This window comes from Cetorhinus maximus, chromosome 15 (genome assembly GCF_964194155.1).
Source record: "Cetorhinus maximus chromosome 15, sCetMax3.hap1.1, whole genome shotgun sequence".
NCBI lineage: Eukaryota > Metazoa > Chordata > Chondrichthyes > Lamniformes > Cetorhinidae > Cetorhinus > Cetorhinus maximus.
Genome location: NC_135893.1, coordinates 6,068,745 through 6,212,923, shown reverse-complemented (window position 1 = coordinate 6,212,923; position 144,179 = coordinate 6,068,745). Strand labels below are relative to the sequence as shown.

The 144,179-nt window shown below is 42.3% G+C and overlaps 4 protein-coding genes across 9 annotated transcripts in view; 3 read left to right on the top strand and 1 right to left on the bottom strand.

The window, feature by feature from the left end:
• Window positions 1–64,834, top strand: part of clstn1 (calsyntenin 1) — an 83,052-nt gene extending 18,218 nt beyond the window's left edge. The window contains exons 2-19 of one of the 4 annotated variants that reach the window (XM_078557800.1): window positions 19,498–19,620; window positions 23,515–23,544; window positions 28,506–28,701; window positions 32,831–33,039; window positions 33,476–33,625; window positions 33,946–34,131; window positions 36,912–37,169; window positions 40,349–40,470; window positions 41,449–41,611; window positions 43,181–43,231; window positions 48,162–48,319; window positions 51,142–51,290; window positions 52,491–52,717; window positions 56,247–56,417; window positions 57,763–57,908; window positions 59,490–59,625; window positions 61,385–61,569; window positions 61,751–64,834. In XM_078557800.1, the coding sequence (XP_078413926.1) occupies window positions 19,498–19,620; window positions 23,515–23,544; window positions 28,506–28,701; window positions 32,831–33,039; window positions 33,476–33,625; window positions 33,946–34,131; window positions 36,912–37,169; window positions 40,349–40,470; window positions 41,449–41,611; window positions 43,181–43,231; window positions 48,162–48,319; window positions 51,142–51,290; window positions 52,491–52,717; window positions 56,247–56,417; window positions 57,763–57,908; window positions 59,490–59,625; window positions 61,385–61,569; window positions 61,751–61,945 (2,855 nt within the window). In that variant the 3' untranslated portion in view covers window positions 61,946–64,834. The remainder of the gene's footprint in view (window positions 1–19,497; window positions 19,621–23,514; window positions 23,545–28,505; window positions 28,702–32,830; window positions 33,040–33,475; window positions 33,626–33,945; window positions 34,132–36,911; window positions 37,170–40,348; window positions 40,471–41,448; window positions 41,612–43,180; window positions 43,232–48,161; window positions 48,320–51,141; window positions 51,291–52,490; window positions 52,718–56,246; window positions 56,418–57,762; window positions 57,909–59,489; window positions 59,626–61,384; window positions 61,570–61,750) is intronic. The other 3 variants (XM_078557801.1, XM_078557802.1, XM_078557803.1) reach the window with 3 other exon arrangements.
• Window positions 64,835–75,383: 10,549 nt separating this feature from the next.
• LOC144690370 (uncharacterized) lies at window positions 75,384–95,030 on the bottom strand. 2 transcript variants are annotated; one of them, XM_078557798.1, is made up of 6 exons: window positions 94,467–95,030; window positions 89,176–89,238; window positions 85,348–85,427; window positions 79,482–79,612; window positions 78,735–78,801; window positions 75,384–75,734 (listed from the first exon to the last, which is right to left on the bottom strand). In XM_078557798.1, the coding sequence occupies exons 1-6, from the start codon at window positions 94,619–94,621 to the stop codon at window positions 75,604–75,606; spliced, it is 627 nt and encodes a 208-aa protein (XP_078413924.1). In that variant the 5' UTR covers window positions 94,622–95,030; the 3' UTR covers window positions 75,384–75,603. The 2 variants fall into 2 exon arrangements, with proteins under 2 accessions (XP_078413924.1, XP_078413925.1); XM_078557799.1 differs by lacking the exon at window positions 89,176–89,238.
• Window positions 95,031–106,984: 11,954 nt separating this feature from the next.
• On the top strand, window positions 106,985–117,185 carry nmnat1 (nicotinamide nucleotide adenylyltransferase 1). Of its 2 annotated transcripts, none has more exons than XM_078557794.1 (5): window positions 106,985–107,076; window positions 109,020–109,147; window positions 111,308–111,491; window positions 112,855–112,973; window positions 115,247–117,185. In XM_078557794.1, exons 2-5 carry the CDS (start codon window positions 109,030–109,032, stop codon window positions 115,633–115,635), a joined length of 810 nt encoding a protein of 269 aa, XP_078413920.1. In that variant the 5' UTR covers window positions 106,985–107,076; window positions 109,020–109,029; the 3' UTR covers window positions 115,636–117,185. The 2 variants fall into 2 exon arrangements, with proteins under 2 accessions (XP_078413920.1, XP_078413919.1); XM_078557793.1 differs by lacking the exon at window positions 106,985–107,076 and adding an exon at window positions 108,444–108,928.
• A 17,672-nt stretch (window positions 117,186–134,857) lies between these two features.
• Window positions 134,858–143,905, top strand: rbp7a (retinol binding protein 7a, cellular). The gene is made up of 4 exons (XM_078557797.1): window positions 134,858–135,185; window positions 138,132–138,310; window positions 141,835–141,936; window positions 143,687–143,905. The coding sequence occupies exons 1-4, from the start codon at window positions 135,113–135,115 to the stop codon at window positions 143,744–143,746; spliced, it is 414 nt and encodes a 137-aa protein (XP_078413923.1). The 5' UTR covers window positions 134,858–135,112; the 3' UTR covers window positions 143,747–143,905.
• Window positions 143,906–144,179: the final 274 nt, after the last annotated feature.

The following is a 144,179-nucleotide window of genomic DNA, read 5'->3' as shown; positions in this document are numbered from 1 at the left end:
ATTTCAAACCTAACTCTTGGTTGATGACTCTCAACCTTCAGACCAGCTGTCTCCAGTTGAATTAAATCTCTTTTTTTCTCTCTCTCACTCTCCCTCTCTTTCCCTTCTCCTCCTCCTCCTCTCTTTCGTGTGCTCTCTTAACCTACCTTTGCAATAAATCACTAACATTGAGAATTATTATATTTTCATGACAGTAACAATGAGGCCAGTGTTTTGAACAGTAAGCCGCCTATTCAGCAATCTATAGCCTGAGGGATTATGAATAGCTGATCTGAGAAATAAAATGAGACTTCATAGAAAATACCAAGACAAAATTGAATGTCCGGGTGTGTCATTTTGTCTGCTTTGACAGCCCCTACTCAATAGGTGTGTGAAATTACTTATTTCAGCATGTCAATGCTGTTGGGTTTTTTAAGCGATCCCTGAAGCTATTTGTTTGAACAAGTGCTATACACAGGTTCTCTTCTAACTTTATAAGAGTAGTTGTCTACTGAGTTTTTGAATTGTGTTGAGATGCCATCTTGCGGATCAGGTGTTAAACTGACCCTCATGTAGATGTAAAAAAACCCATGACACAATTCAAGGAAGAGCAGAGTAGTTCCCTCGGTGCCTTGGCCAAGGTTTATCCATTAATCAGCATAGCTAAAAACTTGCCCCACCGTTTATCTTGTTGCAGTTGGTGAGGTGTTGCTGTGTGCAAATTGGTTGCTGTATTTACTTATATTTCACCAGTGACTGCAGTTCAAAAGCGCTTGATTAGCTTAAAATTATTCAGGAGGCCATGAAAGGCACTGCATAAATGCAAGACTTTTCTTAATCTACTCATGGATTTGGTGTACTGATTACAGATTATCTCATTGCCTCAATATCTACATTCCTTATGTTTAACTGTTGAAGACTTTTAGTAAAGATATAAAATTTGCCTTGCTGTGTTTGTGGTGTGTGTTTAAAAAAAAAGCCACTTGTGATACTGAAGTATCTGTATCATAGAATCTGTACTATACATTGTGAAACAGAACATGGCAAAATTCACATGAAATATTCCTATTCACTTTTAAATACATATTAAATGACTAGTTAGCTGTAGAGTTTAACACTGCTAGTTGCTTTCCTTTACACACTTCCAGTTTGAACATGGACAAAAAAGCTGAACTCCAGAGGTGAGGTGAGAGTGACTGCCCTTGACATGAAGGCAGCATTTGACCGAATTGGGGAAAACTCCTCTGCTGGTTGAAGTCATACCTAATACAAAGGAAGATGGTTGTGGTTGTTGGAGGTCAATCATCTCAGTTCCTAAGCATGATGCAGGAGTTACTCAGGGTAGTGTCTTAGGCCCAACCATCTTAGCTGCTTCAATGACCTACCTTCCATCATAAGGTCAGAAGTGGGAATGTTCACTGATGATTGCACAGTGTTCACCATTTACAACTCCTCAGATACTGAAGCAGTCCATGTCCAAATGCAGTATGACCTGGACAATATCCAGGCTTGGGCTGACAAGTGGCAAGTAACATTTGCACCACACAAGTGCCAGGCAATGACCATCTCCAACAAGAGAGGATCTAACCATCGCCCCATGACGTTCATAGCATTACCATCGTTGAATCCCACACTATATAAACATCCTGAAGGTTGCCATTGACCAGAACCTGAACTGAACTAGCTATATAAATACTCTGGCTACAAGAACAGGTCAGAGGTTAGGAATCCTGCGGTGAGTAACTCGCCTGCTGACTCCCCAAAGCCTGTCCTGCATCTACAAGGCACAAGTCAGGAGTGTGATGGAATGCTCCCCACTTGCCTGGATGAGTGCAGCTCCAACAGCACTTAAGAAGCTCAACACCATCCAGTACAAAGCAGCCCACTTGATTGGCACCCCATCCACAAACATTCACTTTCTCCACCACTAGCACACAATGACAACAGTGTCTCCCATCTTCAAGATGCACTGCAGGAACTCACCAAGGCTCCTTTGACAGCCCCTTCCAAACCCATGACTGCTACCATCTGGAAGGACAATTGCAGCAGATACATGGGGAACTTGCAAGCGGTGCTGTTCCCTCCAAGCCGCACCATCCTGACCTGGAAAAATATCGCTGTTCCTTCACTGTCACTGGGCTAAAATCCTGGAAGTCCCTTCCTAACGGTACTGTGGGTGTACCTCCACCACATGGACTGCAACGGTTCAAGAAGGCAGCTCACCACCACCATCTCAAGGGCGATTAGGAATGGGCAATAAATGCCAGCCTAGTCAGTGATGCCCACAAAGAATTTTTTCAAAAAGTTGCCCAACAAAATCTTAATGAGTTTTGCATTTATTGACACATTCTGGAAAGTGTAAGAATATTTGAATAATGCTAGAACTAAGTACAGACGACTTATGTAGTTGCGAGTATTTTTGAAGGAAGGGACGTGAATTTTCTCTGACCCCTCAACCCCTTCCCTCTTTGCTCCAACCAACCAAAAAATGAAGCAGCTTCCCATCAGCCATGGTTAAATTTGTAGCGCACACTCCTTGGAGTCAGGAAATTCTGGGGTCAAGTCCCATTCCAGGACTTGAACAGAAAAATCAAGGCTGACACTCCAGTGTGGTCTAAGGGTGTGTTGCACTGTCAGAGATGTTTTCTGGATGAGATGTTAAACTGACTCGCTCAGGTGTATGCAAAAAACTCCTATTTCAAAGAACAAGTTATCCCTAGTGTCCTGGCCAATATTTATACTTCAGTTAACATAACCTTTTTTTATCTGGTCATTGTCATATTGTTTGTGGAAACTTGCTCTGTGCAAATTGGCTGCCTTGTTACCTATATTACAACAACGACTACACTTCAAAGTGCTTTGAGACATCCAGTCGTCATGGAAGGTGCTATATAAATGCAAATGTCTTTTTCATGAAATTTTTTTTTAACCTTACCTGATGCTGTTCTTATATCTTAGCTTTGTGTGTATTGGGGAGTCGGGTTTAGGGGAGAACAAGGTTTATGCTGAATCATTACTTGGCAGTTGCAATAATTCATATGGATATACTGAGTGACTTTACAGCTGATCTCTTGTCAAATGATCTGTTTACTGCCTGATCTTGTGCATGACAAATGGCTAATTGCTTGTTACCAGAAAGTTGCTGACAGTGAAAGCATAGACCATTGATTTAGACTGTGGTAGAAAAGCTAAGGAACACCCACAACTGCATTTGAGAGATGGCTGTGGGAGAAGTGCAACCAAGTTCTGGCAAATAATTTTCTTCTTGTATTTATTCACTAAATTGTCTTTGAATTTTGTGGGTCTTTCATTTAGATACTCCTAATCCAATTTACTTCCTTACCTCCCCCTCTTTTTGACAGGGCTGACTCTAGCCTGGGTACAATTTATAGGTTTTGAGACCTTCCTGTACCTTGGCCAAATTATCCTTTCATGTACCAAGTCTCAAGAATTGTGTAGAGTGTGCCTGCTGGGATGTTCACTCTGTTCCCATACTTCAGAGCAAAGGAATGCTGATGCTAGTTGTTCTCCAATTCTACTTTCACTCCTAGCTGAATTCCTGTAGGACAAAAACAAACTCAAAACTTTCTAATCTTCGTAGGTCAGTTACACATCTATACTATTTGAGATGTTCTGTAAGGTTGTCCAAATGTTTAGCAATTTCTTTTATTCGTTCATGGGATGTGGGTGTTGCTGTCTAAGCTGGCATTTATTGCCCACCTGCCTTCCTGAACCGCTGCAGTCTATGTGCAGTAGGTATGCCCACAGTGCTGTTAGGGAGGGAGTTCAGGATTTTGACCCAGCGACAGTGAAGGAACAGCGATATATTCCCAAGTCAGCATGGTGAGTGGCTTATAGAGTCATAGGCATAGAGGTTGACAGAACAGGAAACGGCCCATCGAGTCTGTGCCGGTCAAACAAGTACCTAACTATTCTAATCCCATTTTCCAGCACTGGACCCATTGCCTTGTATGTCATGGCATTGCAAGTGCACATCCAAATACTTCTTAAATGTTATGAGGATTTCTGCCTCTACCACACTTTCAGGCAGTGAGTTCCAGATTCCCACAACACTCTGGGTGAAAAAATTCTTCCTTGCATCTCCTCTAAATTCCCTGCCCCTTAACTTAAATCTATGCCCCCTGGTTATTGATCCCTCTGCCAAGGGGAAAAATTCCTTCCTGTCTACCCTATCTATGCCCCTCATAATTTTGGACACCTCAATCATGTCCCCCTCAATCTCCTCTGCTCCAAGGAAAATAACCCCAGTCTATCCGATCTCTCCTCATAACTAAAACTCTCCAGCCCAGGCAACATCCTGGTAAATCTCCTCTGCACTCTCTCTAGTGCAATCACATCCTTCCCATAATGCGGATTCCAGAACTGTACGCAATACTGTAGCTGTGGCCTAACCAGCGTTTTATACAGTTCCAGCATAACCTCCATGCTCTTATATTCTATACCTTGGCTAATAAAGGCAAGTATCCCATATGCCTTCTTAACCACCTTATCTACCTGTCTTGCTACCTTAAGGGAACGCTGGACATGCACACCAAGGTCCCTCTGACCCTCGGTACTTCCTAGGGCCTTATCATTCATCGTGTATTCCTGTGTCTTGTTTGTCCTGCCCAAGTGCATCACCTCACACTTATCTGGATTAAATTCCATTTGCTGCTGACCAGCCCAACTATATCCACCTGTAACCTAAGGTTTCCTCCTCACTATTTACCATCCCACCAATTTTCATGTCATCGGCGAACTTACTGATTAACCCTCCTACATTCAAGTCTAAATCGTTTATATATACCACAAACAGCAAGGGACCCAACACCGATCACTGTGGAACCCCACTGGACACAGGCATCCAGTCACAAAAACACCCCTCGACCATCACCCTCTGCTTCCTGCCACTCAGCCAATTCTGGATCCAATTTGTCAAATTGTCTTGGATCCCATGTGCTCTTACCTTCATTATCCGTCTCCCATGTGGGACCTTATCAAAAGACTTGCTGAAATCCAAGTAGACTGCGTCAAATGAATTGTCCTCATCTACACATCTGGTCACCTCTTCGAAAAATTCAATCAAATTGGTCAGACATGACCTCCCCTTAAGAAAACCATGCTGACTATCCTTGATTAATCCCTGCCTCTCCAAGTGTAGATTAATTCTGTCCCTCAGAATTGCTTCCAATAGTTCCCCCACCACTGAGGTTAGACTGACTGGCCTGTAGTTCACTGGCTTATCCCTTCCTCCCTCTTTGAATAACGGTACCACATTGGCTGCCCTCCAGCCCTCTGGCACCTCTCCTGTGGCCAGAGAGGTATTGAAAATTATTGCCAGCAGCCCTGCTACCCTCCTCCCTTGCCTCACTCTCAGCCTGGGATACATTTCATGTGGGCCTGGAGATTTATCTACCTTTAAGCCTGCCGGACCACTTAGAACCTTCTCCCTTTCTATGCTAATTTCTTTAATTATATCACAGTCCTTCTGCCTGATTTCCATACCATGATTTCCATGCTGTCCCCCTCACTTGTGGACAGTGACACACAGTATTCGTTTGGAACCCTACTTATGTCTTCCAGCTCCACGCACAAGTTACCACTATGGTCCTTAATGGGCCCTACTCTTTCCCTAGTTATTCTCTTACTCTTGATGTACTTGTAAAATAACTTTGGATTTTCCTTTATTTTATCTGCCAATGCTTTTTCATGCCCCCTTTATGCTCTCCTAATTTCCTTTTTAAATTCCCCCCCAACATAATCTATACTGCTGTAGAGCTTCCGCTGTTATGAGCCCTCGGTATCTGCCATAACCCCTTTTTCTCTTTATCCAATCCTGTATATCCCTTGACATCCAAGGTTCCCTGGATTTGTTGGTCCCACCCTTTGTCTTTACTGGAAGACCCTGTACTCTCCCTATTTCCTTCTTGAATGAGTCCCACTGCTCTGACGCAGATTTACCTAAAAATAGCTGCTCCCAGTCCACTCTGGTATATCATATTTGATCTTATTAAAATCGGCCTTCCCCCAATTTAGAACTCTGATTTCTGGCCGATTCTTGTCCTTTTCCATAACAACCTTGAATCTAATGGAGTTATGATCACTATCTACAAAATGCTCCCCCACAGATACCTCTCCAACTTGCCCGGCTTCATTCCCTAAAATTAAGTCCAGGACCACCCCATTTCTTGTAGGACCTTCTAAATACTGGCTTAAAAAGTTTTCCACACTATGATAGGCTTGGTGGGGAACTTCCAGGTGATGGTGTTCCCAGCCGTCTGCTGCCCTTGGTCCTTCTAGATGGTAGTGGTCATGGGTTTGGAAGGTTCTTTCGCAGGATCCTTGGTGAGTTCTTGCAGTGCATCTTGTAGATGGTACACACTGCTGCCACTGTGCATTGGTGGTGGAGAGAGGGAATGTTTGTGGGTGGGGTGCCAATCAAGCAGGCTGCTTTGTCCTGGATGGTGTTGAGCTTCTTCAGTATTGTTGGCGCTACATTCATCCTGGCAAGTGGCAAGTATTCCATCACACTCCTGACTTGTACTTTGTAGGCGGATTACAGGCTTTCGGGAGTCAGGAAGAAAGTTACTTGCCACAGGATTCCTAGTCTCTGACCTGCTCTTATAACCACAGTATTTAGTCCAGTTCAGTTTCTGGCCAGTGGTAGCCCCCAGGATGATGGCGTGGAAATCAGCAATGGTAATGCCATTGAATGACCAAGGGGTGATGGTTAGATTCTCTTGTTGGAGATAGTCATTGCCTGGCAGTTGTGTGGCATGAATGCTACCTGCCACTTGTCAGCCCTGGATATTGTACAGATGTTCCTGCATTTGGACGTGAACTTTATTGATTATGAGCCAAATATTTTCAGTGTCCCTAATTTATAAGCATAAATGGATATAGGCTAGTAAGTAATTTTGTATGGTAAGATTTTAAACTTTTAATTGGCATAGGCTAGATGAAATATGATCATGGAACTGCATTGGGCACATGTCAGTTTTTAAATTTGCATTCTAACATTTGATATTCTGTACAAGTGTTAATGTTGCATTTAAATTCTGTACAATCATATGATTGACTGCTGGTGAACAAAGGAACAGTAGTAGGCCACTCAGCCCCTCACCTGTTTTGACATTCAATGAGATGATGGCTGATATGTCACTAAACTCCATTATACTTGCCTTTGCATCATATCCCTTAATGCCATGATAGGCAAAAATCTGTATTTCTGATTTTAAGATTAACGATTGATCTAGCATCAATTGCAGAAGAGAGTTTCCAAACTTCGACTGCCCTTTGTACGTATAAGTGTTTTCTAATTTGGCCTGGTCTGGTTCTAATTTTTATACCCTGCTTGCCCCCTCATCTTAGGTTTGCCAACTTGTGGAAATAGTTTCTCTATCTACCCCATCAGTTTCCCTTTTTAATATTTTGAAGACTTCAATCAAATCCTTCACCTTAATTCCAGGGAATACAACCTTAGTTTGTGTAATCTCTCCTTGAGCTTAACCCTTGGAGTCCTGGTATCATTTGGGAAATCCACACTGGACTCCCTCCAAGGCCAGTATATCTTTCCTAAAGTGTGGTGCCCAGAACTTGCAGTATTCCACGTGTGCTCAAAAGCTCAAAGCTTTGTATAGCTGCATCATGACTTCTCTCCTCTTGTGTTCTAGTCCTGAGGATATAAAGGCCAGCATTCCATTAGCCACCTTGATTATTTTCAGTACCTGTTCATGACATTTTAATGATCAGTGTACCAGGATTTCCAAATCTCTTTGAACCTCCTTTGTTTCTAAGTTTTTCACCATTTAGAGGGTACCCTTGTTTTATCCTTTTTTAAGGTCCAAAATGGAGGAGTTCACATTTGCCTACGTTGAAATCTATTTGCCATACTTTTGCCCATTCACTCAGTATTCATATCTCTTTGTAATTTTATGCTTCCTTTGTGCCCTGACATTCAACAGTTTCAAGATCAATGATTTGCCTTCAGTTCCATGGGCTTCAACTTTAGCAAACAATCTTTCAGGCGCCCAAATATCAAATGCCTAAATTAGTTACATTCAGTGCATAGGCCTATGTATCGGGGACTAATTAATCATAAAATATAGTGCCAAGCATTTGGTTTTAAGCCTATTTTGAATTTAATGTAGATTGTTTGCAAAATTATAACTACAGTAAATGGCTGTGGATTGTGTTTTAAATATTTGTCACATACCAAAGCAACAAAATGCAGGAAATAAATCCTCTGGCGATGGCGTCAAATCTCCAGTGTAATTGCAGTCACTGCAGGGTTTATGCAGTTAAAATAAGGCCAATCTGCCCACTCTAACACAAACATTTCAAATTGTGAACTTTTCTACAAGTCAACAAGTCTTCAATTTTAAACTTTGCTATACATTTTCTTCCATACAAGTGTCTTGGAAAATGTTTTGTTCTTACAGTTTTGGTCAAGGGCTTAATGTTAAACCTGTTTGGGTATTTTACATGAAATCCTCAAGTAGGTACAATCTTAAATAGCAGGAGGATTTTGCTACTTGGTCATCAAGGGAATGCTGAACAGAAGCCATGTTTCTCTTGGCAAAGGAAATTTATACAGCAAATTGCCTCTTGGCCAGTTAGAGGCATACTGCAGCACCTGGGTTCAATTTGCTTATCAGCTGCAGGGTGATGTTGCTTGGAGAAAATTTCAGTTCTGCTACTGTTGTAACATTTTGATCAGCATGGCATGCCCACCACCACTTTAGAGAAGCTAAGGTGGGTAATAAATGCTGCTTTGCTGGCGATGGCCACATACTGAGGAAGCTCCTTCTGAAGAAGACTTCTAAATCAGAGAGATGTGCTGGAGATTCTCTAAAGTTATTGATCTCCAGAAATTGGAGAAAGCATTAACTGGATGCTTGGCACTCCTTCCACAAAGAAAAATCACCATGGCTTATTTGCGCATCAGCTGGTAAATAGACAAAGATTCAATTCTGAAGTTGAGGAGCAGCACAGACAACTCCCTGGCCGTGAAAGGTATGAATAAGGATATAAGAGCTGAAGAGGCAAAACTGATAGGAAAACAGGCCGATTACCAACTCTCGTTATGACGTGGCAGATGATGTGCGCCAGGTGGAACAAATCCACGAGGGAAATTTGATCATGCTATCACAATGGTTTTGCAATTTGTATTTGTTTCGAGATGCATGCCCTGAATTCAGAAGGGATAAACCCACCACAACTTGAGATCTTTTTAAAAAACTAAATTAAACATTTATTAACGAAAGAAAAGATTTCAAGCACATAGTCTACAAGTTACTACCATAATAACTCCTAAAACCCCTAATTAACCTGACTTCCAGTTACACCCCCAGTAAGGCAAGAGTGAAAAAAAGATTTTAAACAGATTCCAGCCAGTTAGCACAATACCCTGGACAATAGAATTCAAAGTGGCTTTCCCAGCTTCGGTTTCTGTCGACAGCAGGCTTAATGCACAAATACTGGAGGCTTCTCAAACTTTTGGTAGATCTTAGAATGCCTTCCTCCTCTATACATGTTTCTCCTCCCTTTTTTAATGTGTAAATCCCATTGTCCATATGTCTTTGGAACTTGACCTTTCTCAATATAGATCCTTTCATGTTGCCATGATATATTGTCAATAACCCTTGAGAAAAATAAACACATTCCTTAACTTGCTTGTCTAGTTGTTTGTAAACAGACTGAGATCCCTTTGAAAATCAAACCCCCTTTTCTATCTAAAAATGCAAATTCCCTTTACACCTTGCATGCTAAGACCCCAACTGTTAACATATTAGAGACACTTCTACACCTTTACTACTTTTGATACTTCAACTTGTCCGCTTGGCTACAAGTGTAATTAAATCTTTCTCTCTCGCTCTCTTTCTCACACACACACACACACACACACACACACACAAACTATCCAAACCCCACTATTAACCTAAACCAAAAACAAAAATACCTGGAAATACTCAGCAGGTCTGACAGCATCTGCAGAGAGGAACACAGTTAACGTTTCGAGTCCGTATGACTCTTCATCAGCACTAAGGAAAAATAGAACACCTTCCAAAGACTGGGTGACCGCTTTGCAGAACACCTTCGGTCTGTCCGCAAGCATGACCCAAACCTCCCTGTCGCTTGCCATTTCAACACTCCACCCTGCTCTCATGCCCACATGTCAGTCCTTGGCCTGCTGCATTGTTCCAGTAAAGCTCAACGCAAACTGGAGGAACAGCACCTCATCTTCCAACTAGGCCTTCCGGACTGAATAGTGAGTTCAACAATTTTAGATCCGAATACTCTCCTCCATCCCCACCCCCTTTCTGATTCCCCCTTTTTTCCAATAATTTATATAGATTTTTATTTTCCCACCTATTTCCATTATTTTTAAATGTATTTCCATCCATTGTTTTATCTCTGCCTTTTAGCCTATTTCGATCCTTTCCCTCCACCCCACCCCCACTAGGACTATCTGTACCTTTATTATCACATTCCTTAGATAATATCACCAGCTTCAACACCTTTTTGTCCTTTTGTCTATGACATCTTTTGGTTAGCTCCACCTATCACTGGCCCTCTATCCAGCTCTACCCCCACCCCCTTAAACCAGCTTATATTTCACCTCTTTTCTATTTTTACTTAGTTCTGTTGAAGAGTCATACGGACTCGAAACGTTAACTGTGTTCCTCTCCGCAGATGCTGTCAGACCTGCTGAGTATTTCCAGGTATTTTTGTTTGTGTTTTGGATTTCCAGCATCCGCAGTTTTTTGCTTTTATCCCACTATTAACCTACTTTTACAATAAATCACAATATTAGGAGAATTATTATATTTTCGTGACACTTAGTGCAAATTAGTATACTTGTGGCACATTTCATCTTGCAATACTACTTTAGGTGCACGACTAGTCATGGTTATTCTACTATCCCATCTGTTTGATGGAAAAGAATACTCTCAATATCTTATGTTGCAAGTAATTTTTGTTTTCTAAGAAAATATTAGTGGAACAATCCACCAACATAATTAATTTGGCCCCACTAAATCTGTGTGGTTAGATTATGGCTCAAAACTACAGCATAAATTCTTGCTAAATCATTCTCAGCACTTGCACTTTTTCTACTTTATTTCTGTCAGTTTTTTTAAAATTAGTTATATAGGGCACATGCTTTGTGTAAATTGAGGAAGCTGTAGCATGCATTTATGCTTTGCAGGTTTACTTAAAGTACTTTGTTGTAAAGTTTTTTTTTAAAGTGCAGCTCACTTTTGAGCATCCAAAGGCATTAGATGCATATGTGCACTAATGACACTGGCTCACCACCACCTCTCTCAATGACTCCACTGTTGAATTATCAGACTGCTTATCCGACAGCCAGTACTGGATGAGCAGTAAGTTTCTACAATTAAATATTGGGAAGAATGAAGCCATTGTTTTTTGTCCATGCTCCGAACTCTGATCCCTGGCTAATGACTCCTTTCCTCTCCCTGGAAACTCCTTCTGAGATTAAGCCAGTCTGTTTACAAACTTTTTGTCACATTTGATCCCGAATGAGCTTCTGACCTCATGTTTGTGCCATCACTAAGGCCGCTTATTTCCACTGCCATAACATTGCCTGACTTTGCCCCTATCTCAGCTCATTGCTGCTGAAACCCTCACCCGCACCTTTGTTACCTCTAAGCTTGCCTAATCCAACGTACTCCTGGCTGATCTCCCAAATTCTGCCCTCCATAAACTTTTGGTCATTCAGAACTCTGTTGACTGTGTCTTAACTTGCTAGTTCCATTCCCCTATCACCCCTGTGCGCGTTGGCCTACATTGTTTCCTGGTCAAGCAACACCTTGATTTTGAAATTCTCATCCTTGTTTTCAAATCCCTCCATGGCAATGTCCCTTCGTATGTCTGTAATCACCAGCCCCACAACCCTCATATCTATGCTGCTCTAATTCTGGCCTGTGTACTCCCAGTTATAATTGCTATACTGTTGGTGCTATATCTTCACTTGCCTGGCCCCAAGCTCTGGCATATCCTTCCTACACCTCTCTGTCTCTAAAACATTTCTTAAAACATACCTCTTTGAACAAGCTTTTGATATCTCTTTGTGGCTTGGTGTCAAATTTCCCTTTATAATGCTCCTGTAAAGTGCCTTGATTTTTTTTTTACGTTAAAGGTGACTTATAAATATATGTTCATGTTGTAGGCAAGTATGGTAGCCAATCTGAATACAGCATTGTCCCAGAAAGAGCACTGAAATGAATAACTAATCTATTTCTGGTGGAGTTGGTTGAGAGGAATAGTAGCTAGAACACGAGAGTGCTCTGCTTTTAGAAAATTGCTGCAGAGGGTTCTGGAGAAGGGATACGTAGGCTAACAAAGCAAAATGATATGGCAGCATTGCAGGGCTACTATTTAGATAATGATACCCAGAGTGTGACAGAAAGGGACAGAATGTACAGACATTTTTTTTTAAAGTAGCAAATAGGGTCAAAGGGGGAAAAATTATAAAAAGGCTAAATTAATGGTTCTTAAATGCACATAGTATTCGGAGCAAAATAAATGAATTAACAACAAATAGAGGTTAATGGGTATGATCTTGTAGCCATTACGGAGGTGGTTACAAGGAGATCAAAGCTGGGAACTTTGTTTTCCGTGGAGAAGGGAGGGCTGAGAGGAGACTTGATGGAGATTTTCGGGACCTTAAGGGGTATGGACTGAGTAAATGGTGAGAAGCTTCCCACTCGAGAACATCAAGAACTAGAGGGCACAGATTCAAAATAATCGGCAAAAGGAGTAAATGTGATGCGAGGAAAAAATTTTTCACCCGGAGGGTGGTTGGAATCTGGAACAAATTTCCCGAAAGGGTGGTGGAAACAGGTTCGATCAAGGTATTCAAAAGGGAATTGGATTGCTATCTGAAAAGAGAAGAATGTGTAAGGTTAGGGATAAGGCAGGAGAGTGGGACTAGGTGGGAGTGCTCTTTCAGAGAGCCAGTGCAGACTCGATGGGCTGAATGGCGGCCTCTTGCACTGTAAAGATAATTTAAATATTCAGGCGTATGTGACCTTTCGATAGGCAGGAAGGAAGGGGTGGTGGGGTAGCTTTGTTCGTATGAGATGGAATAAGTGCGATCACAAAAATGATCTTGGATCAGAAGATGTAGAATCCATATGGATGGCGGTAGGAAATAACAAGGGGAAGAAGGCAATGGTGGGAGTAGCCTATAGGCCCCCTAACAGTAGTTATACTACAGAATAGAGAATAAATCAGGAGATAATGAGGGCATGTAAAAAGAAAGGCAGTACAATAATCATAGGTGACTTTAATCTTGTCGATTGGGAAAATCAAATTGGCAGAGGTAGCCATGAGCAAGAATTCATAGTGTATTCAGGGCAGTTTCCTCGAGCAATATGTTGTGGACCCAACTAGGGATCAGGCTGTTTTGGATCTGGTAATGTGTAATGAGGCTGGTTTAATAAATTATCTGAGTAAAAGATCCCATAGGAAACAGTGGCCTTAACATGGCAGAGTTTAGCATTCAATTGGAGAGTGAGAAACTTGGGTTGGAAACAACTGTGCTAAACTTAAATAAGGGTAATTATAAAGGAGTAAGGGCAGAGTTGGCTGGGGTGGACTGGGAAAGGAATTTAGCAGAAAAGATGGTTGATGAACAATGGCAGATGTTTAAGAAAATAGTTCCATGATTCACAACAAAGATATATCCCAGTGAGGAAGAAAGATTCTAGGAAGGGGTTAAACCAACCATGGTTAACCAAAGAAGTTAAGGATAGTATCAGATTGAAAGAAAAAGCATACAATGTGGCAAAGATCAGTGGTAAGCCAGGAAACCTGCCAATATAATGCCCTTATTCAAAAAAGGAGGGAGACAAAAAACAAGTAACTATAGGCCTAACATCCATCATTGGGAAAATGTTAATCTATTATAAAGGATGTAATAGAGCATTTAGAAATGCATAATATCGTCAAGGAGAGTCAGCATGGCTTCATGAAGAGGAAATCATGCCTGACAAATTTATTAGAATTCTGAGGTAACAAGCAGGGTAGATAAAGGGGAACCAGTAGATGTAATATATTTAGATTTCCAAAAGGTGTTCAATAGGGTACTGTACATAAGGCTGCTTGATGAGATTGGGGAAGTTTTAAAAACCAACAAAAGATGACCAAAAAATATTAGAGGGAGAAAATAAACTTTGAGGGTAAACTAGCAAGTAATAGAAAAATGGACAGTAAGAGCTTTTTTAAATATATGAAAAGGAAGACAGTGGCCAAAGTGAATATCAGCCCCTTAGAACGAGGCTGGGGAAATAATAATGGGGAACAAGGAAATGGCAGAGGAGTTGAATAAGTACTTTGCATCAGTCTTCACAGCATTCCAAAAATACTAAATAATCAAGGGGCAAAAGTGGAGGAGGAAATAAATACAATAACTGTTACTAGAGGAAAAGTACTAGGGAAACTAATGGGGCTAAAGGCCGATACGTCCCCTGGACCCGATGGGTTGCAACCTGGGCTATTGAAGGAAGGAGCTACACAAATAGTGGATGCATTGGTAGTAATCTTCCAAGAATCCTTAGATTCTGGAAAAGTCCCAGAATATTGGAAACCTGCCAATATAACGTCCTTATTCAAAAAAGGAGGGAGACAAAAAACAAGTAACTATAGGCCTAACATCCATCATTGGGAAAATGTTAATCTATTATAAAGGATGAAATAGAGCATTTAGAAATGCATAATATCGTCAAGGAGAGTCAGCGTGGCTTCATGAAGAGGAAATCATGCCTGACAAATTTATTAGAATTCTGAGGTAACAAGCAGGATAGATAAAGGGGAACCAGTAGATGTAATATATTTAGATTTCTAAAAGGTGTTCAATAGGGTACTGTACATAAGGCTCCTTGATGAGATAAGAGCCCGTGGTGTTGGGGTAGTATATTAGCATGGTTAGAGGATTGGCTAACTAATAGAAGACAGAGTTGGGATCAGAAACTGAACTGGACTAGCCATATAAATACTATGGCTACAAGAGCAGGTCAGAGGCTAGGAATCGTGCGACTAGTAACTCACCTCCTGACTCCCCAAAGCCTGTCCTCCATCATCTACAAGGCGCAAGTCAGGAGTGTGATGGAATACTCTCCACTTGCCTGGATGAGTGCAGCTCCCACAACACTGAAGAAGCTGGACACTGTCGAGGACAAAGCCTGCTTGATTGGCACCACGTCCACAAACATTCACTCCCTCCACCACTGACTAACAGTAACAGCAGTGTGTACCATCTACAAGATGCACTGCAGGAATTCAACAAGACTCCTTAGACAGCTTCTTCCAAGTCCATGACCGCTACAGTCGAGAAGGACAAGGGCAGCAGGCACATGGGAAAGCCACCACCTGAAAGTTCCCTTCCAAATCACACCATTCTGACTTGGAAATGTATCGCTGTTCCTTCCCTGTTGCTGGGTCAAAATCCTGGAACTCCCTTCCTAACAGCACTGTGGGTGTACCTACATCACATGGGCTGCAGTGGTTCAAAGAAGGCAGCTCACCACCACCTTCTCAAAGGCAACTAGAATGGGCAATAAATGCTGGCCCAGCCAGCGAAACCCACATCCCATGAGTAAATTTTTAAAAAAATTAATGGGGACATTTTCAGAATGGCAACCTGTAACTAGTGGAGTGCCACAGGGATCAGTGCTGAGGCCACAATTATTTAGAATATATATTGACTTAGATTAGGGAAATGAATGCACTATCGCCAAGTTTGGGGATGACACAAAATTAGGTGGGAAGGCAAGTGGTGAGGATGATGCAGTCTACTGAGGGATATAGACTGGTTAAGCGAATGGGCAAAACCTTGGCAAATGGAATATAATATGGGGAAATGTGAGGTTTTGCTCTTTGGTGGGAAGAATAGAGGAGCTGAATATTATTTACATGGAGAAAGATTGCAGAAAGCTACAGCACAGCATTTTGTGTCCTCGTGCATGAATCCCAAAAAGTTAGCATGCAAGTTCAGCAGGTAATAGGGAAGACAAGTGGAATGTTGGCCTTCATTTCAAAGGGAATGGAGTATAAAAATAGGGAAGTCTTGCTTAAACTATACAAAGCACTAGTTGGACCACACCTAGAATACTGAACAGTTTTGGCCCCCTTCCCTATGGAAAGATACACTGGCATTGGAGGCAGTCCAGAGAAGGTTCAGTAGGTTGATCCCGGGTATGGAGGGGTTTTCTCATGAGAGGTTGAGTAAGTTGGTCCTGTACTAATTGGAGTTTAGAAAAATGAGAAGCAACCTTATTGAAACATAAGATTCTTAGGGGCTTGACAGGGTAGATGCTGAGAGGTTGTTTCCCCTTGTGAGAGAGTCTAGGACCAGAAGGCATCATCTCAGAGTAAGGGGTCACCCATTTAAGACAGATGAGGAGGGATTTCTTCTCTCTGAGGGTAGTGAATCTGTGGAATTCTTTACCGCTGAGGGCTGTAGAGGCTGGATCTTTAAGTATATCCAAGGCTGAGAGAATCAGTAAGGGAATCAAGGGTTATGGGGGAAAAGGCGGAAAGGAGTTGTCAGATCAGCCATGATCTCATTGAATGGTGGAGCAGACTCAATGGACCGAATGGCCTATTTCTGCTCCTACGTCTTATGGTCAACCAAAAGAATGTGCCATTCATAGCAAACTCAAAGTACCAAGATTAAATCCCAAAATAGCAACCTAGATTAAATACTCCAGCCCTGAGTGTAGTTTGAACCCACAGCCTTCTGATTTGTTTCGAAGAATGGTATGAACTGAGCAAAGTTGGCGCAAACATTAAAATTAATTGAAGATACAGGTTGAATTGGAAAACTTTCAATTTGAGATGTTCTTTTCATGCATCGTTAATCCAATTTTATTTGTTCAGTTTGGCTTCTTGTTGTTGCAAATAAGTATAATGAGTATTGCAAACTTAATGGACCGTCGTGTTTGAATACTCCTCTTTTGTCTGAGAAACTGGGGTTCAAATTCAACCCAAATAGAGATGAGTGTTTTTTGTAAGAGTCCTAAATAAATTCAATTTGCTGATTCCCCACTGAATTTATAGCAGGTATATATTTACAGTTTAAAATTGCATTGACATTTCTGAGGATAAGTAACTTGAGAAGTGGGGATGCTGTTCTGAGTTTTGATAAGTTGAGGAGCCTTTTAATATACTAAACACCCCAGAGTGCTTAATTGAGGAATAGATAACTGATAGGAGAGCGATGGGGGAAGTTGACCAAATGACCATCAGAAAGGCAGATTTTGAGGAAGCTTTTAAAGGTGATGAAAGAAGTAAGATTTAGGGAGGGGATTCCTTGGTGCCAGGGTGAGACGAGTGGAGACTCTCTGTCAAGATGGCAGAGCTGATAGACAAAGAGCTGTGCAGTAGACCAGAATGCAAGAGCAGAAGGCATCAACAGAAACATTTAGCTGGAAAGGGAACAAGTAAGGTGTGCAAGTTCAGTGCGGCTGAATTCTTCCAGAGGCAATTTTTAAAAAGTTTTAACCTGGCTTGTAAATAAAATTGCAACTTTTCACAAGGTTTTTTTTTACTGCATTTGTTATACTTTGTTCAAGGCAAGATGGTCTCAGTATGAATGTCTCTAGTTTTTCCCAAATATGACAAAGATATGACAAATATAACAAATGTGTCAGCTTGGGCTGAAAAGTGGCAAGTAGCATTTGTGCCACACAAGTGCCAGGCAATGACCACCTCCAAAAGAGATAATCTAACTATTGCCCCTTGACATTCAATGGCATTACCATTGCTGAATTCCCTACTATCAACATCCTGGGGGTTACCATTGACCAGAAACTGAACTGGACTATCCATATAAATACTGTGGCTATAAAGGCAGGTCAGAGGCTAGGAATCCTGTGGCAAGTCACTCACTCCCTGACTTGTTAAAGCCTGTCCAACATGTATAAGGTACAAATCAGAAATGTGAAGGAATACTCTCCACTTGCCTGGATGAGTGCAGCTCCAACAACACTCAAGAAGCTTGACACCATCCAGGACAAATTCTGTTTGATTGGCACCCTATTCACAAACATCCACTCCCTCCAACACTGGCAGCAGTGTGTACCATCTACAAGATGCACTGCAGAAACTCATCATGGCTATTTCAACAGTAGCTTCCAAACCTACAACCATTACCATCTAGAAGGACGAGCAGCAGATGCATGGGAACACCACCACCTGGAAGTTCCCCTTCAAGTCACCCACCATCCTGACTTGGAAATATATCACTGTTCCTTCACTGTCGCTGGGTCAAGATCCTGGAACTTCCTCCTAAAATAAGAAGTTAGCTCACCACCACCTTCTCAAGGGCAATTAGGGATGTGCAATAAATGCTGGCCCAGCCAGTGAAGCCCAAACCCCATGGATGAATAAAATAAAGCTGTTCATTGAAGCTGTTGTTATGCTTTTGACCTACTGTTTAGAGGCATCCTGTGAATAAACATTTTGTATAGAATTCCTTCTAATGGGTGTGCTTGACCTTCTGCTCCCTGGTCAAGAATAGGAAATGTTGCTGGTAGCTTATTGTGACATTGGATTGGAACTTCATGACCTATTAAGAATTAAATAAGCATGGCAGCTGACCAGCTGCCTTCAAAGTAGCAACTGTAAGGACTTTATTAGAATGGATTTGGACAGAGAATGTTTTTTTAAAAAGTGCTTTATTTTAAGATATTTCTGTTTTTACTGGTCTCCCCAGCCTGGTATCCTTGTAAACATTCCCATTAATCTGGATCACTTTTCCCTCCTTTTCATACTAGTCATTGCCCCCCACCCCCCAATTTTTTTTTTTGCATTTGACTTGAGTTGACTTTAGTAATTGTAACTAGGTAACCCTACATTAATGAAAGATGATATTTGCACTCTGATGCTTGATCTAAGTTATGTCCATATTAATCCAGCTGTTGGCTAAATAGTTTGGTAGATAGATTTGCATGGAATTGATGTCTGGTGTGAGAATGATCCAGCTGCATGTCTGTTAAATTGTTGTCTCTTGTACAAAGTCTGGACTTCACATGCAAGTGAAGTAAGTATGTGCACATATATGTACATTTTATTTATATATACACGCACATGCACAGCATTATTGTAGTATGGTTGAGAACAACCACACAGACCCAGTGCTACCATTTTATCTCAAAGGATTGTAACTGAACAAATATAGTACGGCAATATTTAAATTTTAGAAAGATCACAACTGTGTGGCTCTTGTCACTTATATTGCAGTCGAGGGAGTAGCAGCAGCTTTAGAGATCGATACTTGTGTTGGTATTATTGAAGGATTATATTATGTTACTACTTTGGGATACATGGTAATTTGGTTCAGAATTTACCAGGTTTGGATTGATTTGAAGCCCCTGAGGTTTTATTTATGCACTAAATATAAATTTCTCAATTTGGTGTGTAAATTCAGAATTTAGATTTTATAAAATGCAATATAATTATCAGCCAGTGATATTTTCTTTTCTCCTGTAGTTAACAAACACAAGCCATGGATAGAAACCACTTATCATGGTATTGTAACAGAAAATGATATCTCAGTCCTGCTGGATCCTCCATTAATTGCCTTGGATAAAGATGCACCTCTACGTTATGCAGGTATGTAAATTGATCTGCAGATGTGTTCCTTACATCAAAATGTTGAATTGCATATTCAGTTGGAAATGTATTCTAAATAGGGCGCGAAGATTTGTTTTATTAATGAACTGAAAAGTATAAATGGTCTAAAATATACATCAAAGAACAATTATGACTGTGAACTTGATTTAAAAACATTGTTTCCCATTACTTCAGGTGCTAATGCTGCAATCCATGGATTTCTTTGTCAACTTTGACACACGAGTTTTCTTTGGTAGAATTGCAGCTGGAATCAAAGAATGGTTATAGCACAGAGGGGGCCATTTGGCCCATCATGTCTGTGCCAGCTCTCTGGGAGAGCAACTCGCCTAGCCCCACTTCCATGTCGTCTTCCCCCTTGTTCTTTTGCCATCATTAAAATGATGGACTCATTAAGCAAACCACTGTGTTCAGACTTTTAAAAAAATCTTAGCTGTAGATTTTATTTCATTCTGCCATAGGTAAGATGTATAAAATAATTGTAAGAATAATTTTGTGCGTAGTCACGTTTCTTTGTATCACTTCCCACCTTCATGTAACACTCGAACTGCAAAACACTTTGTTACCTCCTTGGTCTTTCCCTATTGTCTCTAGTGTATGTAATATAAAAATAAATCCATTGGAAGGTTAAGTTGTTTTCTACCCAACACCCAAGCAAAATAGTGTGGATGCTGGAAATCTGAAATAAAAACAAAATGCTGAAACTAGTCAGGTCCGGCAGCATCTATGGAGAGAGAAAGAGTTAGTTACAGGTCTGACCTTTTCATCAAAGAACAGCTTCTACCACTCCAATGTCAGTGCTAAGTTTTGAATAATTGATTAAAAACGCAAATTTGAAAAAGATTGTAGTTAGCGTTAAGATTACCTTATTCATAAGACCTTCACATACAGTTCAACTATACAAGATAATTAAGTTTAATTGAGGAAGTTGCTACACTTAAAAAAGCACTTGGGTGGTTACTTTTGTTGGTTTGATCACGTGTATTTCTACACTTGAAAGATGTTGATCACATGTATTTTTGTTTTCCTTTCCTCTCCCTGTGTATGAAATGGCATTTGGTTGAAGCCAAAACAGCTTCCAGCATCAACAAAAGCAGAACCAAACCAGCAGACCACTTAATGGGGATACCAAAGTCTATACAGCAAGAGTATGAACTGGGGGCATTCTCTACAATAGCATTACTTGGTATCTAGTAGCATGGCAGCTGGATGATTATTCTATTTTTCCACAAATGGGTAACTGAATTGGATCAAAACATAAAATAACTGCTACAAAAAAAACATAGCTGCTTAACCCCACTTCACAGCTTAACCTGACACTGTATGCCATGGTTGAAATTCTATTTCAATGTATTTTATATGTAACATACACATGCAGATGTTTTTAGTAAAATGTATTTAGTCTGCTGCTGAACACCACCTCAGGTCAAAGACTTCTCTAGCAAAGTGCTCAGGCACCATGTAACATTGGGCACAAGTGCAGTTGTTTTCCATTTTTTTTCACTCTAGTGTGCAATGTATGCAAACTCCGTTTCATTGAATTTGCAACAGTTTCCCTCTAACTTGCAGTTGCATGCTAGCACTTAGCACTGGTGATTAGGGAGGTTTCGGGGAAGTACAGAATTTACAAAACAAGAATGCTCTGCAGTTTTTAAACTTTATCTCAATTTTGGAAAATCAAACATTTCAGTTACTGATTAGCACCCTTCATATTCACTGTCTGACAATCCATAACTTTGGTTTGATCTTGTCAGCTGTTCAAAAGCTTTGCTTGTAATGTGGCCACCAATTCTACATTTATATAAAACACTTAGGCTAATCTATCACCACGATTGTTCAATTTACTGAATTTATACCAAATAAATTAACAGTTTAGACACATTGCGTACCAGATGGTCTTAACATCCCAACAGTTGTATAGGATTTCAGTAAATGCTAGGCATTAAGCCTTTTGATCCCCACGTTGAATGGCCCGCTGTCTAATTAATGCAAATAACTGCAGGGTTCCAAATAAATTATGCTTGATGATCCACCATGTTTCCTTGCTCAAAACTTGTTGGGGGGAAAAGGGGATAGGAGAAAAGTTTCTAAAAAAGCATATTTGTGACTCTTAGCTATGCCTGCATTCTCTACCAGTTGAAAGTCCTGCTTTTAGTTACCACACTCCTTTTTGTACATATGGGTGGCATGAAAAATTACTCAACTCTTCTCAGTCTGCCTGAGAAAGGCAACTCTGCTTAATTATATCCAAGACCTTATCAATCAAAACCTCTGGACCCAGACCACTAGTCTCTTGAGATACTCTTCAGCTGCTGTCATGGTTGAATTTTCTTCTAACATCAGCCAGTCTAAGATTCTTTTCCTCATCAGGCCAGGATTTCTTAATCACTTCCAGTCCTCTCTTTTCTTTGGCACTGATAACGTACCCTATGACAGACTCTTTCAGTCATGCATAGATCACCCAGTTGGCATATATAGTCCATTACCACTTCACTCTGCAAAATTTTGCTGTTCCTTTTTGCTGCATTGATGCTCCTCAAATTTTGTCAACTGTCTAACCTCCCATTCTAGAGCCCTCTGCAATCCCACTGCCAATATTCTTGGTTCTTGTTATCAATCAGAATTGAAAACAGTCAGACAGGTGGATAGGCGTGTGTGGCTTCAGGCCCTAGTTGCTGATTTGATCTGGGGAAGGGGAAGCACTCCTCCTGGCTGCAAGCAGTGCTCTGTGCATCCTTCCCTTCATATACCCCTCCAGCTGCAGGGTTTCCTGAGGCAATAAAACTACCTGTTTTTGTTGACAACCCCTAGATAAGGTGGAACTAAAGTTAGCTATTATTTTAGGCTGTTTTCTATTTTCTTTCCCCCAGAGGCTATAAATGACAACTAAAACTGGTCAAGAGATGTCAAAACTTCATTATATTTTACAGCAATCTCCCTTTTTTAATTTTAAGGATGTTGTTGATTTCCATTGAAACAACAATTGATGTATAGTGATAAGGAAGAGTTATTTGGAAATATAAAATTAATTTTTTTTTAACCAATATCTGAAATTTTAGTGTATCTTGAATTATTTTGGACCTTATGGTATCAGTTGAGAAACGAATTTGGATAATTTTCTGGGGAGGGGGGCAAGAATTCAAATGGAAGATGTTGTTCTAATGTTCAACTATGAGCATGTTATTTTTGCAATATCATGCAGCTCTAGTACTACACACAACTGCAAGGTTGAAAAATGTTGGTTATTAAATGTTTGTTGCCACAATATTGAATACGTGTTGGAAAAATTGGAAACTAAAATGTGACTGCAGTAGAAGGATCAGTGTTAGCGATATTCAATTATTTCTGTTACCTAATTAAACTTAAATTGAGGCTCCTCTTGCTATCTAATGCAATATATGCACCGGATGAAAAATATATGGCAGTTTGACTGTATATTCTTAATTGTTTAGACAATCTTCTACATAGGGAATTTTACTCAATATTAAAAGTTAATGCAATATGCAGGAATTATTTTCCGATGCATTACTTAGTTCTGAATCATGTTAGATAATTTGTCATTTTTTTCATATAAGTTGCCTTTAGAGAACCTGGAACTGCGAAGGTTAGTATGTTTTTAAAAGCTATATTGTCGATATTTTTGTTAAAATGCCTCCAGAAACTGGGAATTCCAGTGATGTTTTGCAAAGATCTTTGAGCTGTTTATATGAAAAACATGTAAATTAATTTTTAAAAAAACTATTATGAATCAATCACTAGAGTTTGAATATCAGTTGCTTTGTATTTGCATTGATCCTTTTACTTTGTCCCTGTCATCATTCTTTTGCTTTCTTACCTTGATGACTGACCTCTGTTTATCTTTTCTTCCCCTTATAGAGAGGTATGAGGTGACATTCACCAAAGAAGGTGATACCTGGGTTCTTTCTTTCATTCATCATGAACAATTATATTAACTCACTAACTCTGGTCATAAAATGGGGAATCAGCACTTGGAACAGCAAATCCTGTCATCAGTTTTATTCCCCATTATTATCCAGATTTATCTACAAAAATTACTGGATGTGAAGTTTAACTTTAAAGAGTTTGTTAGAAATATCAGTTGTTTGATATCCTTTCCATATCCCTCAATTCAAGATATTGTATTTAGCCTAAACTCTCCACTGACCTGAGTGCATAAGCTAAATGACACATCTCTTACTTTGGGTACCTGTCATTGCTGTAGGTTAACCTGGTGCTAATAATCTAGTTGTATTCACATTCTTGAAGTCTAGGTTATTTTATACTAGTGTATAATCAGTCACTTCATGCTCACTACCAAAATGTCTGAGTAACCTGTTACAACTAAGCGTTCTATTTCTTATGACCAGTAGTAAATTACTCAGATTTAAGATGCGAGATATGATATTGTTGCATTCTGTTGAAGCTTATTCAACATGCTAGCCCCAGTGGAGTGATAAAATGCAAGTTTGAAAGTATAGTCCCAAGCAGTTTGGTTTCTAGGCATTAGTTGGGGAATCATGTCAGTTACCTCAGGAGCACCTTTTATACAAATGTCATCTTGACTTCTTTGGTGGGACACTTGCTTCTGAGTTAGAAAGTTATGGATTGAAGATATTCTATGGTTTTGAGTACCATTTTTCAAATAAAATGCCCTTACACGAACCCTTTGGTGTAGTACAAAGGGAGTGCTGCATTGTTGGAGATACTGTTATCCGGGATGCACATTAAGCAAGATTCTGCTTGCCTGTTAGTAAAAGATTCAGTTGCACTAGTTGATTTTTTTTCTTTCTAGTTTGTATGTAAGTGTCCTGTGTATTCTGAATATCCCTTTAAATGTCTGCTATTGCATCTTCATTCACCTATCCCTTAACCTAATTTGCAAGTTCACTTCAGCTAGCTCTGCTTTTGTGCCCTCATAATTGCCCTGATTTAAGTTTAAAATACTAGTCTTGGACCCACTCTTCTCTCCCTCAAACTGAATGTAAAATTCAATCATTAGTAAAATATGCCCACCTTTCAAAGTAATCCATTAGTTTCAAGTGCTTTGGGATGTAGCACCAATGGTGACCGGAGGGTGCAATTGCAGCCTGATAGATTAACTGGAGTTTATAATGGCAATACATTATATGTGACTTCAAATTTCATCTCTATACCCTGGTCCATTTATCCCTGCTGAGTAACCTTGCCCTCCCTAAAGGCTATATTTGGTCTTGGCTTTCCATATGCAGTCCCATGGGAGATCAACTAGTTTTGGGGGGGGAAAACGAAAGGTAGTTTGAGTGAGTAGTTGAACCATAAAAAATATCTGACTCTACTGCTTACCTGAGACAAGGTGATAGGAGTGCTGCCAATGGCCAACTAAAGCTACTTTTAGGTAAATCTGTGTCAGAGCAGTGGGACTCTTTCAAGAAGGAAATAGGGAGAGCATAGGACCAACACATTCCAGTAAAGATAAAGGGTGGGGAACAACAAATCCAGGGAACCCTGGAAGTCAAGGGATATACAGAATTGGATAAATAGAAAAAGGGAGGCTTATGGCAAGATACCGAGGGCTCAAAACAGCGGAAACCCTATAGGAGAATAGAATGTGTAGGGGGGAACATAAAAAGGAAAATAGGAGAGCAAAAAGGTGGCATGAAAAAGCATTGGCAGGTAAAATAAAGGAAAATCCAAAGTTATGTTACAAGTACATTAAGACTAAGAGGATAACTAGGGAAAGAGTAGGGCTCATTAAGGACCATAGTGGTAATTTGTGTGTGGAGCCGGAAGACGTAGGTAGGGTTCTAAATGAATACTCTGTGTCAGTGTTCACAAGTGAGAGGGACGACATAGGAGTGGAAATCAGGCAGAAGGACTGTGATATAATTAAAGAAATTAGCATAGAAAGGGAGGAGGTTCTAAGTGGTCTGGCAGCCTTAAAAGTAGATAAATCTCCAGGCCTGGATGAAATGTATCCCAGACTGTTGAGTGAGGCAAGGGAGGAGATAGTAGGGGCGCTGGCAATAATTTTCAATACTTCTCTGGCCACAGGAGAGGTGCCAGAGGTCTGGAGGACAGCCAATGTGGTACTGTTTTTCAAGAAGGGAGGAAGGGATAAACCAGGGAACTACAGTCCAGTCAGTCTAACCTCAGTGGTGGGAAACTATTGAAAGCAATTCTGAGGGACAGAATTAATGTACACTTGGAGAGGCAGGGATTAATCAAGGACAGTCAGCATGGTTTTCTTAAGGGGAGGTCATGTCTGACCAATTTGATTGAATTTTTCAAAGAGGTGACCAGGTGTGTAGATGAGGGCAATGCATTTGACGTAGTCTACTTGGACTTCAGCAAGGCTTTTAATAAGATCCCACATGGGAGACTGATGACGAAGGTAAGAGCCCTTGGGATCCAAGGCAATTTGGCAAATTGGATCCAGAATTGGCTGAGTGGTAGGAAGCAGAGGGTGATGGTCGAGGGGTGTTTTTGTGACTGGATGCCTGTGTCCAGTGGGGTTCCACAGTGATTAGTGTTGGGTCTCTTGCTGTTTGTGGTGTAAATATAAACGATTTAGACTTGAATGTAGGAGGGTTGATCAGTAAGTTTGCGGATGACACGAAAATTGGTGGGGTGGTAAATAGTGAGGAGGATAGCCTTGGATTACAGGAGGATATGGACGAGCTGGTCAGATGGGCTGATCAGCGGCAAATGGAATTTAATCCAGATAAGTGAGAGGTGATGCACTTGGGCAGGACAAACAAGGCACGGGAATACACTATGAATGGTAACACCCTGGGAAGTATCGAGGATCAAAGGGACCTTGGTGTGCATGTCCAGCGGTCCCTTAAAGTAGTGGGACAGGTAGATAAGGTGGTTAAGAAGGCATATGGGATACTTGCCTTTATTAGCCAAGGCATAGAATATAAGAGCATGGAGGTTATGCTGGAACTGTATAAAACACTGGTTAAGCCACAGCTAGAGTATTGCATGCAGTTCTGGGATCTGCATTATAGGAAGGATGTGATTGCACTAGAGGGAGTGCAGAGGAGATTTACCAGGATGTTGCCTGGGCTGGAGAGTTTTAGTTATGAGGAGAGATTGGATAGACTGGGGTTATTTTCCTTGGAGCAGAGGAGATTGAGGGGGGACATGATTAAGGTATATAAAATTGAGGGGCATAGATAGGGTAGACAGGAAGGAACTTTTCCCCTTGGTGGAGGGATCAGTAACCAGGGAGCATAGATTTAAGGTAAGGGGCAGGGGGTTTAGAGGGGATGGTGAGGAGGAATTTATTCACCCAGAGGGTGGTGGGAATCTGGAACTCACTGCCTGAAAGGGTGGTAGAAGCAGAAACCCTAATAACATTTAAGGATGTGCACTTGTGATGCCATGGAATACAAGGCTAAGGTCTTAGTGCTGGAAAATGGGATTAGAATAGTTAGGTACTTGTTTGACCGACAGACTCGATGGGCTGAAGGGCCTTTTTCTGTGCTGTGGACCTCTGACTCTAAAGTGGAACAATCAGATGGTTTCCTGTTTCTGAGAACCCTCACTGGAAGTGTGCCTATCTGGACATTGTTTGAAGACCAGATTGGGCTTGGCTGTGAAGTTTCTTGGCATAAAGCAGCTGGCTATTTGACTAAGACCGAAATGGCCACTTAGAAGGGTTATAGTAGAATAACCAGCAATGAGGAACTGCTGTATGCATTTAAAGAATGAATGAATGTTTTTAGAAGAGGATGTGAGAAAGGAAAAATGTGAATCAAACTGGTATTTAAAATCTAATGCCAAACGTTGTCATCTTGGGTGTCCAGTAAGAGGCTCTTCCAGCGGGATTTCCAGAAGTCTGGCTATTTTTGTCTATTCAACGTCTTCTGTAGTTTTGACCTTGGAGCCTATGCAATATTGACATCCAGCCTTTGCAGTGTGATCTTTAAAAATTCCCCTTACATTTGTGGAAGACTTTGGTTGGAAAGTGGATGCCTGACCTTTAATGCATACTGGATTTGTGGGATAATGTATTATCCTGTTTGTGACTTTATTCTAGTTTCTTAAAGCCCTTTTATAGGAGAATTTGAGCTTTCAAATCGGTTAGGTTAACTAAGCATTCTGAACCCAGTGGTGGTGATGGATGTACTGGCTGTTTCAGGCTCAATAGTTGGCCTTTGATGCATATTGAAAGAACTGGTGCACTTACTGAAATGAGCACAACATGTGCAACATGCTCATTTCTGGAATAAGATATCAAACTGATATTTCTAATGCTGAATTGCCATCCAGTGGTTTGTCTTGGTTTCCTAATTATGGACAGATACATTGCACAGGAAGACTTAATTTCTTTGGAAAGTAATGAATTTTGACAGAATTTGTGAAACTGTGCTGAACCTACATCAAATGCTTGTACATCTCGGACTTAACTTTGCACTTTAACTTTTTGTCTTGGTCAGATTAGGCAGCCCAGCTCTGTCCAGTAGCTTGGCATAGAAGATGCCAGCAGCCATGGCTCTGTTACAAGTTATAGCTGTCCTAAGTACTCCTGTGAAATGCCTGTCTTTTTTCTTTCTCTTTTTTCTCTCTTCTCCCTCTCTCTCTCTCCCTCTCTTTCCCTCCCTCTCTCCTCCCCCCCCCTCTCTCTCTCACTCTCTCTCTCTCTCTCCCCTGCATGAATGGATGCAATGTAAACCAGTGGCTTGGAAGGCAGGTGTATGCTCCTTTACTAAGCCCCAGAACTCACCCAAACAAGGCACAGGCTTTGCTTTCTCCACAGACCCTCACAATAAAAACAATCCCTGGCTGTGAAGTTTGGACTGCTGTTGCACATTAATTTAACCAAAAAAAAAGGTTTAATATATTATTGTCCCAGCTCTAACTTATTGTTTGTTAAACTCTAGGTGAGATTTGTGGATTTAGAATTCATGGGCAGAATGTTCCATTTGAAGCTGTGGTGGTTGATAAAACCACAGGTGAAGGTGTCATACGTTCAAAAGAGAAGATGGACTGTGAGTTGCAGAAAGAGTACACCTTTACCATCCAGGCATATGACTGTGGAGAGGGTCCAGATGGAGGAAATATGAAGAAGTCTCATAAGTAAGTATTAACTGTGAGGCAGAAAAAAATGGTTTGGAAACTTAGATTTACTTCGTAATCTTTTGGTTGGCTCAAAGCATGTGGTGAGTCAACGTAAAACCAGAGGTCCTAATTACTGTTAATCAGCAGTAGGACTTCAATGGTAATCGTGAATGTCTGCTCACTTCTAAAAAGTTATCTTTTGGCCTTACTTACATACAAAATGGTTCATAGTTGAAACACTTTTTTTCTTTGATTTTGGTGCAACTTCCAAGTGTTACAATAGGTTCCTAATTCCTCGTTTCTCTTACCCCAATGGCTGCCAAATGGATCAGGCAACTGCTAGAATAACTAATTTGCGCTGCCAGATATCTGCTGCTCTACCCTCTACTGCAAAATGAACAACAAATGAATTAAAAACGAAAATAAAAATACCTGGAAAAACTCAGCAGGTCTGGCAGCATCTGCGGAGAGGAACACAGTTAACGTTTCAAGTCCATATGACTCTTCAACAGAACTAAGTAAAAATAGAAAAGAGGTGAAATATAAGCTGGTTTAAGGGGGTGGGTAGAGCTGGATAGAGGGCCAGTGATAGGTGGAGATAGACAAAAGATGTCATAGACAAAAGGACAAAGAGGTGTTGAAGGTGGTGATATTATCTAAGAAATGTGCTAATTAAGGTTAGAAAGGACAAACAAGGTACAGATAGCCCTAGTGGGGGTGGGGTGAAGGGAAGGGATCGAAATAGGCAAAAGATAAAGATAAAACAATGGATGGAAATACATTTAAAAATAATAGAAATAGGTGGGAAAAGAAAAATCTATACAAATTATTGGAAAAAAAGGGGGGGATCGGAAAGGGGGTGGGGATGGAGGAGAGAGTTCATGATCTGAAATTGTTGAACTCAATATTCAGTCCGGAAGGCTGTAAAGTGCCTAGTCAGAAGATGAGGTGCTGTTCCTCCAGTTTGCGTAGAGCTTCACTGGAACAATGCAGCAGGCCAAGGACAGACATGTGGGCATGAGAGCAGGGTGGAGTGTTGAAATGGCAAGCGACAGGGTCATGCTTGCGGACAGACCGAAGGTGTTCTGCAAAGCGGTCACCCAGTCTGTGTTTGGTCTCTTCAATGTAGAGGAAACCGCATTGGGAGCAGCAGTAGAATGCAGTAGACTAAATTGAGGGAAGTGCAAGTGAAATGCTGCTTCACTTGAAAGGAGTGTTTGGCCCTTGGACGGAGAGGAGAGGGGAAGTAAAGGGGCAGGTGTTGCACCTTCTGCGGTTGCATGGGAAAGTGCCATGGGAGGGGGTTGAGGTGTAGGGGGCGATGGAGGAGTGGATCAGGATGTCCCGGAGGAACAAATGAATTAACTTGGAAGGATTGCTCCAATCCACAAGTAACCATTGGCTGTCAGTCGAGTTAAGATTTCTCTCTGCAGTTTTCAAGCAACATTTTTGAGATACATATATGTGAGAGGACTGTCCTTGAAAGAAAAAATACTGCAGGATCAGAAGTTCTGTCATTATGCAAATAATCTTGTAAGATGCAAATGGAACTACTGTCTTTATATGCCTGTCATGTTTACTTTCTCAAATATTTTCCATAACATATCCGCCAAAGTGAAGTTGCAGATAGCAGAAGTGTGTTCCAGTTGAAGGAGGGTGCTGGAAGGTTTAAAATATATATTGTTGAGCTAAATCTGTTCAGATTGTTCTTTATACATGCAAGGTAACTTCGCCATTGCTTTAGGCTCTGAGTGGCTTATTATTCTTGCTACCTGTGAAAGGAGCTCAGTCATCACATCTTTCATCAAATGTGAATGTGGTTCACCCCAGGGTACAGCAAATGACTCCTCCTTTAAGATTGTTTTCAAAAGAAATCACATTGCAAGTCTAAGCAAGAATATGGATATGAAAGCATTTCATTACATCTGGGGTTTTAATTATTTCCTTTAAACATTTGTGCCTTCTTAAAAAAAAAAGCGCTACGCCCCAACATGTCCTCCTTCCAGCAATTAGTTGGATGTCACTGGCTTCTACTGTATCATTCACTGGTGTTATGAGACAGCCTGTCGGTAAAGATGAATTATTTAAAAATCCCAGAGTGAAACTTAAAATACAGGTTAAGACAGTTGCTTAAAGTGGTATGTTTGAGATGCAGCTCTAAATTCAGGAAACAGACCATCAATCCTCGAGAGGTTTTTATACTAAACTAAATGAAACATTTTATTAAGTTACAATACATTAAGCACATACACATGGCTACAAATTATTACTATCATAACTTAAAAAATTCCCAAACTAATCTCCATTAAGGCAACAGCAATCCATAGACTTTCAGCAGACACATTTTCACCTTACAAATTCAAAATGAGGTTCCTTTCACTTTGGTTCCTGTGGAGACAGTTGTAGGCTTACAGCTGCTTTGATCTTACATTGCATCTGCTCTGCACACACGAAAACTGCTGAAGTTATACCTAGCATAGCTCATTCAATGTAAATTCTCATTGTATCACCAGCCTCTTCTAACAATAAAACTCCTTTCATAGCACCAATTTTATTAGTAATATAAACATAATTGCTTGATCTCTGCTAGCTAGGTGCCAGACTTCACTTACCTTCTTGAATGCTCTATTCAAGAAATGCAAATGCATTCTATCTCTTTTACATCTCAAAACTAGTATATCTGAAAACGCCAAGACGAGCTGGCTTTAATCCATTTAAGACACACCCACAAACTAAATCTCTAAAAGAAATATTTTCCAATAATATTATATACATAGCTTCATGACACTGGATGGAATCGCCCTAATGAATTCCAGACCCAATTCCCAACTCTCTTTGTTTTAAAAAAAAATTGCGGATAACTAAAAGTATGGGTCATGGGGCACGAATTTTGCAATTCTACTTCAATCTTCCATATGATCAACAAGCAAAAATGAATGGAAAGGTCCCTCAACCGAGGGAAGAAAATCTCAACTTTCATAAATGCCTGACTAGAAGTGCAAAACATCTTCATTATTTTTCCTCTGCAAATTATTCAGATTTAAATCGCTTATTATGAAAATTTAAATTTTAAGTGAAAACTTTACAAGTGCAGCCTGATTTTCAATGAACATTGGGAATATCTACCTGATCTAAGCAGCAGTTCTTGTACACCAGATTGGTTCTATAGTCCACAGTTGCTGAACCACATTTCCATTCCTGTTGTGAAAGGTGTTCATTGGTGCTGGACATCTGAGCAGCACTTGCCCAAGTGGCCATTCTTTGTGTTTACACTTTGAAAGTGAACACCATCTGTATTTGCTGGGGGTGTGATAGCCAGTTCATGTCCTCATGTGAAACACAGGTGCATTTCCAGTATTTATTGTTGGATAAGTATCAGGAGAAGGCACCCCCTCTGTCTTATTTTTCCTCTCCCTGTCCCTAACTTGCACTTAAGTCCTGATCACTCATTAGCCCCGTACTTGCTGGCTACATTGGCTCCTGGTCCAGCAACAGCCAGCAACAAAATTCTGGTTCATGTGTTCAGATTCCTCCCTGGCCTTGCCCTCCTGATCTCTCTCTTGGTCTTCCAGCTCCATAAGCATCCTGGATTTTGGCACTCCTCATAGTAAATTAGATACATCAGATAATACTTTGCTCCACTGTTAATGGCTGTGTCTTTAGCTGCATAGATCCTGAGCTCTGGAATTATCTGCCAAAACCTCTTTGCTTCTACCTGTCATCTCCTTTTTAAATTGCTCCTTAAAACCTACCACCTTGACAAATGTTTGGTCACCTGTCCTAATATTTCTGTGTGACTTGCAATCAAATTTTATCTTTTGGGAGGGGTGGGGGAACAATGCTCCCTTGAAGCACCATGGATGTTCTACTAAATTAAAGGCAGTATTTCACTGAGCACCTGAAACCAATTGTAGCAACCATACTGCTTCCCTGGTTGTGACTGGCAAGTTCAGCATTCACTCGGGGCTGAATCTGGGTCTGTGGTGGGCTGTGTTTGGCTCAGCTATTAGCTGACTAAATCCATGGGTCATCAAGGTGGAGTTTTAAAAAAGGTTTTTTTTTTCCTTTGTTTTTAAACACATTTCCAGATCCTACCCTTTCATTAGTAACCACTGCAGTATCTCTGATTTGTGCTTCTGCTTTGCAGGGCCAATGTTCATATGCAAGTGAATGACATAAATGAGTACTCCCCAGTTTTCAAAGAGAAGTCCTACAAAGCCACAATCATTGAAGGAAAGAAGTACGACAGCATCTTGAGAGTGGAAGCAATTGATGCAGACTGTTCACCTCAATTCAGCCAAATTTGTAGTTATGAAATTGTTACTCCCGATGTGCCATTCACTATTGATAAAGATGGTAAGTAATAAGTCATACACTTCAAAAAAAGACATTAAATTTGAGTTTTTGATGCTGAATTCTAAGAAGTGTTGACAACATTTGTTCATAAAATACCTCACACCTGAGACCAGTTCTGACCATGCCTGACACTGTCATACAAACACTTTCCAATATTGAGACAGTGAATAATGATGAATGAAAGTTTTGATCGGTTTTATCTTTTTCTCTCCATTGTAATCCATAACTTGTAATTAGACCAAGGATATTCATCCCCTTTAAGGTGTTGATCGATTTTATCAAATGGCCAATTTGTAGGCTATTTTTTCGATCTCTATCCTAATTTTGCTGTGCTACCAGAGGGGTGGAGTATGAAACTTCACATTTGCCAAGATTAGCACCATATGTGCTTTTGCCTGCTGAGGGCTAATGTGTACTAAACCGGTGATTTTTGCAGGCTATATTAAGAACTCTGAGAAGATAAACTATAGCAAAGACCGGCAGTACAAGCTTGCAGTAACTGCTTATGACTGTGGGAAGAAGCGTTCGACAGAAGATGTTCTTGTTAAGATAAACATTAAACCTACATGCAAACCTGGTTGGCAAGGTAAAAGAATTAACATGAAAATAATAAAATAATTGAAGTTGTTTGTTTTATATTGTTTGACATTACACTATTAAACATCTGTGCTCTAACTTAAATTCCCTATTGAATGCAAACTTTTAAGATATAAAACAACCCTTTCTCCCTTCCTGAAATATAACATTAGTACCTACCTATTAACTGAATTATGAAATCAAGGTGGCAAAACTTAAAATACTTTAATTGTAGCAGTAAAGTACTGAAGTGCTATTGTGCATTTTTGTGATGGTAATGATGCTTCTGTCAACTCGATATTAAAGGCCATTCATGTGTTTATGATATAGGTTGGAGCAAAAGAATTGAATATGAGCCTGGCACTGGAAGCTTGGCATTGTTTCCGAGTATGCATCTGGAGACATGTGATGAACCTATTACATCCATTCAGACAGTAGTTGAATTAGAAACAAGCCATATTGGCAAAGGATGCGACAGGGACACGTATTCTGAAAAATCACTCCATAGATTATGTGGTAAGGCTTTTATTAACTATCAGTACGGAGGTGTACAAGCACAAAACAACTGATCTTCCTCTGCTATGTCTTTCTCTGAAGAAACAAAAACAGAAACAGAAATACCTGGAAAAACTCAGCAGGTCTGGCAGCATCGGCGGAGAAGAGCACAGTTGACGTTTCGAGTCCTCATGACCCTTCAACAGAACTAAGTAAAAGTAGGAAAGGGGTGAAATATAAGCTGGTTTAAGGGGTGGGGGGTTGTTGGGACAAGCAGCCAGTGATAGGAGGAGATAACCAAAAGATGTCACAGACAAAAGAACAAAGAGGTGTTGAAGGTGGTGATGTTATCTAAAGGAATGTGCTAATTAAGAGTGGAGAGCAGGACAAGCAAGGTACAGATAGCTCTAGTAGGGGTGGGGTGAAATAAGACTAAAAGGGCATAAAAGGTATAGATAAACGATGGATGGAAATACATTTAAAAATAATGGAAATAGGTGGGAAAAGAAAAGAAAAATCTATATAAATTATTGGAAAAAACAAAAAGGAGGGAGAAGAAACGGAAAGGGGGTGGGGATGGAGGAGGGAGTTCAAGATCTAAAATTGTTGAACTCAATACTCAGTCCAGAAGGCTGTAAAGTGCCTAGTCGGAAGGTGAGGTGCTGTTCCTCCAGTTTGCATTGAGCTTCACTGGAACAATGCAGCAGGCCAAGGACAGACATGTGGGCAAGAGAGCATGGTGGAGTGTTAAAATGGCAAGCGACAGGGAGGTCTGGGTAATGCTTGCGGACAGACCGAAGATGTTCTGCAAAGCGGTCACCCAGTCTGTGTTTGGTCTCTCCAATGTAGAGGAAACCGCATTGGGAGCAACGAATGCAGTAGACTAAGTTGAGGGAAGTGCAAGTGAAATGCTGCTTCACTTGAAAGGAGTGTTTGGGCCCTTTGACGGTGAGGAGAGAGGAAGTGAAGGGGCAGGTGTTGCACCTTCTGCAGTTGCATGGGGAGGTGCCGTGGGAGGGGGTTGAGGAGTAGGGGGTGATGGAGGAGTGGACCAGGGTGTCACAGAGGGAACGATCCCTGTGGAATGCCGCCAGGGGGTGTGAAGGGAAGATGTGTTTGGTGGTGGCATCATGCTGCAGTTGGCGGAAATGGCGGAGGATGATCCTTTGAATGCGGAGGCTGGTGGGGTGATAAGTGAGGACAAGGGGGACCCTATCATGTTTCTGGGAGGGAGGAGAAGGCGTGAGGTCGGATGCGCCTGTCCCAACAACCCCACCCCCTTATATTTCACCCCTTTCCTATTTTCACTTAGTTCTGTTGAAGGGTCATGAGGACTCGAAACGTCAACTGTGTTCTTCTCCACCGATGCTGCCAGACCTGCTGAGTTTTTTCCAGGTATTTCTGTTTCTGTTTTTGTTTTGGATTTCCAGCATCCACAGTTTTTTGTTTTTATTTCTCTGAAGAAATGCTTTGCTAAACAACCAGTTGTAATTGTGTCTGTTCCCAAGTATCCTGAATGGTTTTACTGCAAGTAACAATTCTGCTTTTTTTAACCTTAATTATTGTTTAAGTGCACAGGCTATGTGAATTTCTTCTTTGCAGCCAAAAGAACATAGTCTTCCAAACTTGGCCTCAAAGGTACATCCGTATACAATCTATGGCTTAAATATTCTGAAATGCAGCCCTATTGATAAAAGCAAAGTTACTGTTCATTTAATACAGGGATTTTGATTGCAAGCACTAAATCTTATTCACCAAAAGTGGGCACTTAATGTAGACAAAAGGTGAACTTACCAAAGAAAGTTTATTCAATTATGTCTCATTTTTGTTTATAGTAGCATTATTTCAAATGTTCAAAAGTGTGTACTGTCAATCAACATTTTGCTAACTTAACCTGGCACTAAACCAATTCTTTGTGCCTGATTGGTTTTACAAGAACGTTGTGATTTGTAACATGAGCCACATTTATTGAGATTAAGTTTAGTTAATATTCTACATTTCTGTAGTTCTGGGTAATTGGTAAGCTCCAATAGGTTAGATGAATCTTTTCCCAGCTGAACTCTTCACATGACTTTCCTTATTCTTTTAAGTTCTTTCAAAAAAAAAGCCAGATGATGATGTGTAAACTATAGAAAGCTTGTGGAATTTTGCAAATTTATAGTGAAAAAATTTATAACACAGATGTGCTAGATGTTACAACACTTTTTTTAATTCTGAATTTTTCATACAGCTAGCTTTTATTAGGACATCAGTAATACCAATATTTAAGTGTGAAGTTGGCCAGTATCTTCAATAATGCAACTGATTGATATAATAGATGTCTGACAAAACAAATGATTCTAACTAAAAATAACTTTTTTTTAATTTGTGGGATATGGGCATCACTAGCAGGGCCAGCAGTTATTGCTTTCACTGGTTACCCTTGAAAAGATTTGAACCACTGCAGTCTGCGTCATAAAGGCACTCCCACATTTCTGTTGGGTAGGGAATTCCAGGAGTTTAACTTAATGAAAGAACGGCAATGTATTTCCAAGTGGGGGTGGTGTCTGACTAGAAGGGTGACCTTAGAGGTGGTAGCATTCCTGTGAGCCTGCTGCCCTTGTCAGTCTTGGTTGTTGGTTTGGGAGGTACTGTTAAAGAAATCTTAGCGAGCTGCTGCAGAGCATCTTGTTAATGGAATACACTGCAGTCATGTTGTGCTGGTGGGTCTATTTAATGTGCCATTACTAATTATTAGTGTCAGTATAAGCCTTGTGCATCTCTCTGTAATGCATATGTCTAATTTCAATTCTTGATTACAGGTGCTGCTTCTGGTACAATTGATCTCCTTCCCTCACCAAGTAGCAATACAAATTGGACAGTCGGTCTTCCCACTGATAATGGCCACGACAGTGATCAAGTTTTTGAATTCAATGGCACTCAAGCTGTGAAAATCCCAGAAGGTGTTCTGACAACAAATCTCAAGGAACCATTTACGATTTCTGTGTGGATGCGGCATGGGCCTGGTTCTAGTATTCATGGAGAAAAGGAAACTATCTTTTGCAATTCTGACAAAAGAGGTATGCATGAGTTTATTTTGGAGTTCCCTAAATTTCTGCCTTTTCTGCTTTAAGACCCTTGTTAAAATCTACCTCTGTGACCAAGCTTCTACTCGCCCCTCCTTATGTCGTTTTTGGCTTGCCAGCTTTTGTCTTCTGTGAAGCCACATGGGATGTTTACTTTTGTTAAGGCACTTGAGAAATGCAAGGTGTTAAAAGGTCCCATCAGCATTCTAAGAGATGCCTGTTTTAAAAAAAGAAAATCGATGGTTCCAAGCACATTTGATGACTGAAACTTTGTCTTTTCAGGATCACGTTAAAAAGATAATGAAGTTCAAATTACTTACATGGTCATAGATGTAATGAATCTTCCCACTTAGAGAACATTAATAAATCTCAGATATTTTGTATTTATTTTCAAGTTAGTGAAAAGATTAAAATCATGGGAAATGCTGTGACAGTCTGAAAAAAAACTCAGGAGATTGAAAGCATGATTGAGTTACCAGATCAAATAGTGATGAAATTGGGCTGGCATTGCAGATGCTGGTCATGATCACTTGGAATGAAGAGATATGATGAACATCAAGACTGAATTTCTGAAGTTGAGTAGAAATATATTTTTGTGCTAGAAAACTCAAGATGTTCCTGAAGTCAGTTCCCGTTGTTCTAGTGTTATTTAGCTGTTCAAGGTGAAAATTAAAATGTGTTCAGGCCATATGTATTGCTTTTGTTTTTGCAAAATTATGCACTATATATTTGTGTAGTTACTTCATCTGGTATGGAATCGAGTAGTTTAAACAGACAAATGTTAATTTAGTCTCCCATTAAGAAGGGGCTCTCTTCAATAAATCAATTCTGTCATCAGTAACTTCCTCGATAGACTAGAGGTTAAAGCATTACCTAATATAGCACTATCTTTTACACCTCAGTATCTCTTAAGTTTGATTCATTGTCTCCCTGAATTAGCTGGTTTATAATGGTCTTGGCATCATTGGGCTAAGGAAATATAGGTAACTTGGTTTCTCATTATTGATTGCTTTCTACTGACCTCTGCTGGAAAGTCTATGTAATAGCTGTATGTCTGCTGAGAACAGGAACATGCTTTGCTGTGTTGCCTTCTAGGTGCACAAATGAGTGGCTCCTTACAAATTTCTAATAAAATTCTATATAAAACCCTAAGCAAGAAAAATTAATCATCTATATGTGATATCAAAGGTTGCAAATAACGGCATGCTATTATACAGTGTTAATATTTTCTAAACTCATTATTTATATTTTGTTAAATAACCTGAGGTGAGAATAAGTAGTCAGCTGCAGGAGCCAAATAGTTTGGTAGCATCAGCCTGTAGATTAATGCTTACTTTCGGTCAAATGTTGCAAATCAAAAAAATACTTCTGTTTCCCAACTGGGGTCCCCTTATGCCCCACACCAGCCGTATGTTTGCCCTCCACACAGCAACATGGCGGAGGCTGGAAACTCAAGTATTATGGAGGATTATGGTGACAAACCCACATCTTGTAACTTATGTCTTGATGTTTCCAACATGAATTAGCCTTTAATTTGTCAGGTTTTTGCTCTTTGGCCCATTATTTGCTCTGTGAGGGGGGTGGTCAAATGGCTCCCCTCATTTCCCTCTCTTCATTTGACCACAGCAGGTTTTTTTTTGAAAATGATACACTTGCCAATTTTGTGCTGTGATCACAAAAGGACCAATTGGACAGGTTTCCCTGTGTTTAACAAAGAAAGCGGTTAGCAAGTGTTTAGGAAAGCAAATGGAATGTTGTTTATCACAAGGGGAATGGAATATAAAAGGGATGTTTTGCTACAGATGTACAGGGCGTTGGTGAGACCACATCAGAAGTACTGTGTGCAGTTTTGTTTTATGAGGAAAGGGTGGACAGGCTGGGCCCGAATCCATTGGCGTTTAGAAGAATGAGAGCCGATCTTATTGACACATAGCAAGATCCTGAGGGACTTGACAGGGTCAATGCTGAAAGGTTGTTTCCCCTTGTGGGGGAGACTAGAACTAGGGGACACAGTTTAAAAATAAGGGCTCTCCCACTTAAGATGATGAGGAGAAATTATTTTGAAGGTTCAGAGTCTTTGGAACCCTCTTCCCCAGAGAGTGGCGGAGACAGGGTCATTGAATATTTTTAAGGCTAAGGTAGATAAATTCTTGACTAACAAGGGAGTCAAAGGCCATCAGAGGTAAGAGTGTGGAGTTGAGGCCACAGTCAGATCAGCTATGATCTTATTGAATGGTCGAGCAGGCTTGAGGGGACGAATGGCCTACTCTTTCTCCTAATTTATTAGGTTATACTTAAACTGATCCAAGTAAAATAATAAAATACACTTCAACTTTCACGTGCACACAGGCTCACTAATAGATTACAGACTGGGGAAGGATAGATTTGTCAATTTAGAGTCCAGAGAAATAAAAGGGGTATACAGTCTGTAGTTCAGTGAGTTGGCTGGCTTCAGACTGAATTTGCAACTTTCCTTTGGTGGTCCTGATGATTCTAATTAAAGGAGTAGACAGCTGATTTGGTTGTAGTGCTGGGTTGAATTATTGTAAGAAGTCTGTCTGCAGCAGGGGTGTCCTTGAATGGTCTCGGTCGGCTAACAGGGTTCGAAGCTTGTAGGTTAGAGAGAGAGAGAAGGGGTGGAAGGAGGTCTTCTCTCTTCAGCATCTCAGCTGCTTGTCCTCCTGTTGCAGAGAAAGCAGAAGTTTAAACACCAAAAGCTGGGCCTGTCATATGACTGGTGATTCAAATATATTTCCATTTTGTAACTTAATCATTCCATCCCTGGGAATTCTGTCCCCCCCCCCCCCCCCCCCCCCCCCCCACCTCAGTCAGTGCCCCGTTGTTCAAGTGATTGGGTTTATCATATTCCCACTGTAGCTGAGTTCAAGTCTGGGAACCCCCTGTTTGAATATCCCAGGCAATTGCCTTGATGCCTTGCTTTCACTGTCGAAAGTGGTGATGCAAATTGGGTGGTCATCTTTGTTGCCAGCTCAAGTCACACTTTTTTAGTCTGTTTTCGAAAGTTCAGTTCAGTTTCCTAGCCAGTGGATTAAAAATCATCATTTGTTATTATGCACACTTTCGTGACAGTGCCAAATGTAATCTTTAACAGGAATTAAAATTGATTTTGGTGCCACATATTTGTTTTATACTGTTTCAAACTCATTTTGCAGAAATGAATCGCCACCACTACTCCCTCTATGTGCACAACTGTCGTCTGGTTTTCCTCTTCCGACAAAATCCTTCAGAGAATGAGAACTTTCGACCTGCAGAGTTCCATTGGAAGCTGGATCAGGTTTGGAAAATCTTGTGTAACCACATATACATTTGTTGTGTGAATAATATCCTGGTCAAACTTAGTCAACAAGCTGCAAATAGTGCAGTTTTATTGCTGGAATATTAGGCTGTTATTCCTGGTTGTGTTTTTTTACAGGTGGAACTTCTGTGTGCACTTGTTTTCATCATGCAGCAGCTGTGTACTACACTGAACCTTTACATTTACAAATCTTCAAAGGCATATTTTCTTGTACAATAATAACACAATGAAAGGAGCCAATTTTGCTGCCCTCCCCAATTAGGCTCAGTTTGGGTGACAAGCCATCTGATAACAGATAAAACTTTTAAAATGTAAAAATGGATTTTGGATTTATGAAGGAAACCTGTGAAAGTTAGTGAATCTATCCATGTAACTCCATTTTAAGTTATAAATATATTTGGGAAAGTAGGTGACTCAGTGGGTTGGCACTGGATTTTTACCTGGGTTCAGATCCTGCTCTGACTGAATGCAAATTTCCTTTGTGTGATAAGTTCCTTAAAGCAATGACAGCTGAATTTAGGCCATCCTAATCCCAATTCCCAGATCAAAATTGCTCAGATTTGATATTAACCTGCTAGGTCATTTATATGCACAGTGTTGCACAAAAAAATCTTAACGCAATCTTTTGAACTTAGGGCTGAGGCACGTTTTTGGGACAGAATTTACTGTGTAAATTTACTCTCCTTCAATTTAATGCATAAAGTTGTATCAGAATTTGCTGCTGTTCCTGATGCTACCATTAGTAAGTGTTCAAGCAAGCTAATCCAATGTGTAGAATGGGTGTCTTTGTTTAGAATACTCTAGTGACAGCCAAACTCTCGGGTCATATTGGATGTTCTATTTTAAAGCTACTTTATGGGTTTGGATGAATGTCTTAAAGAATTAACTAAAGTATTCATTTGCTGTACAGATACAGCACAGTTCCTGCCTTTAATGTTGCTTCCCCATGTCTTGTAGGTGTGTGATAAAGAATGGCATCACTACGTACTAAATGTTGATATCCCGACTGTGGCCCTATATGTGGATGGAATATCGTACGATCCATTCCTAGTTACTGAAGATTATCCCCTGCATCATTCAAAGATTGAAACTCAATTGGTGGTGGGAGCATGCTGGCAAGGTAAAGTGGTATAAAATTGCTTTTGTGTGTCAGTTGCGGGTGGGAATAATTAGGTCAGTACTATATTAAACTCTGGGTTTTATTCTCTGTTTGTGGTTTTAAAGCAGTGCTTCTGAAACTTTTGCCAGATGTGACCCTGTTCTAATGCCTCGGACTTCGTGACTTTAGAGTAAAAATCGGGTGGGGGGGGGGTGGATGGATGGAGGTGGGGGTAGGCGAGAGAGTTGTTGAGTGGGGGAGGTGGTTAAAACTGCTGAGTTCACCCTGAAAAAAATCACGACCCACCTTTTTAAAGTCTGTGGTCATAGCAGCAATTGGACCTCAGAGCAATTAAGCCACACCCACCGACAGTGGGGTAGAAAAAACAAACATTTAAAGGGGCTCTCAGCTGTCAAAACTCAATATGAGCTTCGTAGCTGACATTGCTGCCTCGACCCATGGTGTGGGGACCCCCGTTTTAAAGGCTACTGGTGGAAGTAAATTAGTTTTCTTTATCGTAGTGCTTTTAACTAAGGTTCAAACAGCTGATTTGCTGTGCAGTGACTGCTTGTGGGAAACCTGTGTATGCAAATGTCACAAGGACAGGATCAAGCTCAGCTGTAATTTATTGTTTTCCACCCCCCAACTCAAACACTCAAATTGTTGAATTGTTTGCTAACCTTTGCTGTGTAGGCTGACTGTTGACCAGCCACACAGCTGAAGTTCCAGGTGGTTTCTGGATCTGTACTCCAGCATGAGTCACTGCCTTCAAAAAAGGAGGTGGAGGAAGGTTTCAAGAACAAAACTAGTAATGTTTGTTTTGTCTGCATTTTATTTAGAAAAGATTACCTGATATGGGAATGATTGCGTCTAGTCTTAGTGACACATTCATGCATGAAATGTTTATGTTTTACTATTTTACAAACAAGAGTCTGTTTTAGGAACCACTTAGCTGTTTTCAATACAAAGTCTTGTTACTCAAATACGAATTAAATGCAATTTGCTTTTCAGCAAAATGGATAAGGTGAATTTTATAGCTAGTGGGCAAAGGCACATGCATATATTAGCACTCAGCTATACGGCCATAGGTCTGTCCTTGCCTCGAAGAGTGTTGCAATTAGGCTCAGTATTGCAGCACTAGAAATTGAAACCTCAACTAGAGGCCCTGTACCTGATGTTATCCAGCAGCTCCTACCTCAAAGTGCACAATCGTGGATGTCGGGTAAGAACTGGCATAGCTGCCCTTTACAGTCAAATCATCTGCCAGTTTTCATTATGCAGTCTCGTGCATGAGGAGTGACCATTTAAACAAGTACTTTGGATCTATACCCCACCAAGAGTCAGCAGCTAAAGGACTGGGAACAGAATGGGAGGGAGAACTTCAGAGAACTGTTGCCATGTAATGGGACAAATATTTCATGCATGAATGAGAAAGCAAATTCAACAGTTTCATACCATAGTTTAGGATTGCCAATAGCCTCTTGGCTACAGGATTATTCCATTATCTTGACATGTGCAATTAGATTCCCCAGTAATCATTTGATCCCTTACCCCCATATTTCCTTTTTCTTTTGTCTTGCTTTTCTACAGAATATACAGGAAGCGAAAATGAAAATGAAACTGTGACTGAAGCCTATCCAGGTTGCTGGGGGTTTCCCTCCTGTTTATTTCCAGAATTAGCATGAAATGTTCATTATATGTTTTTATCCACTTTGGCTGCATCATACGCTGCTTCTTCACTTATTTCTGCATTGTGCTGCTAAGATTTTATTTTGTTGGAGAGCATGGGGTGGTTGCGGATGTAAGGTTTCTGTGTGCACACTGAATGACAGTGAGGTGGTTTTTAGTAGTCACATTATCTAGTGAAACCTTATACTTAATAGGGCTTTTATTTTCCTGTGAACAATTCCAAATTTGGTCAATATTTTGGTGCTTTAAATTTAACTTGAGGTTTAAAATTTGCAGAATAGTGCCTTTTTGATCTAGTGTAATTTGGTTACTCAGACTTTGGGCATACTCTGTGTTATTCAATGCTGTTCCTGAATTCACATGAACTTCTATTAAGGTAATGAACTAGATCTGTAAAGCTAGTGTTCCAGCCATATATGGTTCAGGTTCCTTTTTATCTAAGCACATTTAGTTAATTGAAATGAAAGAAAAATGATTGCTTGCTTTTCAACATTTACATATTTAATTCCACTGCATTTTCTGCTCTAGTATAGAGTATCACTTAGAGCTCACTTATGGCAAACCAAGTGGCTTGCTGATTCTAGGTGAATACAATTGAGGGCTTCTTGTTTTTGCAAAGCTTATGCACCACAGCCCCCAATATAGCAAAATACTTGCCCAACCCATCTATGGTAAGCACCCTCCAGTGCTCAACTAATTAACCCATAAATCTCAGACTGTGAAACTTTATGGAAATACGGTGCAACTCTCTTCCATTTACTGTATAGGACAAACAGCTGTGTTTCTACTGGAATTTTAGTCGTTGTTACGATCCCCATAGAGACCCAACGACTTTCAAAAAGATATTTGAATTTCCAGTAACTGACTGGAAGGATCACACAACAAGATTTCAAGTTTTAAGACACTATTTCTGTAGACAACTTAAACTCAAGACTACAGAAAATATTCTCCCATTTAACTTTTAAAATGACCAAAAAAATCCCCTGCCATGGTTATACTCTACTCTGTCCCTTAAGTGGACCAATTCTTCAGGAACCAACCCAAAGTTATTCTCTGCTTCCAAGTTTGTTTCCTTTTTCCTTTTCCAGCCGGATAACTTCTAATTCCCAAACTGACTTTCATGGTGAGGGTTACCCTGGAGATTCTTCCCTCAGGCCAAAGCTAGGCAAATCTTCCAGCCTTGTTTAAATCCCCTGAAACTTGGCCTTTTTAATCTGAGCACGAGCTCCCACCTGCATGGTGAACAAGAGAGTCTGGCTGTCTCTTTCTGTTGTGTGTCTCAGATTTTTACAGACTGAACGGTCTGCGAGGTTCAGGGATATCTTAAGAAAAACCCTGTAACCTGATACTACAATGGCTTCCTATGGACTCTTCTTCTCTCAAAGCCTATCACCATGGCAATGTGAATCACATGGGCCTTGTATCAGGTAGAAATGTGAATTAACTATCCTTTATTCCCCCCACCCCCCAAACTCCATTCTATTTTGGAACTAAATAATTTAAATATAACCATTCACAAACTTGGAGACTGAGTCAATCCAGAATCATCACAAATGTCCTAACCATTGTCCACAGGTGTGAAAATTTTGCACCACCTTCCCAGTAAATCAACTTGGCTCTCTCTGTCCCCAAAGCGACTCAGAGCATGTCACATGAACCCCCCCCCCGGCAAAACCTTATCACCCCGTTTTACCTTAAACACTGTCCCAAAACACACACCTATAAACTTCATTTTTGTTGAACCAACTAGAGAATGGACTATTTTAGATCTAGACAATGAGAAAGGGCTAATTAATAATCCTGTTGTAAAGAAGAGTTGTAGGGAAGAGTGACCGCAATATGATATAATCTTATGAGAAGTTTGAAAGTGAGGTAGTTTAATCCAAAACTAGGGTCCTTAATCCAAACAAAGGAAACTGCAAAGGTATGAGGGGCAAGTCGGCTGAGGTAGATTGGGAAACAACATTAAAAGATAGATGGGCAATAGTGAACATTTAAGGAATTAATACTAATTTCAGCAAATTTACATTTTTTTAAGGTACAAAAATCCAGTAGGAAAAGTGATCTAATCATGACTAAAGAGAATTCTATCAGATCAAAGGAAGAGGCATAAAAAGTTGCCAAAAGAGTAGTAAGCCTGAGGATTGAGAGCATTCTAAAATTCAAAAGAGAACCAAGAAATTGAGAAAGAGAAAATGGAATATAAAATTAAACTAGCAAGGAGCATAAAAATCGACACTCAAAGCTTCTATAGATATGTAAAAAGCAAAAGGTCAGTGAAGACAAATATGGGCCCATTACAGACAGAATGGAGAATTTATAATGGGTAATGAGGAAATGTCAGAGAAACTAAAATACTTTTCTGTTTTCACAAAGGAAGATAGAAGAAACCCCCCTGAAATATTAGGGAGCTAAAGAACTTGAGATTGAGAATCTGAAAGAAATTAGTATTAGCAAAAAAGTACTGGAGAAATTAATGGGGCTGAAAGTTGATAGATCCACTAGACCTGATGATCTATATCCCAGAGTGTTGAAAGAGGTGGCTGAAGAGATGGTGGATGCATTGGTGATCACCTTCCAAATTCTGTAGATTCTGGAATGGTGCCTGCAGATTGGAAGGTAGCAAATTTGACCCCACTATTAAAGAAAGGGAGAGAGAAAACCGAGAACTACAGACCTGTTGGCCTGAAATCAGTGGGAGGGAAAATGCTGGAATCTATTCTAAAAGGATGTGATAATGGACATTTAGAAAATAATGGTGAGATTGTGCAGAGTCAACATGGATTTATGAAAGGGAACTAATGTTTGTCAAACCTGTTGGAGTTTTTTTTGAGAATGTTACTAGCAGAATAGATGAGGGAGAACCCAGTGGATGTGGTATATTTGGATTTTCAGAAGGCTTTTGATAAGGTCCCACACAGGAGGTTAGTAAACAAAATTAGAACACATGGGATTGGGGTAATATACTGGCATGGATTGAGGATTAGTTAATAGACAGAAAACAGAGTAGGGATTAAGAGGTCTTTTTCAGACTCTGACTAGTGGGGTACCGCAAAGGTCAGTGCTTGGGTCTCAGCTTTTCGCAATCTATATCAATGATTTGGAGGTGGGGATCAAATGTAATTCTTCTAAGTTTGCTGATGACACAAAACTTGAGAATGGGAGTTTTGAGGATGATGCAAAGATGCTTCAAGGCGATTTAGACTGAGTGGGCAATAACATGGCAGGTGGAAAAAATGTGAAGTTATCCACTTTGGTAAGAAAAACAGAAATGTAGAGAGTTTCTTAAATGGGGAGGGATTGGGTATACTTGGGTATTCTTGTTCATAAGTGTTGCTGAAAGCTAACATGCAGGTGCAACAAGCAGTTAGGAAGGCATATGTTAGCCTTTATTGCAAGAGGATTTGAGTAAAGGAATAAGGAAGTATTGCTGCAGTTGTATAGTGCCTTGGTGAGACCTGGAGTATTGTGCAGTTTTGTTCTCCTTACCTATGGAAGGAGATACTGGCCACCGAGGGAGTACAACAAAGGTTCACCAGACTAATCCCAGGGATGGCAGGATTGTCCTATGAGGAGGGATTGAGGAGACTGGCCCTGTATTCTCTGGAGGTTAGAAGAATGAGAGGTGATCTCATTGAAGTGTACAAAATTCTTACAGGACTCGACAGGGTAGATGCAGGAAGAATGTTTCCCTTGGGGGGTCAAAAACCAGGGGGTGCATTCTCAGAATAAGAGGTAGGCCCATTTAGGACCGAGATGAGGAGGAATTTCTTTAGTCAGATGGTGGTAAATCTTTAGAAATCTCTACCCCAAAGCTGTGGAGGCTCAGTCATTGAGTATGCTCAAAGCAGAGGCTGATAGATTTCTAGATACCAATGACATTAAGGAATATGGGATAGTGCAGGAAGATGGTGTTGAGGTAGAAGATCAACCATGATCTAGCTAAATGGTGGAGCAGGCTTGAAGAGCCAAATGGCCTACTTCCGCTCCTATGTTCCTATATTTGTAACATTGTACAGTGAATAAGTGTTTTCTCAAGTTTCTGTATTGCATAGTTTTCTGGATCTTTTCTGGCCTAATGTGTTGAAAAGCCCTGAGAGGGGGATCTGAAAATATGTCATTGCCTTTGTCTTAAGAAAAAGACTTCAGGCAGTCAATTTAGTGTGAGAAATGCTTCACCTTCAATTTGGGATTACTTAAAAGCAGGAGAGACAAGGCAACAGGAATATGCAAGATTTGACTCTTGCACATGAAGGGAAGATGAAGTTGTTAGATTGGAAATCAACGTCCGACAATGCCAGAAACCTTGTTCTGGTTACATAAACAGGCTTAATATTGCCAAGTGTCCTGGAAGCTAATACAAACAGGTAGCTGAGGTTTTTTTGGTTAAATAGATACTGATACTAGACACAGCTATTTCAGGTTGCTTTAATTTTGAATATTTTCTAGTTCCTTGGAGGAGTTTTTCTTAAATTGGACGTATTATATAATCTTTTGCAGGCTTAATGGGGTGAATGGCCCCTCTGTGACCTATGATGAGTCTTGGTCAGTTGCCTAATTGTTGGCCAATAGCATAGCTTTATTCAGTCATGTACCACCTCACTGTACTAAAGAAAGCTGGTGCAACAACTCCCTCCACCCTATTCCTGCCATTTTCATAAATTTTATTCACTACAGTGAAGTACTGCATTTCGCCAAGTCCATATGCATGAGGGCAAGTCCCCTACAGCAAGTCATCCGTTATGCACATGTGAAGCCAAAAGCTAATCATGGAGAGAATGGAAGTTTCACTAACCTGCATGAATGCACGGACATGGCAGCTATAAAAGATGGCTAAACATGAAACGACAGAATATGTTTACATTAAATTTTCTCGTTCCAGGAGGTGAATTTCGCATGGCTCAGTTCTTCCTTGGCAATCTAGCTGGTTTAATGATTCGGACTGGCAAAATTGAGAGCAAGAAGGTGATTGACTGCTTGTACACATGTAAAGAAGGACTGGATCTCTTAGATTCTGAGAATCTTTACAAAGGCGTGATGGTAAGAGAGCTGTTGAGACTATTTTCCTCACATTTCAGTGTGAGGTTTCATCCAATTGTGTTTTCTTTCTCGGAGAAATAATAAAATTCTGGCCTGGTAGGGTTACAATCTGGTACTAATCTCGAACTTATTGGCTAGTTTTTAACCTGAAGGGAATAACTCATTGCAGGATATGATTCCAGTGGAACAGGCTGTCCAATGATGCCACAGTGAATTAGCCATTCTTTGTACGTTGAGAAAATGAGCTGGGTTGTGCTTCATGACAGCATCCAATTTTTGCCTCCAGGCATACGTTTTCTAAAAGGGCATTCTTCGGTTATTTTCCTTTCCCCTGTGATGTTTTTAAGATTTTTCCCAGAAACTAACCTCTAGTCGGTGGAAATTCTCGGGTAACGGAATTGTGTATTTTCTAGTTTTCTATTATAACCTACAAGTGCATTGATTACACCTCCGGTTACCACGTGCCCTGGTCAGCTGGTACAAAGTCAAATCAGCTTTTAACTTCAAAGAAGCCAATCAAAATACCTACTTTTTTGCTCAGTTTGAGACATCTGTATAAACCAATGGGCTACAGCTGGTTAAAAAGCATTTGGAATGTTGAGTCACAGGCCAGAATTTTAGGTCTCGCCGGCGGGTACGCGCCTGACCCATCTGGCTGTGAATAGCACAAGATGACGTCGGACAAGCATCCAACGTCGTCGCGCACTCACGTGATATCTTGCTTGGCGGAAACGCGCAACAGTGGGAAGTACGCCCACTGACAATTAAGCAGGCAATTAAGCCCATTAAGGAGGCAATTGAAAATGATTTTTTTTCTTTTTGTGGCCTGTCCACTTTTACAGTTGGTAGACAGGCCAGGCAGTCTCTACATTTTTGCTCAAACCTCGATCCAGGGTAGGGTTAAATCTCCATGGGGAAATAAAATAGAGATATCTGGGGACTGGTTTTTTTTGAGGTATGCTTTCAGGTGCTTGATTGTGCTGTGGATATATTTTCAGCATTTTTATTGTTTTGTTTATTCTGTGGAGGCCTGCAGCTCCCTGGGGCAGCTGTCAGCCTTCAGAGAGCTCACTAGAAACGCTCACCAGCACCCACAGTGACGCCAGAGCCCCCCGCCCTCCCACCCCCACCTGCAGAGCTGAGCGTTTCACGCTGGCTGGTCCTTAATTGGCTAGCCAGCATGGATTCGTGGTCAGGGGCCAGTTTCCCAACCACTCCCTGACCCACTGATCGCGCACGCCCAACGAGCGAAAAGTTCAGGCCATAGTTTTATGATAGCTTTGTACAAAGGCGTGTAGTGAGGTGAATTAAAGAACTGTTCTCAGCTACATTTTGTGATTTATCTAATCGGGGGGGATATAGTGATGGATGACCCCAGGTGCAGGTGATATCTTTCCATGGCTCAAAATAAGTCCTTGAAGCTATTGAGTAGATGGTACCATTCTAATTGCTGTTCAATGTTCATATTTTGGAGGTCCCTGGTGGGTGGCACCTTTAGCCTGCATGTGTCCCTCTGGGGTGATCGCTGCTAGAAAGCCTTACCTGGGCATCCGATATGTGAATAATACTTCTCATGTTTCCTGTTGCTCGTGTTTTGCTTACCAGGTTACTGGTGAGAAACTTACTGAGGGCTGGAAGCCATGCTTCAATTATCTAATCAAGTAGTGGCCAAGGCGGCTTGTAGAATGGTGAAAACTCGAGGTTAAGTCATGCCTCTAACAGATTTGAAAATTGGATACGTGAGCTAGGAAAGTCTCCAGTAGAGATGACTAACCAGTCATACTGGCCCATAAGCAGGGCCTGGAAGGATAGGTTTCTGGGAGCTTGGATTCTTGCCCAAACACTGGCTAGATAAGCAGTGGGAGGCATAATCTTCTGCCCTAATGTGTTGCACAGCTCTAGATGGCCAGTCTTTAGCAGTAACCGTGTGCACCACTGAATTTCTAAGCTTCAGCTCTTGGAAACCTTGCCTGTGCTGTCTGAATTTGGGCGAGTGGGATGTACCTCTGAGTGTAGGCACTCCGTATTGAGGAAACGCTTTCCATCTGCTGCGAGGTTTCAGCTGCTTATTTTGGAAACTATTAAAGACATTGTTGGGTTTCCATGTATATCAGGCATATTACTGGCAAAATATTTTAATAGTGGGTGTGTGATTTTAAAACTTGATTAAATTTCCTCATTTATCAGTCTTCTCAGATTTCGACTGATATTGCTAAATGCTACTGCAAATAATTGAAGTTTTAATGGGACTAATAATGCTGTCACTCAACTGCTGAAAATCCAAATGTGGCTTTACCTACACCCACGTGAACTGATCTTGCATGAAAGTGAGGTCAATTTATTATCTCTTTTGGCTTTCCTTACTGAAAGAACACTGAGGTTGTAAGGAGGGAACAATTTCAGGGCTAACATTTCAGAGTTATTGGCACTTTCAATCATGCCATTTCTTTTTGGGAACCTTTATGTTCAGCCACTCTTTTGCAGCATCCATTTGCAAGGGTGCAGATCAACTGACCAGTATCTTTAATTCAACAGCGACATTAATGCGGGGGTGGTCTCCTTTTGTAAATGGGGCATTGATGAGCCTTAAGCACAACTGATGTGCAGGCTTCCAGTGCTCTCTGGCTTGCCGCTCACATTTCCCTGCACTGAGGTACAGAGTGGGCCTCTGTGGAGCTCTCGGGACCCAAAATGTTGTAGAGCATTACAGCTCTAGGTACAGTCAAACAAATCTTAGATGGACATTGAAAGCTCCAACTCCCCAAATAGAAAATTGTTTGTGAAGCTAATTGAAAGTGATTAAATAAACTTCTATTTTATAGGTTCACTTCAATCCCACCCAGTCAATGCTTAACATGGAAGGGGATGATATTGAAAGCTTTGACAAGAGTATGCAGCATGTGTCATACCTCAACTCTAGGCAGTTCCCAACACCTGGAATCAGAAGATTGAAAATCACCACGACTGTGAAGTAAGCTGGATAATTGAAATTAGTTAAAGCTGACATTTAAGGTTTAATGTTTTCAATAGTTTAGACTGCTAATTATAATTCTATGTGGAATCTAAAAGCGTGAAGTTTTAATTCTTCAAGTGCACATTCCTACTTGATTCTTACGATGAATGTTTAGTAACCAAGGGGGGAATTTTCTCCCTGTCGGGGGTGGGTGCTGAGCGGGCATGGGCGGGCACACAGCGATCGCTGCCCGCAATTGCCTGTGCACCGCCATTTTACATGGGCAGGCCAATTAAGGCCCAGCGTGATGAACACCCGGAAGCGCTGTGTGCTCTTTGTGCGGGCAGGGGGAGTAGGCTGAGTCGGCACAGAGCTGCCTCGGAGATTAGTTTGATTGTCAAAAATTTTAATAGAGAAAAATAAATAAATTTTAAGACGTGACCCCCCTCCTGACAGTGTCACATGAGCTGGGACATGTCAATGAACTTCAATAAAAAGTTTTATTCAATTTATAAACACTTCATGAAACGTCATCCCACCTGTGGATGAGGTTACATGATAAATGCGAAGGCCGCCTGGGCTCTTCGCCTGCCCACCAACCTTAAGGTTGGACGGGCAGCTCTGTTAAGAATTTTAATTGATATTTAAACGGCCTTAATAGGCCTTTGACAGTTCGGCAGCTGCGCAGCTGACTCTGGTGCACACCCGCCGAACTGAAAAGCATTTTATGCGCTGGCGAGCGGGGCCCACCCGCAAACGCTGACCCGAAGATTATGGCCCAAGGGTTTTGTGCAAGTATTTTTGGCAGAGCTGTTTTGATCCCTAAGAATCCAAAGAATTTCCACGTCTACATACAAAGATCCTGTCCATTCTAACCACAAAGTTAACTCTAACTTGGACCTACCAATATCCAAGTTTCATGCACTTTTACTTGCATTGCCATTTGACCACTGCTTCCTATGATTTAAGAGTCACAGGTGTGGTTCAGAATGATATTTTGATGTATAGTGGAGTGTGGTAGGGGCAAGTCACCTGGCCTAAAGGACAGAGCAAGGCTAGAAAATTAAGGTATAGTGTTACTTATCCTTTTCCCTTTAGGATGTTAGAAAATTATAATTGTGAGGACAAACTTTTTTGAAAGCGTGCAGAGAAACATATTGTACTTAATCAGCATTCTCAAGAATGCTGCACTAAAATTTTTGTTTCCTTTATTTCCAGGTGCTTCAATGAAGAAACTTGCATCACTGTCCCAGATGTGGAGGGCTATGTAATGGTACTTCAGCCCGATGAACCAAAGATAAGCCTGAGTGGTATTGATCACTTTGCACGTGCTGCCTCTGAATTTGAAAGTAATGATGGTGTTCCACTGTTCCCAGAGCTGAAGATCGTTAGCACCATCACACGAGAAGTGGAACCAGAGGGTGAGGATGAAGATGAACCTACAGGTAAAAGCCCCATCAGTTATCAACTGTCACATTGTAGATCGTAGGCAAAATGGTCAAATGAATTATAGTATAGACAAATGTGGTGTCATCCACTTGGACATAAGGATAGATACCTTCTAAATGGTGGAAAGCTAGAAGCATTGACGGTGCAGAGAGATTGAGGATACATGCACAAGGATCATTAAAATGTCATGGACAGATACATATAAAATTTTTAAAAACTAATGGAATGTTGACCCTTTTACATCTGAAGAATTAAAATACAACTCAAAGGGGGTAGAAGTCATGCTACAGTTATACAAAGCCGTGGTTAGACCCAACCTGGAGTACTGTGTACAGTTCTGAGCACCACACCTTAAAAAACCTCTGAGAGGTTGCAAATCTACACTTTACTAGAAGGATACCTGGACTCCAAGGATTAAATTACAAGCAGAGATTACACAATCAAGGATTCCAGGAATTTGGACAATTAAGAGGTGATCTGATTGACGTTTTCAAGATGTTAAGAGGAACTAATAAGGTAGATAGAAAGGAACAGTTTCCACTGGCTGTGGAATCTAGAATAAGGGGACAAATCAAGCCTTCAGGCCTTTTAGGACCAAAATTAGGAAATACTTAAAACAAAGGGTGGTGCGAGTTTGGAACTCTCTTCTGCAGATGGCAGTTGATGATGGATCAGTTAATTTTAAATTTGAGATTGGTAGATTTCTGTTAATCAGAGGTGTTAAAGGGTTAAGGGGCAAAGGTAGGTACATTGAGTTCGGTCACAGATCAGACATGACCTTTATTAAATGACAGAACAGGCTCCAGGGACCTTCCTCTTGTTATGTTCCAATATTCCTATGATTGCTGTGACAACGATTTTTTTCTTTTTTAATTTGTCTTTCTTTACCTTTTAGCATAGAACGATCATCCAAACAGGAATACTCTTCAAATAGTGCTCATATTAGATATTGGTGTACTTTGTCCAGATCTACTTACTACATTAGATGTTTGTTCATGTGTCTTGCATACCTTTTAATGCTGAGTCTAACAATTAGGATATATTGTGGAGAAGAGGGTTATCTGTGACAGCAAGTTCTGGGTTTCCATGTTTAAATGCTTGTGTGGATGCCAGAGGTTACTGAACAATAATTGTGAGTGCTGATATCCTCAGCATTACTATTAACGCAAAATTCAGGTCCAAGTCTCTTAATTGTATTTGGTATAAGGACATATGAACAGGACTAGGCCATTCAGTCCATCAAACCTCCTCTGCCATTGAATTAGATCATGGCTGATCATTTACCTCAGCATTACTTTACCACACTATCTCCATATCCCTTGATGTAATTAGTCTCCAGAAATCTACTGGTTTCTGTTTTTAACATGCTCAATGATTGGGCTTCCACACCCCTCTGGGGTAGAGAATTCCAAAAATTCACCACCCTCTGAGTGAAGAAATTCCTCCTCATCTCAGTCTTAAATGGCCTACCCCTTATCCTGAGATGATGTCTCCTGGTTTTAGACTCACCAGCCAGGGGAAAAAACCTTATCTACATCCACCCTGTCACGTCCTGTAAGAATTTTGTAGGTTTCAATGATGTCACTCCTTATTCTTCGAAACTCAAGGTAATACGGACCCAATCTCCCCAATCTCTCCTCATAAGACAATCCCGCCATCCCAGGGATTAATCTGGTGACTCTCTGTTGCGTTCCCTCTATGGCAATTGTATTCCTCCTGAGATAAGGGGATCAAAACTGTATACAATACTCCAGCTGAGGTCTGTCTCACCAAGGCTCTATACAACTGCAGCAATACATCTATACTCCTGTACTCAAATCCCCTTGCAATAAAGGACAACATGCCATTTGCTGCCTTAATTGACTGCTGCACTTGCATGCTAACTTTTAGTGATTCATGAGCAAGGACACCCAGGTCCCTTTGAACGCCTGCACTTCCCAACCTCTTACCATTTAAGAAATATTCTGCCTTTCTGTTTTTTTCTACCAAAGTGAATAACTTCATACTTATTGACTTATATTCCATCTGCCATGCTCTAGCCAATTCACTTAGTCTGTCCAAGTCCTCTTGAATCCTCCTCACAATTTAAGTTTCCACCCAGTTTGGTGGATTTGGCAAATTTGAAAATATTACAATTGGTCCCCACATCCAAATCATTTATATAGATTGTGAATAGCTGTGGACCTAGCACTGATCCTTGAGGCACCCCACTAGTAATAGCCTGCCATCCTGAGAATGATCGGTTTATTCCTACTCTCTGCTTTCTGTCTATTAATCAATTTTCAATCCATACCAGTATATTACCCCCAATCCCATGGGCTCTGATTTTATTTGCTAACCTCCTGTTTGGAGCTTTATCAAAAGCCTCTGAAAATCCAAATACACCACATCCATTGGTTCTCCTTTATCAATGCTGCAAGTAGTATCTTCAGCAAAACTCCCAAGTTTGTCAAACATTATTTCCCTTTCATAAATCCATGTTGACTCTGCCCAATTTTACCATTATTTTCTAAATGTCCAGTTATCACATCCTTTGCAATAGATTCTAATATTTTCCCGACTACTGACATCAAACTAACAGGTTTGTAGTTCTCCATTCTCTCTCCCTAACAGGCAAAAATGGTGGTAAGATTGGTACTCTTAGTGTCATGGCATAAGCCAGTAGTGGGAGGACTGAATACCAAGCCTTGGTGTTACATATTGCAGGCAAGGAAAGCCAGTATTTTGTTACACTTTTGTGTTGCTTAGAAGTAATTCCTAAAGTGCTACTTAATCATAACAACAGGAACTGAGCATGACAAATGCAAAGTGTCAAGAATTTAATTTTAAAGCTAGTGCATATTCCACTGCATTTTAAGTCAGAATATTGTTTCTCTCAACTTTTCCAACTGCACCTTACTGCTGAACGCCCGTTGAGGCTAAGGACCACACTGTTCAAATCTTTTTCAATCTTATTATTGGTAGCTTGGGAAGAGACGGAGAAACGGCACTACTCTTGAAGTAACACCAAATGACTAAATATTTTCAGCAAATTCTACACTACTGTCTTGTCTCATGTTTATCCTACACAGCTGTTAGTGATCATTGACAAGTCAGCTCAGCAGCTTTGCACATTACAACATAGTTCTGATGAAACAATCATTAACCTGAAACCTTAACTCTTGTTTCTCTCTCCCCAGATGCTGTCACACCTGAGTATTTACAACGTGTTCTGTTTTTATTTCATATTTGCACATTAGTTTGACCTGTGTTGCGAGTACATAAATCACCTATTTCTGCACAACTTGTTCCACATAGCAGCTAATTCAAAAGCATGGCATATGGAAAATCAACTGGTGTAGATTTCCAATGTTAGCAGTAATGCTATAGAATTGAGATGTCCTACCCAATTGAATCCAGTCAGTGAAATTAATATTGCTGAGAGAATTTTTAAATTGAGCAGCATTGACATGATGCACTTTAATTGGCAAGTAAGCTCTTTTGAACTGAAACTTATTCTTTGTTAAATGGCTTTTTTGTTCGCAGTCCAAGAATCTATGGTATCTGAAGAGATAATGCACAATCTGGATACATGTGAGGTCTCTGTTCTTGGAGACGAGCTGAATGCAGAACAGGAGAGCTTTGAAGTTGATCCATCACAACTCCGACAAAGGGGTATGGAAATGAGCAACTCCTCTGTTGGTATGACAATCACAGGTGAGTATTAAAATGTGGGAGGCTGAGGGTGCTGTTTTATAAATGCACCACTGGTATGTAGAGCAAGAACTGGCAAAATTATTGTCTTGCACATAGGTTTTCAAATTGAGATCCCTCATGTCCAGTGAGTTCACATGCAGCTCCTGAGGCTATTAGATTTCTGCTTGTTCAACAAGTTTCTTTTTGTTTATTTACTTACCAGCATGTTGCTATTTCTGCTTAACAATAAAGATTTTCTGCAATGTTACCACATTTCCTTTTGAGTAGCTAAATTTATCCTTTTAGAAGTTGGTATAGGGGCCCCAGGGAAATGTCAGTTTTTGCAGGGGATTCTCAAAACACAAAGTTTGAAAACCACTCATTTTAGGGATTAGAGATTTAACTGTGGTGGTATACTTTTTGTGGTGAGGCTTTAGGGCATTTACTTTAAAGGGCACATTGGAAATGGGGAAAGTATTAATCAGTCTCCCTGACCTCCCCACCTCCTCCCCATTCTCAAATAGTGACTTTGTACCCATAGACATAAAAAAAAGACTATTTTTGGGAGGTATTGCAACTGCTACATATGGCATCTTTCTGGAGGGCTGGAGTTCATGTTTCAAATTGAGCCCCTATTGGAAATGATGCCGGATGAGGATAAGACCAAGCTCAACGGTGATGTTCTGCATCTACTGTGTTCCTGCAAAATTAGCATTTGAATGAGGTACTGAAAGGGCCACTTATGGAACTGTAGCTGGAGCATTGGAGAAAGTTTGAAAGGGAGAGAAGATTGAATGACAGGAATATAATTTTTAATCATTACCTTGAGCATAAAGGTGCATCTGCATCATAATATCAATTTAAAGTGTAAGTGAAATTTATAATGCCTCAGGTACTGAATGACATTGGATTTGCTATCGACAACTTAGGGTGACAAAAATCCATTAAACTGATCTTCTGTCAATTTTCTATAGTTCATTCATCAATTCACTAACTCCTTTTTTGGGGTCCAATTTCCCTCTGGTGCCTCGTCCATCATTAAGTTTGAGCCTTGGCTGTAATTGCCAGCATGCTGTTTGACTGCTAGATTGATCACTTGCAGGAAAGATCACTGGCCAGTAATCTGAGATAACAATCTTGATTGTCTTTCTCCCTTTCCCCTAACTCAGAGATGCTAAAACCAATATTAACATTACCAGTCCTCTAACAAGCAAATAACAGATTAGGTGTCAACTCCATGATGCTCACAGGATAAGCATGCTGAGCCATGTCCAATTAAGTTTTCTGCTTGCAGTCATTTTGAAATGAAAATCCTAATATCTTTTGGAATCTGTTTCATGTTCTTGCATTGTTTTGCTTTGTTTAGGTGTGAACACAATGTCAAATTACGAAGATATGCTACATTTAATCCGTTACCGAAACTGGAACAGTGAGTCGCTGTTTGAAAGGAAGTTTAAAATTGTTTGCTCAGAGCTGAATGGTCGCTATGCCAGTAATGAGTTCAAAGTTGAGGTAGGTGAAAACTACTTCGGCCTTTGATGGAAGAAGCTTGCAAACTTCTGTTGCATTGAAATCTTAAAAATTAAGGAACAAATTGTTTATGTTCAAAAAGTGTTTAATTAACTTGAAGTTTTTTGAAGAGGTAAGTGTTGATATTGTGTGCATGGATTTCCAAAAGGCATTTGATACAATGCCGCACAAACTTGTGAGCAAAGTTTTTGTTCATGAAAGGGACAATAGCAACATGGATGAGAAATTAGCTTAATGACAGGAAGCGGTAGTGGTTAATGGATGTTTTTCAGGCTGGAGGAAGGTTTGTAGTGTTGGGGGACTCTTGCTTTTCCTGATGTACAGTAATGACCTGGACCTTGGTGTACAGGACACAGTTTCAAATTTTATGAATGCTACGAAACTTGGAGGGATTGTAAACTGAGGTGGAGGATGGTGGGGACATAGACAAGTTATTGGAATGGGCAGACAGATGGCAGCTGAAGTTCAAAGTGGAAAAATGTGAGGTGATTCATTTTGGTAGAAGAACATGGAGAGATAATATAAAATAAAGGTACAATTCTCAAGGTGTAGGAGCAGAGAACATATCATTTGAAAGTGGCAGAACAGGTTGAGAGAGTAGTTAATAAACCTACAGTATCCTAGGCTTTACTAATATGGGCATAGAGTATATGAACAAGGAGGTTTAAGTTGAACTTGTATAAGACACTAGTTTGGCCTCAGCTGGAGTATTACATCCAATTCTGGGCATCACACTTTAGGAAGGATGTGAAGACATTGGTGAGAGTCCAGGGACTATTCATGAGAATGGTTCCAGGAATGAGAAACTTCAGTTATGAAGATAGACTGGAGATGTTAGGACAGTTTCCCTTGAAGAAGAGAAGACTGAGAGGAGAGCTTGATACAGGTATTCAAAATCATGAGGGGTCTGGACAGTAGATGAGAGACTGTTCCCACTCGTGAAAGGATTGTGAACATGAGGGCACATATTTAAAGTTATTGGCAAAAGAAGCCAAAGTGATATGAGAGAATTATTTTTCATGCAGGTGGCTAGGTCTGGAATGCATTGCCTGAGTGTATAGTGGAGGCAGGTTCAATTGAAGCATTCAAAAAGGAATGGGACTGTTCTTTTTCAAATAACAATGTGCAGGGTTACGGGGAGAAGGTAAGAGATGACACCAAGTGAATTGCTCATTCGGAGCGCATGTGCAGACACAACGAACCGAATGGCAGCCTTCAAGGCTGTAACAATTCTGTGATTTATTAGGTGATCAGAAATTAACATCTGTTTTAAAGCATAGTTTGCATTTTTGACAGAGAGCAAAGATAAAATGAAATTTAATATTTGCATTAACACATTGAACTCAATAGAAGCCCCATGAATAAATCTGAATCTTTTCCAAGGATGTACAGAATTGTTGGTCTATTTGGAGTTCTTAGTGTGCAACTTTTAGGATTCCTTTTGATATTTCAATTGTAGTGAAATGGGAGCTGTTTTGATGTAGGTTAATAGGTTATATGCAATTTTAACTTACTCTAATCTGAGTCTTGTCAATTTAACTGATATATGTATGTTATTTTCAGGTCAATGTGATTCACACTGCTAATCCAGTGGAGCACCCCAACCATGTTTTGGCACAGCCAGAGTTTGTTCGCCCAGTTCAGCATGCTTCCGTTGACTTGTCTGGGCACAATCTTGCAAACCCACATTCATCCTCAGGTACCTGGAGAAGTTTAATTATGGAAACAGCTTTTATGTAGAAGGTGGATTTTGATGTCCCTGCCTTTTCACTTTTTTGCAAAGATTCGGGCAATAAGTTTCAATTCAGTAGAATTTCTGATAAGACCTTGATTCAATCAAAACTACCGCACTGCTAATTCATTTATCATATGGAAAAAATATAAGTAGCCATTTGATGACAGAAATAAAGGGGTCAGCAAGTTATTAAATCTACATCTTGGAATATTTCAGTACCAGACATGAGTTTCCCAAATCTGCACTGGACATACAGCCTCATTCTCTATAACTAACCAAATATTTTGTTCAAATCAATCCCAGGATTTACAGTAAGAAAATGTTTTTAGTTTGCCTGTGGTTAATTTCTTTCTAATTTATTATATTTATTAGAATCCAACTATTCCTGTATTGTAAGTTTTAATCAAGATCTTAACAGATCATAGTTTGCCAAATCAAATTGGAGCAATCAAGGTTTCATTTTGACCTTAATATCAATGACAGCTGAAGCTGATTTTATTTGTTCATTCGTGGAATGAGTGTTTTGCTGGCTGGGCCAGCATTTATTGCCAATCCCGAGTTGCCCTTGAGAAGGTGGTGGTGAGCCGGACAGCTGATCTAAAATGTCATTGGGACTTTGCCAGTAACAGATGCCAGATCAAAGGATATGTGTTGCCTTTCAAAAACTGTAGAGCCAATTGCAGAGCTTGACCTATTCCAGAATCTCCGGAGTGAGTTGTGAAGATTTGGAAAACTGGAAATGACTTTGGAAAAATTAGCATTTTCCCTACATGCCCAGTCTTCCATTCAATCAAAGTACAATCAAAATTAAGGAAATTATATTTCATTGTATTAAAATAAGGGCAACTACAGCTTTATTCAGAACCATTGTTAGGGTTGTGGTGAAGGTGTTGAAGTCATTCATGATTCTTAATCTCGTCTGACTGCAGTTTCTGCTTGAGGAAAGACCTCAAAGCTCCTACCAATACTATGGGATCGATCTTCCAGCAAATTAACTTTTGCTGCTGGTTTATAAACAAACTCTCCAAGAGACACTTCTCTCTTGGTTCCACCCCACCTTTTTGTTTTAATTAGTCATAAAGCAGTAACTGAAATTTGGGTATATAGTGCTGCTGTGTATAATGTAAGCTACAAAAAATCATGGGATTTGCTTGGCCATAGAGTGATGTTTAAATTATCCGTGCTCATGAATTTTCCTGTTCTCTGTGGGGAAAAAAGTGAAGATCTTAGCCAGGGTACTTCGTCTAACATTCAATTGTGTGTATGCTCCTGTCGTCAGGATTAAGAGTAACCTGTGTTCAAGCAGCTACCAGTTTTTTTTTTATAACTTGTCACCTAGTATAGTTCAGATGGTGACCAGAAACCAGCTGTCTCGTATTGCATGGAAGCCCCCCCGTGGCTTTATTTAGTGGCTTCCTAAAGACCTGAAGCAAATTGCTTCAACTGGTGAAGGGTCTGGGAGAGCCTAGGATGACGTTTTAAAGTCAAATTTTTGATAAATGCCAAATAGCCACATTATGAAATCTGGTTAATTTGGTGTTCAAAATGCAGCCAAGTGTAGTTGATGCAAGCGTGGAACTGGAGAAAAGAAATCATGTTCTCAGCACGTCATGACCCTTTATACAAGATTGCTTTAGTAACTGTAGTTGCTCTTATGAACCATGTTCTATGTTATGAATTGACACCTTTTTAGTTTTTAAAGAAAAATCTTTTTTTCTTTAAGTTGTTCCCAGCGCAGCAACAGTTGTCATTGTGGTTTGTGTCAGCTTCCTGGTCTTCATGATAATCCTTGGGGTTTTCCGAATCCGTGCTGCACATCAGCGGACTATGCGGGATCAAGAGAATGGGAAAGAGAATGAGATGGATTGGGATGATTCAGCTTTGACAATTACAGTAAACCCTATGGAGGTAAATGGCTACTTAATACAGCACAAAACTTTTTTGAAATTTCTAACCATGCAGGAAATAAATTGCTGGTGTGTGCATACATGTGCGCATGCATGTATATAAATGGTTTTATTCTACGTTTTGAAGGGGCAGAGGTCATTAAAATTCCTTGTGGTAATCATGTATTATGTTGTCGCACTAGACATACGAGGACCAGCATAGTAGTGAAGAGGAGGAGGAGGAGGAAGAGGAAGAAAGTGAGGAAGGTGATGAGGAAGATGACATTACCAGTGCCGAATCTGAAAGCAGTGAGGAAGAAGAAGGTGAGCAGGAAGACCAGCAGAATGTAAACCGACAGCAGCAACTTGAATGGGATGACTCAACTCTTACATATTGATTTCCCTGCTGTCGCTTTGTGCTTTTGGATACTCCGTTGCTCACTCCATCTGACCTAAGGAACCATCTTGCACTTTTTTCTTGTCATCTGATGAGTGACTTTAGCTAGACAATACACACAATTTTCAGGACTGTCCCCTTTGCTCTAAGAGGCAGCTTTGCTATTTTCTGTTTCCATTGAAAAGAGAAATTGCATTGAGTAGCGTTTAAAGTTGCTTGGTTTTGGCCTGGTCATAAATTTTTTTCTAATGCATGTGGAAAAATTTGCAGAAGAGGTCAATTTATGTAGAGGAATAACAAGATTTTTAATATTTTGTAAATATATTGAAATTATGTAATTAATGTCATTGTGGTAGTGAAAACAGGGATTGGACAAACTTGAGTTGGAAAAGCAGAAATTTAAAGAGACAGTGTATCTTTTATGTTGACCTTTTGAGGTTTAAGTCAAATCTGCTCAACATACTTTTAAAATATTCTGGTTGTGTTGTAACTAAGTTTAATTTTGATAAAGTCATCCTTACTGGTGCCACATGAAATAGTACTGCTGTAATTTACTTTTCAGTGTCTTCAAATGTTAAAGCTGAAGTAAGGTTTTTTGGGCAATTTTAACCGCTTAACCAACATAAACCTATAATTAGGCTTTTAAGACTGTATGCTCCTTAGCATAAATATTTGAAGAATAGAGGCGTTTTATGCCCTTAGTTAAAATGACAGTAAGGGTTAACTAGAATGGAGAATTGGCAGATACTATGTAAAAATTTCACTACATTGGGGGTGGGTGGACTGGCAAAAAGCAGGCTCTGTATAGACCAAGCAAAGGTAATACTGTCTTTTTAAAATGGATGGTGTACAATGGGGAGAGATGGACTCAACAAACTTCATATGCTTTCTTTGAGAACCATCCCTGTTGGATCATACATATTTCAAATAACTATCAATAGTTCCTGTACATTGAATTGTACTGTAGTTTTAAGCTATTTGTTTACATTTAGTAAACTTCAGTTTCTCCTGGTAATATTGTAGTTGAAATTGTACAAAGAAATTGGCTCACTTGTGAATCATGTGTTTGGTTTTAAAACAGTTCTCTGGCTCCATGTTTTTAAATGAATTTTTAATTGATATGAAAGTGTGTTTGCCAGAAAGGTACTAAAATATGCAGCTTTGGTGAGATGCAGGTAGCAGGCCTGGCTGAAGGAAAGGAGGGGAAATTGAAAAGGATCTCTGAGAACCTTGGGAGTATTTATGGCCAAAATTTATGGGCAAAATTGTAGCTGATACAAAATTTATGTTGGAACTTTTGTTGTGATTGAAGTAATGTGTAAGTGGTTAGAAGGGATGAGATGAATTTGGCTTCTCTCGAAGAAAAAGGTGAGTCCTGGTAGGAAATGGATGCAATGACTTTTCTGTGCTCTTGTGTCCTTTTCTTATCCTTGGAATTGCAAAAGTCTTGCAAGAGTTTTTAAAATGTTAAATGTTGCAACATTTCTACAGTTTTACATTCTGAATCCAGGAAATGCTTGATCGAGAGAGAGTTTGAAATGGGCATACCCCTCCCATTTCACTATCAAACAGAAAGAGACAGCACGTTTGTAGGTCTGCGTTACTCAGGGTAAACCTTGGAAACCAGAAGTGTACGTTCTTGTTTGAGTGCAGAGAATGTGGTTAAGCATTATTTATGGTATCAAAGCATTGTGAAAAGGCCAGCATCCCTAAGATACCTCAGTGGAGCATTTTTAGCTGCTATGTGAATGACAATATCACTAATTGTTACTCTGATTTTTAAGGCTAAGAAATTAAGTCATATCAGTGACTAAGCTGAAAATGCAGTTTTTTCACACACACTAGCTTTCTGTAGAACTCTGAAGGCTGTTTCAAGGTAGTGTGTTTTCCAAGATCCTGTCTGGCTCTGTGGTGTGAAAGCTGTAGTAGGATTGGTCTATTGTTTCAGACAGAATTGCTATTAATGGGTAATTGGAAATGTTGTGTACAAGCATCTTAACCAAGAGTCGGCCAATCGTATTTATACCACTAATTGAAAATGTAGTGCATTCTGCTAAATTAGTTATTTGTTAACGATTAAAGATGAGACTGAATTCCAGACACAAGGATGCCAAGGTCCTTATTTAAATGGAAGTTAAGAATGTAGAACTTTAATACAGACTGTGATATTAATCAGGATATTCATAAATCCTTACCAGCCATACAGCATCCAATTCCATGCTGTGGCCAAAATTACCCCTTGAAGCCAGCCAGGTCTGTTTTTTTGCATCTCGCTTCTCCCATTCTACGGATCACAATCTGTCCTTGGCAGAAACATGTAATTTGAACTGGTTTGAGATGAGCTGGGAGTGCCTTGATTTTTGCAAATAGCATAACTTAAATGATGTACATCCAGGAAGTGGAATAGTCAAATAATTCTTTTGTAACTTTAAATTGTAGATTGCCTAACAGTGGGGGAATATGGTTTTACTTGATTCTTATTTTGTCAAGTTTAAACGAGTGCTAGTTTTTTCAAAGTTGGAAAAATATAAATCCTATGTTTAAAGTATTTGTCTGACATAGATGTCTTGTGTTCATGTTGTGTATGAGACTTGAAGTCTATCCATATATTGTCATCGTAGATAATGTATTAGACTTAAAGGCTATCATGTTAAAAGCTAACCAAGGTGTAATCATGTTATAAATTGTACGTAGCCAATATGGGTATTACTTACAGATCTGTATGATAGGTCAGTTTGAACAGTCTTTGAGCTACAATAAATTTCCAGCCCTAAACACTACAATATTGTCCAGCATGTTTCAATGAGTTCTGTAGTGTGAAATTTTTTAGGGTGATGAAACTTGCTGCCCATTGCACTACAGTGTCAAAATAAAGGAACAATTAAAGCCAGTGTTTGTCTTTTTAATGGCTGTGTGAAATGGCTCAAATGCCAGTGTTCCTTAACTATATTGTTTCCCACAGATGACCTTCAACTCAAGAATATTGCATTGTATGTGGGTGGCATCATTCCAGACAACTACTTCAAATCCATGTTATGTTGAAATGCAAATACATAAAACAATGGTTTGGGTATTCCTGGTAGAATTTGTAAATGTTCAGTAATGTGAGTTACTGAATTTGTACAAACTTGTTTGCATCGCATGAGTAAATCTAAAAGTATAATTCAGGAGGAGGTGCACCAAGAAGTTGTGCACAAATCAGTCGGTTAGTAAAACAAAGGAAAAATGCCCATTGGTGATAATATGGTGGAATTAAGTTGCCATTATTCACTTGAGAAAATTCTTAACCAGAATTTGATTTCATTAAAGCTTATTGGCAACATCATTACCATTTAGTGAAATGTAAAACATAGTTAAAATGGAGTTAAATTTCACTCAAAATGAATAATTGGACAGACAAATAACTGAGACAAAACAAAAAATGCTGAAACATTGAGGTCACGCAACATCTGTGGAGAGAGGAAGTTGAGGTTAATATTTTGTCAGAACACTTACCATGAAGCTATCAGGTTGTGATGAATGCCCAACTGAGTGCACGAATGTCCTTTTGAAGGAAAGAAAACTGCTGCCCTTACTGGCCTGCCCCACATGTAATTCCAGATCCATATTAACGTGGCTGATTCTTAACTACCCTCTTGAAATGGCTTAGCAAACAATTCAGCTGTTTCAAACCGTCAGCAGCTCAAAGAGGTGGCCTGTCACCCTCTCGGGGCAATTTGGAATTTACTGGCCTTGTCTGTGATACCAACGTTTTAATTTCCAACATCTGTAGATTTTGCTGTTTGTTTTAACCATAATTTTGGGATGTCTAGAGAGGCTCAAGGTGACTGAAAATAGTAGGAGTTTTAAGGCATCAAAAAAAGACAAGTTTCTGTATTTTATGTTCAGTTCTGAAATAACTAAAATGGAAGGTGTTTTTCATCACCGAAATGGGGACAAGAGCCCAATTATGAAACACGACAGGTTGCTCGATCTATGAAGTAGCCTTTAGGTGCTATTAAATGTGGTTAAAGAGTGGTTACATAAGAGACTTGGACAAAATATGAACAGTTCATTAGCATGAAATGAAAATGTTCTACTATTGTCTGTGATTAAGTAGCAGTTCTTTATTCAGAGGCCTTTGCAAATGGAATATATATATATAGACATCTGGTGTTCAATTTGCTTGTGAAACTCAATTGAGATCAACAAAAATCTCATCACTCTCTCTTAACATTGTAATGGGCAGCTTGCAAAAGACTTTCAACTGCCAAACTTTATCCATGTGATAAACATATTGTAAAAAGAATGTTTTAACCCCTTGTGAAATGATTTTTTTTTGTTTGAAGTATTGTACTATTGTCTTACTGCTGTGCATTATTTAGCTGTAAATAAATCTGTTAGCCTATGCACTAGTCTGACAGTGTGCTATTTACTGCCTTTGAGAGACAGAATGACGTGGAGAAGCCCACATGATTTTATATTGAGTTGTACCATAATTCAGGAGTAATTGTTGGCCGTATAGCATGCAATCCTACTTAAGGGATGCATAATTGGTAATGGGAGCCCTTTCTCCCTGCTAAATCTCTCCATGTCCTCAACCCCCTCATTTACACTTAACCCAGGTTTTCTAAGCCCAATTGTGGTTCTCTCCCCACTTGATAACACTCTCAGGTAAGCTAACTGGATACAGCAGGCCAGGAATGCTGTTGATATTATGGAACTGAACCAATTATCCCAATTTCAGTGGGGCTGGCGGTGATGTTTAATGACATTAAGAGGAGGATCAAATTCATAACTGAAAATGCAGGACACGATGATACAATGACATGATTTTGTACTCAGTTTTCATATAACCCTATTTAAAGGAACAAGGACTGTTTCCCCATGGTATTGCTCATGAACATTCAGTGGATAATAGATGACTTCAGTGACCTCCCTATTGGCCCTATAGTAAATAGATGATTTCAAGAATAGATCAATAATGCTGGAGCTTGGGATTGGTTAGACTATTGTTTATACTTGAAAGTGAACTTGAAACTTTGTTAATGGCCTCCCCCTACCCCTGAGGTAGATTTTAAATTGCAGATTGTTGCCAGAAATGGGGCTCCTGCCTAGTTGAAATAATGCATCTTGCTGGAATTTGACCTGTGGAGACAAGTGGCCTCAAGAGTTTTTCCCCCTACTCAACTTCATAAGTCTTGCTGTTAGACAAAATAGGAGCAAATGGATACCCTGTTGAGCTCAATAACCAGAGCTCCCAAGGTATTTTGTCGTTTTGAGGTGGATGTTGTCAGAGTTTGCAGCAGTTGCTGCATTTTGGACACTTTTACTAGGGAAAGACTTGTGATCTATTGCAAGGAATGTTGGGTGGGCATAACTGTTTTGAATGAGGTTCAAATCTGTCTTCTAAATTGGGAAAGGACCCTGAGACCATTCAAGATCAAAATTAGCAAGGAAGGAAAGAGGATTGCTGGACTTGGAACATTTTTAGTTGAAATGGTGCTTTTGAACTCTAGAAGTTATGTCCTTGATGTTGAACTTAAGTTGGAGAAATAGGTAATGACCAATTGGTCTGAGTGTCCATGGGCTGTGGAGGAGGAACATCAGATGGGGTTGCAAATGCACATTTAAATCCTTTGCCTGGTTTTGGGAAAATGGATGTATTGCCGTGACAGCTGAGGAAGGAGATTTGGCTTGAAACAATACCCATCTACTGAGTCTACCCATGGTTTGAATGTGAAGAGCGGCCATTTGAATGACATAAGGCGAGGGGAAGACTGCTTGGTGGGGATGGTGGAAAATCTATAAGGAAAAGCTTGATTGCTTATCTTAAACAGAATTCCTACTTTTCACCACAAGAGGGAGTTTTATTTCAAGTTAAAATCGTTCTGCAGTATTTTGGTAGAACTAGACCATGATATTTAACAGCCAATGTATTGGCTACTTTAAAATAATGCTATATTTTTACTCATTCATGGCATCTGCACTACAGAAGGGACAATTCTACAGGCCCATTGCACACAACAGGTTTTTTATTTTTTAACCCCTCATAGGATGTGAGTGGGCCAGTATTTATTGCCCAGCCCTAACTGCCCCTTTGGGGTGATGTTGTGCCACCATCTTGAACTGCTGCTGTCTCTGTGGTGTAAGTACACCCACTGTGTTGTTAGGGAAGGACTTTCAGGATTCTGTTAATAAAGGAAAGGTGGGCTACGTTTCCAATCCAGATGGTGTGTGATTTGGAGAGGAACTTGCAGGTGGCGCTCTTTCCAGGTGTCTGCTACTCTTGGCCCTCTAGGTGTTAACGGTCACGGGTTTGGAAGGTGCTGACGTAAGATCTTTGGTGAGTTGCGGCAGTGCATCTTATAGATGGTACACACTGCTGCCATTGTGTGTCTGTGATGGAGGGGGTGCTGACAAGCAGGCTATTTTGTCCTGGATGGTGTCCAGCTGTTTGTGTTGTTGGAGTTGCACTCACGCGGACAAGTGGAGAGTATTCCATCACACAACAAAAACAGAATTACCTGGAAAAACTCAGCAGGTCTGGCAGCATCGGCGGAGAAGAAAATAGCTGATGTTTCGAGTCCTCATGACCCTTCAACAGAACTGAGTAATATTAGGAGAGGGGTGAAATATAAGCTGGTTTAAGGTTTGGGGGGGGGCAGGGGGGAGAGAAGTTGGGGGGGTGGTGGTTGTAGGAACAAGCAAGCAGTGATAGGAGCAGATAATCAAAAGACGTCACAGACAAAGGAACAAAGAGGTGTTGAAGGTGGTGATATTATCTAAACGAATGTGCTAATTAAGAATGGATGGCAGGACACTCAAGGTACAGCTCTAGTGGGGGTGGGGTGGAAAGACTAACCGGGCATTAAAGGTATAGATTTTAAAATAATCTAATAATTAAAAAATAATAAAAATAATAATGGTGGCATGATGCCACCACCAAACACATCTTCCCTTCACCCCCCCTGGCAGCATTCCGTAAGGATCGTTGCCTCCGGGACACCCTGGTCCACTCCTCCATCACCCCCTACTCTTCAACCCCCACCTATGGCACCTCCCCATGCCCACGCAAAAGATGCAACACCTGCCCCTTCACTTCCTCTCTCCTCACCGCCCAAGGGCCCAAACACTCCTTTCAAGTGAAGCAGCATTTCACTTGCATTTCCCCTAACTTAGTCTACTGCATTCGTTGCTCCCAATGCGGTCTCCTCTACATTGGAGAGACAAAACGTAAACTGGGCGACCGCTTTGCAGAAAACCTGCGGTCTGTCCGCAAGAAAGACCCAAACCTCCCTGTCGCTTGCCATTTTAACATTCCACCCTGCTCTCTTGCCCACATGTCTGTCCTTGGCTTGCTGCATTGTTCCAGTGAAGCCCAACGCAAACTGGAGGAACAGCACCTCATCTTCCGACTAGGCACTTTACAGTCTTCCGGACTGAACATTGAATTCAACAACTTTAGATCTTAAACTCCCTCCTCCATCCCCACCCCCTTTCCGTTTCTTCCCCCTCCCTTTTGTTTTTTCCAATAATTTATATAGATTTTTCTTTTCCCATCTATTTCCATTATTTTATAGTCTATACCTTTAATGCCCGGTTAGTCTTTCCACCCCACCCCCACTAGAGCTGCACCTTGCGTGTCCTGCCATCCATTCTTAATTAGCACATTCGTTTAGATAATATCACCACCTTCAACACCTCTTTGTTCCTTTGTCTGTGACATCTTTTGATTATCTGCTCCTATCACTGCTTGCTTGTCCCTACAACCACCCCACCCCCCCAACTTCTCTCCCCCCACCCCCTCCACCTTAAACCAGCTTATATTTCACCCCTTCACCCCTCTCCTAATATTACTCAGTTCTGTTGAAGGGTCATGAGGACTCAAAACATCAACTCTTTTCTTCTCCGCCGATGCTGCCAGACCTGCTGAGTTTTTCCAGGTAATTCTGTTTTTGTTTTGGATTTCCAGCATCCGCAGTTTTTTGTTTTTATTTTTTGTATTCCATCACATTCCTGACTTGGGCAGACTTTGGGGAGTCGGGAGCTGAGTCACTATTCAAATAACAAACCTATTTGAGCCTGAGTGTGAACCTGATTGCCAATTATTCCAGTGAGGGTTGTGAGGGGAAGATCACGGAGCTTGTTCCTGCTTTTGTTTGCCATTTTTTTTTATATTCCATCCCTAGGCCCAGAGCCAGAGATATATATAAAAAAATGAGCATGTATTTTCTGTAGATTTTAATGCAAAATTGAGCCTTCAATCATATTGAAATAATCACAGTTCATAAAATACATTAGACTAAATGTGCCTTTCTTGAGGCTAATGTAAAGTTATAATTGTTGCTCTACATTCAAAACAAAAACAGAATTACCTGGAAAAACTCAGCAGGTCTGGCAGCATCGGTGGAGAAGAAAAGAGTTGACGTTTCGAGTCCACACGACCCTTCAGCAGAACCTGCTGAGTTTTTCCAGGTAATTCTGTTTTTGTTTTGGATTTCCAGCATCCGCAGTAGTTTTTTGTGTTTGTAACTTTACATTCAGGTGGTTTAAGCCAGATTATAGGACTTGCATTTATGTAGCATTTTTCATGTTAACTAGGCATCCCAAAGCACTTTACAAACATTGGAGTAGTATCTTTTGAAGTTTAGTCTCTACTGTGGGGAATAATTGTGACGGGAGTAGCAGAGTCATTATGTGTTCTAGGTGATCATAGTCACATACAGGGAGTTTTAGAGTTTCCATTTGTACATCAGGTATCTATATCTGCCATGGTTTGTGCGGAGGCAGTTTAGAGCTTACCTGTGTGCTTCACAGAAGATCAAATCTGGAATCTTCTGCATCTGATCTTTCACAAGTATGATGATGATCGAACTTCAAAATACCACCCTTGATGTCATTGTATACGAGCGTGCAGGCTTGATCTCTGCTGTACTTCGCTTCTGACGTCAGCCTTGAAGAAAGGAATGATGCACAGAGGGAAAAGCCAGGGGAGGAGTGAGTTGTTCTCGTGCGCCTCCTGGTGGCTGGCCAATAGCAGCATAGGCAATTACATAGACGACGTTCAACTTGTTTAGTTGGCTGAAGGGCAAATATGATTGAAGGGAGATCCCTTGTGTAAATAAATCATGCTTTCCCTGAAAAAATACACCATTGGACTGGATCTGTATAGAATATCTGCAGTAATTCTGACCCAATGTGATGTAAAGTGAGAGCTGTGGGGGTAGTGGTAGACGGCTTATTAGAACTAGCAGCAGAGTGGGCAATAGCAATAATGGCAAACAAGGTCTGCAGGTGTAACTAGATAAGTTCCAGTGGATGGCAAGTGAGTTTGTATATTGTGCTCATTTGGGCCTTTCTGGAGTGTTGTGCTTAATTCTGGCCACAACACTACATTGGGAAAAATCCTATCATTGGGAAGGGTAGAAAAGAGAATCTGATTCCAGGCATTGGCATCTGCCCTGCAAAAAGAGAGCAAGGAAGCTGGAAATTTTTACATTGTCACAATAACAAAAAGGCAAGACTTATTCATCCAGCACTTGTCATGACCACTGGACATCTCAAAGCATTTCACAGCCAATGATTAACTTTTGAAGCATTGGTCACCATTGAATTGTGGGAAACACAGTAATACTCCACAAACAACAGCGTGACAATGACTAGGTAATCTGTTGCTTATAGTGATGTCGATCAGTGAAATTTTCGAGGAGCGTTAGTAAACTGATTCTTTTAAAAGTTGTTGTTAGACAAACCGCGTAATTGGGCGTGCAGAAAAAGCAAAATGAAAATAGAGCTTGGATTTCACTTCACACACAGGGTGATGCATGGGTGGAACAGACTGCCCCAAGTAGATAGTGGATAGTATGACTAATTTAAACTGAATAGTCTTGTGGCGAAAGAAACAATGGGGTTATATTGGAGATAGAACGTAGAATGCTGACTTTATGAACTTTGAGCCAGCGAGCTGGTCTCCTCGTCCTCCACATTCCTATGACATAGCCTCCAACAGTAAGGGAGTAAAATATAATTTAGCAAAAAAAGGCTGTTCTGCCAGTTTTTAGAGCCCACATTAAAACAGTTAATTGTCAGTGCCCCAGCTGTAAAAAAGAGCAAGTGCTGGTGTACTTGTGTAAGTAGAGGAGATATGATGCTTACAAGGCACTCGGTGTAATGTTGCATTTGGAAAGACAGCATCTCAGTAAGACAGTGAACATGAGAGGTCACAGAATATTACATCAAATATGTAACTCAAATATGCAAGTAGTCAGACGTTATAGTGAACCTTGAGTTTTATCAACATCGCTTCAACTCCCAAGTTATGCTATTGCTATAAAACGCATCACAGTTGGTGCTGTTCTGACTGGAAGCCATGCCAAACTAACTCTTGTTTTCTTTGACGGGCACAATATAGGTTTGAGCAGTATTTCATTGCAGAGGTCTCAGTTTTAATTTCTTTGCTAGTGGGCTTCAGTCAGATTGACCTACAGTTGAAGGACTTTTCAAACAATGAGCAGTGTCTTAGTAACAATCCTTTCTAGTCTTTGGAAATGCAAAAGATTCACTCCTGCAGTTCATTTGGTTGGTAAGTGCACACTGTCTGGTACTGAGCTAGAGGAGGAGACAGCACCATAATGGTAATGCCGCTGCACTCGTAATCCAGAGGCCCAGGCTAATGGTCTGAGGACATGGGTTCAAATCCCACCCTGGCAACTGGTGGAATTTAAATTCAATTAATAAAATCTTGAATATAAAGCTGGTCTCAGTAATGGTGATCATGACTATCATTGATTGTTATAAAAATCCATCTGATTCACTAATGCCCCTTTGGGAAGGAAATCTGCCATCCTTACCCTGTCTGGCCTTCACATGACTTCAGACTCCCAGCAATGTGGTTGACCCTTAACTGCCCTCTGCAATGACCAAGCCACACAAGGGATGGGCAGCAAATGCCAGTGATGCTCACATCCCATGAGAGAATAAAGAGGAGAAATTTGATTTCAGTAAAGCCTTTGCCAATGTCCCACATGGGAGACTTATAAAGAAGGCAAAGGCACATGGGATACAGGGTAATTTGATAAGGTGGATTCAAAATTGGCTTAGTTGTAGGAGGCAGAGGTGATGACAGAAGGATGCTTTAGTGACTGGAAGCCAGTGTCCAGTGGCATACCACATGGATCTGTGCTGGGTCCCCTATTATTCGTCATTTATATAAACGACATAGATGACCATGTGGGGGGGTAGGATTAGTAAGTTTGCGGATGACACAAAGATTGGCTGGGTGGTTAACAGTGAAGTTGAGTGTCTTGGGCTACAGGAAGATATAGATGGGATGGTCAAATAGGCAGAATAAGTGGCAGATGGAATTTAATCCTGAAAAGTGTGAGGTGATACACTTTGGAAGGAGTAATTTGACAAGGAAGTATTCAATGAACGGCATAGCACTAGGAAGTTCTGAGGAACAAAGGGACCTTGGCGGACATGTCCATAGATCTCTGAAGGCAGAGGGGCATGTTACTGGGGTGGTGAAAAAGGCATATGGGACACTTGCCTTTATCAATCGGGGCATAGATTACAAAAGCAGGGAGGTCATGTTGGAGTTGTATAGAACCTTAGTGAGGCCATAGCTGGAGTACTGTGTGCAGTTCTGGTCGCCACATTATAGGAAGGACGTGTTTGCACTGGAGGGGGTGCAGAGGAGATTCACCAGGATGTTGCCTGGGATGAAACATTTAAGTTATGAAGAGAGGTTGGATAGACTGGGGTTGTTTTCGTTGGAGCAGAGAAGACTGAGGGGCGACCTGTTCGAGGTGTACAAGATTATGAGGGGCATGGACAGGGTGGATAAGGAGCAGCTGTTCCCCTTAGTTGAAGGGTCAGTCACAAGGGGGCATAAATTCAAGGTGAGGAGCAGGAGGTGAGGAAAAACTTTTTTACCCAGAGGGTGGTGACAGTCTGGAATGCACTGCCTGGGAGGGTGGTGGAGGCGGGTTGCCTCACATCCTTTAAAAAGTAAACTGGATGAGCACTTGGCACGTCATAACATTCAAGGCTATGGGCCAAGTGCTGGTAAATGGGAGGTAGGTAGGTAGGTCAGGTGTTTCTCATGTGTCGGTGCAGACTTGATGGGCCGAAGGGCCTCTTCTGCTCTGTGATTGTGTATGAAAAAGGTTTATGCATCAAAAGGCACTGGTTTAATGTCTCTGTACTAGTTAATCTCACGTTATAATTTTTCTCAGCCTCCCTAGTAACTAGTAATAAAAAAAAATCAAAGTTCCTGATTCTGATTACAATCCAGCAACTTTTATTGGAAAGTGTGTGTGTGTGTGTAGTTGTCAGGTATGATTCCCCTGTGAAGTATTCTGACCTCTCACACAAGACTAGAATGAGTAACTGGAAGACTGTAAAGGCAGCCACAAGCACAAGTCAACAGCTTTGGCAGAGTGAGAGAGAGTTTCGTTTTGAGTTTGTGTTTTCTGCTATGTGATATCTGTACAGGTGGTCACCCACACACATGTGACTATCCTCACCACCTTCCACTGACCCTATTGCAGCAAGCACGAGGTAGAAGTCAGGCACTGTGTTAACCAGAGAAACAATAAAAATCAGTGAAGAAGGCATCCTAGATCACTCTGATGTATCTCCTAGCAGTAGTGGCAGAGGTCTGGGAGGAAGTTGTCCATTTATTGACCATAAAGCCTGAACATTCCAACAGAGGACTCAAAGTGGAGCGGGATCGGTGGATGTTGAGGTTTGAACACTAGGTGCCTCAGAACAATTCTGTTGACTGTGGAATCCTGTTCATGTTGGAACCAATGAATATATAGGTATTCTTTAATGCAGTAAAACATACCAGATGACCAAACTCTAGATTAAAGATGCAGGTTTTAAGTTGAATCTTGAGCCTTAGAGGAGACAGAGGTGAAGAGGGAGGGTATTCCAGAGTTTAGGCTGATGACATGGCCACCAACGGTTTGGATAATTTGTAATGACTAGTGCTAAACTGTATTTCCCCACATTGTCCCACTTTCAGCCAGATCTTAGGAGTAATTTCTTGTACTTTATTGGTTGAAGCACTTTGGGAAGTGTGAAAGGCACTTAGATATATATTCAAGATCTTTCCTGCTAAACTGGATGTTGGCCCTGTTGGGTTCTGGGAGCTTGGACAGAGTTGAAACTCTGAAGGTTGCTGTTTTCTCTTGTGCTGTCCTTGGCAAAAGAGAACATGTCCTAACCCTTTGAAGGATAGGTCAAGGAAAATGAAAATTCTGCTCGTGTATTTTCAAGCAACCTCAGCCCTCAATGAGTTAAGCAGCTCCACTGCTTAAACTATATCAATAAATTAAAGAGCTGTTGCCTTTCCTGGAAGCGAATACTGCAGAGTTGGCAGCTGACTGCTGTAATTTAAATTGATTTGAAATGGTCTAAACTTTATAATACAGCTGACATAGAAACAGTGATTTCTCCAAATGTGATAGTTATATTGCAGTCAAATGCATTAAACCTACAAAGCAAATACTGTTAACTAATCCACTCATTCAGAGTCTTTTGACATAACTTGACTTGGGTTGCTTCCACTGCAATGGCTCAAACTCTCGCTGGTGGAATGTTCCAGAAGCTACTGTCGCATGGCAACCAAATACATTATTCATGCCGGTGTTCTTTTTTTGAGTGCCTTCATTATACATGCCACAGATACGAACAGCTAGCAACTGGATTGTGACAGATTCCAGCTCGTGATTGCTGATTTAAAACCATTCCTTTGTAGAAAATGTCAGCCAGCCAGAATGGTATCAAGAAACCAATGAAACCTGTTTCAAAAAAAACACATTAAAACAGTCCATCAGTGGGGTTTTCAGCACAATCAGACTTGGAAACCACTGCGATCGATCACACCTCAGTCTGCCCCCCAAGACCCTGGGCTTGTTTTGTGCTCCAGTGTGGGGTGTGGGCATCGCTGGCTAGGCCAGCATTTATTGCCCAGCCCTAATTGCCCATGAAGAAGGTGGTGGTGAGCCGCTTTCTTGTACCGCTGCAGGAACACCCACAGTGCTGTGAGGGAGGGTTCTAGGATTTTGACCCAGCGATGGTGGAGGAACGGTGGCGATATGTTTCCAAGTCAGGATGGTCTGTGACTTGGAGGGGAGTTGAAAATATTTACTCAGGCCCCCTCCCACAACTCTTTCTCCGGCACATCGATGACTGCTTCAGTGCTGCTTCGTGCTCTCGTCTGGACCTGGAAAAATGTATTAATTTTGCTTCCAATCTCCACCCCTCCATCATTTTCACATGGTCCAACTCTGACACTTCCCTTCCCTTCCTTGACCTCTCTGTCTCCATTTCTGGTGATAGACTGTCCATCAATATCCATTACAAGCCCAGCGACTCCCACAGCTACCTCGACTACAGCTCCTCACACCCCGCCTCCTGTAAGGACTCCATCCCATTCTCTCAGTTCCTTCGCCTCCGTCGCATCTGTTCTGATGATGCCATTCTCAAAAACAGTTCCTCTGACATGTCCTCCTTCTTCCTTAACCAAGGTTTTCCACCCACGGTCGTTGACAGGGCCCTCGACCGTGTCCGGCCCATATCCCGCGCATCCTCCCTCACGCCTTCTCCTCCCTCCCAGAACCATGATAGGGTCCCCCTTGTCCTCACTTATCACCCCACCAGCCTCCTCAATCAAAGGATCATCCTCCGCCATTTCCGCCAACTCCAGCATGATGCCACCACCAAACACATCTTCCCTTCACCCCCCCTAGCGGCATTCCATAGGGACCGTTCCCTCCGGGACACCCTGGTCCACTCCTCCATCACCCCCTACACCTCAACCCCCTCCCACGGCACCTTCCCATGCAACCACAGAAGATGCAACACCTGCCCCTCTACTTTCCCCCTCCTCACCATCCAAGGGCCTAAACACTCTTTTTCAAGTGAAGCAGCATTTCACTTGCACTTCCCTCAATTTAGTCTATTCTATTCACTGCTCCCAATGCGGTTTCCTCTACATTGGAGAGACCAAACGCAGACTGGGTGACCGCTTTGCAGAACACCTTCGGTCTGTCCATAAGCATTACCCAGACCTCCCTGTCGCTTGCCATTTCAACACACCACCCTGCTCTCATGCCCACATGTCCGTCCTTGCCCTGCTGCAATGTTCCAGTGAAGCTCAACGCAAACTGGAGGAACAGCACCTCATCTTCCAACTAGGCACTTTACAGCCTTCCGGACTGAATATTGAGTTCAACAACTTCAGATCATGAACTCTCTCCTCCATCCCCACCCCCTTTCCGATCCCCCTTTCTCCAATTATTTATATATTTTTTAATATATATATATTTTTTTTTTAATATATTTTTTCTTTTCCCACCTATTTCTATTATTTTTAAATGTATTTCCATTCATTGTTTTATCTCCACCTTTTAGCCTATTTCGATCCCTTCCCTCCACCCCCACTAGGGCTATCTGTTACTTGCTCGTCCTGCTTTCTATCCTTAATGTCACCATTAGCACATTTCTTAGCTAATATCACTACCGTCAACACCTCTTTGGCCTTTTGTCTATGACATCTTTGGCAACCTCTTCTTTGCCTCCACCTATCACTGGCCCTCTATCCAGCTCTACCTGTCCCACCCCCCTCAACCAGCTTATATTTCATCTCATTTCTATTTTTCCTTAGTTCTGATGAAGAGTCATACGGACTTGAAACGTTAACTGTGCTCCTCTCCGCAGATGCTGTCAGACCTGCCGAGTTTTTCCAGCTATTTTTGTTTTTGTTTCAGATTTCCAGCATCCGCAGTATTTTGCTTTTATCTTAGAGTTGAAAATATTTGCTATGCTCCAGTCAGTAAGATGGCTAATTCCTGTCTGATTGGGTCAACCACGTTCTACGGCACTTAATTCCACAAATAAGCGCAATGCAGAGGGCACTGAAATACATCCATGACCAGCAAATAAAAGGCAGCCCAGCCCCCTTCTCATGAGCATGACAAGTGATCAAAATAGATGTTTCTTCGTCCCTCTGTTCTCTTCCCAAATACAATTCCAGAGGAACCAACATATTCCCAGTAAAATGTTCAAGTGACCACTATAAATATGCAACCTTTACAGTCTCTATCTTGATTTGGAACCCTGAATACTATTACCAGGAAAATGTCATGGTGCAGTGCTGAAAACAGCCAAGCATAACGACATGAGCAATGTGAACTGGGAAGCACAATCATATCCCTTGATAACAGGAAGTTTACAGTGACAGTGTGACAGCCAAATGTTGACACAGGATTTCCTTATTATAAAACACTGATATAAAAAGCATAACTCAAATCAGGACCCAAGAAGAAGGTTAATGTGAACTGGAAATATATTGGGTGATGTGATGTTAAAGTAAACTTCCATTTCTTGCCTATCTGATTAAATAATTAACTCGCACTTGACAATTTGACAAGGTCATGAATTCTGAATTAAGCATTCATTGTGTGCATGGCTGAGGTGTGGAAATATCATAATATTAGATGAATACAATTAAAAGTAAGTAGGAAATAAGAGACATTTCCAAAAAAATATCTTACGGTATATTTTGGAATACAAATTCTTAAGGCCGATAAAGGGCACATGATTACCATAAAAAGATGTAATTAAAACTATGGAAACCCCTTCATTCTGTCGTCTTCTGCTCCCACAGTATGTAAACCACTAGGTCTCAGTTTTGGAATTATGTAATTATTACTACCAGGCCTTGTTTCCTATACAATCTTGGCAATGTGGGCCATGTCCCTTTATCTAGAATTTCTTACTAATGACAAAGTACATACCTGTTGCAAGCACAGTCAGTACAGATAACACAAGGGACAGGTAGTACAGTTCAGGAGTTGTATTTGCCTATCAAAGATAAACAAACAAAATTCTTATCAGTGGTAATCTTTAAACCAAAGGAACTACACTTTTCAAATCAAAATTTGTTGCTTTCTTTAAATTCAGGGTCTTACTCTCCAGATTTCCCAGTGTTACATAATGTGTAATAATATATCTTCATACCATATTTATTACTAATTCTCGCTCTTATTTTCCTGATGTTATTAAGTCTTAATGGGACAAAGTTTCATGGGCACTGACCACACTTTGCACAACGTGTCATTTTTTCATATGTGAGTTTGTACAGTTAATTGAACGTTAAATTGTGAAGGGCATCACAACTGTTCCCAATCCTGCTCTTGCTTGACATCCATGTACACGAGCTTTCCTGCGGCGTTCACGTGATGGGTGAACAGGATTGCGAAGTCTGGCTGATTGCTTCCCCCTTCCTAACTGAGGGACGCAGCGAGGCCAGTTGCTATGGACCTAACTGAGACCAGCAGACTGAGCCGAGCCTGCCCATTTCATACCCAGGATGAAAGTCTCTATCATTTGCCAGTGCCCCTTTTCACTAGATTATCAAGGGAGCACCACCAACACGTTCAGAGTAGGCCAGTGTTTCTAGCTGAACATAAAGACCGGATACAACGGCCGACATTCTAATCATAACACGCAAAGGATGCACAGGATGATAAATAAAATCTTACACACTGAGATGCAGCAGCAGTGAAGGCCGTCATTGCGATTCCCTGTGCAAATGATCCAACTCCATACACATGGAAAGCCACTTTCACTTCATTAGGGACTGGGTCCATCAAGGTCAGAAGGACTGTAAATCCTAAAGAAGTTTCACTAGAATCAGACCAATTTGCCGACTTTACTAACAAAAGATTCTAACAACATAACCATGTGTTTTACCATTGTCACGTGACATTGCTCTAATGCTGCTGCTGATGCTAAAACTGACTAATCTCTCTGTTTAGTCACACCGGATTTGCAATCATTAAAGTCAGGGATGTTGTTGCTAGGGAAGTCCCAGTGTCAAACACTCCCAAGGACATGTATAACATGGGTTTGATACAGACTAAAGAATCCTGTGCTCTGAAGCAACGGTGCACCTCAGTCCTAATCCTAGAAAAGCATCAGTATGCGGTTCTAAGATTAGGACCCACATGCATTGTTGCATCAGAGCACAGAATTCTTGGAAGTTGCAGTGGGAGAGGGAGGATTCAGTGGTTGTGGTCCATGTAGGTACCAATGACATAGGTAGAAATAGGAAAGAGGTTCTGCTGTGGGGGTATGAGCATCTAGAGGCTAAATTAAAAAGCAGAACCTCAAAGGTAACAATCTCTGGATTACTACCTGAACCACAAGCAAATTGGCGTGGGGTAAATCAGAGTTGAGAATTAAATGCAAGGCTCAAAGACTGGTGTTGGAGAAATGGGTTTCAATTCATGGGGTACTGGCACCAGTACTGGTGAAAGTGGGAGCTGTACCATGGGGACAGTCTTCACCTACACTTTGCTGGGCCCAGTGTTCTGGCGAGTCATATAACTAGAGCGGTAGAGAGGGCTTTAAACTAAATATTGGGAGCAAGAGATCAAGTTTAGGAAGATGTGATAAGTTAAATAGAGAAGACAAGGCAAAAGAACAAAGTAGGAATAACAGGAATGATGATCAGAGTGATGATCAGGAAGGGAGGGACAGAGCGTACAGAGTGGACCAGCAGATAAGACTAGAGGTTACAAAAAAAGTTAAAAAATGGAACTAAAGGCTCTGTATCTGAGTGCACGTAGCATTCATAACAATACTGATGAATTGACAGCAGAAATAGAAATAAATATGTATGATCTGATAGCCACTACGAGACATGGCTGCAAGATGACAAAGACTGGGACCTAAATATTCAAGGGTACATGGCATTTAGGCAGGACAGGAAGCTAGGAAAAAGTGGAGGAGTGGCTCTGTTAATTGAGAATGACATTGGTACAATAGTGAGAGAGAGAGAGAGAGAGAGATCTAGAGGCTAAATTAAAAAGCAGAACCTCAAATGTAACAAAGGAACCTTAGTTCTGGAGATCAAGATATAGAATCAGTTTGGGTAGAGATGAGAAATAGTGAAGGTAAGAAGTCATTTGTGGGAATGGTTTATAGGCCCCTTAACAATAACACACTGTAGGATGGGGTATACAGGAAGAAATAATGGGAGCTTGCGAGAAAGGTACAGTGATAATCATGGGTGATTTTAATCTACATGTAAATTAGACAAATCAGATTGGCAAAGGTAGCCTGGATGATGAGTTCATAAGAGTGTTTTTGGAACAGTTTCTTATAACAGCACATTTTAGCACCAACCAGAGAGCAGGCTATATGAGATCTGGTAATGTGCAATGAGACAGGATTAATTAAAGACCTCATGGTGAAGGTGGCCCTAGGTAGCAGTGAACATAGTATGATTGAGTTTCACATTCAGTTTAAGGGAGCGTAGAGTGGATCCAAGACTAGTGTTTTAAACTTAAATAAAGGTAATTATGAGGGCATGAAGACCTTCCTTCCATCATAAGGTCAGAAGTGGGGATGTTCACTGATGATTGCACAATGTTCAGCACCATTCGCGACTCCTCAGGTCATGAAGCAGTGCATGTCCAAATGCAGCAAGATCTGGACAGTATCCAGGCTTGGGCTGACAAGTGGCAAGTAACATTTGCGCCACACAAGTGCTAGCCAATGACTATGTCCAACAAGAGAGAATCTAGCCATCTCCCCTTGGCATTCAATGATATTACCATCACTGAATCCCCACTATTAATATCCTGGGGGTTACCATTGACCAGAAACTGAACTGGAATAGCCTTATAAATACTGTGTCTACAAGAGCAGGTCAGAGGCTAGGAACCCTGTGGAATGTAACTCACCGCCTGACTCCCCAAAGCCTGTAATCTACCTACAAGGCACAAGTCAGGAGTCTGATGGAATACTCTCCATTTGCCTGGATGAGTGCGGCTCCAACAACACTCAAGAAGCTTGACACCATCCAGGACAAAGCAGCCCACTTGATTGGCACCCCATCCACAAACATTCACTCCCTCCACCACCGACGCACAGTAGCAGCAGTGTGTACCATCTACAAGATGCACTGCAAGAACTCACCAAGGCTCCTTAGACAGCACCTTCCAAACTCACAACCGCTACCATCTAGAAGGACAAGGGCAGCAGATAGATGGGAACGCCATCACCTGAAAGTTCCCCTCCAAACCACTCACGATCCTGACTTGGAAATATATCGGCCGTTCCTTCACTGTTGCTGGGTCAAAATCCTGGAACTCCCAACCTAACAGCACTGGGACTGTACCTACACCACATGGACTGCAGCGGTTCAAGAAGGCAGCTCACCCACCACCTTCTCAAGGACAATTAGGGATGGGCAATAAATGCTGGCCTAGCCAGCGAAGCCCACATCCCTTAACTGAATTTTTAAAAAATGAAGTCAGTGTTGGCTAAAGTGGACTGGGAAATTAGGTTCAGGGATAAATCAGTAGAGATTCAGTGGTAGGCATTTAAGAAGATATTTCAGAATACTAAGAAAAGATACATTCCAGTGAGAAAGAAAGATTCTACAGGAAGGACACACCATCCGTGGCTAACTAAAGAAGTTAAAGATAGCATCAGATTGAAAGAAAAGCTTATAATTCCACAAAGATGAGTGGCAGGTCAGAAGATTGGACAGAATATAAAGAACAGTAAAGAATTACTAAGAGGTTAATTAGGGGGGAGAAATTAGAGTGTAAGAGAAAGCTAGCTCGAAATATAAAAACAGGTAGTAAGAGTTTCTGCAGGTGTTGAAAAAGGAAACGCATAAGTAAACTGAGTGTTGGTCCTCTAGAGAGTGAGAATGGGGAATTAATAGTGGAAACTAAGAAAATGGTGGCTGAATTGAACAGATATATTGTGTCTGTCTTCACTGTAGAGAATACAAATAACATCCCAAAAATAATTGTGAATCAGGAGGTGAAAGGGAGGGAGGAATTTGAAAGGGCACTGAGAACATTTTTGGAACTAAAAGCTGACAAGTCCCCAGGTCCTGATGGCCTAGAGTCTTAAAAGACGTGGCTGCTGAAATAATAGATGTATTGGTTTTAAATTTCCAAAATTCCCATCAGATTGGAAAATAGCGAATGTGATTCCTCTATTCAAGAAAGGAAGGAGACAGAAAGAAACTACAGGCCAGTTAGCTTAACATCTCTCTTAGGGAAACTGGTGAAATCTATTATTAAGGAGGTTATCGTGAAGCACTTAGAAAATCTCAATGCGATCAGCAGAGTCGACATGGTTTGGTGAAAGGGAAATCATGTTTGGCTGATTTATTGGACTTCTTTGAGGAAGTAGCAAGCATCATGGATAAAGGTGAACCTGTGGATGTGCTGTACTTAGATTTCCAGAAGGCATTTGAGAAGGTGCCACAACAAAGGTTACTATCCAAAATAAGAGCTCATGGTGTAAGGGGTAACATATTAGCATGGATAGAGGATTGGTTAGCAAACAGGAAGCAGAGAGTAGGGATAATTGGGTCATTTTCAGGTTGACAAGATGTGATGAGTGGTGTGCCACAGGGGTCAGTGCTGGGGCCTCAACTATTTACAATTTATATCAATGACTTGTTTGAAGGGACCAAATGTATGGTTGCTAAATTTGCTGATGACACAAAGATAGGTAGGAAAGTAAGTTGTGAAGAGGACATAAGGAGTCTGATAAGGGATTTAGATAGGTCAAGTGAGTGGGCAAAAATTTGGCAGATGGAGTATAATGTGGGAAAATGAGAACTTGTCCACTTTGCCAGGAAGAATAGAAAAGCAGCATATTATTTAAATGGGGAGAGATTGCGGAACTCTGAGATACAGAGGTGTCCTGGTACATGAATCAGGAAAGGTTAGTATGCAGGTACAGCAAGTGATTAGGAAGGCAAATGAAATGATGTTGTTTATTGCAAGAAGAATGGATAATAAAAGCAGGTAAGTTTTGCTGGAGTTGTACAGGGCGTTGGTCACATCACATCTAGAGTACTGTGTACAGTTTAGGTCTCCTTATCTAAGAAAGGATTTAAATACGTTAGAAGCAGTTCAGAGAAGGTTCATTTGACTGATACCTGGGATGGGGGCGGGGTTATCTTATGAGGAAAGGTTGGACAGGCTGTTCCTGGAACCATTGCAGTTTAGAAGAATGAAAGGTGATTTCATTGGAACATAGAAGATCCTGAGGGGACTTGACAGGGTGAATTCTGAAAGGATGTTTCCCCTTGTGAAAGAGACTAGAACCAGGCAGCACAGTTTAATAATCAAGGGGTGTCCCATTTAAGACGGAGATGAGAAGCAAGTTTTTCTCTCAGAGCGTCATGAGTCTTTGGAACTCTCTTCCCTGGAGAACAGTGAGGCAGGGTCAATGAATATTTTTAAGACAGAGGCAGACAGATTCTTGACTAACAAGGAAGTCAAAGGTTATCGGGGGTAGGCTGAAAGTGGAGTTGAGGCCACAAACAGATCAGCCATGATCTTATTGAATGGCGGAGCAGACTCAAGGGGCCGAATGGCCTACTCTTGCTCCTAATTCGTATGTTTGTATGTGCTTATGTTCGTAATTTTACAGCACAGAGAAAGACCATGTCATCATCAATACTGTCCCCGCTCTGCTAAAGCAATCCAAAAACTAATTCCACCGCCCCACACTCTCCCTGTATCTCCGTCTGCTTTATATATTTGTCCACTTTTCCTTAAAGGATGCAGGATTTCTACTTCACATACTCCCTGTGGTAAAGCATTCCAACTTCCAAGAACTCTTTGTGGAAAGAAACATCTCCTAATCCATCGTCTCACTCTCAATGACAATTTTAAATTAGCGCTGATTCCCCAAAACAAGAGGAAAAATGGTTTCTCTATTCACTATTTACAAAGGGGAGACAGTGGTGTAGTGATAATGTCATTTGACTAGTAATCCAGGGGCCCAGGCTAATGCTCTGGGGACATGGGTTCAAATCTGGAATTGGTGACCATGAAACTGTTATTGATGGTGAAAAAAAACCCATCTGTTTCACAAATGCCCTTTACCTGGTCTGGCCTACATGTGATCCACAGCAATATGGTTGACTTTGAAATGGCTGAGTGACCCACTCAGTTCAAGGGCAATTAGGGATGGGCAACAAATGCTGGCTTTGTCAGCAATGCCCACATCCCATGAAAGAATAAAAAAAAAATTTTAAAAACCCCATATCCAATCTTCCCACTGCCCCAGTGAAAACATTATTACTGTTTCTTGTCCCTGGCACTGTCTTGGTAACTTTACACAATAAAGCCCCACATCTTTGTTATCTGCATTATGACAGGGCATCCAAAAATGCACACAGAATTTTAAATGTAACCCCAGTGCCCTGAAAAAATGTACTATTATCCCTCTGTACTCTATTTATAAAACACAAAATGCTAATTTTATCTCAGATTATGGATGCCAAGAGAGCAATGCTTCTTAATTGTCATGAAGTGGAAAATCAACATTGAAAGATAATGACATCCAACTGCCACTTACCCGTCATAATGAAAGTGAAGATGATGAAACTGGTCAGATTGATGAGCAGGGGCTGACTGCAGTATCGGGATGACTTAGGTCTGAGAGATAAACCACAAAGCAGTTTCAGAATCAGACTTTTTGTGGGGTGGGAGAAGGGGTGAAGAATATTTTTTTTTTAAAATGTTTACCAATATTTATGCTCCACATGAGCCTCCTCCCATCTTCCTTCACAAACCCCTCCCCACCCCCACCAACATTCCCTCCTCTTTTATTTCCTTCGTGTTCCCCCCCTCCCAACTTAAATACATCTGTGCTGTTCTTATCAACCACTCCTCGTGGGGACAAATTTCACATTCTAACAACTCTCTGGGATAGAGACATTTCTCCTGAATTCCCCAATGAAGTTATTAGTGACCACCTCATATTTATGACGCCTAGTTCTAGGCTTGCCCACAAGTGGAAACACTTTGACGATCATGTCCTATCAAATCCCTCAGAAGCTTAAAGGCCTCCAATAGGCCACCTCAGTCGAGCTCACACTGTCTTCACCCAGAATCAATGCTGTAACTCATGTTGCCAGCTGGGTTCACAATCCAACGATCGGGAATGGGGAGCCCAGCCAAACATTCCCCTTCCTGATCCCGGGAGGAAAACCGACGACCAGTTACCTCACAACGTCATTCCGAAATCTTGTTTAAATATCCACTTTCAGCACATTACTAATGTATTCAATTCAAACAAAATTAAAGTTCCTTGAATGGATTTCAGTGTAGGCGAAGATGAGGTCATCCGCTTTGGACCTCATGAAGGGACTGATGGAATTACTTCCAAAATGGGGAAAAGCTAGAAACAGTGGAGGTTGAGAGAGACTTAGCGGCCCACGTACACAGATAATTAAAATGTACAGGCGTACAAAATAATCAAAAAGGCTAATGAAAAGCTGGCCTTTATATCTCGAGGGCTGGAATACAAGGGGGTAAAAGTTTAGCTGCAGCTATACAAAGCCTTGGTTAGGCCAAACCTGGGGCAGAGCTTTGAGTTCGGCGGGCGGGTGGGTGGGCGCGATTGGCAGACCCAGGAGCGGCCAGGAAAGAAGCTGCTGCCCGCGATTGGCCCCTGACAGGGGCTCCCCAATGGTGGGCGGGGGAGGGGGCCTGTGAGCCGCTGGGTCCAATGGCTACCAGGCAGCCGGTTGAGAACGGGCACAGTCAGCCCCTGGAGGGCCTCCAGCAACAAGGACATCTTCAGTGTTGTCAACAGGAGATTATAAATGATGGATTCAAATGCGGCCGCAGATGCCAGGCGGGAGGGCAGGTCAGGTGGGCACTCAGACCTCCCCGGTTTTCAGACGAGTGCCTCGCGGTCCTCCTGGAGGAGGTGGCTGCCAGGAGGGAACCCTTGTCCCCAGGGATGGAAGGAGGAGGCCAGCACACTCCCAAGCTCTCCTTGTTTGGTGTGGTGGCCGCACCCCCCTCCTCCCATGGAGCTCAGGGGTGTTAGAGTCTGAGTGCCAATTGTCAATGAGGCCGGAGCTGGCCAAGGGGGTGAGCCCTGGCTGCTTGGACTGAGAGCCTTGCAGCTCGAGGGCCACGACTCGGATGTATCCAGCAAGGTGTTCCTCAGGTAGGGTTGGCCAGGCTGCAATGGCGTTGCAGGTAGAGAGTGGACTAATCAATGCTCCCCTGTCCTTTCAGGAGAAGATGACCCATAACAACATTGAGAGGTAATGGACAGGCAGAGGCCCCCAAACCTCCTAATCCTATCCACCTTCGAGCAGGAGGCCTTGGAGCTGAAGAGGCGCCACACACCTCGGTCAACCAGCCACGGGGAGGCTGGGGTTTCAGATGAAGGTAAGAGTGCAGTGCACAGAGGTGAGAGTTTCTGATGGTACAAACATTCTAGTGTAGTCTCTTCACTGATGGAAGCATCAGAACTGGAGCCCCCACTGATCATTGAAAGATGATGGCACCATGATGCAGATCTCCATTGTCTCACCAGGGTACCTGGCATGCACAGTGACAGTGTGATCGCTTAAACCAATGACATGTTGTTGTTCTCACTAGGATTCACCTGCATGCACTTGTTCACAGGACCCTGAAGAGCCACCCCTGACTCCAGAGGACCGCTGGTCTTCAGATGCACCTGCGTCAGACCCACTCTCTGAACCAGGCACTAGCGCAGATACCAGCACCTCAATGAGCATTAGATCCTTGGCTAGAATGTCAGAGCACAGCGATGAGGGCACTTCACACTCGCTTGAAGAGCAGGCAGAGGCAGAGAGTGCCCAGAGCACCGGCAGTCGGAGGACTGCTGGAGGCCAGAACGATGCTCAGTCAAAGGCTGATGATGAGCCTCTGCAGTCGTCCATTAGGCAGCAGATGCTGGATGTCCAGCGAGATGTGCAAGAGGATCTGGCGGAGATCCATGAGGGTATGCGTGCCATGGTCTCCATTATGGAGGAGTCCATGCCAAACATGAGCACTGCGTTGACACTCATGGCCGGGCGCAATGTCTCTTCCATTGAGAGACTGGCGACTCTCATGGAGAGGCAGCTCCAGGGGTTCCTGGGATTGCGCTCAGACCTGCAAGCCCTCACACAGGCACTGACCTCGGGTGGTCAGTGTCCATGTGGGGGATTGGTGAGGCACCCAGTATCCCAGTTAAGTGCCTGTCCATCAATGGTGAGCAGGGAGGTCTAGAGTGACCTCACGTTGGCACACGAGCTGCTTGTTGTCTCTGCGGGCTCCTCTCAGGGCACTCTGGATGATGGCAGCAGCCCCTCTGCCCCTCTGCCAGTGACCGTGGCATCCGATGAGGCTGTGATGACTGGGGAGATGCCAGCTGTGGCACTGGCCGCTCCCTCCCAGGCTCCCAGCACAGGCTCTGCTGGCCAAAGGACAACCGCCAAGGTCATCACGGCCAACAGGACAGCAGAGTGAGCAGGCTGTTCACAGGTGATCTTCTGTTGTGCAACGTTTTAGTTGTGTTGTGTTTACTGGTCTGGGGTTGAAGACCAGCCAAGGTTCTGTTAATTTGTTTCAACTGTCAACATGAGTTAAATTTTCTTCTGTCGTAACGGCCTGAATATGCTTCAACTTTTTTATTTAATGTGGTGCAGGGTAGGCCAGTATGTAACGCTGGACATGGGTGGCTCGAAACTTTACTGCACAGGCACTGAGTGGAGTTTGGGGTCAAATGAAAGGGTCACTGCAGACACCTGGGATGGAGTTAGCAGCCCTGGCATGAGGTGGAAGCAGATCTTTCGCAGCCCAGCTGAGGGAGCGTTGGATCAAGGCATCCCTGGTGTCCCTGCCTCCCTGAAGGTTACAGATGTCTGCCTCCACCCCCTCAGCGTTCTCCTCACCGTGCTCCTCTTCTGACTCACTGCTGGATTCATCCTCTGTGGCCAGTGGAGCTGCCTCAAGATCCTCTTCCTCCAGTGGGACCCCCCTTACCAGTGCCAGGTTGTGGAGAGCGCAGCAAGCAACCACTATCAGTGACACCCGCTCTGGAGGGTATTGTAGTACCCTCCAAAATGGACCAGGCACCGGAAGCGAATCCTCAGAAGACCTATGGTTCTCTCTATCGCTGCCCTTGTGGAGGCGTGATTCCTATTGTAACACTGCTCTGTCTGTGTTCTTGGGTGGCCACTTTCTGTGTGGTATCATTCTATGATTCATTAATGAATTAAATGGGACAGAGCCAGTTATAATGCTTCTCTTCCTGATGCTGCCCAGTTGAGACTGAGCAACTCAGCCCAGACCACAGATCGAACCTGGAATCTCACTAGCACCTATTTTTCTGGAATCAGGTAGAGTTAATTTTTGTTTCAAATATTTGATTTACCTTAGCAGCACAAATATCTGTGGGAAAAGGAAGATGGTCACAAGCAGCTCCACCAGGATTTCACTAGAAGCAAATACAAATTATTAACAGTAATAATAACTGTCACTTTATTAGAGAATTAAAAAGCAAATTAATCACAAAAACTCTGCACTGAGCTTACCCTGTCGGTAAGCCTCCCTCTTAACAAGTATCTTTTACCCATTTCTACAATCTACCCCTCACCAGGGTAGAAAAATGCTCTGCAGCAGGAGGGTGATGTGTAGCACCTGAACCCAACTAAACCCAACGTGTGCTCGCATGTTGTCATTTGTTGTTCTGTCTGGTTTGGAGTATGTGAGCCTGGTGGTTGTTTGGAAAGGGGTGTTTTAAGCCCCGTTGCCTCAAGTTACACCACTCAGCCGCCAAGCAGAGCACGCCAAACTCTCTTCGTAACTGTAACCTAAGATTATATCCCCCAAGGTCTCACGGTGCGTTTCATGAAGACAAAACCTTGGACACCCCCTGCTCTAGAGTAGATCAATGATTTCCCCGTGACTATTCCACAGTTAGCAGAGGCAAAGTGGCATTTTTCACCTCTCCATGGGCGAATTCTCTCCGATCTCTGGAACGTATATTAATGGCCTTGGAAGGAACTAATGCTTACTCACAACAAACAGGAATGAAAGACTGGTTTGAAGATCTGCGGTCCCAAGGTATCTGCTTGAGGAGCCAGTGCGGCAATAAAATGCAAATTTTCCTCCTGGTTTTTGGTTGGTGGGAGCTGCCCCCGTTCTTGGAGTTTATCATTTGAGAAACTAGGGGGCACTGGACGAGGAACTAGTGATTAGGTGCTGCTCAGCTGGAACTTTAAGAGCACAAAATGGTCAGTGGCATGAGGTTAGGAATTCCACCGCTCCAAGCATTCATTAAGAATCAGTGTAGGAGACGTGCATAAGGTCTTAATTTCGATGCAGGCATGGGAGAAAGGGGTTATATAATGGCCCACTTGTTGCTGAGGAGGAACAAAGGCAAAACACTACCAGAAGAAGCCAAGTGTGTTGGCTGTGGCTCAGTTGATAGCACCCAGCTCTGAGTCAGAAGGTTCTGTGTTCAAGTCCCACTCCAGGACTTGAGCACAAAAATCAAGGCTGACACTCCAGTGCAGTACCGCGGGAGAACTGCACTGTTGGAGGTGCTGTCTTTCAGATGACACATTAAACTGAGGGCCTGTCTGCCTCTCTCAGATGGGTGCAAAAGTTCCTGTGGTACTAAGCCGAAGAAGAGCAGGGAAGTTATCCCTCGTATTCTGGCCAATGTTTATCCCTCAATCAACAGCACACAAATAGATTATCTGCTCGTAATCACTTTTCTGTTTGTGGGAGCTTGCTGTGCACAAATTGGCTGCCGTATTTCCTACAATACATCAAGGACCACACTTTAAAAGTACTTAATTGGTGGTAAAGTGCTTTGAGACATTGCTGGTTTTGAAAGGTGCTATATAAATGCAAGTATTTTTTTTCTTTTTTCTCTAACAGTGGCAATGTATAGCGCCACAAAACGCTGACATTACAGATTCCGTCATCCAACCCCTCGGAACTGCTGATCTCGCTAGAGGCAGCCGTTGATCAGGGACCAGGTACCTTCCCCTGAAAGGAATGGTCGGAATGCCAAGCTGACTCAAGGCGGGAATGGTCAGGGGTCTGGGCCACATTTTCTGCCACCTTCCCGGAGAACATCTGGCGCAGGGAGACCAAAGAGGAGGAAAACAGGATTAAAGGATAATATCCCTTCAAAAGGAGAATTCTAAATGAACTGCACTGTAACTTTGAACACAATTATAAACACTGTCTTTCACACATGACTCTTCTTTAAAACGTGCTCTTGGCTTTCATGTACCGATTTAGTGGAATTTTCTAAATACATGTAGTTTAAGTATTTTAAAATACTGCAATTTGATGTGCTCAGCAATGTGTGCTTAACTAAGCCTCAGTATAAATGCCTGCAACTCTGTGAGTCAGTACAAAAGGATGTTGTGTTGATGTGGGAAATAACAAAGGGAATGCAGTATCAACATGAATCAAAACATGTTACCAAGAGGCATTCGTGTAATATCCCTCTATAGTACCCAGCTCCTAGAAATAGAATTTCTCAGACATTTCACTGCAAGTTATTTTTCTCAATGCAAATGATAGTGAGAGAGCGTTTCATTTTGGTTCCACGCTCAAGTTGCCATTCTTCAACTATAGACAGAAAGCGACTATTATCTGACTGTGGGTGGCAGCAACACAACCAAATCCATTCTGACCTGATGCCATATAGGTGCAGTTCCTATCGAGTGGTAATTACAAACAGAAACACTGACTGCTTTTTGACCCTTACTCTAAGAACGTTGAAACCAACCATGACACCCAGGCTGAGATCGGAGTGTTGCAGTAAAGTGACACGGTGATGCAGCAGGAACCGGTCTTTGCATATGTTACAGAAATATTTTTAACTATTCTTTCTGTGGGAGCCGATGGCCATTTATTTTGCATTCGTGGACACAGGATGACCGGTCGGAATATGCACATTTGCTGTGTAAATTGGAGAGGGCACATAAGGACGGAGGCAGGGGGATGGGAAAACAGAAGGGCACAATGGACAATTTTCTCATTGTGTCGTTTCGCCAGTGAGCTCACCCAAGAAGCAATTAGTATGTATCACTGGGACTCTTAACTTAACTCCCCAGTTTACAATCCGTTTGATGGGGTTATTGTAGCAAATGTTGGAACAACCAACTCAAGGCAATGGCCACTTCAACAGGGAAATCTGATGCGAAGATCCACTGCCCACTTAGCCCTGGAAATGGGCAGTGCAAGGGCTTTGAGGGTGGGGCAGGGTAGGGCAATGACATTGTTCAAATTGATTTTTGACAGACAGTTCTGTGGCCCGAAGTTGCAGCATTCCGATATAAACAAGGCACACAGTTCCCTGTCCATTAGGTCGGTTCAGATTTTATAAGGGCTGCTCGGCAACAAGGGATTGGGTCAGGGGAACCTGTGATTGGTTAAGTATATATATAAGTTTTTCCTCATGGCTCTGTCTTCCTAGTCACCGAGGTTACCAAAGTTTTACTGAGATTTGGGTGGGGAGGCGGTTTGCAGGGTTTAGTAACTTCTACACATCGGTATTTTTCTTAGCTCTGAAGAAGTCAGACAGACTCGAAACGTTAACTCTGTTTCTCTCTCCACAGATGCTGTCAGACCTGCTGAGTTTTTGCAGCATTTTCTGTTTTTGGGTTTTTTTTTGTTGTTCCTCTGCCTATTCCGCTAATGTTATCATCCTTCTTTTTTTTATTATTCATTCATGGGATGTGGGCTTCGCTGGCTGGGCAAGCATTTAATGCCCATCCTAATTGCCCTCGAGAAGGTGGTGGTGAGCTGCCTTCTTGAACCACTGCAGTCCATGTGGTGTGGGTACACCCACAGCGCTGTTAGGGAGGGAGTTCCAGGATTTTGACCCAGCGACAGTGAAGGAACGGTGATTTATTTCCAAGTCAGGGTGGTGAGTGACTTGGAGGGGAACTTCCAGGTGGTGGTGTTCGCATGCGTCTGCTGCCCTTGTCCTTCTAGATGGTAGTGGTCGTGGGTTTGGAAGGTGCTGTCTAAGGAGCCTTGGTGAATTCCTGCAGTGCATCTTGTAGATGGTACACACTGCTGCTACTGTGCATCGGTGGTGGAGGGAGTGAATGTTTGTGGGAGTGGTGCCAATCAAGCGGGCTGCTTTGTCCTGGACGGTGTCCAGCTTCTTCAGTGTTGTTGGAGCTGCACTCATCCAGGTAAGTGGGGAGTATTCCATCACATTCCTGACTTGTGCCTTGTAGATGGTGGACAGGCTTTGAGGAGTCAGGAGGTGAGTTACTCGTCACACAATTCCTAGCTCTTAACCTGCTCTCATAGCCACAGTATATATATGGATAGTCCAGTTCAGTTTCTGGTCAATAGTAACTCCCAGGATATTGATAGCGGGGGATTCAGCGATGGTAATGCCATTGAACATCAAGGGACGATGGTTGGATTCTTTCTTGTTGGAGATGGTCATTGCCTGGCACTTGTGTGGCGCGAATGTTACTTGCCACTCATTAGTCCAAACCTGGATATTGTCCAGGTGTTGCTGCATTTGGACATGGACTGCTTCAGTATCTGAGGAGTTGTGAATGGTGCTGAACATTGTGCAATCATCAGTGAACATCCCCACTTCTGACCTTATGATGAAGCAGCTGAAGATGGTTGGGCTTAGGACACTACCCTGAGGAACTCCTGCAGTGATGTCCTGGAGCTGAGATGACTGACCTCCAACAACAGCAACCACCTTCCTTTGTGCTAGGCATGACTCCAACCAGTGGAGAGTTTTCCCCCTGATTCCCATTGACTCCAGTTTTGCTAGGGCTCCTTGATGCCACACTTGGTCAAATGAACCTGATTGTCAGTGTATAGGCTACTGCCAGCAAGAGAGTTCTGGAGTTACTGTTTACAGTGAGCTTAACAGTAATGTAAAGAGGTTATTATATACCCGGCCTGCTCCTTCCCAAAATACTAGGCGTGTTAATGTATTTTTCTGTGGCAGCCGTCTTTCATGCCTAGCCAAGAGAAAATATGGGAAGAATGTGCACATCACAAGGCACAACATTAAGTACACCAAAGACCCGAACTTCATTGCTTTTCCCTCCATCGTTCAGAGAGATTATCATCAATCTTAAGCTGAGGTAACAGCAAGATCAGGCAAGTCCCAGGTTCAGTACCCAGTCAGTGCAGCTTGAGCAGTGCCATCCATGTTTCAGTGGCTTCAGCCTCCCTGGAGTTAAGGGCCAGATAGCTGGGCACAGTTCCCGGTCTCAACTGGTATCCACAAACCGCTGCTGGAAGTGTACCCAGCACAAATGTGCATGTGTGGAGCTGGGTGAAGGAAGAATTGCTCTCATAGTTTTCACACTTTCAAAATAGCCCCCCCAGCATTTGTTGTCAATGTTGACACATGACAAATGATCTCTTTCATAAGATCCTCGTGGTGTCTAATGTCCAGGAAACCGTATCCCAACAAGACTTCAATAGCTTCGGGAGAAGTGGGGAGAGGAACAAAATGGCGGAGTTAGTTGGCAAGAAATAAAGTGCTGGAAAAACTCAGCATCTGTGGAGAGAGAAACCGAGTTCATGTTTTGAGTCCAATGTGACTCTTCTTTGGAACGGAAGAGAAGTAGAAATGAGATGGGTTTTATGCTGTTGGGGAGGGTCAAGTAGAACAAAAACCCCTCAAATTCAGAAAGCGCAGCTTACAATTTTGCTCTATTGCGTTTGGGCAGCTGCCTGCTGAAATGATAAGCGAGGTGAGTGAGACAGTAATGTAGCATCCTCTGGGCAATCAGTTCTTGATATCTGAAACACAAGAAAGTTACTAAACAGACAACACAATGGCCAGCACTAAAACTCATTCAAATAATTATCATTCCAATAAAATGCATGGCTTGGGAGATCAAATGGGTAAATTGTTGAAGACCAGTAAGATTCTACATAGAGCAGACTCAATGGGTAAAATGGCCTTTTCTCATTATGTTCACATTCAACCCCTTAAACTTGCCGTTAGACTTGCCCTCCTGGTTCCCGGGCTAGCTGATACCAGAAATGGTTTCCTCCCCTTAGATATTGACCCACCTCTCTTTCAAAATCTCAGCTAGCTCCTCCTTCCTCGTATAGCTCACCAATAGCCCTGTCACTGCTTGCAAACGATTGGTACTCTAGTAAGCTCCCTTTTCTCTTCCAGGTTAGGTGAATGTGATGTGGTCTCTCAAATCCCTGACCACCTCTCTGGCAGCTCCCTGTCTGAATCCCTCCAATTAGGGCCCTAAACAAGTTCCACATTCCCACCACCAGGGAGGTGTCAGCTGTGGCTCAGTCCATAGCACCCTCGCCTTTGAATCAGAAGGTTGTGGGTTCATGTCCCACTCCTGGAAACCAAGAACTGTGATTGTACTCAAAAGAGTTGCAATCTGTGACTGTTGATAACTCGAAAAAAAGAATCAGAAGTCATCTCCGCTAAAAGTGAAAATGGTCCAGAGGGATATTGGAGAAACCCTCCCACCACCACTGCTGGTAGTCAGTACATTTAAGTTTTTAAAAATTCTTTCATGGGATGTGGGTGTCGCTGGTAAGGCCAGCACTTGTTGCCCATCCCTAATTTCCCTTGGACTGAGTGGTTTGCTAAACAATTTCAGAGTCAACCAAATTGCTGTGGAGTGACAGGTAGACCAGGTAAGGACGGCAGATTTCCTTCCCTAACATAAACCAGGTGGGTTGTTATTACAATCGATGAGACTGGCTTTTATATTCCAGAATTATTAATTGAATTAAAATTCCACCCACTGCCATGGTGGGATTTGAACCCAGATGATTAGCCTGAGCCTCTAGATGAATAGTCTAGTGATATTATCACTATGCCGCCATCTACCCATCCATGAGGATGTCAGGTGTGACAAGAGGTGTGCAGTCAATTGAATAAATTACATTGTCAAAACTCCTTATGCCAAGTGTCCAATATTTCAATTATCCATCTAGCATCTGTCTTGGGTTTTATTGCAGTTAATAAGTTGTGTTTTATAATTATCTGCCACCAACTCCCTCTCCCTTCTCAAGGACACTGTCAGGTAGTTCCACGGGTATTGAGAGCTCAGCACCTTGCCCAAGAGCCATTCTTAGGTCAGTCCTGGAAGCTGATGCCTACAGGCTGTTCAACCAGGTAGGGCATCACAGGTGAGCCTTAAACCTGCTCTCACCTCACACCCACAGGCATGACCTCTCTCTCTCTCTCAGGAGGGAGAACCCCAACCAACTCCCGTGTCCTAAGGGCAGTCAAGCAAAATTGTTAAAACAAAACCCCAACTGAGGTCAGTCAGCTCAGGAAAGGAATCTGGGAGTGTGGGGTGAGGTGCAGTTTGGCAGGTAAAGCGGCTAAAACTTTGATTTGAAAATAAGTAATTCTCCGCACACCATTCATTTTGTGCCTTCCCAGATGGGTAAGAGAAGGGGAAAAAGACAAGTGGACAGCCAGGAGCAGGAATAGGGCAGGTCCTTGTTCAGTGCATAAGGGAGGCACAATCTAATCCCCACCCCCACCCCCCCACCTCCAGTGCTTAGAAATTCCACAGCAGAGAAACCATCAATTTGATCTTTAATTCAGAGCAGCTCAGTTCACCAGGGACTTGATACCCCCACCCAATTAAAAAAAAAAGCCCAATGAAACTCCCTCACCTGTGAAAGGAAAGGGGGCAAAAGCTTGGAACTGGGGCAAGGAAACATGATTGAGGGAATTGCTGTCTCCTAGCAACAGAAACAATCTGAAAGTAAATATCTGGTCTCAACGTTCTTGGTTTTGTTTTTTTTAAACAAAATGCTTCCCTAATAGAAAACGTTCAAGTTTGGATTCCCCCGGGGATATGAAATAAACACAAATTCCCCAGGATTGGAAATGTACAAAAGAAAAGCAGCTGGGGAAAAATAAAAACACAACACAAATTAAAACCGGATCACTCAAACAAACTTGCAAAACAGTTTGTTTTATATTTAATTACCGGTTTAAAGACGTTACTCCTTTTCGTTGATATCATTTTAAATGGGAGGCGTTAACTAGATCGTTTTAAACGTCTGCAAATAAATAAATATTTAAAACAAAACACCAACCTGACTCCACACTCACGACCCGGGGAAATTCTGCGTTAAAGTTTGATGCAAGTTGCGAACCGACACTCCTGAGGGTCGCCTTCATTGTCTGCAGATTTTCTTGTAGAGGACGGTCACAGCCTCGGTGCTTTTGACCACCAAGAAATTAGCGACGAGGAGGAAGATGAGGAGAAAGAGAGCCAGAGACTGAGCGATCACTCTCACCATGTTGCCAGGCTGCGCTCGGTCTAAGTGAAGCTCCCTCTCTGATCCATCCCCTCAACAACTCTCATCCAGGCTTTAACTCTCTCTCTCTCTCTCTCAATAGGTAGGATCCTGCTTCTCCCTCCCTCCCTCCCTCCACCGTCATCTTTGTCCCTCAGCATCCTTGTTTACAAAGAATGATCCCAGGGATGAGGAACTTTCAGATAGATGGGGAGGAGCTGGGACTGCTCTCCTTGGAGAAGAGAAGGTGGAGGGGAGATTGGATCGAGGTGTTGAAAATCATGAAGGGTGGGGGTCTGGACAGAGTTCATAGGGAGAAACTGGCCCCACCGGTGGGAGGACTGGTGGGGGAACCTGATTTAAGGTGATTGGCAAAAGAAGCAATGGCGACGTGAGGAAAATCTTTTTCACGCAGCGAGTGGTTAAGGATTTGAAATGTGCTGCCTGAGAGTGTGGTGGAGGCAGGTTCAATCGAGGCTTTCAGGAGGGAGTTGGATTATTACCTGAAAAGAGTGTGTAGGGTTACAGGGAGAAGGCAGGGCTGGCACGAGGTACGTTGTTCACTCGGAGGGCTGACGCAGACTCAATGGGCTGAATGGCCTCCTTCTGTGCAGTAACAATTCTGTGAAATCCCTCCCTGCCTCCCTCTTCTCTATCCTTATAATCTCCTGCAGCCCCACAACCCAGATCTCCATGTTCCTCCAATTCTGGCCTCCTGTCTATCCTCAACTCCCAAAATTTCCCCACCATTATCTGGTCTTCAGCTGCCAAGGCCCTAACCTCTGGAATTCCCTCCCTAAACTGCTCCGCATCTCTACCTTTACACTGCTTGAGAATGTAGATACAGTGCAGACACGATGGGCCAAATGGCCTTCTTTTGTGCCGTAAACTTTCTATGCTTCTATGCAACAGAAAGACTTGCATTTATATAGCACCTTTCATGGCCACAGGATGTCTTTACAGCCAATGAAATACTTGTTGAAGTATAGCTACTGTTACAATGTAGGAAACACAGCAGCCAATTTGCACACAGCAAGCTCCCACAAACAGCAATTTGGCAATGACCAGTAATCTTTTTTTTGTGATTTTGATTGAGAGATAAATATTGGCTGGAAAATCGGGGAGAGCTCCCCCGCTCTCTTTTGAAACTGTGCCACAGGATCTTTTACATCTACCCGAGATATTGTTGAACAATATTTCAGTCATGTCTTCTAATATCTCCTGTTTTTGGCTCAGTGTCAATTTTTGTCATGCTCCTTGAAGTGTCTTTAGTCACTTTCCTATATTAAAAGACACTAGGCAGAATGACATAGAGTACACAGCTCAGAAACAGACATTTTGAACCAACCAGCCCATAGCCTTTATACTCCAGATGAGCCTTCCCCCACCCTTCCTCATCTAACTCTTAAATGCATCTATATATTATTCACTGCAACCACCCCCTGTGGTATCAAGTTCCACATTCTTTTCACTCTCTAGGTAAATAAGTTTCTTCTGAACTCCCTGTTTGATTTCTTGATGACTATTGAATATTGGTGACCTCTAGTTTTGTTCTTCCCTCACGAAGAAACACTTTAGCTCTGAAGAAGGGTCATACAGACTTGAAATGTTAACTCTGTGTCTTTTTTTGCCTTATTGACCTGTGTTGCAATTTTTCATGATTTGTATATTTGTATCCCCAGATTCCATTTAGATTCTTATTTTCCAGGTAATATGTGAGCTTATCTCACTTACCATAATTTAATACCTCACACTTACCTATGCTGAAATTCCTTTGTCAATTCACCAAATATAAGTGCACGTTGTTCTTGGGACTGGTATTGGTTTCATGTGCACTTCAGCTTGCACTGGAGTGCCCTCAGTATCTGAGCCATGGGAGTGTTATATGTGTGTGAGCCTTGGTGGTGAGGGCCAGCAGCTTATTAATCTCTGTGGAGGGGAGTGGGAGTTGTGGAGCAATCCTCATCTCAACCAATACCCATACAAACATACAAAATAGGAGCAGAAGTAGGCCATTCGGCCCCTCAAGCATGCCGCACCATTCATTAAGATCATGGCTGATCTGTTTGTGTTTCACTTTCCACATTCCCATCTACCCTGATAACCTTTGATTCCCTTGCCTAACAAGAATCTATCTACTTCTGCCTTAAAAATATTCAGTGACCCCCCTCCTCCACCACCTTCTGAGGCAGAGAGTTCCAAAGTCGCACAACCCTCAGAAAAAAAATTTCTCCTCATCTCGGTCCTAAAAGGGTGACCCCTAATTTTAAAACAGTGCCCCCTAGTTCTGGACTCGCCATCAAGAGGAAACATCCTTTCCACATCCACCTTGTCCATAGCGTTCAGGATCTTATATACTTCAATCAAATCACCCCCTCACTCTTCTAAACTCGAGTGGAAACAAGCCCAGTCTGGCTAACCTTTCCTCATAAGACAACCCACTCATTCCAGGTATCAATCTAGTAAACATTCTTTGAACTGCCTCCAATGCATTGACACCCTTACACCCAGCAAGGTTCATTGGATAATGATCAGGAATGAGAACTCCCTGTGATTCTCCCCTTCAGTCCAAACCAGTAGCAATATTTGCATTTGCTCAGATCAGCACAAATCAGCTATGCAAACTGGAACCTTTATAAAATTGTAGAATGTTCACAGCACAGAAGGAGGCCATTCGGCTCATTGTGTCAGTGTTGGCTCCCTGTAAAAGGTATTCAGCCAGTCCCACTCTCATGCCTTTTCCCCATAGCCCTGCAAATGTTCTTTCTCTAGATTATTACCCAATTCCCTTCTGAAAGACACCATTGAATTTGCCTCCTCCACACTCTCAGCCAGTGCACTCCATATCCTAACTATGGAGGGATTTGAAAAATGAGAATAAGAAATTTTAAATATCCAAGGCGTTCCCGGACTGGGAGCCAATATAGGTCGGCAGGGACAAGGGGGATGGACCAATGGGACCTGGTGCAAGTTGGGACATGGGCAGCAGAGCTTTGAGCTCAAGCTGCATTAGTTGAGTCTAGACACAACAAATACATGGACGAGGGTTTCAACAGATGACGAGCTGAGACATGGGTGGAGAAGGGTGAGAAAAGTTTTTGCTCATGTTGTCTCTGATTCTTTTGCTAATCACCTTAAAATGCTTGGTAGATAAGCTCCACTCTTGCCATTGCACTTACCAAATGAGTCATCAGGAATCTATGACGAAGGGTGTCTTGCCCTCTGTGCTGATAGATCACTCATTATGAATCTGACTTTCTCTTTCAAATCCCTTTATTCACTTTCCTATTGAGCTGCCCTCGATTTTCGTATTCTAATCCACTCTCTCATAAGCTCCAAGCCAGCGTTTCTCTCTTTGTCTCTGTCTCATTCCTGCAGCTTGACATGTTAGCGCTGACATGGCACTACGATAGGGGGAGCTCTTCCAAAAGGGTAAAGTTTTTAAACAAGGGTTTGACTGAAAACCATTTAAACGGCCAGAAGGTGACAGCAAAATATGACAGGGAATGCAAATGTTCTGGCATCAATTAAACAGCCTGGATCTCTCAAATCCACGTTTGATTTACTATAGCCCAGTGCTCCTTTAGATAAATTTTAAAAAAAACAAGATCAAGAAAATGGAAATTCATTTAAAATTATATCATTTACATTATAATAGATTGTTAGAGTACTTCAGTGAAGCATGTTCCTGCAGTTATTTGGTATTTATCCAGATCAAGCCATGTTATTATTAACCTTGGGCTGGTGTGTTGAAGCAAAGGGAACAGGTGAAAATGTAATTTCAGTTCATTAACCCTGAAAAAAATATAGTTTCTCTTTGTCAGCAGTGATCAAGTCGGTCATTGTTCTTACTCTCTGGTTAGTTTTCAATGTTATTAAATACATTAAATTATTATTAAATACATTAATTTGTTGCTGCTATCAGCTATCAGGGTAGCAGGGTTGTTTGAGACCTCCAAGGGGAGGGGAGTGGTTGTCCCTGCCCTTTTGTGAGTCGCCCCAGGCCAGGGTAAGGGCCCCATTCAGGGGAGATGATGGCATAGTGGTATTGTCCTGGGACTAGTAACCTAGAGACCCAGGGTTCTGATGATGCCACTTTCAAAAACAGTTCCTCTGACATGTCTTCCTTTTTCCTTAACCGAGGTTTTCCACCCACGGTGGTTGACAGGGCCCTCAACCGTGTCCAGCCATTCTCCCGCGCATCCGCCCTCACACCTTCCTCTCCCTCCCAGAACCATGATAGGATCCCCCTTGTCCTCACTTATCACCCCACCAGCCTTTGCATTCAAAGGATCATCCTCCACCATTTCCGCCAACTCCAGCATGATGCCACCACCAAACACATCTTCCCTTCATCCCTCCGTCGGCATTCCGCAGGGATTGTTCTATCCGGGACACCCTGGTCCACTCCTCCATCACCCCCTACACCTCAACCCCCTCCCACGGCACCTTCCCATGCAACCGCAGAAGGTGCAACACCTGCCCCTTTACTTCCCCCCTCCTCACCGTCCAAGGCCCCAAACACTCCTTTCAAGTGAAGCAGCATTTCACTTGCACTTCCCCCAATTTAGTCTACTGCATTCGCTGCTCCCAATGCACTCTCCTCTACATTGGAGAGACCAAATGCAGACTGGGTGACCGCTTTGCGGAACACCTTCAGTCTGTCCGCAAGCATGACCCAGACCTCCCTGTCGCTTGCCATTTCAACACACCACCCTGCTCTCATGCCCACATGTCTGTCCTTGGCCTGCTGCAATGTTCCAGTGAAGCTCAATGCAAACTGGAAGAACAGCACCTCACCTTCCAACTAGGCACTTTACAGCCTTCCAGACTTAATATTGAGTTCAACAACTTCAGATCATGAATTGTCTCCTCCATCCCCACCCCCTTTCCAATCCCCCCTTTTCCAATAATTTATAATTTAAAAAAAATATATATATTTTTTCTTTTCCCACCTATTTCAATTATTTTTAAATGTATTTCCAACCATTGTTTTATCTCTACCTTTTAGCCTATTTCGATCCCTTCCCCCCACCCAACCCCCACTAGGGCCATTTGTCACTTGCTCGTCCTGCTTTCTACTCTTAATGTCATCATTAGCACATTCCTCAGCTAATATCACCACCGTCAACACCTCTTTGGCCTTTTGTCTATGAGATCTTTGGCAATCTCATCTTTGCCTCCACCTATCACTGACCCTCTATCCAGCTCTGCCTGTCCCACCCCCCTCAACCAGCTTATATTACACCTCATTTCTATATTTCTTAGTTCTGATGAAGAGTCATATGGACTCAAAACGTTAACTGTATTCCTCTCCGCAGATGCTGCCAGACCTGCTGAGTTTTTCCAGCTATTTTTGTTTTGTTTCAGAGACCCAGGGCAATGCTCTGGGGACCTGGGTTTCGAATCCCACTATGGCAGATGGTGAAATCTGAATTCAATGAAAATCTGAACTTAAAAGTCTGATGATGACCACGAAACCACTGCTGATTGTCAGGAAAAAATCCATCTGGTTCACTAATGTCCTTTCGGAAAGGAAATCTGCCGTCCTTGCCTGGTCTGGCCTACATGTGACCCCAGACCCACAGCAGTGTGGCTGACTCTTAGTTAGGGATGGGCAATAAATGCTGGCCTGGCCACATCCCGTGAGTGAATAAAAAAACGATGCCCAGGGTTATGAGCCATGGCTAACAATGATAAGAGTGAATTTTCAGTGGTGATGTTGGAAGAGCTTGATGGACAATGGCTGCTTACAGGTGGAGGATCCTTTGGGAACAGGACTTGTGTTTTGTTTAAACAGGAAACCACCTCATGTATTCCCCCCCCTCCCCCCCTCCCCTCGTTATATTGCTCATTGAAATTGAAAACGGGAGGTTCCTCTGAGCAACAAGGTGCAAAACCACCAGGTGTGCAGGAATGAGCCTTTGGTCCTCGATTAAAGTAACGTGCAAAATACGTCACAATTAAGAAAACTAATTTAAATTATGTTCATTGCCCGTAATTATTGATGCCTATTTTAATAAACCAATCAAGAATTGCTCCAGCAACGGACATTTCCACATGGGCCCAATTCTTAAAAAGGCAAAATTAATATAATTTTAAGCCTAAATAACTAAGAACAAACCATAATTCTAAATCATATTGCATGTTTGTGGTTAGTTAACCCTGAGATATAAGCACTAGTTATTGTTACAATTTTGTTACTATTTTCACTATTAGGTTCTGTATAGAAATAGAACTGGGATTCAGAGATCATGTCCAAGTGGGAGGTGATGGCATAGTGATCCAGAGACCCAGGGTTAATGCTCTGGGGAGGGAGGGGGTGGGGTGAACCTGGGTTCAAATCGTGCCATTGCAGATGGTGGGATTTGTCTCTCATAAAAATCTGGATAAATAAAAGTCCCAATTGATTTGATGGTCAGAAAAAAAAAACCCCATCTGGTTCACTGATGTCCTTTAGGGCAGGAAATCTGCTGTCCTCACCCGGTCTGGACTATATGTGACTCCAGACCCACAGCAATGTGGTGGACTCTTTTTTTTAAAAAAAATAAATGCCCTCTGAACAAGGGTAGTTAGGGGCTGGGCAGTCAATGCTGGTCGAGCCCCACATCCCATGATCGAATTGGGGGGTGGGGGGAAGTCATTCAAGACTAAAAAGGGGGAAATTGTCAGCACTGAATGATTATTTCATGTTAATTTCTGGTGTTTTTGCAGCCGGTTCTGGGGGGAATTGTTCCGGCTGTAATACTTTGCGCCGCCTTTTGGTGTTCGGATGCTGTCCTTCAGTGAAAATCATGCTTAGCAGGAAGTGAAAGAGAAACACTTGGGGGAGCTTCTCAGCTTTTTTTTAACAGCAGCGTCTGGTCCGGAGATTGATGTGGGTAAGATTGTGACATTTTAATCAGCCCCTCTGCCAAACTTGGGAGGGAATAAAATAAAACCAAACCTCTTGCTCGTTTCGGAAGTGTCCGAATTTCAGCAGTGACCAATTTGTTTTTTTTTTAAAAGGCCGGCCGACTCAAACCTCTGGCTGACCCCCCGGAGTCTGTGGCTGAGACAGGGACTCACTCTCACCCAGCGCAGTGCCCTGAATGGCTGGTTGCGTTGCGCTGCGTGTCTTTCCTGGGCTGCTCCACACCCAGGGCAAAAGAGCCCAGAGCAAGAGCAATGCCCTTGGTCAGCAGCGTCTCACATTCTGCAATACAAAGAGATTAGAGCGGATTAAATCATATCTTTCTAAAGGGAATTGGTTAGACTGGTGAGGGTACAAATTAGAGGGCCATTGGGTGGGGGCGGGGGGGGGAAAGAGCAGGTGAAAATTGGATTGGTTCTTTCAAGAGCTGGCACAGGTCTGATGGGCCGAATACCACCCTTCCCCCCACCCCCCCCCCCCCCCACTAACTCTGCCTCTCTATGATTGTATCCTATTCTGGGAGAGTGGTGAAACTCAGTCCTTGTAATTAGTGGGCCCTTATCAGAAAAACAGGCAGGAAAAGTTCCCAGGTCGTTGTTTAAAAACAAAACCCACATTAGTGGAGTTTAGGGAAGGGAATATACTGTCCCCATTGTTCTGGCTGACACTAGAGCCCGGCCTCTCATTATAGGAGGGTGGGGGAGGCGGTGGTAGTGCCCTCTCAGGCCTAGCAAGCCATTCACTCAGAAACAGTCACTCAAGAAGACGTACAGGGCAGTTAGGAATGGGTGATAATTACAGCCTGGCCCAGATGCTGCCTTTGCGTCTCACACCATTTCGAGTAATTAACTCCAGTGTGCTGCCAACCTGGATTTGAGAAGGGATGACTGATGGCATTTAAAAACTATCTCAAAGCATTTAAAATGGATCAGGAAACGCATCACAGTTGCTTCTAATTGTGTTCTCTCTGGGCAGATTCATGGTCAGACAATGTAATTAAGGGACAAATTCATAGTTTTGTCAATTCCAGCGATGTAAATCCATTGGAGGTAGCAGTAACCTGTTTTGACAGCGATAGCCCATTAGGCTACCTCTAGATTTGTACTGAGGATGTCCTTTTTCACAAAAAAACAGATTGGCTAACTCTGTCCTGTTTACTGAGGGAGTGCTGCACTGTTGGAGGTGCCAACTTTTGATGAGATGTTAAACTGAGGCCTCATATGCTCCTTTGGGTAGAATAAAAGATCCTGTGGTGCAGTTGGAACAAGGGCAAAGGAGTTTTCCCTGGTGTCCTGGCTAGTATTTATTCCTCAGCTAACACTATTAAAACAGATTATCTGGTTATTATTGCATTGCTGTTTATGGGAGCTTGCTGTGTACAAATTGGCTGCCATTATAACACTGTCTACACTTGGTTGGCAGTAAAGTGCTTTGGGATGTCATGAGGTGGCGCTATATAAAAGCAAGTTTTTCTTTTTTTAAGTACATTTTTGAAAACCTATCAGTGTTTAATGGACTAGTGTTCACTTCCTGTTATGGAGATGCTGACTCACACTAGCTTTCGTTTCAGAGTGTGAGGAGCTCTACTCAAGTGAAGATTCTCCACAGTGAGTTTTGGAAGTATTTTTCACTGTAGCAGACTCACGTGGGCCTGTTCCTCTTTGTATGCATGTCATAGACTAGGGAGTTCTTTCCACAATATTTTTCATTCATTCGCACCTGGAGTACTGAGCACAGTTTTGGTCCCCTTACTTGAGGAAGGATGTAGTTGCATTGGAGGAGGTTCAGAGGAGGTTCACTAGATTGATTCCAGAGATGTGGGCCTTGGCTTATGAGGAGAGATTGAGCAGTTTAGGCCTATACTAGCTAGAGTTTAGAAGGATGAGAGGAGATCTAATTGAGGTATATAAGATGCTAAAGGGGATAGACAAAGTAGATGTGGAGCGGATATTTCCCCTTGTGGGGCATTCTAGAATGAGAGGCCATAGTTTTAGGCTAAGGGGTGGTAGATTTAAATCAGAGATGAGGAGGAATTACTTTTCTCAAAGGGTCGTGAATCTGTGGAATTCACTACCTCAGAGCGCAGTGGATGCCGGGACGCTGAATAAATTTAAGGAGGGGATAGACAGATTTTTAATTAGTAATGGGTTGAAAGGTTATGGGGAGAGGGCGGGAAATTGGAGTTGAGGCCGAAATGAGATCAGCCATGATCGTATTGAATGGTGGGGCAGGCTCGAGGGGCTGAATTGCCGAATCCTGCTCCTAGTTCTTATGTTCTCAGTGTAAAGGCCAACTTCCATAGGCAAGCCTGCACTTTCTTCTGATGCTCGTGCTTTTACAGACAGCTGCATGGCTCAATTGGAGAAGCTGGGGCTGTTCTCCTTGGAGAAGAGAAGGTTGAGAGGAGATTTGATAGAGGTGTTCAGCATCGTGAGGGGTCCAGACAGAACAGAGAGAGAGAAATTGTTCCCATTGGCAGATAGGTTGCGAACCACAGGACCCCGATTTCAGATGATTGGCAAAAGAAGCAACAGCAGGCATGAGGAAAATCTTGTTTACGCAGCACGTGATTAGAGTCTAGAATGCACTGCCTGAGAATGTGAAGAAGGCAGGTTCAATCAGAGCTTTTAAAAGAATTAGATAAATTCTCTGAAGCAAAAGAAAATGCAGGACAAGGCGGGGTGGTGGGGTTGATGGCAGGGGAGTGAGATTAGGTGAGTTTGTTTATCCAGAAATCTGGCATGGACACTATGGGCCGAATGACCTACTTCTGTACTGTAGCCATTCTATGACCCTAACTGGGATACTGTACCAGTGTGGAAATAATGAGCTCCTCTATCTGTTGAACTAAGCTCTGGGAATGGTGTGGGCAGAAACCAGTTCCTCTGTGCAGAAAACGCAGCACAGACTGGCTAGAAACTGAGAGGCTAAAGTTCAACATTGACCAGGATACTCAACAGCCAGTAGTGGATCATTGCCCCCCGATCTGATTTCCATTTGTATTGATTTTGAATGGGTTGTGTCACAAGCAGTTGACCCCATACCATCTGCTGTTGAAGTTGAATTTCATCCCGTGTGCATCAGATTTATTTAAGAGTAAGGCTATACAGAAGCAAAGCCGAATCAGCAGAAAAGCTTAAATAATACAAAAAACAAAATACTGCAAATGCTGGAAATCTGAAAAACAAAACAGAAGATGCTGGAAATACTCAGCAGGTCTGGCAGCATCTGTGGAGCGAGAGACAGAGCTTAACGTTTCAGTTAGACAACCCTTCATCAGTTCTGTCCTTGATCTGAAACATTAACTTGTTCTCTCTTTCCACAGATGCTGCCTGACCTGCTGGGTATTGCCAGCATTTTCTGCTCTACATAAATACTGTACTGAACTTTATGGCATCTATTCTCAAACAAGTGCTTAAAGAACTTGGAAGCTGTGCAGTAGAAAGTCATCATGAATCTGTCCTGAAAATTTGTTAGTGGAAAATAAACTTTGCAGAAACTAAACCCCTTTCAGCAAGCAGTCCCAGAAGCTACTTTCAAATTGAATCAGGCACTGCTACAAAAAAAAACAGCCTGGAGACTATACAATCCGAATCCGGTCTGTCACAGTTCCGTCTGGCCAGAATCGGCCGACCAGGCACACACACACCACACACACACAACGGGCGTTTGAATGAGGCAGATAGTGCCCACAGATGATGGAAACATTCCCAAGTGCCTTCAAGAGAAGGAGGGACAAAATTTGGAGGGTGGGTGATAGTGAAGAATTAGGGGGCCAGTAAATGTAATGAACGGAGAGGACCGAAGGTTGTTGCCGTCTTAATCTCTGGAAAAAAACAGAAGATGCACATAGCTAGCGTTACAGCGAAATAAGCGTGGAAACTGATTTTGTAACACTTGGAATCCTTTTCATATAGAAGTGGTTGGCGTTTCTGTGTACTTTTATCTCATGATATTCAAATTGCTTTTATTTGGTAGTTTCCACAGATCTCTCTCTCTCATCAAACACTTGAATGTATTTGGGGAAATTTGCTAACATTCCCTGTTCATGTTTGCTGCTGACAGCCTGTGTTAGGATAATGTTACTCATTTACTTTGACTGTCGGGCTGTGTGTTTGCACTGACACCGAGCTGATTAGGAAATGGACCCAACTGATGGAACTAGTGCTGCCCCAATGTGATGTGGTCCATCGTGCAACGCTAACCTAAAGATTGCTTAATACTGTTTAAAACGAAGGATTTTAGAACACTCGTGCTTGGGATTTGAGTTCTGACGAAAGGTCATCGATCTGAAACGCTAATCCTGCTTACCTTTCCACAAATAATACCTAACCTGCTGCGTATTTCCAACGTTTTCTGGTTATATTTCAGATTTCCAGCATTCACAGTATTTTGCCTCTTGACATTTAAAACAGCAAACGGGTTTATACTGGTAATTGTACTCTGGGGGAGGGTGGGTGGGGTGGTAAATGCCACACTACCAGATGTTGCAATCCAACGGGAAAGTTCAATGAAGTTTTGCAGCCTTTCCAAAGGTGTGGATAAGTGGTCAAGAGCAATTAAAAGGGTCAGTTCCTAATTCTCCCTGCCCCCTCTCACCCCCAAAATTGAGCAAAGGTACCACTTCTTGCCAGACAGATCGGAAGGTCCCGAGTTTGATTCTTGGGCTGCAAAGATCTTGAACAAGGGTGAGACTGGGGCACAGCAGGACAACCTCCAGGAAGGGAAAACAAAACATAACACTCAAGCATTCTGCTCCCGATTGTTAGGCAGTGAGGAGGCTCTGAAGGTTTGACGTTGGTTAAGGGTAGGATTGGTCTTCACTGACATGCCTTCCTTAGTTGAATAGCCAGGTCACGCTTATTATTTGGTCTTGCCCTCGAAGGCTGGCCACTTGAGCTGCCAGTCTCTGCGGAATGCTAATTTAGTGCAAGTCTGCTCCCTCAGGGTAAGAGGACAAGTTTCCTTGTACCTTTATTCTCTAGAAGATTTGATAAGACTTTCTGTCTTTTTTTAAAACTCTGCCCTGCGTTTCACAGTGAACCTACGATGGAGAAACCTGACAGCCAGACGGAGGTGGTGTTGCTGGCATGTGGATCATTCAATCCCATCACTAACATGCACCTGCGGATGTTTGAATTAGCTCGGGATCATCTTCAGGAAACAGGTTTGTTTTGGTTTTTTTTGCTTTTCAATCTCATGGACCCTTAAAGATGCTTCTTTGAATCAATGTCCATTGCCGTCAGTGTGATAAGAAATTGTACCCTTTCAATCTTAGTGTTATTCTGATTTAGATGGCTTTGCGGTCTCATTTCATCCCTTTTTTCTCACTCTCTTTCCTTGTATCTGATTCATTCTGTCTTTCCTATTTCCCGGTTTCCCCTTTCCTTCTTCTCTTATCTTTTTTTATCATTTCTTCTATCCATCTGGGTTGTACCACACCACATGGACTGCAGTGGTTCGAGAAGGCAGCTCACCACCCACTTCTCGAGGGCAACTAGGGATGGCCAATAAATGCTGATCTAGCCAGCGATACCCACATCCCATAAACAACAAAAAAACTTGTCTCTCTCTCTTTGCCTTTCATTTCCCCACACATTCTCTGTGTGTCTCTCTCTCTGCCTGTCCCTCTCTCTCCCTCTCTGCCTGTCCCTTTCTCTCCCTCTCTGCCTGTCCCTCTCTCTCCCTCTCTGCCTGTCCCTCTCTCTCCCTCTCTGCCTATCCCTCTCTCTCCCTCTCTGCCTATCCCTCTCTCTCCCTCTCTGCCTGTCCCTCTCTCTCCCTCTCTGCCTATCCCTCTCTCTCCCTCTCTGCCTGTCCCTCTCTCTCCCTCTCTGCCTGTCCCTCTCTCTCCCTCTCTGCCTGTCGCGCTCTCTCTCGCTCTGCCTGCCTGCCTCGCGCTCGCTCTCACTCTGCCTGCCTGTCTCGCGCTCGCTCTATCTGTGTCTCCGTCTCTCTGTCTGTGTCTGTCTCTGTCTGTCATACATGGGAACAGGAGGAGACCATTTAGCCCCTCGAGCCTGTTCTGCCATTCAATGCGATTATGCTGATCTGCAACCGAACTCCTTTGCCTCATGTTTCCCTCTTGATAACAAAAATCTATTAGTTTTGGATTTAAATTTATAATCGACCCAGTATCAATTGCGCTTTGCAGAAGAGAATTCCAAACTTGTACCACCTTTTGTATGTAGAAATGTTTCCTAATTGCACTCCTCTCTCAATCCGTTTCTCTCAGTTTTTATGCAGTGCGCACAAAGTTAGTTCGAATTAAATAATTGGTTCTCTAGAATCATTGTTCAGTGGTGGAGAAGTGCAGGGGAAGGCTCCCAACTGAGATTAAGAAGCTGCGTATGTTCAGTTCTCGTCTCTAATTTCTTCCAGTCCTGATGAAAGCTCGTTGACTGTGACGTTAATCCTGTTTCTCCCTCCACAGACCCTACCCTGTGTTTCCAGCATTTTCTACCTTTCTTTAAAATTTCAGCATCTTGCCTGGTTGTGTCGTTTCTCAATCACTGTCTGTACTTTTGTCGACCAGTTCACAGGTGGTCCTTGGGATCCTGCTGGGCCCTGTGATGTCCCATAGTTTAATTGGACCGGTTATAATGCCCGAAGCTCCTGTTATTGGCAGTGATGCAGTACTTCCTCCGCTGCATCTGGCTTGCTGTCTGCTGCAGCGCTCCACAATGCAGGATTACACTTCTGGCAACGGCAACATCGCAATTTTCCTAATCTGCTGACCTGAGTGTGTGGGTAACAGCAACTCATTGAAGGGAAGGAGGTGCTTGCAGTTTTCAAAACGCCGCCCCTGTCCTGCCTGGTGATTTCTCCATCAATGTTGTGTTCCCAGTGGGAGGGGAAGGGGAGTTTGGACCGTGAGACCACCTACGCTGTGCAACCGGAGCTGGGTGTTATCCTGGTTTAACATAATGTGCAGGAAGTTGCTTCAGCCATTTTAATTGTATATAAATGAACAAAGTGCATTCTGTCACCTGCTTTATTTGCGCATGGGATGTGAGCATTGCTGACAAGGCCAGCATTTATTGCCCATCCTTAACTGCCCCTTGAGAAGGTGGTGAGCTGCCTTCTTACTGTCCATGCGGTGTAGGTACACCCACCGTGCTGTTACGGAGGGAGTTCCAGGATTTTGACCCAGTGATAGCGAAGGAACGGCTGATATATTTCCAAGTCAGAATGGCGTGTGGATTGGAGGGGAACTTGTAGGTGGTGGTGTTCCCATGTATCTGCTGCCCTTGTCCTTCTGGATGGTAGAGGTGACCAGTTTGGAAGGTGCTGTCGAAATTCCATAAAACTCTATTATCTCTTCCAGGGAAGTACACAGTGATAAAGGGCATTATATCTCCAGTGGGTGATGGATACAAGAAGAAGGGCCTAATAGAAGCAAAGCATCGCCTGGCCATGGTGAAAAAGGCCACAGAGAGCTCTGAGTGGGTGACAGTGAGTTCTTGGGAAAGTCAGCAAGAACAGTGGGTGGAGACTGCGAAAGTCCTCAGGTGAGTCAAGCCATGGAAAACTCTGACAATCCTTTCATCAAAACCATTCTCTTTAAGATGAGTGCTTCTCTGGGTCTCTGCCCTTCTTAGTCAGTCATCTCACTGCATCTTGCAGCAGTTAGGATTCTCTCACATTGCTATATGGTTTTGTGGTTTTAAACGACACAACATATTTCTACCAGAGAGGACTGAATCGAAATATTATTGATATCTCATTAACGGCCATTAATTGCTGGCAAGCTTTTTGACTGCAGTGGGCATCGCACGTAAGCTTGGATCTGTCCTGACCTGTTATCTATGTACAGGTACATTTTGGTAGTGTTGTGACAGAGCAGTTGGTAAAGCTGAGTTATTTAAAAATCCCAGAGGGAAACTTTAAACAACTGTCATAACCTATATTTTTATTTTTGAATGTTTTGAGATGCAGCTCTAAATTCAGGAATCAGACCACCAGTTCGCGAGAGGTTTTTATATTAAACTAAATGAGACCTTAATTTACAACAAGGTATTAAACACATACACATGGCTACAAATTACTACTATCATAACTTTTTAACAAATTCCCAAACTAGTCTCCTAAGGCAACAACAACCCGTAGACTTTAAGCAGACACCAGGCAAAGTATTTTTGCTGTACAAATTCAAAATGAGGTTCCTTTCACTTTGGTTCCTTTGCAGACAGTTGTAGGCTTACAGCAGCTTTGATGTTACTTGCCTCTGCCCTGCACACACAGAACTGCTTTCTGTTATACCCGGCACTTCTCTTTGGATGTAAAATCTCATTGTATCATCAGGCCCTTTGAACTCCTTCCATAGTACCAACTTTATTAGTAATATAAACATATTGCTTGGTGTTTCCTAGCTAGGTGCCAGATATTACTCCCACTCTTGAATGCTCTATTCAACAAAATGCAAATGCACTCTAACTTACTGTTTACATCTCAAAACTACTATACATCAAAGCACCCAGACTAGCTGACTTTGATCCAATTAAAACACACACCCCCCCACACACTCCCCACAAACACACAGACTAAACCTCTATTTTAAAATAATAATTCCCTGTAACATTATATAGCTTCATGACAGTAGTGATCAGGATTGGAAGCTGACTTATTCCCCTCCCCTCCTGGGCACAGTAGGGCCATCTGCAGGCCCTACAACCGCTGCTCCCAATCCTAACACATAATCATCTCGTGACTGGAGGCAACTCCACGTGGTAAATAATAACCCAACATTTCTGGCACGGAAGACAGAAAGCCCTTTGGAGAATACCTTGCAAAACCTGACTTTGTGTTGAGCTGAGGAGAGCAGCCATTTTTGAATAGAAAACTGATGATGTCTCTCACGTTACACTTAATCAGATATCACTATGAGAATTTGGAGAACCTCAGTAACAATGAGATGAAGAGCACGGCACAACGCAGGAGGAGTAAGAAAAGGAAGATAGAAGAAAAGGATGACAGTTCACTCGAAGCAAAAGGTGCAGAAGGAGCAGTGGGCACAAACCGTGTGGGCTAAATTTAAATTTATATGAAGTAAATGTGGTGCAAGGAATGAATTTTTTTTAAATGCCTGGTATTCCAGCTTGTTTAATGGCATATACTCCAAAACAGTGCGCCGCTGAGCTTAATATTATCCTCCAGTACTCTCCTAGCAGCAGAAGACGCAGGGTAGAAGTTTTGTTCTGCAGGGAAGGTGGAAGAGGAGTCGGTGAGCCGGCAATTTCCCGACACTGGTTGTGTATCGGTTTCACCTCCGAGCCTTTTTAGAACGAGCAGGTTCAGGTGGGAAATGGCTTCTCAGCCGCAAGTAGTGAGGATCCAATTAGACATGTTAAAGAGCCCATTATAGCCCCCCTCCCAATGCCAACTGGAACTTTCTAGGTGGTAGTTGGGCCTCCCTCTCCCACCCCCTAACTGTGGCCGGTACCCAGCTGGGAGGTTTGCAGGCGGCTTCCCAGCTTCAGACTGGGGGGGGCCAGCGTTCCGGTTGGCTTTTTAAAAACCCCACCCTAGCAGCTTTGATTTATAAACGGTCACAGCTATGACCACAGGCTGTCCTGTACTAACTGTGACCAGGTTGTATTGTGGAAATTTTGTAAGCTTTGAAAGGTTTCTTCCATCTTGAGGCTCCCGCTCTTTCACCCACATCAGCAACACCCAGCTCTGCCGCTGGGGCTGCCAAATTTCTCAGGGCTTGTTAGGCAGAATTCAACCTCCTTCCCTGAGACCCCGGGTCGATCTGGCTTTCGCGTGGGGCCAGCTGCCCTCTTAACTACGGCTCAGACCAGGACTCAGGTCAAGACAAATAACTCAGGACGTCCGTTGTTTGGATTCTCAAACAAGACGGTTTACTCAAGCTTGTACAAGCATATGTAGGGAGAGCAGCCTCTTAGTCCATCAAGGGGCGCTCTGCTGTAATTACAAAGTCTCGTAACTTATATACTTTATCTTATCACAATACATTTGAGTTACATTTGAATATATCCACTCGGTAACCGACACACAGGTGCCATGTTAAAACTATCCTATTGAGTACGTAAACATGCGGTTCTGCTAACCAATTATTCTAAAGGGTGTATACATAATTATATTATCCAATCAAAATTAAAACACGTACGCAAGACCTTGGTTCTCACAACTCAAGACTGCTGGTGTTTCATCAAAGACCCCTCTGTCCATTGTATGTTTTCCCATATCTAAGCTAAAACCATCTGCCCCCGTCCCTATCTGAGAGAGGAATATACCTAAACTCACTTTATGTTATGGTTTATCTCCAGTCCAGATCTCAAGGCATCAACGCACCATTTTACCACTTGAATGGTTCCGCCTGTGCCCAGATATTAGCTCACCTCTTGAAACTTTGTAAATCACACACAACTCAAAGCTCCTTTGTGGGCAATGTCCATCTGCTTACCCTCAGCAGTCCATATGTTCAGCATCCATGTCTACCTGGAGATTTTAGGGTTTTTCAGTAAATTCCCTAGTGTTCTCTTTTAGCATTTTTAATTTTCCCCCAGCAGGGCTGGAGGGCACCGTCAGCCTCAGGAGCCGGCCCACCGTTCTTAATTGGACAGTAAGGAAGCTCCCTGGCACTGTTGGCCATCTCTTCAACAGTTGCATCAGGGGGCCTGATGCTGACATGATGTGAGATTGGGACCAAGAAATTCTCCTGACATCAGGGGCCCGGTCGCAGGGTAAAATCCCACCCACCTTATCTGAATCAGGAATTCTGGAAAACTTTTTATTTCTCTACGTTTCGCTCTATAAACCCAGGGATTGGAAGGTTGATTAAAGAGTTGACAGAAGGTTCACGTTAGATTAAAGCAAAGTGCTACGGATGCTGGAAGTCTGAAACAAAAACAGAAAACAGGTAGCTGTGAGGAAGAGTCACAGGGACTCGAAACGTTAACTCTGTTTCTCTCTCCACAGATGCTGTCAGACCTGCTGAGTTTTTTCCAGCATTTTCTGTTTTGGTTCATGCTAGATTCCTGGTCAGCCAGTGGGGACAGTATCGATGGTGCAATTCCTAAGCATTACACCCAAGGATTTATTTATAAACTGTACTACCTCGAGCTAGCGGTGAGAAGGAAGACTTGGTTTTCCACTATTGGGATAACAGCCTCAGGGGATTGCTTAAAAAATATATATATATTTTTTGTTTTCTTATAAATTGATCTCAAGACCCAATGTTTGAACGAAAATAATCTAATGGCCGCCTACATGTAAAGGGTTTTTGCTGTTTCTTCTCCAGATGTTCCTGAGTTAATGCTCCTCTGTGGGGCTGATGTGGTGGAGTCTTTCAACACTCCAAACCTGTGGAAAAAGGAAGACATCGAAGAGATTGTGGGAAAATTTGGCATCGTGTGCATCAGCCGACTCGGAAGCAACGTCGGAAAATTTGTTTATGAGTCTGACATCATCTGGAAGTTCAAGAGAAATGTTCACCTGGTGACGGAATGGATTACCAACGACGTCTCAGCCACAAAGGTGCGGCGAGCTTTGCGAAGGGGACAGAGTGTTAAATATGTGATACCTGACTCAGTCATTGAATACATTCAAAAGCACAGTCTATACGACCCATGTAGTGAAGACAAGAACGCTAATGTTACTTTAGCACCTTTGCAACGTTACTCAAAATGATCAGCTGGGAGCCCGTCACAGTGTTAGACCGGACTAGATTCTCTTTCAGCTGATCGCGCACATTCTCTTAAATGAGTTTCTTGTCGGGTTTTATATATTTGGCAGTTTGATATTTTTCCAATGCCCTCAGCACCCATATCAGGTTGGATATGACAGGTGATGAGGAGTTTGACTAAACAATGAGTCTTAAGGCAAGTCCTAAAAATGAATGCTAGAACATGTACCTGTATTGTTTTATGTCCAACTTTTAATTAAGGTGCTGTCCAAATTATATGCCTCAAGGCCCTTGTCAGAGAGAACTCTCTATTGCATTGTAATTGGTGCACCAACTGACTGTTAAATTACATTTTTTCTTTTGGAGCCTCCTAATACAACTCACTCCTTTCAAGTCCTTAATACATCTGATGACAAACTGATGCCACAGTACAGATTGCTGAACAAGTCTACTTGTTACATTCTGCCCACCAGAGACCATTACCTTTATCCATACGCTCTGTCTCCACCATCCCAACCAATTACCAACCCGTTTCACATTGTTTCCTCCAACTTTGGGCACTTTCAGTTTTGCTAATGACCTCTCCTCCTCCTAAAGAGCAGGCTCTCCTCCTCAGGGTAGGAGCTTGGTGAACAAGACCCCTATCTCCCTGACTTAAGGTGTGAGGATTCACGGAGAGGCTTGCTGAAGCATGTCTTTCGCTCTCTAAAGTTAGTCATCTAGATCATCACTGGTGAAGTTTAGAATAAGTTCAGGATGGAGCCTTGCACACCTCCAGCTTAGTTGCTGAAATATCTTTTTCCAAGCCTTGCCAAAGTTGGGGTTTGTCTGGATCTCAGTGGTGAGGAGACATTGTGTGCTGGACTATCCCCAGTGCTCTCACCTATAACACATCTGGGAAAGGTGCAGTGGTCTCCAAACCAGAACTGAGACAGATGTTTGTCCAGATTTACCACTAGTGGATCCAAAAGAAAAATTGTGAATAAAACTAATCTCACCCCCTAATGTTTTTATTACCAAACTGCCTGAGAAAGTGGAGATAAAGTACACCCAATGCTCTGTCATTTTCATTTTAGATGTTCTGCATGAAGCATTATCAGAATGAAGATTTGTGTAAAACTTGTTGAGATTCGGGCTGCTTCACAGTGATCTAAAGAAATGTGGCACTTTTTGAGTGTTGGCCCTGGGGTTTGAAACTCCCCTGCTGGTCACCGCCAATTGAACTTGGGGAGTGCTTGTGATAAACCTAGCTGAAGAGCTGGACAGAATGCCGTGGCGATGTCGGAGTACCTTGCCATTGAGACGTTCAGCTAAACAGAAAGGAAGAGCCTCCCCAGGATAGACTTATGCCACTTCCAACTTTTAATGGCACAGGGGAACTGGCCAAGAGCCAAGCAACCTGCTTGAGGTGGATGGCCCAGAGAGTCCCCTCACAAAATTCAGTAAATAATATTGCCCGTAAGGGATTCAGTTTGTTGGCTGCTTATCAGGTGCATGGGCCGGTCTTCCAACTTGTGTGACTCTGAATTAGTCTGAATAAAAACAAATTATTGGTGCAATTTTGTGTTTTAGCAAACAACGAGTAATAAGGGCCTACAACCTTGTACAAGTTTTATTTGGTTTTATTAGAAAAAAATAAAGAAATGAAAATGAATAGCCATTTGGTAGTACAAGACTTGAGTATGGCTTGAAAAAAGACACGCGTTGTCGAAGCTTTTCATGTTGCACTCATCAGGACAATCCGCAAGAATGCCAAATTGTAAAGGGAACAACAATTTATACTGCATGAGAAGAGAGTGCAGATTGGTTGGAGCTATACAGCGAGCAATGGATCTTATCAGGGTCACCATTATCTTGCAGGATGGCTTTGAACCAACCCTTTCTCAGCATCAAGCTTGCAAGGTGAGCAAATGGCTTGGGCCCTATTTATGAGGCCAACCTTGTAGCAAGTGGAACTGTAAGAATCCCAACACGTATATTGACCAGTGAAGGTAGGCTTGTGGTAGACGGTAGTAGAGAACCCATTGGCAAATTTCTCAACTAGCACATCGAGGAGAGGGAGCTCATTTGACTGCTCCACTTCCAAGGTGAATTTGAGCACAGGATGGAACCCATTAAGGTGTGTAAGGAAATTCTTACATACAGCTGTGGATTCAAATACAGCAAGCGTATCATCCACACATCAGAAATATGCAAGGGGTAGGTGGTTAGGTGCCATTCCATCGAAGACGCATTTCTTGTGGAACCCAACAAAGATGTTTGTGAGAGCTGGGCCCAGAGAGGATCCCATGGCAACACCATCTATTTGGGCATACATGGTGTCATTAAAACTGAACTCAGCTGCGTGAGTTTGTGTTGTAAGGTCGGAGGTGCTGTCCTTTGCATGAGATGTCAAACTGAAGGCCCCATCTTCTGTCAGTAGTTCAGGTAAATGTTACAAATCCCATGGCACCCCATGAAGAGTAGGGAGTTCTCCCATGTCCATGTGCTGGGGTCAAAGTTTATCTCAATCAACAACACCCCAAACTGCTTATTGATCTCATTATTGTCTATTGGAATCTTGTTGATTGCAGACAGGCTGTGTTTATCTATACAGCAGTTACTTTGGAACACTGTAACCACGATTCTCTACCCTACATGAATGGAACTTGTCATGCAAGAATTGGTCTTCATTTCACATTCTAACTGCTGGAGCTAACTTTCTTTGAAAAGTTTCTTTGAAAAAAGGTTTGAAAGGTATAAAGGTTCTAAAGCACACATCACATTGCTAAAATCTAGCTAGCTGCATGGGAACCAAATGAGAAAGAAATGCATATCACCATTAACCCAACTTTTTCCCTCTTTACTAGATGGCTTTAGCTAATTCTTTACCAAATACACTGCAGTAGATATAATTCAACAAGTATTCTTCATTTTTTGTATTCTTTCATGGGATGTGGGCTTCGCTGGCTGGGCCAGTGTTTATTGCTTGTCCCTAGTTGCCCTTGAGAAGGTAGTGGTGAGCTGCCTTCTTGAACCGCTGCAGTCCATGTGTGGTGTAGGTTACACCCACAGTGCTGTTAGGGAGGGAGTTCCAGGATCTTGACCCAGCGACAGTGAAGGAACGGCAATATATTTCCAAGTCAAGATGGTGAGTGGCTTGGAGGGGAACTTTCAGTGGTGGTGTTCCCATGCGTCTGCTGCCCTGTCCTAGATGGTAGCGGTCATGAGTTTGGAAAGCACTGTCGAAGGAGGCTTGATGAATTCCGGCAGTGCATTTTGTAGATGATGCACACTGCTGCTAGTCTGCATCAGTGGTGGAGGGAGTGAATATTTATGGATGTATTGCCAATCAAGTGGGCTGCTTTGTCCTGGATGGTGTTGAGCTTCTTGAGTGTTGTGGGAGCTGCACTCATCCAGGCAAGTGAGGAGTATTCCATCACACTCCTAACTTGTGCCTTGTAGATGGTGGGCAGGCTTTGGTGAGTCAGGAGGTGAGTTACTCACTGTAGAAATCATAGTAGATGCTCCATTTCTAACCTGGGTTACAGTGATTATTTTTTCATTCCTAAAGATAATAATCCAATCTCTCCTTTGGTGAAGTAGGTGTTGCTTGGTAAGCCAAGACACTGTGTTGGTGTGCTGTTCAACCAGAGTGAGCATCACAGCTGGGTCCAATCCTGTCCTCATTAAAGATCATAAATGTTTACTTTCAAGCATGAACCATGGACAGTGATTAAGGGATTCAAACTTGGCTGATTTTATTTAATACATTCATACAAATGTTAGGTTATTTTGGTCCAATATCTATTTGGTGAGGAAATTATGCATTGCCCTTATATTTATTTCCGGTGCGTTTGTCATCTGGTAGCCAGCAGCACAAACTATTATCTCAAACAGCTATAAACGTGCTCCAGTAGCAAGGTCATATTGATGTTTTTAAGTAATGAAGAGACAGAATAGAGTAGGTGAATGTTCTTGTCCAGGTATTTGAACAGGAGAGTGTGGCAAACCCCACGAGTATCTTGAACATGTAGAGTATTCAGTTCAGTACTGAAGGTTAGCGCTACATTCTTGGAAGTGCTGTCTTTTGGATGAGATATTAAACCAAAGCCCCTTCTCTCCAGCCAGGGCGATTTGGAAGATTCCAAGGCAGCATTAAAAAGAACAGCAGGGATAAAAACAAAGCGATGGAAAAACTCAGCCGTTCCAGCGGCATCTGTGGAGGGAGAAACAGAGCTAACGTTTCACATCAGTCAGAACTTTTTTAATCGGTTCTGATTAAAGGCCGTTGCCCTGAAATGTTAACTCTGTTTCTCTCTCCACAGATGCTGCCAGACCTGCTGTGTACTTCCAGAACTTTCTGTTTTTATTTCAGATTTCAAGCATCTATAGTATTTTGTTTTTGTATTAAAGAACAGCATAGTAACATATGAAATAGGAGAAGTAGGCCATTCGGCCCCTCAAGTCTGCTCTGCCATTCAATAAGATCATGGCTGATCTGTTTGTGTTTTGAATTCCACATTCCCACTTACCCTGATAACCTCTGATTCCCTTCCTAACAAGAATCTATCTACCTCTACCTTAAAAATACTCAGTGACCCCCATCTCCACTGCCTTCTGAGACAGAGAATTCCAAAGTTGTACAACCCTCAGAGAAAAAATTTCTCCTCATCTCCGACCTGCAAGGGCATCCCCTAATTTTAAAACCGTGCCCCCATGGTTCTGGACTCCCCCACAAGAGGAAACATCCTTTCCACGTCCACCTTATCAAAACCATTCAGGATCTTATATACTTCAATCAAATCAACCCCTCACTCTTCTAAACTCCAGTGGAGACAAGCCCAGCCTGTCCAACCTCTTCTCATAAGGACAACCCACTCATTCCAGGTATTAATTAGTAAACCTTCTCTGAACCACCTCCCAACACATTCATGTCCTTAAATAAGGAGACCAAACTGCAGTACTCGAGATGTAACCTCAGCAATGTCCTGTATAACTGAAGCAGAACATCCTTACTTTTATGTTTAATTCCTCTCGCAATGAAGGATAGCATTCTATTAGCCTCCTTGATTATTTGCTGGGACATGATCGACATTCCTTACTCAATCGGCATCACCAGAAGCAGATTATGTGGTTCTTTGTTATTTATGGGATATTGGTTGCTACCCTGGCTTGTAGAGAAACAGTGACTCCACTTCAGAATGAATCCATTGGTTGTAAGGTTCTTTCAAACATTTGCTAAGTTGCTAGACTAAGGAAAATGTTTTCTTTCTATAGTTAAAGGAGGCAGAATTCAAACTGAGCATAAGGAACAAATAACAAAGAAAATTCCTGATACTCTATTGATTACTAACTCCTTCGGGACATATGGAAGAGAATCAGATCAAATGCTGAAACGGGAAAAGTAGGAGGTGAGTTAAGGGCTCCTGGATGATAAAGTGTCGACCTGGATTACCATGTTCCTGTATCCCCGTGACCCTGAAATTAGATGCTAGTTGCTGCCCGATAGGGAATTTGATGCCCGCCAAGCTTGTGGTAATCAGGTCACCTTATCCGCCACATGACACAAAATAAATACAAAAGATAGGATGAACCTGGTAACAATCTCCTGGAGATGAGCTGGCATTGAGGGACGGGACTAAAAGTGAGCAATAGTGCACTACATGGTGACAACAGCTCGGTTAAAGAATATTTTTAGTAATAGCAACGAGTCACTATGCAGCATCCAGTTGTGGTGTATCAGCTAAAATATTCCAACACGTTTTCACTCTCTTCATTGGGAGCCTCTTTCCCACAAGCCTCAATGGAGCCAGGCTAAAGTTTCTCTCTGTTTAGTGTTTATCCTGCAGGATTTGGTGCTTAATTTTGACGTTCAGACAGAGTAGTCCAGTGGGAACCTATGGCATCCCAATGTCCTGTCGATTAAAACCTCTCACCTGATGAAGAGGATCTATTCACGAGCATATTATTCTTTTATGGGATGTGGGTGTCACTGGCAAGGCCAGCATTTGTTGCCCATCCCTAATTGCCCTTGAACTGACCTTGTTAGGTAATTTCAGAGGGCATTTAAGAGTCAACCACACTGCTGTGGGTCTGAAATCACACGTAGACCAGACCAGGTAAGGTTAGCAGATTTATTTTCCCAGTCTACCATCTACAAATGTACTATAGGCCCCCAAACAGAGAGAAATAGAAGAGCAGATTTGTCGGCAAATTTCAGAGAAGTGTAAAAATAAGAGGGTAGTAATAATGGGGGATTTCAACTTCCCCAACATTAACTGGGTTAGTCATAATGTGATTTAGATGGAACGGAATTCTTAAAATACATCCAGGAGAGCTTTTTAAGCCAGTAAGTAGAAAGTCCTAAAAGAGAGGGGGCGGTCCTGGACTTAATTTTAGGGAATGAAGCCGGGCAAGTGGTAGAGGTATCAGTGGGGGAGCATTTTGCAGATAGTGATCATAACTCCGTTAGATTCAAGGCTGGTAGGGAAAAGGACAAGCATGGGCCAGGAGGAAAATCCAAAGTTATGTTACAAGAACATTAAGAGCAAGAGGATAACTAGGGAAAGAGTAGGGCCCATTAAGGACCATAGTGGTAATTTGTGTGGGGAGCCGGAAGACGTAGGTAGGGTTCTAAATGAATACTGTGTGTTGGTGTTCACAAGTGAGAGGGATGATGTGAGTATGGAAATCAGGCAGAAGGACTGTGATATAATTAAATAAATTAGCATTGAAAGGGAGGAAGTTCTTAGTAGTCTGGCAGGCTCAAAAGTAGATAAATCTCCAGGCCTGGATGAAATGTATCCCAGGCTGTTGAGTGAGGCAAGGGAGGAGATAGCAGCGGCGCTGGCAATAATTTTCAATTCCTCTCTAGCCACAGGAGAGGTGCCAGAGGACTGGAGGGCAGCCAATGTGGTACTGTTTTTCAAGAAGGGAGGAAGGGATAAACCAGGGAACTACAGTCCAGTCAGTCTAACCTCAGTGGTGGGGAAACTATTGGAAGCAATTCTGAGGGACAGAATTAATCGACACTTGGAGAGGCAGGGATTAATCAAGGACAGTCAGCAAGGTTTTGTTAAGGAGAGGTCATGTCTGACCAATTTGATTGAATTTTTCAAAGAGGTGACCAGGTGTGTAGATGAGGGAAATGCATTTGACGCAGTCTACTTGGACTTCAGCAAGGCTTTTGACAAGGGAGACTGATAATGAAGGTAAGAGCCCATGGGATCCAAGGCAATTTGGCAAATTGGATCCAGAATTGGCTGAGTGGTAGGAAGCAGAGGGTAATGGTCGAGGGGTGTTTTTGTGACTGGATGCCTGTGTCCAGTGGGGTTCCACAGTGATTGGTGTTGGGTCCCTTGCTGTTTGTGGTATATATAAACGATTTAGACTTGAATGTAGGAGGGTTGATCAGTAAGTTAGCGGATGACACAAAAATTGGTGGGATGGTAAATAGTGAGGAGGATAGCTTTAGATTACAGGAGGATATAGACAGGCTGGCCAGATGGGCTGATCAGTGGCAAATGGAATTTAATCCTGATAAATGTGAGGTGATGCGCTTGGGCAGGATAAACAAGGCACGGGAATACACGATGAATGGTAGGACCCTGGGAAGTACCAAGGATCAGAGGGACCTTGGTGTGCATGTCCACTGGTCCCTTAAGGTAGCGGGACAGGTAGATAAGGTGGTTAAGAAGGTATATGGGATACTTGCCTTTATTAGCCGAGGCATAGAATATAAGAGCAGGGAAGTTATGCTGGAATTGTATAAAACGCTGGTTAGGCCACAGCTAGAGTATTGCGTGCAGTTCTGGAATCCGCATTATAGGAAGGATGTGATTGCACTAGAGAGAGTGCAGAGGAGATTTACCAGGATGTTGTCTGGGCTGGAGAGTTTTAGTTATGAGGAAAGATTGGATGGGATGGGGTTATTTTCCCTGGAGCAGATGAGATTGAGTGGGGGACATGATTGAGGTGTATAAAATTATGAGGGGCATAGATAGGGTAGACAGGAAGGAACTTTTCCCCTTGGTGGAGGGATCAATAACCAGGGGGCATAGATTTAAGGTAAGGGGCAGGGGGTTTAGAGGGGATGCGAGGAAGAATTTTTTTCACCCAGAGGGTGGTGGAAATCTGGAACTCTCTGCCTGAAAGGGTGGTAGAGGCAGAAACCCTCATAACATTTAAGAAGTATTTGGATGTGCACTTGCGATGCCGTGGCATACAAGGCTATGGGCCTAGTGCTGGAAAATGGGGTTAGAATCGTTAGGTACTTGCTTGACCGGTGCAGATTTGATGGGCCGAAGGGCCTTTTTCTGTGCTGTTGACCTCTATGGCTCTCTGACTCTATGAGACTACAAGACACAAGTCAGGAGTGTGATAGAGTACTCTCCACCTGCAACTCCAACAACAACTCACAAAGTTTTACACAATCCAGGACAAAGCAACCCGCTTCTTTCCAACACATTTGAAGTGTATGCGGGTTAGCATTCCAGAATTTCAGGGCCTATTATCATAAAATGATGCAGCCCAGTCTCCGCAGCTTGCACAGTCACAGTGCACAGTCAGACACTTCAATCTTCTCAATCCTGTATTCATATCTATACACTATTCATATGTCCTGTTTAATTACATTAATTATTTGAACAAACTCTTTCCACAATTAAACATAAATGCCAGCTTCTTAGCAAATTGTTAATGGTTTAAAGATTTTAAGTAAGGGAATAGGGCCTAAAACTGAATGAGACATTATTGGTCTCCTTATCTAAGGAAGGATGTAAATGCATTGGAAGCAGTTCAGAGAACATTTACTAGACTAACACTCGGGATGGCTGGGTTGTCTTATGAGGAAAGGCTGGACAGGCTAGGCTAATATCCAATGGAGTTTAGAAGAGTAAGAGGCGATTTGATTGAAACATGTAAGATCCTGAGGGGTCTTGACAGGATGGCCAAATCTAGGATCTAGAACAAAGGGTTGCCCATTTAAGACCGAGATGAGGAGAACTTTTTCTCTCAGATACTCGTCATCCCGCCAACTGTAAGGTTGGACGAGCAGGGGAAAATTCAATTTAATTATTTAATTAATGGGCTTAACAGCCCCCTTAATTGTCGGCGGGTCCTGGGAGCGGAAGCAGAGTCTTTGAATATTTTTAAGCTAGCAGTAGATAGATTCTTGATTAACAAGAGGGTGAAAGGTTACCAGGGTAGGCGGGAATGTGGGGTTGAGGTTAAAATCAGATCAAACGTCAGATCTTATCGAATGGCGGAACAGGCTCGAGGGGCCGAGTGGCCTACTCCTGCTCCTAATTCGTATGTTTGTACGTATGAGACTGAGATAGTCATGCTTATGCTGCCAGGAGGATTTTGAACATAAATCTCAGCCTGTCTTTCTGGAAGGACATTGACCTTTAAGGCTTGTCTGTCAACCAACTAAACCTGTCACACAGTAAAACTGAACAAGAGCGTTGGCCAGTCCCTGGACATTAATCCCTGACATTCATGACTCATCATTTTGAATTGTTGTTAATCAGCAGGTCTGTAGACGTAGGCCATTTGCAGAATAATGTGAGCTCAGCGGGAATGAGCAGACCCAAATGCATATTTACTCAATCTATCAGTTCTAATTACTGAGGATTCCTGAAGCCGAATGTTGGATAATTCTCCAGCTGCCGAGTTCTCAAGTGGGTGGAAGAGTAAAATGGGAATGCCAGGGGCAGAACCTTCCCCCTTATCGGGCAGGCGCGTGCCCAACCCGAACGGGAAACAAATAGTGCGCGATGACATTGGGCGAGTGTCCTGACGTCATCACGCACTCGGGCGATCCTTCGGTTGGTGGGCACGCGCAGGACTCGACAATGCACCCACTGACAATTAAGAGGACAATTAAGCCCATTAACTAATTAACTTAATTGAATTTTCCCCTGTCCGTCCAACCTTACAGTGGGCGGGCAGGCGAATAGGCCAAGCAGCCTTTGGATTTTTGAAGAAGCCTCATCCACGGGCGGGATGAGGTTTCTGATGTTAAGTAAAAAAATAAAATAAACATTTTTAGAACTAATTTTCAACACGTCCCTGCTCGTGTGTCAGAGTCACATGAGGTGATATGTTTTCCTTTTTTCTGAAAACTTTACTTTTCATGTGAAAAGTCTTCAGCTCCATGAGGCAGCTCTGTGCCACCCCCACCCAGACAGCGCTGAGGTCAGCAGTGCAAGTTTCATGCTGGCTGCCCGTTAATTTGCCAGCCGGTGTGAGATCACGGCTGGTGCTCGATCACAGGTGGCTGTCAGTTGCCCACTGCGCCCGCCCAACGTGGTAAAAATTCTGCCCCAGGGAGTGAGATTGCTCCTTGTCTGTAGCCCAAACAGACAATAATGAATATCCTGTCTTCCATTCTTAATTAGCACTTTTCTTAGACAAATATCACCACCTTCAACAGCTCTTTGATCCTTTTGTCTGTGACATCTTTTGATTATCTGCTCCTATCACGGCTTGCTTATCACCACAATCACCACACCCTCAACTTCTCTCTTCCCCCCCCCCGCCCCCCGCCCACCTTAAACCAGTTTATATTTCTCCTTTCTCCTAACTATGCCTCAGTTCTGCCAAAGGGCCATGAAGGCTCGAAACGTTAACTGATTTCTTCTCCGCCGATGCTGCCAGACCTGCTGAGTTTTTCCAGGTAATTCTGTTTTTGTTTTGGATTTCCAGCATCCGCAGTAGCTTTTAGCTTTTTGTTTTTATAATAATGAATCAACACCCATTTACACACTGCCCCACTTTCCTTTCCCAATCGACCGTGATTCCTATTTGCACGTTTTGCACTCCTGACAAAAACCAATTTCACCCCCATGTGTAATGTCGAAATTCATACCATAAGGGCTGCATAATTTATCTACTCCATATGTCTTATGGTTTTAACGGGAGTGAGGGCTAACAAATGTAAGCCTGTAAATTATTGTCAGAAGTTGATGGACAAACAGATTCAGGCTCACATATTTCTCCACTTAACTCGTTTGTGCAACATTCCTCTGAAAAAATATCATGTCTAAGATTCAGCACGGCATGGCTTCATTTTGTAATGTAAGGATATAAAGTTTTAAAAAATAATTTAATTAAGAGAAAATAAACCTCGGTTTAATTTTGACACAGTGGCTGTAACAATTAGCCATTTAGTCTTAGCTGGGTATTGTTAGAGGGAGGTACCAAGCTATTCAATTGAGAGACAGACAATTATATTTGACTGGTAGCTTCCTTGGAAGCCTGTATTGAATATTTAAAATTACTTTGTCAACCTTGATTTATAACTAAGTGTAATTGTACTTTGATTAAGTCAAATAATTAATCAATAGTGATATTATTAACTGTCGGCCTGTTTCCCCAAGACCCTTGTATTTTGTACTGGCCGTGCACAGCTTGGATTTGGTCTGAATCTTTGTTTTTCCTTTTCAAGATAGACTACTAAAATAAAAGTTGTATTTTATTCATTGGAGGTGCTTTTTCGTACTGCATTCAATGACCCTTGAACTACACGCCAAGAGAATGAATAGCCTTACACATGAGGTGGTCAACTATGGTGTGGAATCAGGAGATGGAGTTTGATTGATGGACACACAACCTGATTGATGGCAGACGGGAGACACCATCAAAATATACATAAACAACTGGAATATGGCAATGTCGACGAAGCCTTGCAGTGCCTGGGAGGAGAATTGATAAGGACTCATGTTTTCCAGACTCTTGTCCTGAGAATATCTGAGTAGAAGCCTCATAAGGCTCGAATGCAGCCAGAAATTTGGCTTAAAGGGACACCAGGCTTCCAGGGTGCACTGCTGCAGCCAGAGTGGAATAGTCAACTACTCAAGACTACTGGAGGAAGGGCCATGAATGGAGTGACTGACTGTCGTGCCCACTCGTGTAAAGTTATTCGGAGACTTGGTGATGTATGAACCAAGGGGAATTTTACCATTTTGAGAAGCTGTCATGAACAGACCAATTTGGGATCGTTTTACCATTTTGGGGTGCTATCTTGAACAAATGAATTTGGGGTTAACATTTGTAATATAGTATTATCTGTAATATAGTATGTATACTATGTATGTAAAGTTGTCTTTCTTCCTGTCTTATAGTGTTTTTTTCTTCCTTTCCTTTTAATAACATTATCTTTCTGTCATTTTCTCTTACTTGTTGTTTAATATTTGTCAGATAGAGATTGTTGTTTTCATACACTGCTTGATATTGAGTTATTCATTCCTGTCTGCCCAGAGTACAACTCCGCACCTAGGTGAGACTCCACGAGAGACTGACACCACCTTATATACATTTTCCAGGATCTCGCCGTTGACCTTAATTGACAGGGCAGGGAGTTGTGTGCTCTTGGTTAAAAAGGACCTTAGTTTTCCAGGTGTTTAGTGAAAGGCTCATTTTCTCATATGCTTCAGAGAAGGAGTCAACAATGATCTGGAGCTCAGTCTCTGGTGAATGTACACACAAACATCATCTGCATATGGAATCTCAACGACTGAGATTGGAGTGATTTTTGTTTAGGATTGAAAGCTGTGTGGGACTGTTCTGTAGATTATCTCCACGCCGGTGGGTAATTTGCTGAAGGTCAGGTGCAGTATTTCAGCAAGGAAAATGGAGAAGAGGGATAATAGTAACTGGGTCAAAAGTATATGTATTTAACCTTACAGTTCTAATCAGTGGTTTCCAAAAGTGACAGACGCACAGGTTTCAAAGTTTACTCGGTGAAAGAGTACAGACTGTACTTTCCCAACTCTCAGATTTATGCAACATTAAGCATCACTGGGCCAATTTTATTCATCTGATGAGGTAGCTCACAAGCCACAAGCGAGGGTCAGAAAAGTCATCGGTCCACTGGCCACAATTTTTCACCCATTGGGTGCCCAGCTAAAATCTGTCATTTTAGTGTAGTCCGGAGACTGACGCTTGGCTTTCCTTGTCTCCAGAACTCAGCTACTCCCTGCAAAACCTTGTTGGACTTTAGGGAAAGTGGACATGTTCAACCTGATTCGGTGAAACGAATGTTGAAATTGTTAATTGCTTCCTCTAAATTGCCTGAAATTCAGAAAACAATTTTCAGCTGTTTAGCTGCAATAGCAAATTGAGCAGTGACAAACACATATAACCATCCTCAAACTCGTAAATATCAAGTGAGCAAAGAAAGGATGGCTTAGCCTTGCAGCTTCTGATGAATCCTAAGCTCCAGCTCCCATGTAATAGTGTGCTGTTGTTCAGTGCTGTGAATGCCACCTCATCCTTGCTCGTATCATCACTTTTTTTATTCGTTCATGGGATAGGAGTGTCACTGGCTGGACCATCATTGATTGCCCATCCCTAATTGCCCTTGAGAAAGTGGTGGTGAGCTGCCTTCTTGAGCTGCAATGCAGGTGGTGTATGTACACCCACAGTGCTGATAGGAAGGAAATTCCAGGATTTTGACCCAGCGACAGTGAAGAAACGGCAATATAATTCCAAGTCAGGATGGTGTGTGGCTTGGAGGGGCACTTCCAGGTGGTGGTGTTCCCATGTATCTGCTGCCCTTGTCCTTCTAGGTGGTGGAAGTTGTGGGTTTGACCAATAAAGAGTTAATGAAAAGTTAAAGGGCATGTGTGTGGACCTTGGGTGCACGCTGTCTCTACCATCATTTTAGAACCATAGGCGTTTAAAGCACATAAAGAGGAAATTCAGACCATAAGATAAACGCTTGAATATTTGTCTCATTCTCTATGAACCCATACCTGATACTGAGTGATACTTAAAGAATGTGTCCAATGTCCTCAAATAAGGAGGATAAGATGGATAAAAGGCAAAGGGGAATAACACATTGTCCATCTCAGTCTGTCACAATCCATCTCCTGTGGAGACCCTGGTCCATGCTTTTGTTAACTCCAGGCTTCACTTTTCCAATATTCTGTTGATTGATCCCTAACCTCATCCATCAACCTCTCACCCTCCAATGCTCACTGCCCTATAATGGTTCCCTGTCCACCAACACCTCAAGTTAAAGATTCTCATCCTCATGTTCAAATCCCACCAGGACTTTGCCCCTCCCTAACTCTGTAACCTCTTCCAGCCCTACAACCCCCTGAGAACTCCATGCTCTTCCAACTCCGGCCTCTCATGCATCCCCAAATTCCTTCGCCCCGCCCGGTCCTACATCAGCTGATTAGGTCCTAACTCTAGAATTTCGTCTCTAAACTTCTCCACCTTTTAAGGTGCACCTTAAACCTCCTTGACCCTTATCTCGCAGATTCAGGTTCCATTCAGGTGCTTTCCCTTATTCGGAGGATTAAATTGTGAGCAAATGAAAGTTTTTTTGTGTGCGTATTGTCTTACACCATTAGATTAACTCAACTAAAGCTGGCTTGCTAACACTCCAATAAGCCTCTGCATTAAGAAATGTTGCTTAAATGCAATATTTCCTGCCCTTTTACAGTTTCAACTGCACCTATTTACTCTCTGTCTTATTACTATTCACTAAGTTGCTAGTAATACAGATACATTTCGCTTTATATAATTGTCTGAATTTTTCTTGCAAACCGGTAATGAGTCACTTTATCTACATATATTGCGTTAACTCTATTCCCTTTTTATATCCAGTCGCTTTCTTTTTGAAACAGAACCCGCATTTAACAGTTGAACAGGAGCTCAGGGAAATTAAGAGTTTAGCAGCCCCGTCTGTCATGATAATAGTTGATTGTGGTACTGAACTCCATTATTAGATACCATACGGTACTCTGTACAAGGAAGGGAGTCACCTGACCTGGGAGTTGAAGGGCGATAGCACATGTTGGAGCCTATCTTGATAGAATTAAGTTATTGCAGATTTGTATTCATGTTAGATAAATGTGTTATCAATAAAGTTACCACAGCTACAATGTTGACTGCCTGTGTGCATCATTGAAACAAGAAACAAGACATGGTGTCAGAAGTAAACTAAATGCAACCATGGAGGTTCTGAAACCACCAACAGACCTCAGTTTGCAGGGAAATCTCACTGAAAACTGGAGGAGGTTCCAGCAGCGATTCGAGCTGTACCTCACAGCAACCGGCTGTGATAAAAAAGACCCTTGGGTACAGTCTTCCATCTTTCTTCGCATAGCAGGGGAAGCAGCCCTAGATGTCTATAACACATTCACGTTTAAAAGTGATGAGAAATGAAATGACTTGAAAGAAAAGCTGGAAAGATTCGAAGCCTCTTGCAACCCTAAGAAAAACATCACGTATGAAAGATACCGATGGTATGTGTGCACGCAAGGCAGTGACAGCATTAGTCAGTACGTAACTGAGTTGAGAAAATGAGCTAAATCATGTGAATTTGGAGAATTTGCAGAGCGGCAGAGACAACAAAATGCCAGATTAACAGATGACAGAAGATGAGAAGCTGCACACGGTCAAGCAGTTAGATGCAGTTAAACAAAAACAGCCCCAGGAAAGAGCAAATAGACAGCCTGAACATAAAAATAACAAGACTGCTATTAAAATATTTAAATGCAGCTGATGCGGAACAGAGTATTTACCACTTAGTTGTCCAGCCTACGGAAAACAGTGTTAGGACTGTGATAAACTAAATCACTTCGCTAAGGTGTGTAAATCAAAGAAAGTGCACACGATTGCAAATGATGACACAGACTCTGAAACTGAACATTTCGTTGGTGCAGTAACAACAAATTCAAAAGAAGTGGAATGTAAGGTTGATTTAAAAATTACCAACATGATGGCGAATTTCAAGCTTGACACAGGTGCACAAGCAAATGTCATTCCTGTAAACCTGTATCATAAGATAAGCAAAGACAACCAGCTAACTAAAACAAAAGTGAAGCTGTCTACTGGTACAGGTGAAAAGATTTCAGTAGAAGGCAAGTGCACACTTAGAGTGAACTACAAAAAACAGTCTCAAGCACTTCCATTCATAATGGTAAAAACTGATGCAAAACCCATTCTTAGAGTCAAAGCTTGTAAAAATCTGGAGCTAATCAAGAGAATAATGACTGTCACCACTGATGACATCCTGAGCGAGTTTCAAGACGTGTTCCAGGGGATTGGCTGCCCAAAAGAAGAACACACCATCAAGATTGACAAAACTGTGACACCCAGAATACACCTGCCCAAGAAAATACCAGTAATGCTGAGACCCCGACGGAAAGCAGAGTTGGACAGAATGGAGAAACTTCACATCATCGAGAAAATTGAAGAACCGACAAAGTGGATTAATCCAATCGTAATTGTAGAAAAATCAGATGAGTATCTGTGACTCTGTCTGGATCCCAGGGACCTAAACCATGCAGTACAAAGACAGCATTACCTGCTGCCCACAGTAGAAGAGATCATGTATAAGCTAGCTAATGCTAAATACTATTCAGTCTTGGATGCGAGTTCAGGCTTCTGGCAGGTCAAGCTGGATGAAGGTGTACCTTCAACACGCCATACGGGTGAGACAGGTTTTTACGCTTACCTTTTGGTATTAACGCAGCTCTGTAGGTGTTCCACAGATCAGTGAAGCAACTGCTTGAAGGGTTAGAGGCATGAAAACCTATATCAACGCTGTGCTGGTCTGGGAAGCCTCACGAGAAGAACACGACCACAGACTGAGGCAGGTGCTGGCCAGAGCGAGAGAAAGGAACCTCAAGTTGAAGAAGGAAAAGTGCAAAATAGGTCTTCATGAAATCAAGTATTTGGGACATGTGCTAACAAGCAAGGAATTGAAGCAGGATCCTAATAAAGTCAAATCAGTCATGAACATGCCACTGCCAGAATGTAAGAAAGACTTGGAGAGGTTTTTGGGAATGGTGACCTATCTTGGGAAATTCATTCCAAACATGTCAGACCTGACAGCACCTCTCAGAACTTCAACAAAATGATGTGGAACGGCACTGGGAACAGAGTCACCAGGAAGCTTTGACCAGTCCAAAGAGAACACTGACCCAGGCACCAGGGTTAAAGTATTACGATGTCAGTCAGCCGGTCAAGATCTCAGTGGACGCTTCAAAGACTGGCCTGGGAGCTGTCCTCTTGCAAAATGAGGCACCAGTGGCGCATGCTTCAAAGGCAATGACTGAAACACAGCAGTGATATGCCCAAATAGAGAAAGAAATGCTAGCAATTGTGTTTGGCCTAGAACACTTCCACCAGTTTGTCTATGGCAAAGATGTAGAGGTAGAATCTGATCATAAGCCTTTGGAAGCTACACTTAAAAAGCCCCTGAACTGTGCACCACCAAGTATCCAAAGATTACTAATGTGTCAGGTCAGAGTTAAATAGAAACAGGGCGAGGAAATGTACATCGCAGACACTCTGTCACGTCCATATCTACCCATCACGGAGGAAGAGGATAAAGAAATGGAAGCAAAGGTTCACATGCTGACAAAGAACTTTCCTGTGGCTGTAACCAAACTGGATGAGATCAGGGAAGTGACCAAGAACGACGCCACTCCGAGAATACTGCAGCAGATTGTACCAACTGGCTGGACCACACACCAGAGTGGAGCCCCTTCTGCTGTACAAGAGAACTGGAACTTACGTGAGGAACTTCATGTAGCGGAAGGAATATTTTTCAAGGGAGAAAAGATCATAATTCCTGCAACACTGAGGAAAGAAATGCTGCAGCACAAACATGAAAGTCACCTCAGCATAGAAACGTGCAGGAGAGGAGCTTGAGGTGCAATGTATTGGCCTGGAATGGGAGCACAAATCTGTGAAATGGTGAATGCGTATGCAGTGTGCCAAAAGCACAGCAAGTTGCAACAAAAAGAACCACTTCAACCACACAGTGTCCCGGAGAGACCCTGGCAGAAAATTGGAGTGGACTTGTTCACATTTGACAACAGTGAGTACTGACTAGCAGCAGACTATTACTCAAAGTTTTCTGGGTCTGTGCTGCTGAGAAATGATAGTAAGATCATCACTGTAATAAATCATTTAGAATCAATTCTTCCTCGCAACATAGCTGAAGTGCTCATCTCAGATAACGGTCCACAATTCTCAGACACTGGAGTTTCACAAATTTGCACAGGACTGGGAGTTCTGCTAAACTACGTCAAGTCCCAAATGTCCACAATCTAACAGAATGGTGGAACGTACCGTGCAAATCTTAAAACACCTGTTGAAGAAGGCAAAGGTGAACGGAGAGACCCCTACCTGGCTCTGCTGGATTTCAGGAATACTCCATTAGAGGGCATTGGATCATCTCCAGCACAGCTCCTAATGGGGAGAAAACTAAGAACTAAGCTTCCAACTGCACCCCAACTGTTATTTCCACAGCCAGTGAGCTACAGCGCACAGGACCTGCTCAAACTGAGACAGCAGAAGCAGAAACAGCACTTTGATCGAGGTGCCTGACCTGAACATGGGAGAGACAGTGAGGATTCAGCATGAAGGGATCTGGAATCCTGCTGTTGTCACAGGAATCACAGGAGGACCAAGGTCTTACATACTGTAGACTCCAAACAGACAACAGTACAGGAGAAACCGGAAATTCTTACGGAAAACAAATGAAACGCAACCCTGCTCTGAATCAGAAAGTGTGGCTGAAGATCAAAAACCAGAATGCACCAGTAAAGCAACAGATAACCAGACAATGTCTGAGAGTCCTGAATATTATCCAAGAAGTGATAGTGACACAGAGTTGGAGAAGGCCCTTGTCCTTCAAAATCACCTCTGTCACCATTCAGAACATCCAATGGAAGAATTGTGAAAAAAAACCACAGAGATGAGTAAACGACAAAACAGACTGATCAAAACAGAGAAAGAATAGATAAGAGACTTTGTGTACTTGAGTTGTATAAACGTTTTTGTTAAAAAGGGAAATGTCATGATGATAGTTGGCTGTGGTAGTGGACTCCAGTATTAGATAATATATGGTACACTGTACTAAGAAGGGAGTCACCTGACCTAGGAGTTGAAGGTGGATTGCATATCTTGGCACCTGTCTTGATAGAATTCAGTTACTACAGATATATGTTTATGTTAGGAAAATGTGTTATCAGTAAAGTTAGCTCAACTACAATGATGACTGCCTGTGTGCATCTTTGATACAAAATACATAATTCTACATCCATGGTATATCTACAGAAACATTTTCACACACACCCAGCGTTTGCATGTAAGGTTCAAAGTTATCATTGCTGATTATGTTCCAGGTACTATTAAAATCAGTAGATGTTGTGAAAACCGGGTGGTACAATTAACACAAGTTGAAATAAGAGTACTCAGGCAACAGTGAGAGCCCAGCACTTAAAAAAACCTGCAAAACACTGGTGAACAAGTACATTGGATAAATTGGAAATTGGAACCCAGCCCACACTGACCTTCTGTGCAGTCTATTGGGCAGTTTTGTGCATTCAGAGGTCATCCTGTAATCGTTTCCAATTTATCCAGTGTACTTGTTCACCAGTGTTTTGCAGCTTCTTTAAGTGCTGGGCTCTCACAGTTGCCTGAGTACTCTATTTCAATTTGTGTTAATTGTACCACCCGGTTTTCACAATGTCTACTGATTTTAATGGTACCTGGAACATTATCAGCAATGATAACTTTGAACCTTACATGCAAGCGCTGGGTGAGTGTGAAAATGTTTCTGTAGCTATACCATGGATGTAGAATTATGTTGCAACATTCCAGGTAGTTTGGTTAGATTTCTTGTCAACAGATTATAAATGTCTTTCCTCTTGTCAGGAAATTAATGCTTGGAGGTTTTTAACTTTATGCTGCCTCATTTCCTCAACACCTTACAAGTAAGAGTATGGTAAATAAAGGGAAATCAACATGTTTCAAAGGGAATGTGTAGCAAGGATTTTAAATGGCACCTAGGTAGGAAGGGGAATGTGGCCCCGCAGTCAGAATTTAGGGAGTTAAGTTGGAAATTAACAAGCAGGACCGCAAATGTAGTAACCTCCGGATTATTCCCAGTGTCACACGCACGTGAGTACAGAAATAGGAGAATAAGGCAGATGAATGTGTGGCTGGAAAGATGGTGCAGGAGGGAAGGCTTTAGATTCCTGGGACACTGGGACTGGCTCTGGGGGAGGTGGCGCCTGTCCAAGCCGGACGGGTTGCACCTGAACAGAGCCGGGACTGAGTTCCTTGCGGGGCGTTTTGCTAGTGCTGTTGGGAGAGCTTGAAACTAACTCAGAAGGGGCGTGGGAACCAGGAGAGGCTATTAGAGAGGAATACCAGGGTGTGCAAAATACTGGGAGAGATTGATAGCACTAGTATAGAGAATAGTAAGTTAAGATTCGGAGTTGGAGTAAGGGAGAAAGTTATCAAGTTTAAATCTGGGTAACTGTGCATATATGTGAACGCACGGAGTATAGTGAATAAGATTGAGGAGTTACAGGCGCAGATTGCCATGTTATGGGTGTTAAATATTTCTGGGTACAAGGTGTTCAGAAGAGATAGGAAAGGGAGAAAAGGAGGAGGGGTGGCGGTATTGATTAAGGAGAGCATTGAAGTGCTGGAGAAAGAGGATGTCCCAGATGGTTTAAGGACAGAATCAACTTGGCTAGAGCTAAGGAACAAAAAGGGTGTAATTACATTACTCGGTGTAGTCTATAGACTGCCAACTAGTGGGAAGGATGTAGAGGAACAAATCTGCAGGGAAGTTACAGAGAGATGCAAACATTATGGAGTAGTTATAATGGGGGACTTTAATTAACCAAATATAGACTAGGATAGTGGTAATGTAAAGGGCAGAGAGGACAAGAGTTCCTAGAGTGTGTTCAGGAGAATTTTCTATGGCAATATGTGACCAGTCAACAAGAAAGGAGGCACTGCTAGGCCTGCTTCTTGGAAATGAGGTGGGCCAAGTAGATCAAGTGTCAGTGGGGGAACATTTAAGCGACAGTGATTATTGTATCGTAAGGTTTAGGATGATGGTGGAAAAGGACAACGGGCAATTCAGAGTAAGAAGAATTAACAGGGGGAGAGCTGACTTCAATGGGGCAAGAACGGAGCTGGGCCGGTTAGACTGAAACCAAAGGTTGGCGGGAAAAACTGTAGCTGAACAATGGGCTACCTTCAAAGAAGAAATGGTTCAGGCACAGTCAAGGTATGTTCCCTCAAAAGGGAAAGGTAGGGCAAACAAATCCAGAGCTCCCTGGATGAAAAAGGAGCTAGAAATTGAGATAAAGAAGAAAAAGTGTGATGACAGGTGTCAGGTAGAAATAATAATTGAGAAGCAAGCTGAATATGGAAGGTTCAGAGGAGAGGCGAAAAAGCAAATAAAAGAAGTGAAGAGGGATTATTAGAAAAGACTGGTAGCCAACATAAAGGATAGCCCCAAAGTTGTCTTTAGGCAGATAAATAGCAAAAGGGTGGTAAAAGGAGGAGTAGGGCTGATTAGGGATCAAAAAGGGGATTTACACATGCAGGCAGGGGGCATGGCTGAGTGTTAAATGAATATGTTGCATCTGTCTTTACTAAGGAAGCAGATGCTACCTAGGCCATGGTGACAGAGGGGGAAACTCTGTCACTAGAAGGGTTCAAAATTGATAAGGAGGAGGTATTAGATACACTGTCGGCACTTAAAGTTGACAAGGCACCTTGACCGTATGAGATACATCCAAGGATATTGAAGGAAGTGAGAGTGGAAATTACAGGGGCACTGGCCATAATCATTCAGTCTTCCCTAGACTCAGGGGAGGTGCCAGAGAACTGGAGAATTGCAAAACTGCAATTACAGACCAGTTAGCTTAACTTCAGTGGTGGGGAAGCTTCTAGAGACAATTATTTGGAGAAAGGAGAAGCGTGAGGTGATTCATTTTGGTAGGAAGAACATGGAGAGACAATATAAAGTAAGGGGCCCAATTCATAAGGGTGTGCAGAAGCAGAGGGACCTGGGTGTACATGTGCATAGATCATTGAAGGTGGCAGAGAAGTGGAGAGAGCAGTTAATAAAGCATATAGTATCCTGGATTTTATTAATAGGGGAATAGAGTACAAGAGCAGGGAGCTTATGCTGAGCTTATATAAGACACTAGTTAAACCTCAGCTGAAGTATTGTGTACAGTTCTGGGCACTACACTATAGGAAGGATGTGAACGCATTGGAGAAAGTGCAGAAGAGATTTACAAAAATGGTTCCAGGGTTGAGAAACTTGAGTTACGAAGATGGATTGGAGAGGTTGGGACTATTCTCCTTGGAGAGGAGAAGGCTGAGAGGAGATTTGATAGAGGTGTTCAAAATCACGAGGGGGGTGGACAGAGTAGATAGGGAGAAGCTGTTACAAAAGCAGAAAATGCTGGAAAAACTCAGCAGGTCTGGCAGCGTCTGTGGGGAGAGAAATAAAGTTAACATTTCGAGACCGTAAGACCCTTCTTCAGAGCCTTCAGAGGGAGAAACTGTTCCTGCTTGTAAGAGGATCGAGAACGAGATGGCGCAGATTTTAAATGATTTGCAAAAGAAGCAAATGCGATGTGAGAAAAAAAACTGAATTCAGTTTGCTTCCTGAGTTTGAAAGGAGGCCCTATTGGATACCAAAGCCTAACAACGTTTGTCCTTTTGGCAGATATCGACATCGCTACACGTAAGATCGCTGCGATGCTGAAACCGCAGAAGATTATTGAACAGAAAGGAGATTCATTCAATATCAAAACAATAAGCACATTCAGAAACTATGAAGTCCAGTTTACTGTGGGAGAAGAATTTGAAGAAAGTACAAAAGGTTTAGATAATCGCACATGCCGGGTAAGAAATTAACCAGCTGCCGGTAAGATGGTTGTGGACCAATCACGGTGGAAGTGAAATGACCATTTGTCGGAGGAAATAACGAAGCTTTAAATCGTGATGAAAGCAAAATACTGCGGATGCTGGAAATCTGAAATAAAAACAGAAAATGCTGGAAAAAACTCAGCAGGTCTGACAGCGTCTGTGGAGAGAGAAACAGAGTTAACGTTTCGAGTCCGTCTGACTCTTCTTCGGCACTCTGAAGGGTCATACGGACTCGAAACGTTAACTCTTGTTTCTCTCTCCACAGATGCTGTCAGGCCTGCTGAGTTTTTTTTTTCCAGCATTTTCTGTTTTTATTTAAGCTTTAAATCTTGTTTTGACTTTCCCTCTGAGCCACAACGGTCGGTGGGATGGAAACAGTCCATCCGACTCTGTCAAACTATCTTCAGCTGCAAACGTGCCAGGTTTTGTTCTTTCAATGTGTTCTGATCGGCTCTTGCATTTGCAGTGGCAGATAAAGCGGCCTTAAACATTTCAAATTCATTCCAATAACTTCATCCAAAGTGGCATTCTGATACATAGGGCTGAATTTTTGTCTTTGGTTCAGGAATCGTGTCGGGCAATTTCCCGAGGTCACGTTCCCGGCTTCGGAAAGTACAGCCGGTTCGCCTGGTACCTTGGTCTCAAGAGAGTCGACTGCGGGCTGGAGACAGGGCCACCACCTCCCATTTGGTCCTCCCAGTGCGGGTTTATTCAGCTTTGGGAGATGGAAATTCAGCTTGTCGTGTGCCTGAGTGATTCAAAATGGGTACACTGAGGCTTTTACTAAAATTACCTTTCCTCCGGTTTACAAATCCTACGCAATAATTCACAGATAAGCCTCACAGCATCACCCCTTACAAACTCAGCATACATCAGAGCTATTACAGCACAAGGAACACGGTTTGATCCACTGTACTGGTGCTAGCTTGGAACTGGAGCAATCTTCTCTATTCCCACTTGCACGCCCTTTGCCACCCATATTAAAAATCTTACATGAACTTCCTGATAACCTCTTACCATTATAATTTCCTTTACAAAGGAAATTGTGTAAGTAAGCATGTTGTAATTACACTCTCCAACCCATCGTTCATTGGGGGTATATAATCATTATGCTAAAGTTTACATAGGGTATTAAAATGAGAACATAAAAATTGTAAAGGGAGGTGTGAAGTTGCTGGTGCTCCCTTGTCCAATTTATTTTCAGCTCTCTGTTTCACCTGAAGATTGAAGATTATACTTGGACTTGACTCCTCGCATGCAACAGCTTGAGACCTGTTTAATGATACACATCTGTTAATTGTTTCATTCATAATTTCTTATGGCCACAGCGGAATGGAAGCTGTCACTGTAAATCAGTGCAATTTCATTGTAAACTGCTTTAATGACCCTCGTGGAGGTGCTGCAGCACCACCAATAGCAGGAAGGTGTAACTGCAGCATGATTGGTTTACAAGTTTCCATTCCAAAAATGTGGACATAGGCAATGTGAAAAGAGCAGATGTTTTGATTTTAAAAAGGGGGCTGAATTATGCCTCTATGCCCTGCTTTAATTATCCTCCATCCTTCAGCCCCACTAGCCCTTAGGTGCTTAAATCCCTGGGGAAGAACTTGACTTTGTGTGATAATGCAAGAGAGATGACAACGAGCTGGCTATCTGTCTTAAACCTTTCACAATTTTATCTCCATTGAAGTCAGTTGGATTAAAATTCGCCAATGATGTAAAACAGGCTCATGATTCGCTATCACCTGTTTCACAAAATCACACATAGTCAAAATTACCGCCCTACCCCCACCTTGTGTGCAATGCTATCGATGACACGGTGCTATCTTATTCATATTCTTTCTCTTCAAATCTTTGTTAAATGATGCAATACAGCAAGTCCTCGTTTTAAATCCCCCCCCCCCACCCCCACCCCTTCCCCACGCTTTAAGCTGTTTCGTTTTAAAGCCATTTTTTATTTAGGGCCGGTTTCCCCAATTTAAGTCGCGATTTCTGCTTTAGAGTTGTTTTTTGTCATTGCCTTCCTCGTGTCATCGGCGCCCATTTTTTATTGGGTGCGCGTCATCGCAGCCTGTCTTCATGGCCGCCTGACTTCATGGCCGCCTGTCTTCATGGCCGCCTGACTTTATGGCCGCCTGTTTTCATGGCCGCCTGACTTTATGGCCGCCTGACTTCATGGCCGCCTGTCTTCATGGCCGCCTGTCTTCATGGCCGCCTGACTTCATGGCCGCCTGTCTTCATGGCCACCTGACTTCATGGCCGCCTGTCTTCATCGCCGCTTGTCTTCATTGTTGTCTGACTTCATTGGCACGTGGTTCGTCACCGGCCATTGTCATCGTGCAGAGCGTGTCATTGCGCGTCAGCTCCCTTCGTGTAACGTCATTGTTAGGGAGGCTGTTTGAACTGTATTTGAGGCGACATCAATTTTTTTTTTAGAAAAACCCAGAGGCATCCAAAGCCAGTGTTGTTTCTTTTCTTCAAGCAAAACAGGTTGGATTTAAATTTGATCTAAGTTTTGGAGTTTTAGGAGTGCTGCTGTGGGTGAGACTTTTAAATTGCTTTTAAACATGAGCCAGTAACGCCCAGTAAATGCTGGTGGTGTGCCTGTTGCTGCAAAGAAAGCATGAAAAGCCATCAGCCTGGCAGTGAAATTGGATGTCTTAAAACATCTTGAGCCTAGTGAGTGTTGTCTAATTTGAACTTATGCAGGGTTTATTTTATATTTAGTGATTTATTTTATTTTTCAAGTTATTTCAGCCAGGAATGCATGGTGCTGCACAGTTATGGTGCAGCATGTCAATTTGTACATTATATTTTTCTGGGTGAGAAATGTCCGAAGGAACCTAACTCCAGATTTAACATTGATTCCTGTGGGAACCCATGATTCACATAAAGTCGTTTCACTTAAAGTCATGATTTTCAGGGACACAACCACGACTTAAAATGAGGACTTAGTGTCGTCTCTGCTTCAATGGCCACTTGTAGTAAAATATTCTATCCTACTAGATTTGTACAAAATAGAACTCTAACTTCCCTAATGGAAACAATCCTTCACTCCTTTGCTCTTTACCTCTCCAGGTGTCAGCGGTGTCTCAGTTGATGGCACTTTTGCCTCAGAAGGTGGTGGGTTCAAGACCCAGCCCAGAGACTTGAGCACAAAAAATCTGGGCTGACACTCCAGTTGCAGTGCTGAGGGTGTGCTGAACTGCTGGAGGTGCTGTCTTTCCGATGGGGTGTTAAAAACAAGGCCCCCAAGCTGCTCTCTCGGGTGGATGTCAAAGATCTCATGGCACTATTTCAAGGAAGAGCTGGGAAGCTATCCCCAGTGTCCTGGCCATTTTTTATCCCTCAATCGACATCACGTTGTCACTATCACATTGCTGTTTTTGGGAGCCTGCTGAGTATAAATTGACTGCTCTGTTCCTACAATGCAACAATAGCTACACTTCAAAAGGTTCAGGTTTTGACGATATCTTTTGCGTGGATGCTTTCTTTTTCAGACTCTCATTACCTGGGACAACAACAAACTAATATCTGTGCAGAAAGGAGAAAAGAAGAATCGAGGATGGACTCACTGGAGAGAGGATGATAAATTGTACTTGGTATGTCCTTTAGAGAATTCAGGGTACCAAGAGATCATTTTATAAGCAGCCATGCTCCTGAAGAATTGTGTAATAGTGAGCCATTTGGTTGACATTCGTTCTTCCCACCATGTTGAGGCTCATTAACCCCTAATCCCAAAGTTCTGTCAATGTAGCCCTGAATCTGGATACCCGCAGCTCCATTGGCGGCCGTGCCTTCACCTGCCAAGGTCCTAAGCTCTAGAATTCCCTCCCTAAACCTCTCCGCCTCCTTTACTCTTTCTTCCTTTGAGACACTTCTTAAATTCTACCTCTTCGACCAAGCCTTCAGCCATCTGCCCTCATACCTCCTCGTGTGGCTCAGTGCTTATGTGCTTTGTAATACTCCATGAAGTGCGTTCAGATGTTAAAGGCGCTATATAAATAGAACTTGTTCTTGCTGTATGAGGATGAGTGAAGGTTTTGTTCTTATTTGTCCCTTCATTTCCTCCCAGTGCCCCTCCTCAACAATCCAAAACACCTATTTGGAAATCTAGTCTTCAGCGCTAATGTGTTAACCTGAAAGGAATTCTGTTGGTTTAAAATTTCATTCATTCCAAAGTAATGAAAGACAACAATTGTTGCGGCAAAAGTTTGGCCTATTGCTCAAAATTCAAATTAAACTATTGCAACTGTCAAGACAAAAATCCTTTTTCGTTAAACAAACAGGGCTCTAAGCAGTAAACCAAGGTATAATTTTAAGCCTGGATAGTTGCATAAATGAACTCTCCAAAAATCCCAGTTAGATTCTTAGAACCAGTTGTGTCCAAAGATTTTGAAAGTTGCTGTTATGGAAGTTTAAGTCCATACTATACATACTTACTTACATTTGTGCTGCTGTAAGAGGTTTTTTCGTATAAATATACGTAATTGTTTTTCTTATAAATGGTTCACAGAATCACACAGTGCAGAAGAGGCCCTTCGGCCCATCGAGTCTGCACCGACATGTGAGAAACATCTAACCTACCTACCTAATCCCATTTACCAGCACTTGGCCCATAGCCTTGTTCCCTGGACTTGTTGGTTTGACCCTTCACCTTTACTGGAACATGTTGGCCCTGAACTCTCACTATTTTCATTTTGAATGGCCCCCACTGGTCTAACATAGACTTTCCTACAAGTAGCTGCTCCAAGTCCACTTTGGCCAGATCCTGTCTTATCATATTGAAATTAGCCTTCCCCCCCCCCCAATTCAGGACCTTTATTTCCGGTCCATCTTTGTCCTTTTCCATAATTACCTTAAAGCTTACAGAGTTATGGTCACTATTCCCAAAATACTCCCCCGCTGATACTTCTACCACTTGCCCAGCCTCATTCACTAAGATTAGGTCCCCTTCTCTTGTAGGATTTTCTACATGCTGGCTCCAAAAGCTCACCTGGATGCACTTTAGGAATTCCACCCCCTCTCAGCCTTTCGCATTAAGGCTATCAATGGTATTAAAAGAAAGGGTTAATCAGACTGACTTGAAGTGCTCTAACTTAATGCTGCTATTGATTTGCCCTTATATGATAATATTGGTTTTAAGCCTTGGTAAATGGGGAAACTTGACTCTTAAATTGTCATACCTTAAAATAGCTACAATTACATTCAAGGCAAAGGGAAAAGAAAGACCTGATGAACTTGATATAATGATTGTACCTGGTCTAGTCGTAGGATATATTTCAATCTGAAAAGTTTGAGTATTGGTAACACTGCTTGTGACATAAGCTTATGTAATTTCTTTCTCTTTAGGAACTCCGCTGTGAAAACCAAGTATGCAAACAAGTTTATAAGAAAGTGCCCACAGCATAAAAGGGTGAAGAAGCCAAACATGATTCCTTTTGATTTAAGGATGATGATTTTGACTAAATTTGAGGGCTGCCATTCTTCAGTTAGCAATCAATTTACCCGTTGTCTGTTGGAGGCGATTGCATGTGAGAATCTGATAGCCATAAAGGATTAGCAAAGCAATATGTGTGCTGTGTTCTTGATGTTTATAATTCCAACGCACTCTTACTTATCCCGTCCAACTCTACAGGGGAAAAACAGTTATAGAGATTTCCCTCCTCTTGAGCCGGTAAGAAAATATCTTCCGCTTTCCTCCCACTCGTCTTTCTTCTTTCCTAAAAGGGGGAGAGGACAATGAGCAGGATTTTGGACACTTCTTTGATTTTCAAGTAAAAACCGTTACCCGCTTTCACAGAGAGGGTGACTTACCCTAAAGCTCATTGTTTCCCCATCTGGA

Excerpts from the sequence above, each read along its gene's own strand:
- LOC144690370 (XM_078557798.1), bottom strand. The coding sequence starts at position 94,621 with ATGAGTTTTAGTGCTGGCCATTGTGTTGTCTGTTTAGTAACTTTCTTG. Across the intron at positions 89,239-94,466 it reads AAACGCAATAGAGCAAAATT|TGAAATCCTGGTGGAGCTGC; the intron begins GTAAGCTGCGCT and ends ATTTGCTTCTAG. Across the intron at positions 85,428-89,175 it reads CAGATATTTGTGCTGCTAAG|ACCTAAGTCATCCCGATACT; the intron begins GTAAATCAAATA and ends TTTATCTCTCAG.
- nmnat1 (XM_078557794.1), top strand. The coding sequence starts at position 109,030 with ATGGAGAAACCTGACAGCCAGACGGAGGTGGTGTTGCTGGCATGTGGA. Across the intron at positions 111,492-112,854 it reads GAGACTGCGAAAGTCCTCAG|ATATCACTATGAGAATTTGG; the intron begins GTGAGTCAAGCC and ends ACACTTAATCAG. Across the intron at positions 112,974-115,246 it reads CAGTTCACTCGAAGCAAAAG|ATGTTCCTGAGTTAATGCTC; the intron begins GTGCAGAAGGAG and ends TTTCTTCTCCAG.
- rbp7a (XM_078557797.1), top strand. The coding sequence starts at position 135,113 with ATGTCTACTGATTTTAATGGTACCTGGAACATTATCAGCAATGATAAC. Across the intron at positions 138,311-141,834 it reads TAGATAATCGCACATGCCGG|ACTCTCATTACCTGGGACAA; the intron begins GTAAGAAATTAA and ends TTTCTTTTTCAG. Across the intron at positions 141,937-143,686 it reads AGGATGATAAATTGTACTTG|GAACTCCGCTGTGAAAACCA; the intron begins GTATGTCCTTTA and ends CTTTCTCTTTAG.